This window comes from Pelophylax lessonae (genome assembly GCF_965119305.1).
Source record: "Pelophylax lessonae genome assembly, chromosome: 2".
In the NCBI taxonomy this organism is placed as follows: Eukaryota; Metazoa; Chordata; class Amphibia; order Anura; family Ranidae; genus Pelophylax; species Pelophylax lessonae.
Window position 1 is genome coordinate 562,877,697 of NC_138769.1, and position 144,179 is coordinate 563,021,875.

At 44.9% G+C, this 144,179-nt stretch overlaps 1 protein-coding gene across 9 annotated transcripts; it reads right to left on the reverse strand.

The window, feature by feature from the left end:
• Positions 1-6,984: 6,984 nt before the first annotated feature.
• On the reverse strand, positions 6,985-70,683 carry IKZF4 (IKAROS family zinc finger 4). Of its 9 annotated transcripts, none has more exons than XM_082246796.1 (8): positions 70,533-70,682; positions 54,072-54,126; positions 37,192-37,293; positions 27,595-27,855; positions 24,948-25,115; positions 22,869-23,018; positions 8,502-8,630; positions 6,985-7,840 (listed from the first exon to the last, which is right to left on the reverse strand). In XM_082246796.1, the coding sequence occupies exons 1-8, from the start codon at positions 70,569-70,571 to the stop codon at positions 7,137-7,139; spliced, it is 1,608 nt and encodes a 535-aa protein (XP_082102922.1). In that variant the 5' UTR covers positions 70,572-70,682; the 3' UTR covers positions 6,985-7,136. The 9 variants fall into 9 exon arrangements, with proteins under 9 accessions (XP_082102922.1, XP_082102919.1, XP_082102925.1 ...); XM_082246793.1 differs by having other exon boundaries at positions 6,987-7,840; positions 24,948-25,151; positions 70,533-70,681; XM_082246794.1 differs by having other exon boundaries at positions 6,988-7,840; positions 24,948-25,151; positions 70,542-70,683.
• Between the last annotated feature and the right edge of the window lie 73,496 nt (positions 70,684-144,179).

Consider the following 144,179-nt stretch of genomic DNA (forward strand, 5'->3'; position numbering starts at 1 on the left):
CCAGATAAAACGTCACACATTAATAATTTAGCCAACTAAACTGTTAAAAACCTGTAAATTCTGCAATAATCTCAATGGTGCAGGTAGAAAGCTCTTCTTTGCATAAATGTTTTGCAATTCCCTGCTTTAGTTAGCTGGAGAGAAAAAAGCAATGAAAAGAAAAGTGTAACTATGGGAGCCTGAAAGATATGTTTCTGGTAGTGATGTATCAAAATAAGGAAAAGAAACTAAAATCGAACAAATAAAATTTTGCAGTTGGGTGAAACACTTAACTAGATTTCCACCATCCTCATTCTAGTAAATCGGCAATGGATCCTCCCCTGAAGCCCCATCATCTAACATAGCACAATTTCTACAGTCCACTACAGAACCATTTATACGAACTAAAGTTTAGTGCAGCAAATAGGATATACAGTTACTTTCAGTAAGACAGGGGATTTCTTTTTAGAACACTGACATTTAAAAAAAAAAATGGAGTTTAATTCTGCATCACTGAAAAGCTGCTTTGCTCATGAAAGTAGGAGTAACAGGCTCAATTTAATGCCAGCATCTGCAGCGGTGTACACTAGTCTTTGCTCTCCCGAAGGAACATTGTGAAGAATCCCTGTATAAGCTCAAAGTTGAGACTTGGTGCTTACAAAAATGAGTGAGTACTCTCTTCCCACACCCTTGCAAAAATGCTGGATGCCGGCAGCCAATCTCAATGCTCCAGTGCAGTTACATAAGAATGAACCACATGGTTCCCCATACATGGAAGTACCAGGTGTGTCACTTTGTCTCTCCTAAAAAAAACAGTGGCAAGGCAGTGAAGAGAAGCAGTTGCAGTGGCCTACATTAAAGTGAGGGAATGGGCAGATTTAACAAACCAAATAGCTACCTGTATTTAAGTCCCCAGCAAATGAGGCTTAATCTCACATTTTCAAGAAACATGACATTTTCTTTCAACCCTTAAAGCAACCCAACTGTTAAATACATACCTCTTCTGCTGCCTGCACCACTGCTGAAGAGTAAACCCAGCCAGAGTTTCTTCTGAAACCGACACTTTCAGGAAATTTGATTTCCTGTTTCTCCTGTGGTTTTACCCGCTGAACTTCGTGTCACTACTGTACCCTGTACAGATGTGGAAAATGGCAGGAGGAACCAACAGGCACAGCGAAGGACACTGACATCCTTGGATTTGTTGGTTTCAAAATAAACGTCAACCAGAGAATTATCTTCAGGAGAGTGGTGTTTGGCAGCGGCAAATATTTGCTTTCTTCTTTACAAGCACAGCATATTTTAAAAGTTTTGACTACATGAAAGGAGAGCTTAAAAATGCAGTCTGGGGGGTCTTAAAAATAGGCCCTTTAAAAAAAAAAAAAAACTAAAGAAAAACATATAAGGGAGTGTTTTATATTGGCACAATCCTACTTTGGACCATTGGTAAGATACATCAAGCTAGTAAATCAATCTCAACTGGAACATGGGGGTTGATTAACTAAAGGTGAAAAGACTGTGCACTTTACAAGTGTAGTTGCATTCTGAAAGTGCAGGTGCTCCAGAGCTTAGTGAATCAAGGGAAGCTCTGCCGACTTCCATCAATCACATGCAAGCAAACATGCTGAGTTTTTTTTTTTTTTTTTCTTGCATGAGTATTCTTTGCAAAGTGAAGCTTTACTTATTTACTAAGCTCTGGTGCAACTGCGCTTGCAAAGTGCACTGTCTATTTTCCCTTAGTAAATCAACCCTGTGGTCCTTTTATACTGCTTCTCTTCACACTTTAGTTCAGAAATCTTTATTTAAAAAAATACCCTTACAAATAAGTTAAATAAAATGTGTGGAATGTGAAATATTTAGGTTGACTAAAAAGCCTTTGGTTTAAAGCGTGGAAATCAAGCTGGTGAAAGGCTTATGCCATTACTTTGGAGGGATAGGTTGCATGTACCATTTCCTAAAAAGGACTTCTGCTGCTGGAGAAATAAAAAAAAAAAAAAAAAAACTTGCATTCAATCAATAGTGAAAACCTTTTATAAAATCCTTCCTGGATTTAACAAATTATATAGGGTTTTTTGCATACTGTGTTTTAAAATCTACACATTTCTGTAGTGTTGTATTTAATGTTTTGCTCTGACAAGATGCAAGATTGTGAAACATTTGAAGAGTGATGATGCAGTGAAGATTCCCAGAGAATTGTATTTCAGGTAATTGTAGAATATTACAAAAAATGCTGCTTGAGGGGCCCAGAAAATGATAACTGCACTAGTGTAATACAATTCCAAAAACATCACTTCATTGAATAGGCCTGTGTGTCTTATAACTCAGTGTTGCTACTAGTAGTTCTGGTTCAGTATCCAAATGTTTTAGGCACCTTTCGATATTTGTGGTGATAGAACTCTCTGTATTGTCGAGAAACTTTAGAAGCATAAAGCCACAATGAAGGAATGTAGCACAGCTTACTGAGAATTATCAAGTGCCAATTGTTTTTAGATTTGAAATTATGGATTTAAATAATAAGAGCCCTAAAGATAATATTTTTTTTTTTTTTTTTTTAGAAACCTTATTTCTGAAATCTTCTAGTGCAAATTGTAGATAAATTAAGTCTAACATATTTAGGTCATCTTTAGAGGCACCAATGATAAACCGAACTCTGGTAAAAACTACACACTCCTCGTTTAACGACCGCTCAGACTTACGACCAGCTTTTTGTAATCATTGTATTGGACAGTACAGTACAGGATTTTTGTGGTTTAAATTTTTGATTTCTGTAATTATCCAAATAAAAACAATGTTATTGAGTTGGGGTTTTGTGGTTAAACTTTTTTTTTCAGAATACAGTACAGTACAGTAGTTCAAAATGCTTAAAATATTGATTACTTGTGGCTCCTCTTTAAACAACCAATTTGTTTAACAACCTGGTCGCTGGAACAGAACCTGGTCGTTAAGTGAGGAGAGCCTGTATTTTTAGTTTTGGATCGATTCTTTCAGCTGGGTTTTTAATCGCTTTTGCTCCTCCATTCCTGTCCCAGTGACCACCAGGATGCTACTGCCAGCTAAAAATTCCCCTCTCAAAGTATTTCTAACACCTAGTGGATTCTTTAAAGAAATTAAATAGAGAAGAAGCTCAAAAGTTTAGGTTACAAAAATGATTTAGCGATCAACAGCATAGGAGAGGAAATCCTAAAAAAAAGATTGCAGTTTAAAAGAAAAAAAAAAAAAAAAAAAACACGATAAAGGATCTTACATGTTCCCAATATATCCGAAACTAAAGAAAATAAATTTTTGACTCCTCTAAAATTATTATAACGTTAATGTGAAAAGAAATAATGAGCAAACTTTCTCAACTTCTGCCACCCCCAATGAGATAAACTCAAGGAACAAATGAACAAAGAATTACCAGAAATAATTGAAATAAATTACTATAGCTAGAAGAATGAAGTATATTTAAAACTAAAACGGTAAGTGAAAAATATATAAAAAAAAGTACTCCATGCCCCTTTGTAGTGTTTCTTGTTCATGACACAGGCCATTTTGATTTTGGCACATCAAGATATGACGTGCCACAAATGTACACCGAACCTTAGTTTATTCTTAACTGTCAAAGAAAGTTTTTTCCTCATTAATAATATACAATTTGGTGCCAAATACAAACACTCCCCCCCCCCCCCCCAAAAAAAAAATAATCTAGCCGGCTAATATGGATTAGATGATGCCCTCACTGATGCTGCAGAGTCACTACCTTTATTATGCTGTCCCTTTAGGTGCCTGCCCCTGTTTGTACCCTTCTTCAGTCTGAAGAAACATCAAAAGGGAACTAAACTGCGTGTGCCTGTAAATCTATGGCTCAAACTGGCCATACAAATTTTTTCTTCCCGTTAACAGAGTTGGATGAACACCCCCCCCCCCCCCCCCACACACACACACACTTCCAACCAGGACATTGTATTCAGACAGTGGCACCCACCATCCTCAAACTGATCAGCAGCTGCCTGTCCCTTCAATAGAGGTTTATCAAAAAATGTGCCAGGTCCTTGCTGATCCAGCTGAATTTCAAGCTCTGACATGACGACTTTAAACTGGAATCTTGCTCCTACCACTGCCTTCTTTGCTAGAATCTGCTGACAGAGCCTTGTGAATATCCATTACTTTTAGATATACAGAACCCAGCAAGGCCTCTTGGCCTCCCACAATACAGGGTTTGGTGCCAATCATTCGGCCAACACAATGGGGTCGGGGAGCTTACTTTGGTCATTTGCAAATGATGACTTTTTCAGTTAAACCTTTAGAAGTAGGCGTATTGGGGACTCAAGTGAAACACAGAAGAGGTAACGGCACTATGGTGCCTACTATGCAATAGCAGATTTTGGTTTCTGTTCTTGTTTTCCACCACTTAATTTAACAGTGAGAGGGATGAAACAGCCCTTGTGTATTTGTCTTCTTTCAGTTGGCAATGCAATTGTCCATTCTGCAGATTAAAACCTAGATGTTTGGTCCCAACCACAAATAGCACAACTGGGGAGAAGGAAATGTTGTGATGAGGGCCTGAGATGGTAATGATTGCTATAATGTCACTTGTATGTTAGCCAGGGCAGACATTCAGAACTTTGTGGTTTATTCAGATTTTTTTTCAATATAAATAAAAAGTGCATATACTCATTTAAAATCACAAAATTAATTGAGATATGAAGAAACAAAGTAGAAGCACCTTGTTAAGAACAAAAGAATAGTCTTAGCTGACAAATACATTTTGCTGATCAAAGTACATCTCTGAAATTCCATATTGGTCTGATTCTATAAGACGACACAAAAACACTCGCCTTACACACACAATGCATTACCATATCAACCAGATTTCACTTTGTTGAAAGCCAATCAGTGACAGATAAGCTTGAATAAGTTGTTGTAAAATACTTCACACTGCTCATCGACTTAAAAAAATAATGCAGTTTTATTATGTGCAAAAAGGAGGTTGTTGGGTACACTAAGCTCTCAGGGGCTTATATATTAATTTGTGTTCTAAGAACAGGTGTTATTTTTTCACAACCACCAATCAGATTCAAACTGTTAGACCAGGTCTCAAGCTGATAGGTGGCCAAGTAGAACATCTGGTTGTTAGTAACCACATGTCAATACATAGGGACCTATATGTCTAACATATTTACACATGATAGGCATTAATAAAAAAATGAACCCCAAGGACAAATGCTCACCTTTCAATATGCCTGACAAAATGAAGGGAAATAAATATACCTGGAAAAGTAAACAAGACGAATAAAAAAGTACATCATTCAATAAAAAAGGGTCAAAAAATTTACATTTGGTAGCATATTTCTGTTTATCGAGATAGAAACTATTCTCAAATAGTTTTTCGGTCAGTGCAAAGAGTAAACACATCAGAATGGACAGAAGTATTCTATTCCATATTGAGGCTTAAGGGTAAACTATAATTCCCAAACTACCAAAACAGTCTTTTTAAGGTGCTACTCTTGTTCCGTGAGTATTCAGAGTCTGAAAATAGTGCAGCAACACTAGTCCTTACTTGTAGTCAGGAGGCCACTGGACATTGAAATTAGGAGACCATAACATACAAAAAAAACAAGTTGAGCAAAGGAAGGCAATCATATCTACAGAATTACATCTTCTAATATCTAATGGCTAGCAAGAGATGTACAGTATTTGTGTTGGATCTACTGGGCTGAATGTTGTTAACCCCCAAACGTTGATAATGTTAAAGTATAAAAACTGATGTAAAGCCTACAACTAGCGATAGAAAAAAAAGACAACTGAAATTTGTCTGGCCATAAGTAAAGCCTTCCACTTCAGTTTTTATATTTGTGTCAAATTGTACCCTTCTGCAAGTGACATACTGGTGGCAGAGCCATTACAGCATAACATTCTCTGTTGTACTACAAAGGGTAGCAAGGTGCTATAAGTGCATAAATCAAACAAGACTTTACAGATATGTAAACCAAACTAACAACACGTATTGGATTCTGAACATACAGATCCACTTAAAAGAAAAAAAAAAAGAAAAAACACCACAACAAGAACTCAAAGATTATTCCTGATGTGTTTGTTATTTATAAGGCCATATGTAATTATTTTCCTGCTATGCCACTTAAAACCTTATAAAACCTTGAATCAGGAGTTCCCAGCATATATTAACAAATACTTTTTAATTCAATTGAGTCTTCATTAAATACCATTACATATATTCTTAAAACACAGCTAGTATAAATACCCCTATTTTCCTTTTTATATTATCTTTCTGTAATCCCTTGCCAGGGAGGAATCCGAGAGGAAGAGACAAACAAGCTCTACTGCTTTGTACAGTCCATTATTGGAAACTTGCTGACAGGAGGATAAAGAAAATGAGCAGATTGTTACCCAGTGTGGTACAGTTCCTTGTGTTAGTTCATCAGCTACTATTTTTTTCCCCCCATGCAGGCTGCATACAGCCCACATGAACAGAAGAGAAGTGGTGTGTAATATGCTGGGAATGCTGAAATGTATAGGTTACTTTTTTTTTTTTAAATGACCTTTAAAAGGTGAACTAACTCTAATTGTCTAACTAGGAGAGTGTTGAAAAGTGAGATCATGAACCTGGCTATAGTGCCTAGAAAAGAGAATGGTGGAGCTACATGTTCTTTGGCAAAGGCGAGAATTTGTAATTTACCACACAAGCAATTACTGGCTGTGACAGACGATATGCTTTTTAATGCTGAAGAAACTGATGTGAGAATCTGACTGCTTTGGACCTAGTGCCTTGCTACCTTTTGTACTAGCCTTTAATCTACACATTTAATGTTTTAAACCACAATACCTACCACATGGTCAGCATATTAATCTCATTGCAATCACATATGCTTTCCTTTGTATTAAAAAAAAAATAAAAATAAAATACACAAAAAAGAAAAGAAAAAATACAGTAGTGCCAAAGTATACGATGCAAAGAAAAACAATAATAAAAAGTGCTTACAAGGTCCGAGCTTCACTAGTTTGCAGATTATAAAATCAAAGATAAAAACATTTCAAGGGAACTGTATTTTGAGGGCACCTGGTCAAAAACTGAGCTGACCACCCACTGTGATTGAGCCTCGTTGTTTTTACTTTTTTGCAGGGATGAGGGCAGTTGCCTTGCATCACCCCTGTCCCCACTGTTAAACTTTATGCTCCCCTCTCACAATGTGCGATGAGAATTCGTATCGGTCCTGGCTGTGATAGCCACAAATATTGCACTCAAAAGGGTCTCTGAAGCCATGACAACCCATGTGTATAGTGAACATGACATGATCTAGGAAGAGTACCCGACAGTGTTCACACTTGAATACCTTAACAGGCTCGCCATCCTCTCCCAATACTCGCAGTGTTTCTTTGGCTGTGCCAGGTCCAGGGCGTGATGGAATTATCACTCCTGATTCAGGAAGTTTTTGGTCCTCTTTGGCATAGGCAGGGCTTTGCCTGCTACTGGTGGCCTGAGAGCCCCTCTCCTCATGGTTGCTTTCGGTGTCTGTTGCAGAGTCCTGGCATCCATTGGTGGGAGAAGCTCCTTGCTCAGTCCTTCCTCTGTAATGACTTGGTGTTCCATCCGGTATGTCTTCATGGCCTTCTGCTGCTTCTCGATTTCCAGGCATCTCTGGCCTCCCTGACATAGGCTGGAGCTGGGTGTAAACTGAACTAATAACTGGGGTGATCTCCGAGATGCAGTTTGTGGGAGGTAAGCGCATTGGACCTCCAACAAAAGCTAAAGCATTCCCGTAAGTGGGGTCAAGAGGATGATGTGGGACCATTTCCATATCCTTCTCAAAACTGGAGTTCATTTCATAAGGAAGGTCAGCCAGGCTAAGCCGCATTTGTTTCTCCCCTAAAACAGATGGCAAAATTTTAAGTAAATGTACCCAGCAATGCTATACATATCCTTACAGTCCCTTCCCTTGACAGGGACTTGTATTGCTAAAAGGAACAACCAGTCTACAAAACAGACCAAATAGCCTTTTATTCAAACGTATTGCAAAGCAAAAATATTGGTGCCGATAACGACTAGGGCTGACCAAAGCAGACAACAGCCAGGTATTATTAGTGACCCTAATAATTGGGCCTGCCTGGTATAAATGGGAAAGATAATATAACTAGGGTAAATTCAAACTACATAAAAAAAATGCAGTATGCGTTTAAAGATTTGTATGCCGTTTACATGTTGTTCAACTGAAAACTATGGCATACTAACTCTAATCTAAACAAATAATTGCTTCATAAGTTTAGCTTGGTAAAGAATGAGGAAACATTTTACCAAGTTATATGGAAAATATGTAACACGTTTAAGATAAAGAAAAATAAGAGAATTTACCTATGAAGTGAATTAAAACTCTTCAAATAAATGGCATACCCATGGAACAGAGAACACATGTTCATTCTGTTATGCTGGTCTCATGTATAATAAATGCCACTGATGGCATCACTGAGTCAGACACGATCAACATCACAAGCACCATCCACCTCCAGCACACAGGAGCATGTGCTCTTACCCATAAATTTCTGAGGTGTGGAACGCTTACGCTTTGTAAGGCCGCTTGCCAGCCGGTCCATAAAAGACGGCGGGTCAGAGGGATGCATCAGGGCATCTGGTCCCAGATCCAGGTCTCGTGTCTCCTCACCTGAAGGAAAGGAGAGAAGAGATTGGGCCATATATTGGTGCTATGTGATAGGTTGTGTCTAAGCCCAGCTTTATTAGATAGTTCCTGTAAACTCAATCTTACATTTGAAAAACAGTGCTTAAATTTAGCACATTTAGACTTGCTGCTAATAAAAAATGCACATACCTACAGCAACCAGACATCGTTTTCACCAGTGTTTTGACTGCTCTAACTTGGTGAAAGGTGCAACCCTTTTCAAGAACAGATACCAGAAGTAAAGCAGGGCTTACATTTTTTGAAATACTTAACACTTTTTAAAAGCTTTATAAAACTAGATTTTTGTAAGAACTTACAGTAACTTAAAATCCCTGATGTTCATCGACAGACGCAGCTCCATCTTCTTTTGACTCTTGGGTTATTCTCCTCCATTCAGGAAAAATTAACTAGGTAGGAAAAAAGCTTTACCATGCCTATGTGGGCTGTCCCTGCATAACCCCACACACTCTGCTACAGCAGCCAGTTTCAATGTAAGCAGTGTTTAGAAGACAAAAAAACCCCATTCACTCAGAAGCAGAGGGGCGGGTGCGGCATCTGTCGAACTTCAGAGAAAAGGATTTTACAGTAAGTTCTTACAAAAATCTAGTTTTCTCTATCATTTAAAATCGACAGACGCAGCTCCATATTCTTCAAAGCAGTATAATCATGAGGGGTGGGAAGACAAACGCAAAGAAGACATAATTCCCCAAAGGCTAAACCTAGTCAACCAGGTAAGATGAAGCTCAACCAGAACAACTGAAGCTCACTTTGAAAAAACCTACACCCTCAAAAGAGATACAAAAAAAAAAAAAAAGTCTCTTTAAACAGTAGCCTGCAAAACCTTGCGGCCAAAGGAAGCATCCAAAGATGCCAACACATCTTCTTTGTAGAATTTTGTGAACGTAAGCACAAACGACCAAGTTGCCGCTTTGCAAACTTGCATCACAGACGCCTGATGGCAAAAAGCCCAAAAGGCACTCAGCGCTCTAGTAGAATGCGCCTTCACTGGGAAAGGAGGAACCTGACCCTTTAGCGAATAAGCCTGAACAACCGTCTGCCTGATCTACCTGAAAATGGTCACAGCAGATGCAGCCAATCCCTTAGGAGGTCCCTCAGTAAGGACAAAAAGAGCATCAGATTTTCTGAAAGACTCAGTAGCTGCCAGGTAAACCCTGATCGCCCGAACCACATCCAAAGAATGCAAGGCAATTTCCTTAGGATTCTAGGGCTTGGAACAGAGTGAAGGCAGCACAAGGTCTTAATTTAAATGAAAATCAGAAAACACCCAAGGGAGAAAAGATTGATTTAGGCGAAGTACCTCTGTATCTCGGAGGACCACCAAATAAGGTGAACGGCAAGACAACGCTGTCAATTCAGACACTCTGCGGGCAGAAGTGATAGCCACCAAAAAGGCAACCTTCTGAGACGATGAAAGCAAAGGAATCTCCCGAATGTTCTCAAAAGGAGGCTTTTGAAGAACAGATAATACCAGATTAAGATCCCACTGAGGTAGCGGGGACCGTCTCGGGGGAGCCATATGGCGCACTCCCTGAATGAAGTTACGAATCAAGGCATACGTAGCTAACGGGCGTTGGAAATATATAAAGTCAAAGCCGACACTTGGCCTTCACAGTGCCCAAAGCCAACCGTTGTGCGACCCCTTTCTGTAGAAAGGGCAAAACCCTAGCAGTTGAAAACAAGCGAGGGTGCACCTTCAGCGATTCACACCATGAAATGTACGATTGCCACGTACGATGATAGATCTTCCTGGAAGACTACTTCCTAGCCTACAATAGCATAGAAATCACAGAATCAGAAAGACCTCTATCTCTCAACACCTGGCTCTCAACAGCAATGCTGTTAAAGCCAGCGACTGTAAAGCAGGATGGAAGATTGGCCCTTGAGACACCAGATCTTCCCAAGAGGAAATCTCCAAGGAGCATCTGCGACCAACCTTACTATGTCTGCGTACCACGACCGGCGAGGCCAGTCTGGGGTCACCAGAATCACCGGAATTCCTTCCACCTCTACCCTGCGTAAAAGCCGTGGCAGAAGTTTTAAACGAGGGGGGAAGGCATAAATCAGCCGACACTGACCCCGAGGAGCCACCAGTACATCTGTGGCGTCGGCCAGAGGATCTCGAAACCTGGCCACGAACCTCTGCACCTTCTTATTAAAACGAGAAGCAAACAGATCGACCTTGGGCATCCCCCACCGAACACACAGGAGGTGAAACACCTCCGGGTATAGGGACCACTCCCCTTGGTCCAACACCTAATGACTCAGGTAATCCGCTTGCCAATTTCCCACACCTGGGATGTGCACAGCAGAAAGAGCTGAAACAAACCCTTCCGCCCAGGCCAGAATCTTGGCCACCTCCTTGGCCGCCAAAACACTCTGCGTCCCCCTGTTGATTGATGTAAGCCACAGCTGTGGCATTGTCCGATTGAATTCGAACAGAGTAATCTTGCAGACGAGTTGTCCAGTGACCCAGACACGCTTTATCGCTCGGAGCTCCAAAACATTTAAATCGGCAGTTTGGACTCCTCTACTGTCCAGGATCCCTGGGCACAGAGTTTCCCCAGCACCCCTCCCCAGCCTGACCAGCTGGCGTCCGTGGTCACCACCGTTCAACAACGAGAGGAAGGACTTGCCCTGGCATAGTGCTGGAGACAGAATCCACCACAACAGAGCAGACTGTGCGTTGTGGCTCAACCGAACTAAAATGTCCAAGAACTTTGGATCCTTGTTCCATGTGACCAGAATCTCTTTTTGCAAAGTTATTGTAGGGAACTGAGCAAACAGAACCGCCTCGAAGGTTGATACCATCAGACCCAAGGCCTGCATGCAAGTTCTCAGAGAGGAAAGATTGGTTGCCAACAGCGACCGACTCACCCCCGCAATTTGTGCAGCTTGTCCGGGGGAAGAAAGACTCTCACCAAAGCTGAATCCAGAGTTAGGCCCAGATAATCCAGTCTCAAGGGGGGTATCAGAGCAGATTTTTTTAAATTGATGTTACACCCAAACTCTTGCAGGGTAGTAACAGTGATCATCAGGTCGCCCATCAGGGCTGAATGAGAGTCCGCTCTCAATAGGAGATAGTCTAGATACCCCAGTACCGCAATCCCCCATTGGCGCTGCAATTCCAACACCGGGGCTAGCACCTTGGTAAACACCCTGAGGGCAGAGGCGAGACCAAAGGGTAACGCTCTTCTGCTACTGCAAAGCGAAGAAACCGCTGGCACCCAGTGTAGATGGGGATGTGGAGATATGTGTTCTTGATATCTATGGAGGCTAAAAAGTCCCCCTGATGCAGTGACGCCACTACCGCGCGGATGGATTCCATCCGAAACTTCTGTATCTGCACAAATCGGTTCAGGGCCTTGAGATCCAGGATAGGACGCACCTTACCCTCCTTCCTGGGCACGGTGAACAGGATTGAATAAAATCCTTGAAAGCATTCCTGAAAGGGAACTGACACTTATGTACCCTGATCAGATCAGTTTGTGAACCCAGTTGTCCCGAATCAAGGAGGTCCATGGTTCCGGAAAGAAGCAAAGATGTCCCCCACCCCAGAAGCGGGTTAGGGCGCTCCTTCATGCAGATGAAGATTTGTCAGCAGATCTGGATTTGCCGGTCTTTGATTTACCCAACCATGGCTTCTTGGAACCCCCAGAAGACCTGAACCTTTTTCCTTTGTCATGTGACCCGGAGGGAACGAAAAAGTAGCTTATGAGCAGTAAAGGAAGGCCCCTGTCAAGGCCATGGTGCCTTGCCCTTAGACGATTGAGGAAGAAGAGTACTCTTTCCCTGGTTAAGACCTTTGATCAACTCATACAGAGAGAATCCAAAACACCTCTCCCCTGTAAAGGGAAGATCAGTTAAGATCAGTTTTTAAAAGCCTGGTCAGCAGACCAGCTTATTAGCCATGCGTCTTTTAGCAATCCCCACTGCAGACACCCTGGCCACTAGCGGAGCCGTGTCCAGGGACATAACACACGAACACCAGGGCTAGAGCCAGCTGGTCCAATATTTCAAGCACCGCAGGGGGGGAACCATTCAGCTTCCAAGTTAATTAACTTCACCCATTCAAAAACCGTCTGACATCAGAAAGTTCACAAAAATAGGTTTCATATGGAACCCGCTATCACGTGTAGATGGCGGGACAGAGACTCCACCCATCTATCCACTGGGTCCACAAAAGTCGGTGATTCTTCACTGGAACCACAGCAGACTTATTGAGCCTGGAAACCGGGCGATTCCCCCTTTGGTGGCACGGTCCACCTATTGGAAACTGCATCCGCAAAAGGATACAGCCCACATAGGCATGGTGCTTGATGCGCCACCATTGTTCAACAATATTGTGAAAAAGTTCAGGACAAATAAACACATTACCCGATTTTTGGGATTAGCGGGAGCCAAAATGACACCTGCGTACCCGACGTGTAGTTTCATCAGCCAATTTTAAAGTCTCCCGCACAGAAATGATGTGCTTCCACTAAAGCGCATTCCCATCATACATCTGTGGCGGCCATATCTACCTCAGAGTCTGTGGACACTGCCGATGGAGGTGAAGGCAGAGGGCGTTTGCAGTTGGCAACACATGTAATTACAAAAATCTACCTTTGACACCAAGCTTTGTAAAACTGCTGAGATCAGGCCGGGACTGCGACCGAGAAGGGTCCGCCCCCGCACCTAAGGAGTCTGTAGGTGAAATACAGTATCTCACAAAAGTGAGTATACCCCTCACATTTTTGTAAATATTTTGTTATAACTTCACAACACTGAAGAAATTACAATTTGCTACAATGTAAAGTAGTGAGTGTACAGCTTGTATAACAGTGTAAATTTGCTGTCCCCTCAAAATAACTCAACACCGCCATTAATGTTTTAATCGCTGACAACAAAAGTGAGTACACCCCAAAGTGAAAATGTCCAAATTGAGCCCAATTAGCGATTTTCCCTCCCCGGTGTCATGTGACTCGTTAGTGTTACAAGGTCTCAGGTATGAATGGGGAGCAGGTGTATTAAATTGGGTGTTATCGCTCTCACTCTTTCAAACTGGTCACTGGAAGTTCAACATAACACCTCATGGCAAAGAACTCTTTGAGGATCTAAAAAAAGAATTGTTGCTCTACATAAAGATGGGCTAGGCTATAGGAAGATTGCCAAGACCCTGAAACTGAGCTGCAGCATGGAAGCCAAGACCATACAGCAGTTTAACAGGCCTCGCCATGGTCGACCAAAGAGGCTGAGTGCACGTGCTCAGCGTCCTACACAGAGGTTGTCTTTGGGAAATAGATGTATGATTGCTGTCAGCATTGCTGCAGAGGTTGAAGGGGTGAGGGGGTTAGCCTATCCGTGCTCAGACCATATGCCGCTCATTGCATCAAATTGGTTTGCATGGCTGTCATCCCAGAAGGAATCCTCTTCTAAAGATGATGCACAAGAAAGCCCACATACAGTTTGCTGAAGACCAGCAGACTAAAGACATGGATTACTGGAGCCATGTCCTGTGGTCTGATGAGACCAAGATAAACTTATTTGGTTCAGATGGTGTAAAGCATGTGTGGTGCAACCAGGTGAGGAGTACAAAGACAAGTGTGTCCTGCCTACAGTCAAGCATGGTGGTGGGAGTGTCATGGTTTGGGGCTGTATGAGTGCTGCCGGCTATGGGGAGCTACAGTTCATTGAGGGAACCATGAATGCCAACATGTACTGTAATATACTGAAGCAGAACATGATCCCTTCAGAGACTGGGTCACAGGGAAGTATTCCAACATGATGACGACCCCAAACACACCTGCAAGATGACCACTGCCTTGCTAAAGAAGCTGAGGGTAAAGGTGATGGACTGGCCAAGCATGTCTCCAGACCTAAACCCTATTAAGCATCTGTGGAACATCCTCAAAACGGAAGGTGGAGGAGCGCAAGGTCTCGAACATCCACCAGCTCTGAGATGTCGTCATGGAGGAGTTGAAGAGGACTCCAGTGGCAACCTGTGAAGCTCTGGTGAACTCCATGCCCAATGGGGTTAAGGCAGCGCTGAAAAATAATGGTGGCCACACAAAATATTGACACTTTGGGCCCAATTTGGACATGTTCACTTAGGGGTGTACTCACTTTTGTTGCCAGAGGTTTAGACATTAATGGCTGTGTGTTGAGGTATTTTGAGGGGACAGCATATTTACACTGTTATACAAGCTGTACACTAACTACTTTACATTGTAGCAAAGTGCCATTTCTTCAGTGTTACATGAAAAGATATCCTAAAATATTTACAAAAATGTGAGGGGTATACTCAGTTTTGTGAGATACTGTATATCCTGGGAATTCCATTTCTTCACCGATCAGAAAATATTGCAGTGTCTCTTTAAAAACTGCCATCGCGATCCCACCGCAGCGGTCTGCAAAAACCCCACTAGTACAATCTAATAGCCGAGTGTATGAGGGAAACCCACAGGAGACCCCAGAAAATATCACCAAACTGCTCCTTGCCCTCCTCAGGAGGCTGCCAGCATGTTCTTGAAAAAAAAAAAAAAAAAAGTAAAAACGATCTCACAGGAAAAAGAAAAGAACAGCCTGGGTCTTTGCTAGAATTAAAGTGCCATGCCACATGCCTGTCCAGCGATATGGACCACAAGAAAATGGTCGCCCCATGCATTTCTATGGGAACTAACAAAAAATGGCTGCCCATGTATTACAATGGGAATATAAAAGGCATGGATCTACAGCAAAATAGCGGCCCCACGGCACGCCATACAGTCTCCAGGACCCCCAGAAGGGGCCCCGAACAGTAGGTATCGGAAGGTCCCTAGGAAGGGACCCCAGCAGGACAATCCACCCTCACCGAAAGGCGCCGCAGCGGCCGCAATATTTCCGCCCCCCCCAAGGTAGGAAACCTTGGGCCCAGTCCGTCCGAGAGGCCAGGGGAACCGAGGGAGCCCCGAGGGACGGTCCACCCATTCCAGGGAGGGGGCCCTACGTTCACCCCGAGACCGCCAGAGGTTGGGGGTGCTGCCAGCCAGGGGGGAACACTGCGAATCAGGGCATTGCAGGTTGATAACGTCCCAGCGAGATGGTCCACTCGCAGGCTCATCTCCATCCATTGGGGCACTGTGGTGGCAAGGCCTAGTTCTGGACTATAACCTGCTCACGTTCGCTGGCCAGGCTGGGAGACCTTAAGGATCTAGATTATCCAGTCCGAAACCACAGCCGGCTGTTGATGGTAGTTCTCCAGGAACTAACTAATGAAAATAAAAAAAATCATAAAATAACAAAAATTCCCTGTAACAGCTAAGACCGAAGTCCCAGCAGGAGATAGGTCCTATTCTTAAACTATGCAGAGACAAACTGGCTGCTGTAGCAGAGTGTGCGGGGTTATGCCTGCAGGGACAGCCCCCATAGGCGTGGTAAAGCGGAATTTTTGTAAAATCTTACCTGTAAAATTCCTTTCTCTGAGTCCTCCGACAGTCGCCGCCATCACCATATTCATCACAATGGGGGTATTAGACTTTGCTCCGAAGGAGTAGCTAGGCAACAGAATATGTTAATATAAAAGCTTTAACACATCCCACCCCCAGGGGGTGGTCCCCTCAGTCAATACCCTCCTACTTCCTGTATCCATACCTCAGTTCTATCACCGTACTTGGAAGGCCTATTTTGCCTGGTGTGAGTCCAGGGGGTTTTCACCTCGCACTTACTCGGTGTCTAGGGTGTTGTCCTTCCTTCAGACGGGTGTCGACCAGCGTTTGGCGCTGGCTAAGGTCAAGGGTCAGGTGTCTGCGCTGGCCGTTCTTTTTCAAAGTCCTGTGGCGTCTAACTCTTTGGTTAGTACCTTTGTTCAAGGGGTGCGACATCTGGTCCCTCCTAGGAGGGAACCTTTACCTCCTTGGGACTTGAATCTTGTTCTGTCCGTGCTGCAACATGCTCCTTTTGAACAGATCAGGAAAATCTCGTTGTCCATGTTGTCCAAAAAAGTCGCTTTTTTGGTGGCGATCACTTCGGCTCGCAGGGTTTCGGAGCTGGCAGCTTTGTCCTGCAAGTCTCCGTATCTGGTCCTTCATTTAGATAAGGTGGTCTTGCGACCTAACCCTTCTTTTCTTCCGAAGAGAGTTTCGGATTTTCACATCAATGAGGATACTGTCCTGCCTTCGCTCTGCGCGAAGCCTAAACATCCGAAGGAGGTGGAGCTGCATTCCTTGGATGTTGTTCGGGCGATTAGGGTTTACCTGAAATCGACTGAATCTTTCCGCAAGTCGGATTCCTTGTTTGTCCTTCCTGAGGGACCTCGGAAGGGCTTGGCTGCGTCGGCCTCTACCATTGCCAAATGGATCAGACAGACTGTGGAACAGGCCTATGCTTTGAAGGGGAAAGTTCCCCCTATGCCTGTGAAGGCGCACTCTACAAGATCTCCGAGTACGTCTTGGGCCTGTCGTCATGGGGCTTCTGTGGCCCAGGTGTGTAAGGCGGCGACTTGGTCGTCCGTTCACACCTTCACAAAATTCTGCAGAGTGGATGTTCAGGCATCGGCAGATGCTTCCTTTGGCCGCAAGGTCCTTAGTGCGGCAGTTCCTTAGAGCCTCTTGTATGGGCTCCTTGGCTGTTTGGGATACATGTTGTTATCCCTGGGTTATTTGTTTTCCTGGGTTTTTGCTTCTGTTGAGCAAGTTTTTTTTCTTCTGTTGCCCAGATGGTTTCCTTCCTTTGGTAAGGTTCCTTTCTCTGCTGTGGAGACGGCGTTGCCTTGGGCGCGGCTGCGTTTCCCACCCCTCATGTTTGCACTGCTTTGGGACGTCCCCATTGTGATGAATGTGGTGATGGCGGCGACTGTCGGAGGACGTAAGAGAAAACTGAATTTTTGTAAAATCTTACCTGTAAAATTCCTTTCTCTGAGTCCTCCGACAGTCGCCGCCCCCGTCCCTCTTTTGGGGTTGGTCGTATACTCTACTGCTATTCCACTGAAACTGAGGTATGGATACAGGAAGTAGGAGGGTATTGACTGAGGGGACCACCCCCTGGGGGTGGGATGTGTTAAAGCTTTTATATTAACATATTCTGTTGCCTAGCTACTCCTTCGGAGCAAAGTCTAATACCCCCATTGTGATGAATATGGTGATGGCGGCGACTGTCGGAGGACGTAAGAGAAAGCTTTTTTCCTGCCTAGTGCCTATTCCTGATTGGAGGAGCATAACCCAATGGTCAAAAGAAGATGGAACTGCGTCTGTCGATGAACGATAGAGAAAATGTGTTTTAAGTATTCCTTTGCATGTGTACGAATTCCAAATAATCCCTTGTATTCAAAGACCAAGTTCACCTTTTGAAAAAAAAAAAATGAAATTGTAAAAGCACATTTTTTGCAGGTAAAAAAAATGTGCATCCAATGTAGAGCATTGCAGCCAGGATCAGCAGATTGTGGGTGCAGGGTTCAGCTACTGCAGACTTTCAGGATAGCTGTTGGCCTTACCTCCAATAAGGCAGTTACTTTAACTTGAAAGCAGGAAGATCAATGAATTACGAGAGCGCTCACCAGTACTTGTAGTCCATTAATTCACAGTGAATGTCATAGCCGCTTTCAAATTGCAACAGTGGTTGTTGGGAGAAGAACACCTACCCGATGTCACAGTTGGGAGGGGCAGTGCAAATGCTGGAACAGGTTACATGTTCTAAAGGTGAACTTATCCTCTGAATTACAATTGGTATAAAAAATAATCACCCCCTTTTAAATAAACATATTTTGTTGCGTTGCAGCATGTAATGAAGACGGATAGTTTTTGTTTTATCCAGCTGTTTTTACTCAGTGCAACATATAACATCCAAGTGAAAGATAGAACACCAACTTGTCAGAATTTTTTAAAAAAATTGTTAAACAGAATTACTGAGTTGGAAAATAGGAACCCCTTCTTGTGTCAGTATATTGTTGAACCACTTTTTTCTTTAATTACAGCCTTTAGTCTGTTGGGATATGTCTCTACAAACTTTGCACATCTAGACTTTGCAATATTTGCCTACTCTTCTTTGCAGAGCTTCCCAAGTTCATTTAAATTTGATGGTGACCATTTGTAGACTGCAATCTTCAAATCATTCCACAGATTTTCAATGGGGTTAGGTCTGGGCTCTGACTAAGCCATGCAAGGACATTCACCTTTTTCTCCTTCAACCACTGTGTGGTCATTTTTTTCTGTGTGCTTTGGGATATTGGGGTTTAGTTACTAAAGGCTAATTCCACTGCACACTACAAGTGCACTTGGAAGTGCAGTCGCTGTAGAACTGAGGGGAAGATCTGAAATAAAGGGGAAGTTCTGCTGATTTCTATCATCCAATCATGTGCAAGCAAAAATGCTGTTTTTTTAATTTTCCTTGCATGTCCCCCTCAGATCTACAGCGACTGCACTTCCATGTGCACTTGCAGTACACTTGTAGTGCACAGTGGATTTGCCTTTAGTAAATAAACCCCGATGTCATGTTGGAACATAAACCTTTTTTCCATTGACAACTTTCTGGCAGATAGCAGCAGATTTTCCTCAAGAATTTGATAGTAATTTTCCCCATCCATTTTTTCTTCCATCCTGACAAGTGCTCCAGTCTCTGCTGCAAAGAAACACTACCATAACAGGATATTATCAACTCCATGCTTTACTGTAGGAATGGTGTTTTTTTTTAGGATGGTGAGTTGTATTGGATTTCTGCAAGCCATATCATTTGGTGTTTAGGCCAAATAATTCAGTTTAGGCTCATCTGACCAGAACACCTTTTTTTATGTGGCCTCAGAATCTTTAACCACTTTACCACCGGAGGATTTTGCTGTCTTACGTCCAGGCCACTTTTTGCGATTCGGCACTGTGCGACTTTAACTGACAATTGCGCGGTCATGCAACGCCGTACCCAAATGAAATTTACGTCCTTTTTTTCCCACAAACAGAGATTTCTTTTGGTGGTATTTGATCACCTGTGCGATTTTTACTTTTTGCGCTATAAACAAAAAAAGAGCGACAATTTTGAAAAAATAACAATATTTTTCACATTTTTTTTTTATATGAAATCCCCCCCCCCCCCCCCCCCAAAAAAAAGGTAAAAATCAAAATTTATCATTTTAGGCCAATTTGTTTTCTGCTACATATCTTTGGTAAAAAAAATCCCAATAAGCGTATTTTGATTGGTTTGCGCAAAAGTTATTGCTTTACTAAGGGAAAGATTTCTGTCATTTTTGGTGTTTTTTTTTTTTTTTTTTTTTAAAGAGTAATGGCGGCGATCTGCGATTTTTTTTGAGGGACTGCGACATTGCGGCAGACAGATCGGACCCTTGACTGACATTTTTGACACTTTTGGGGGTACCAGTGACATTACTACAGTAATCAGTGCTATACATATGCACTGTTACTGTAAAAATGACACTGGCAGGGAAGGGGTTAATTTTTATTGGTGATCAAGGGGTTAATGTATGCCTGGTGCTTACTAACGTGTGTGGGGGGAGGTGACTGAGTGACACAGGGACAGATCGCAGGTTCAGCTATGCTGAACCCTTCAATCTGACCCTGCCTGTCACTTAGGAGATCTGCCTGCTTTGTTTACACAAGCGGGCGGATCTCCACAATCGATTCCCCCGACAATCGGGGAAGAGCGGCGGTGATCACCGCCGCTCCTCCCCTGGCCCGACTCCCGCTGTGACTGAATACAGCGGGAGCGAGCCTCCGGCGGCGTGCGCGCGCCGCCGAGAAGGGGGAATGTCTGGTAGCGTAGGTCTACGTCGTCAGACGTTATCGAGCCACTTTGCTGCAGTAGAGGCACAGTGAGCAGCGGTAAAGTGGTTAAAGGTGTGTTTTGGCAAAGCTCAGTTGTGACTGCATGGGGCCTTTCTTGAGGAGTGTCTTTTTTCTTGCAACCCTCTCATACAAGCGCCGCATTTGTGGAGAATTTGTGATATTGTTGTCACATGCACATAATGACCACTCTTTGTCATAAATTCCTGCAACTGCTTCCGAGTTGCTGAGGTGATTAGCTACACCTGATTGGGTTTACAGGTAATTTTTCGGAGGGGGGTGATCTTTTTTTCCAACTCAGCGATTCTGTTTTTGAATTGGTTTTATTTTATTTTTTTTGACATGTTGGTGTTATATCTTTCACTTGGATGTTATAAGGCACAGTGGATGCAAAGGTGAAGTAAATACAGCTGTAAAAAACAAAAACCGTTTGGGTCTTCATTTCAGGGTGCAAAGCAAAAAAAAAAGGTGATTTTAAAAAGAGGGTGATTCTTTTCTATACCTAATGTATATCAAAGACATTCTAGCTTTGCTTGGATTTAAATATGAACACTTTCTACAACAATAACTTATAAGGTTTTTATTCAACAGGCAGGTGAAGGGTTCAATACAATGTATGTGCCATACAACACATCACAAGGGAACTTCATGCTTTTGAAACATGGCATTATACAATCACATATTCTGAACTGACTTTTGTAAAGTATTTGTGTAACAAAATAAGGAAAAAAAGAAGAATTGCATAGTAGTTTTCTGGCAACAATACTAAGACTACCCAACTGCTGTTTTTAATTCGTATTTATTTTTGTCTTGGAAAGAGGAGATTAAAGCAAGTTCCTGGCGGGGTGAAGGAGTAGCTATCCCCTTATCCATTTTATAAGCTAACCAGGTCCCTATTGCTTTTCTTTGAATTTCTTTTCCCTTCTCTGTGGAAATAGGCGAAAAGCAAATGACAACTGTGCTGCTGAGAAACATAAATGTAGTCATTCAAACAGGGCATCCATGGCCTAGGACATTTGTGCCACTGGTGAAAAACCTATGGTGTAGACTTGCACACCAATCACATTTCCACACTTAGGCCAGCCATTGATGGTTCAAACCATCTATAGGCAGGCTGGCTGTACCAAAGTCGATCACATCAATAGGGGATAGGGGAATTGAGCGATTTTCTTTCCTGCACTCGTGGTTACAGGAAAGAAAATTGCATCATCTATGGCCTCTGCCTTAGTCCACAGCTCACAAATATTTTCTATGGTAGGCATGTTAATCTCGTTTCTTTACATGTGCCAATCTCACTTCCTCTTCCTACATTTCTATAAAAGAACTGGCAAGGTCCACAATGGTAAGGTACCAAATCACAGTTGAGTACAGTCTACAGCCATCTATATAGAACACCTGGCACCTTAAAACGACACATTCTATAGCTGGTTATGCACTATGTTCTATAGTTATAAGGTTTTTAGCAATAACTGTTTGTGGTTTAACGTATAGGATCACAAGAGCTTGTGTGTTACAACAGCACTTAGCATCAGTCCCCGCTTTTATTATGCTTCATAATCCCTGCATATTCAATCAATAAAATTGTGATCAACAGAATTACCCCAGTTGGCATTTGAACTCACATTTCCACTGAGTGTACCAAGAACCAGATGGTCTGTTACATCCAAAAAAAAAAAATAAATAAAAACACAAACAAAACACACAAAAACACTATCTTTTTTTGCCCCCTACCCCCCTGATTAATAACATTTCAGGCTCGGTTCACACTTGTGCGATGCGGGAACGCTTCGAATATGCAGCGTGTTCCCGCATCGCATCCGCACATCTGGCAGTTCACACTGCCATATGCGATACGCAGGGGGTGTCGATTAAATGTTAACGACACCCCCAGTTTGATTGCATATCGCAGTGCGATCTGACAGTTCGCACAGGATCGGATCGCACAAGTGTGAACCACCGTGCGATCCGATTCTGAGGCGGCTCAAAAAATGCCTCATGTGCGTGTTTAGTGCGGATACAGTGCGAATTCAGCATTACAAAGTGTATGGCTGAACTCGCATCCGCACATGAAATCGCATGTAATGAAGGAGCAGTGCGCTCCAAATTACATGCGATCTCGCAAACCGCAATAATGTGAACAGACAATGTTATCAGCAGTATTTTTTAAGGAAATAATAGTCTAGAACTGTAACAACGCTTGCATGACTATCTTCTATCCCTACTTAAATGTCTGAATAAATATACCTTCTGGCCTTGATAATAGGTCCACGCACAAGTAATTATAAGCAGAAAAGTTTTTAAAATAACCTTCCTCTGGTGGTTGGTTCTGTATGGGCACCTTGAAAATGTAACTTTGCAAATATTTTTAACTCTTAAGAAGTTAAAAATACCATAAACATAACCACTATAGAATAAGGGGATTCACAGGAGCCTCAATCTCAAATCTACAGAGGGTTTTATTCACCTGTATGTGAGGAGAGGTGTTGGCCTTCATTGCTGAGACTCTGCAAGTAGTTATGACAGCGCTCCTTGTGTTCCTCCAGTGTGTTCTGCTGCTTATAGCTGCGGCCGCAGTAGTTGCACTTGTAAGGCTTGCCGACTGTGGGGGAGGAGACTGGAAAAAATGAAAAACAGGGCCTGCCCATAGATATGTGTCCTAAAGACTTCAAAGATACGGGGGATCACAATACACCGGGGAAAAAGAACTCCGTCATTAATTCTGTGCCTAACTGGATCAAAACATAAAAGCTTATTATTCAGTGATGCAATCTTTATGAAAAACCCAGACAAAAATGAGACAAATAGCACATTTTTACGGATTTCTTATGTTGTAACGCTCACTTACCTGCATTGCCATTTCTATCTGCTGAATATATGTTGCTTTTACAATAAAAAGAATGTAGCACATGAGTTTACATTATATCGTTTGGCTTTGGAGTAATCTGGGTGGTATGCAGATCAAGAATGGCTCCACAAACCAGAATCCACCTAAGATATTACTTTCAGTTAGCTTGAAGAGGAAGTCAAATCTTCATTCTTATTTGTACCTACAGGTAAGCATTTAAAATAAAGCTTACCTGTAGGTACTGAAAAATATCTCCTAAACGTGCACAGTTTAGGGGATATTCAGGATGCATGCAGCCGATGACGTCATCGGCGCATGCGCTCTGAAGATCCGGCTTACCATGCTGGACTTTCAGAGCCCATGCCCTAAACAGGGACTCCTGGGCCACTCAAAGCACTGGAGCCCGCGAACCCGGTAGAAACCCTGGGGAAGATGTCAGCTGTCTCGGCAGTGTGCGGGCACCACTGAAGGGCTTTGTTCTAAGGTAAGTATTTCATAATGAGCTAGTATGCAATGCATACTAGGCCATTATGTCTGTCTTACAGGGGTTTTTTTTTTTTTCTCTTCTTCTTCTTCTTCTTCTTCTTCTTCTTCTTCTCGAGGTTTATAACCTCTTTAAGAAAGCTTATCAAATTGATCAGCTTAGTCTATATTACAGTAGTTTGAAAGGCTCAAGTTTTTTTACCTTAATGCATTCATGCATTAAGGCAAAGAAACTCTTCTGGGTGCAGCCCCACCTCGTTCAAACGATGTGCACGAGAGCAGCGACTTCACCAAGTCTCTCTCTCTCCTCACTGGCTTACACAGCAGACAGCCATTGGTTCCTGCTGCTGTCAATCACAGGCAGCGAGTCAATGAAGAGGTGGGACCAAGCCGTGCGCTGTGTGTGAATGCCCCTATAGCACGAGGCACGCCCACTCGAGTGCCCCTATAGCACAAGGCTTGCTATTGGGGGCACTCGACAGCAGGGGGGGGAGCTAAAACCACAGGCAGGGGCCCAAAAAGAAAACGAGGATCGGTGCAAAACCAATGCACAGAGCAGTTAGGTATAACATTACCTGTTGCTATTTTTTTTTTCTTCTTTCCTTTAAAATCACTTCAAAAGAATGCACCAGAGAGCATGAGAGAAGGAAGAATATTGACTAGATCTAGTATTTGATCATCTCAGAATGTGAAGAAAAATCTAAAGCTGAAAAGCAGAGCGCTTACTGGCAAAATGTTGGGTGATCTGGTATATAGGTTGAGTGGGTCTTTGTAATTGTGACAGTGAAGATAGAGGTTAGTAAGAAGCTCTCTTACTGTTGAAGGTTTTCAGAAATTTACTTTGGCATTGGATATTTTATCATTTACACATTCCACTACAGCAGCTTTGATTGACCATCCGCAAACTAGTCATACATCCCTGTGAAAAAATAAAATGAACCTGAAATGAATAACTACAATACATGCCTAAACCTCATCACGCGTACCTACAAAGAACAACATTTCTGTGTTATTGGTCGTCTCCTGCCGGGATATGATTATCATTTAAGGTTTTATCACACACCCTTAAAATATAACTTATAAATGTATGACATGGTCTGAGGTAAGCATGCATGTTTTCCAGCTATTAAGCCAGCACCATGAGATACCAGTAAACACCAACAAAACAACTGAGAATGGAAAAGAAAATAGTGAACATTCATGTCAGACACTCACCAGCGTGGGTGCGCAGGTGCCCTGTTAAAGCATCTCGCCGACGGCAAGCGTAGTTACAGAATGGGCACTTGAAAGGCTTCTCACCCGAGTGCAGTTTAATGTGCCGTAAGAGGTTCCCCTTCTGGGTGAATGAGGCACCACACTGGTTACAGTGGAAAGGCCGCTCACCTGAAACAGCATCAAACATAAAGTCCTCGCTGAGTGCTGCAACACAACAGCAAGCTGGTTAGAATCTCAGACTTATTCTACTTATAATGGAGATAAGCAACAAGTTCTCATTTCCTCCTAACAATAGGAAATCTTGGCCTACATAAAAGACACAAACAGCATCAAACTACTTTGGGAAAAGAAGAATTATTACAAAGCCATGATAGTGCCCACTAACAGCTCTGCTTGTTTTCTATAGTAAAATAACTCCCTAAAGCTGCCATGTCAAACTCAAAACAGCAAGAATGAACTGAGTGGAATAAATTATTCAAGGACCCTCTGTATGCCTTCACATGGCCACACTTGTGTAAGTCTTACAGATCAATTACAGAACATTTATAATTAAAGCGGTATTAAACTCAGAATCAAAAAATGTAATACATTGCAGCCCACCAAACATTGGATGTGGTGGCTGCATTAGTTCCCCCCCCCCCGTTTTCGCCTGGTGATCTGGTCAGTAACACACCTCCTGTATTGCAGTGCTCCGACTGGATGGAGCAGCACAGGGGGCAAATGTGGACAACCTCATTGTCCATATAAGGGGGGGGGGGGTATTGTTAGATGTACTAGTAGATTTAAATACACTTGAAGCCAAACTTCAGCTCACATTGCAGTTGCACAAGTAGTTACAGCAACAGTTTTGTTCATTTCGGGATAAAGGTTTTACATAAATAAAGACTGATCATTATAAGCACCCCCGTCAGAGATAATTGGTTTGTATCATCCCTATAAACAGAGATCCCGGCAGGAGAGCTTGTGCTTTTGAAAAACAACAGACTTACTGACCGGATGACCAGATGAAAAGAAAGCAAGTAAGCCTAAAAAAGAAAATGAATGCAGCCATCACTTCCAATAATTGGCAAGCTGCAATATAATAATACATGTTTGCTTTTGGGTTTAATACTGCTTTAATATTATAGTAATATACATAACCTTATAACATTTTATACTAGGGAAAGTGGCCATAAACATTTCCTGAAGCTAGTTATGTAAAGCAGTATATATGTTTTTTTAATCAACTGAAGAAGGCTGGGGCCTCATTAAATTTAAATTCCTAAACCATCTGATGGGCTGTACACAGCCCAAAGAAAGAACCCCAGTTTTACATGCCTGCCCCAATTGTTTAGCAAAAGGTAACTGTTATTAATGTAGTTTTGCTACATAAAAGGCTTTTTAGATTAGATGCCATCAAATTCAATTTGCATATTCTATCAACAGCTGCAAATTTCTAAATTCTATGACATTTGCAGACCTAAAGCAGAATTAAGCCCTCCCTATATCCTTAGTCTGTGTTTTATCTACTGTTGCTGTGGTTCTGGAAGTTTGATCAGTTAAGGCAGCAGCAATTTGATGGCTTGGCAGTTCAATTAAGAGCATAGGCAAATGTGAGTTATTCACGGCAACGGCATGCCTTGAAATTTAATTATTTTGGGAAACTGGTAAATTGATTGGTTTAATTCCGCTTTAAAGCTTCATCACAAAGAAATACTGCTTTGAAGGATAATTTCAACTGTATGTGTAGCAAACACATTTTTTTTGATAATGTGGGAAAGGAATAGAATCTGTCAGGTTTTTTTTTTTTTTTTTTAAATCCCTGTTGGGGAGATTTACCAAGACAAAAAGTGATGGCAAATCCAAAATTTTACAGTTATCACCAACTGAGGGAGAATCTTCCAATGACAACATCTTTTTTTTTTTTTCTTACACTTGAGGGATTTCCCTCAGCGGGTAGAGATTTACTCTCACTAACTATTGGGCCTTCAGGACAGGAAATAAAGGGAAAATCTCTCCAATAGGATACAGGCACCAAAAATAAACATAAAATAGGTTTAAATCCTTACCCTTTCCAAAAAAATGCTATACATGCACTTTAAATTATGTAGATAGATGTAGACCAAATTATATGACTGACATGACCACACTAATTGATCTACATTATATATGTATGCACATGTGACTTTTTTTTTTTTTTTTTCTACAGATGCATTTATTTATTTGAATGAGCTGCAAGACACACTAGACCATTGAAAAATATGTGCAAGCAATACTTGTGTTACTGCGGTGCCAGGGGTTTTTAGTCTGCAAAATTCACTGCGTTCATGATCTGCATTTGGGGTGCTGTTACCAATACATTAGCACCCGAATGAAGATTGCAATGGCTGTGTGTTCTGGTGTGAAATGGCCCTTAGGGTAATTTTTTTTTTTTTTTGGGGGGGGGGGGGGGAGGGGGTGTTTCTGGCAAGTGTGCTGGGAACTACATTTTGTTTTTTTACTTTAACAAACTTAGCTTGCTTACAAATTTCAAAAGCTACTAAGTTAACAAAATTGCTGGTAAAAAATTAGCCAATTTCTTACATACAATTGTAAACCTGGCATAGATTATCAACAGAAGGTAGAAGGAAAGAGTCAAGCTGCTGTACCTCTGTGTTTTTTGACTTACCTGTATGACTCCTCTTGTGCACCATCAGTACATTAGGACCAATGCAGACCATGCCGCATATGTCACACTTCAGTTTGCCATTGGGGAGGCGAATGCCTCCTGGCGAATGAGGGTCTTGTCCTGTACCATCACAATATCCCAACGGCTCGACCAGCGAGTCATCGGGCATAACACCGTCTTCCTTTTCACTCAAGCGGTCTTCGCGATTTAGAAGACGACCAGATTCTTCATCACTATACATTTCCACTTTGATGGAATTTGCTGGAGGGTAAATCAGTCAGAATATCACTAAATAATAATGGAGACAGCAAACAAAACCTATAATTTTGAAACTTGCAAACTTTTCAAAATATTGAAAAAATGACAAAAGATATTTATAGCCAAAACTGGAGGATACAAGATCGCTGCTGCCTAGCTGTAGGTAAAAACCAAACAGTGAAAAGGAAATCGGATCGGTCAGCACAAATCTACACTCGCCAATCTGACAAGGAGGAAAGGTTTACTACACATCTACTTGTGCTCAAAATGTGATAAATCCTGTTAAAATTCTATCACAATAAAAAGTGCTAATACAATATTTGTGCATACTCCTTTTGTAAACCATCACTCTCAAAAAGTGCAAATGCTAAAGTACAAAAAAGGACCGTGAAGAAGTTCCAAGATTCAAACAATGTGTAAAAATGTATAACAAAGTGTATATCTACTCATTCCCCAACTTGGCCAAATTCAACGTCCTCACCTTCTGCTCCGTGAGGACATCAAATGATGAAACTAGTTGGTGGGGCTAGGACGCTGACACCATCGCGCATGCGCATGCGGCTGTACTGATGTTTTTTTAAAAAAACTAAAAAAAAAAAAAAAAAAAAGACAATAATGGCTGGGTGTTGAGTTATTTTGAGGGGACAGCAAATTTACACTGTTATACAAGCTGTACACTCACTACTTTACATTGTAGCAAAGTGTAATTTCTTCAGTGTTGTCATATGAAAAGATATAATAAAATATTTACAAAAATGTGAAGGGTGTACTCACTTTTGTGAGATACTGTAAGTAGTAAACATTTATTTTTTGTCAGATTGGGGAGTGTAGATCTGCGCTGACCAATCCCATTTCCTTTTCACAAACTTTTCAAAATTCAATAATTCTTGGTCTTTAAAAAGTACACAGTTGGGTCCATATATATTTGAACACAGGCACCATTTTAGTTTTTTTCAGGTATTTACCAAAACATATTCAAGCTATAGTTATATAATGGATTTTGGCCAAAAGTGCACACTTTCGGGTTTAATTTGAGGGTATGCCCATCCAAATCAGAGGAAGGGTTAAGGAATTACAGCTCTTAAGAAAAGTCACCCCCCCCCCCCCCTTTTCAAGGGACAAAAAGTATTTGGACAATTGAATCAAAAGCTGTTTCATGGCCAGGTGTGGGCTACTCCGTCATTTCTTCATCAATTTAGCAGGTAAAAGGTCTGGAGTTTATAAGTGTGGTATTTGCATTTGGAATCTATTGCTGTGAACCTACATGATACGATCAAAGGAGCGGTCCATGCAAGTGAAACAGGCCATTGTAGGCTTCAAAAATGAAACAAATCCACCAGAGAAGAGAATATATGTAAATACAAGCAATATGTAGATACAAAAAATTCTAGTAGCGCAAAAAAGAATGATAAGCTCACTCCCCAATCACATTCACTGAAAACTTGTAAAGACTGTAGACATAAATATAAAAAATATATATATAAAAAAATATATTATTTATATTTATATATATATTTTTATATATATATTTTTTATATTTATGTCTACAGTCTTTACAAGTTTTCAGTGAATGTGATTGGGGAGTGAGCTTATCATTCTTTTTTGCGCTACTAGAATTTTTTGTATCTACATATTGCTTGTATTTACATATATTCTCTTATTTCATGTTATTTTATCAAGTAGCAGCATTTGTTATCACACTATATTAGAGGTAGTTATCCTCTCTAAGCGCTTGGTTGCTTGCAAACTAGTGTTGGTTCCGGGTTGTGTGTAAGCTATCTAAATCCACCAGAGAGATAGCAGCAGCATTAGGAGTATCCAGATCAACAGTTTAGTACATTCTGAGGAACAAACACACTGGTGAGCTCAGCAACATAAAAAGGCCTGGACGTCTACGGAAGACAACAGTGATGGATAATCTCAGGATCCTCTCTATGGTAAAGAAAAACCCATTCACAACATCCAGACAAGTGAAAGACACTGTCCAGGAAGTGGGCGTATCATTGTCAAAGTCTACAATCAAGAGAAGACTTAATAAGAGCAATTACAGAGGGTTCACCACCAGGTGCAAACCATTCATAAGCCTGAAAAATAGAAAAGCCAGGGTAGACTTTGCCAACAAACATCTAAAGATGCCAGACCAGTTCTAGAAAAGCATTCTTTGGACGAATGAAACTAATATTAATCTGTACCAGAATGACAGGAAGAAAAAAGTGTGAGAAGGCTTGGAACAGCTCATGATCCAAAGCACACGTCATCTGTTAAACATGTTGGAGGCAGTGTGATGGCATGGGCACGCATGGCTTCCAGTGGCACTGGGTCATTGGTGTTTATTGACGATGTGAGATACAGAAGCAGTCGAATTAATTCTGCAGTATTTGGAGATATAATGTCAGCCCAGATTCAGCCAAATGCAGCAAAGTTGATTGGATGGCGCTTCCCAGTACAGATGGACAATGAACCAAAACACACTACAAAAGCAACCCAGGAGCTTTTGAATGAAAAGAAATAGAATATTCTGCAATGGCCGAGTCAATCACCTGATCTCAACCCAATTGAGCATGCATTTCACTTGCTGAAGGCAAAACTAAAAGCAGAAAGACCCACAAACAAAGAACAATTGAAGACCGCTGCAGTTAGAGACTGGCAAAGCATCAGAAAGGAGGAAACTCAGTCTTTGGTAATGTCCATGGGTTCCAGAACTAAGGCAGTCATTGCCAGTAAAGGGTTCTCAAAAAAATATTAAAAATGAACATTTTATTATATTAATTTGTCCAATTACATTTGAGCCCCTGAAAATGGAGGACGGTGTATAAAAATGGTTGCAGTTTCCAAAATATGTACCTGATATTTATGTTCAATCCCTTGATACAAAGCTGAAAGTCTGCACTTCAAATGAATTTGGATTGTTTCCTTTTAATTTTTTTCTAGTGGAATACAAAGCCAAAAGTCTGAAAATTGTGCCTGTGTCTAAATATATACAGACCTAACTGTATGTACAGTACAACCAATAAATCCGGGTTCTCATACAGAAGTGCTGAGTGTCTGAAGATTATAAAAATGTGTGCAGCAATTTAAGTGAAAGGAGAAAAAATGAAAACAAATCTGCAAACTACAGAGGAAAAAGAAAACGGCAAACTTGTAGAAAGAAAACACCAACGGCCTTTTGATGACTTTCTTTAACCATATCTTAACAATTTAAGTCCCATGAATATCAATATTTTTTGTTTTTAATATTTCATTGAGGTTCAACTTCCCACTTAACATAGCTTCATTGTAAGACATTCATTAAACACGCTTACGTAAAATGAAAGGAAGAGCAATTTGGTGGGGAAGACTAATAAATGCAGATTATCAAATTCCAGTTTCTGTGATGCAACACCAGTAAGAATACAAAAATAAGAAAATCAAAATTATGTGTTTAATACCTTTGAAGTCTAATGCCATCAAGAATAATCCTGTGTGTCACTACTGTACCTGTCACACGCATCAAAACCAAATGGTCGAAAACCAAACCAAAACGGTTGAAGTCCTAATCAAAGGAAACTATCTGTGCACGTAAGGCACAGAGCGAGCCAGAGCATTTGTCTCAGTACCAAAAAAGAAAAACAGTTTTGACAGATCAAAACAGGAGTTCCATTCTCCTGTGAAAAGAATAAAGTCAGCAGCTACAAAAACTTTAGCTGCTGACTTTTAAAAAACAGCCACTTACCTGTCCCACAATCCAGCGGTGTGCTTACCCCAGTCGGTTTCACCCACTGTCTTCATTCCTCACGGCCCACATCTTCAATATGGGCACCCGGCTGTGCCAGCTTGCGGGTGTTCCTGGGTGCCCGCTGTGCATGCACAGGCAGTGCTGTGTATCGTGAATGGAGGCAAATACAGAAAAAATTCCCAGCTCAATTCACCAACCAGATTGCTAACCAACCGAATTAACCTGTCTAACAGTATGTGCTAAAAACAGGGGTTTAGTTAGCACACATTTGCAAAACGCATGTGTAAGCTGCAGGGCCACTTCACGGCACCCTGTATTACCTGCAGTCCTAACTCCTGTAAAATTTATGAGAGTCTCCACAGTGGAAGCACATGCACTCTAATGGATAGATAGGGGGCAGATGAGCCTGGAGGTAGCCCAACCTTCCTCAAAGGCACTTGGGGGCACAGTGGACGCCCAGCTCATAGCACCTGTCAGGTGTCCCAGAAAACTGCAGAGAGGGAAGGAGGAGAACTTCTGCTCTGATCGCCTAGGGCACAGGTGTCAAACTGGCTGCACTCCAGCTGTTGTGGAACTACAAGTCCCATGAGGCATTGCAATGCTGACAGTTACAAGCATGACTCCCACAGGTAGAGGCATAATGGGACTTGTAGTTCCACAACAGCTGGAAGGCCGCCAGTTTGACACCCCTGGCCTAGGGGGTCAGAGCAGAAGTGGAAGTGCGTACCTGACAAAATATGGCACACCTCCGCTACTCAAAAGTAGCAATTGTTCAAGAGTAGCAGGGGACAAGTCCTTAACCACTTCCCGTGAATCGACGTACCTGTACATCGTCTTAGGGAAGTGGTTTTACCGGGATGATGCCTGCAGCTGCCAGGTCCGTTCTTTAGAGCAGTTATCCCAGCGAGCGGGAGGGGACACCCCCCCCCCGGGGACACCCCCCCCCCCCCCCCACCGCCTTCTACGGCTCTGCCCGGGTCTCACGTCCCACCAGGAGACCCGAGTAACCAGCCGGCATGTCCGCCGGCTGGTTGGAGTCCCAAACAAAGCCGGATTTGGCTTTGATCAGGTCTCTGATGTATTAACCCGGAAGCGGCATCATGACGCCACTTCCCGGTTTACTACGGCGGGTAATGGCACCAAATTTTGAATACTTTTGAATACTTTGAAGTGCAGTGGAGGGGGTCTGAGGTCTCCATAAAGAGAACCTGTCACTGCCTATTACTGTCACAAAGGATGTTTACATTCCTTGTGACAGCAATAAAAGTGATTAATAAAAAAAAAAAAAAAAAAATGCTAAAAATAAAATGAATTGGAAAAATTAAATAAATCATTTTTAAAGCTTGCGCATGAAAAAACACATTTTTAAGCGTCGCCGTACTGTAGTTTGTACCGTACGTACCGGTCATACCGTACTGTAGTTTGTCGCCATTCCACGAGTGTGCGCAATTTTAAACCGTAACATGTTCGGTATCTATTTACTCAGCGTGACATCTTTCACAAAACTCAAAAGAATTGGGCTACTTTTACTGTTTAGTTTTTTTTTTTTAGTGCAATGAAATCTATTTTTTTCCAAAAAAATTGTGTTAAAAGACCGCTGCGCAAATACCGCGAGACAAAAAATATTGCAACGACAGCCATTTTATTCTGTAGTCTTTGCTAAAAAATATATATAATGTTTGGGGGTTCTAAGTAATTTTCTAGCTAAAAAATACTGATTTGAACTTGTAAAAAACATGTGTCAGAAATAGGCTTGGTTTTGGGTGGAGCTCTGCTTTAAGCAGTAGAAAGAAGAGAAGTTAGAGGGATGAGAACAGTAGGTAGGGGAGAGGCAGTGATAGGAAGATCACTCTCCAGGAACAACCAATAAAGCCTAAATCTGCTTAAACAACCCTCCCCCACCCAAAACAAAAAACACAAACACTCAACTATTTATTCACAGATTTTCTTTATGGAGAGAATAAAATTAGCCCCATGTGGCACTAGTGATTCTTTTGCTGGTGGCAAGTCGCCAGCATCAGGATCCTTATAGCAGCTGCTCCTATGGCATTACTCCCCTGCTGGCTGAACTAGCATGGTTTCACTCTATTGCTGACATTTAGGTTGAGGAAGTAGTTGGCCGGGTAAGGTTAGAGTTTTACAAAACTGTAAAATTTACCTTAAGAGCAGGGTTTCTTAACCAGGGTTCCATGGCACCTTAGGGTTCCTTCAGAGATTGCTAGGGGTTCCTTGAGCAATGACCAATTTCTGCCTTTCAGATAAGTTTCCACTGATACCATTGATCTTTTTAGCTATCTGTAAAGGGGTACCGCTTTCCAATAATCACAAGTGTAAGGAGCATTCTTCCCATTGACCATGACACTAATGTATCATGAGTTGTAGATATAGTCATTTTTAGTAGGGTTCCATGAGACTGGAAAGTTATTTTTGGAGTTCCTCCATGTTGACAAGGTTTAGAAAGACCGCCTAGAGTGTATGAAACCCAAACAATTCACTACTCTTTTCCCTCCCTTTTGGTCCGGTAAATGTATACCATTGAAAGAGTTTTGTTATGACCGTTCCAGGAGTCAAAACATTTCCTGCCACAAATCTAGGGCATGTTATGCAGATTAGGAGAAGGTGAAGTGTTCTGTAATCCTAAAACATTTGGACCTAGGGAAATGTTCTAGTGTGTTACTGGCAGTATCACCAGGTGTAAAAAAAAAAAGAAAAAAGCCTAAATGAAGAAAACTAATGCAGCCATCACATATAAGGTTTGTCCTTAGTAGGGGGGTCACCCAATTATTAGAGCTGATATTCACAATTTTTCAAATAATCCGTATCGGTCAGAAACTTACCGATATTGGTCAGACCTCCCCCTGTCCCCACACAGCACTCGCTGCATTCTCTGCCAATCTGCTCCTTCAGATACCATTTAAACAGGTCCGGACTAGTCATAGGGCACATCGGCATTTGCCCAGTGGGCCGGGGCTGCGGGCAAAATGGGGCTGACTCACATTGCTCACAGTCTGTGACTGAGTCATTGCTTACCTGTGTAAATTAAAATGATGTAGCGCTTTGCTAATCTATCATTTTAAATTTACATATTATATTATAAATGTGGGGATGCATTAGATAGATGTGAGCAGCTGCTACAATATAACCATTTGTACAGATTCCTTATTCATGGTAGCGCATAGGAACCCCTTTATTTTTATTTCACAGATCACCTGTGCCGTAGACTTGCAGAGTCGCAGCGATGCGCCGAGTGCGCTCCTGCACAAGACACTAGCTAGAACGGGGGTCACAGGCAGCCGACGGATAGATCACAGGCAGCCCTGTATTGCCAGTCCTTTACCTTAGCCTTTGTCACTCTCCTCTTCACTGGACAGCAGCAGGTATCACAGGGCTGGATGGGGGCAGCAGCTGCTGGAGTTAACTTTTCACATTAAACAGTAAATGATTGGTTGCTGGGTGATCCTAGCAACCAATCACTAGCCTGGTAATGTGAAAAGTTAACTTCAGCAGCTCTTGCCTCCCCCAAGTATCTGTGATACCCGCCTATATCTGCTCTGCTGTACACCTGTGTAAGGTAGGAGAGTTCCACCTACACACTGGTGTGTGGGTGTGGGTGTGTGTGTGTGTGTGTGTGACACAGGACACTACAGTGGGGGACAGAGGTCACTGTTATGGGGGGAAGTGGGACAGAGGACACTGGCTATGGGGTTGACTTAAATTCAATATCAGTGTGCAGTTTTTAGGTATTTATGCCATTTTTCTATGTTTTGTGAAACCATTTAATAGGTTACTATTTTTCAAGAACTTTATTTTTCCCAGTTGTTTACTTTTAATGTTAAAATTTGAATAAACATGTTCAGTTTACACCAGATTTGTGTAGAAATGGTGTTGATTTTTTAAAACTTTAAATGTACACACCTTTTATCAGCCATCGGCAAGAAAGGTGGGCATTAATTGGTATTGGTCCTAAAAAAAGAATATTGGTCTATCCCTGGTACTTCATATTAGAAACGTTTTAGTGCGAGGTCTGTGTAAACACATCCTATGGAAGATTAGTAGGGAAGGCAGCTAAGAGTGCACTTCCTGAAACCTGTGCAGTGTAACTTTATCCGTCTCTTTGCTTCCTGCATTTTAAATTAAATTCAGCACTTCCAAAATAGGTTTAAGGCAGTATTAAACCCAAAAATCAAAAATGCAGCTTACCAATCATTAGATGTGGTGGTGGCAGCATCAGTTTTATTTTTTTGGGCTTTTTCCCTCCTTTTTTACCTGGTGATTTGGTCAGTAACACACCTCCGGTATTACGGTGCCCCCACTCTGGATGATGGAGCACAGGGGGCACATTTGGACAGCAGTATTGTCAGTCTGTGGGGGAGGAGAGTGATGTACTAGCAGATTTAAATAACAAATTGAAGCCAAACTCCAGCTAACACTTTATAAGCAGTTACAGCAAACAGTTTCTTTGAGGATAAACATTTTACATAAATAAAAGTTGATCATTGTAAGCAGCCCAGCTAGTGTTAAATGGTTTGTCTCATCCCTGTAACTGATAAATTCTGCTGGAGAGCTTGTTTTTCTGAAAAATAACTGGTTTACTTGCTGGATCACCAGATGAAAATAGAAGAAAAAAAAAAGAATGCAGCCATCACATCTAAGGGGGAACGGTAAGCTGCAATATAATACCTGTACGATTTTTGGATTTAATGCCGCTTTAAAGAGGAAGTAAACTTCCATCTTTAAGTTTTACCTATAGGTAAGCCTCTATTAGGGCTTACCTATAGGTAGTGTAAAAATCTTCTAAACGTGCACCGTTTAGGAGATATTTACTGTCCTAGCAGCTAGCTACGTCACTGGGGCATGCGCTCTGAAGGATTGGCTACCCATGCCGTTTCTTCAGAGCAGTGTGCCGTGACTTGTCACAGATCTGGAGCCAGGAACTTGGAAGGATGACCAGAAATAGATGCTGTCTCCAGCAATGACATTGCATCACTGGAAAGCTTCGTTTTTAGGTAAGTTTCACATGCGATGCACACTAGCACATTGTGCTTTTGCCTAGCAGGTAAGGAAAAAAAAAAAAAGTGCAGTGGTTTTTAACCGCTTTAAGCCTGACTAGATTGAAACACTTTCTGTGATGAATGCTGTGAGATTTTGATGATGGCATTTCAGGCTATCAGTGCATAAGGAGCAGTAGAGAAGATCTTCGGGTATCTCAAATAGACGCATTCCAGCATCGCTGGAATACAGCCCAAAAGATGTAGGGTGGATTGCTGCATTATAGGAATACCAGGATAGAAAACTGAACTACTTAGCAGGTAGGCTGTGCTCCCAAAATGTATCACAAGGTTTCACTACTGACCAAAATGCATCTTCGCTTGGTATATTTTCCTTGGCAATATATTGTAAATATAAAAATGGAAGTCCAAGGTGATGACTTCATATAATAATACGCCAGGAGACAGATGTCTACTATTTGAAGGATCATCCATCTATTTGGTAGTTTGTTGCCACTTTGAGCCTGGAGTTCGAAGGACTGGCAAGATAAAGACTTTTAAACAGCAAATGGTCTTTTTTCCCCACCTGGGTCCAAAGCTATAACAGCAATTCACCTGGTACAGTAGTACACTTACCACTTAGTGAACGTCTTGGGGACGAGTGTCGGCTGTTTGGTGTGCTCACAGTGGGTCCAATCAATGCGTCTGAGAAATCCTTTTCCAGAGACGAATCTCCAGCTGCAGTTTTAAGGAAAATGTTGCATTAAGATGGGCAATTAAGAAAAATAGTAGTTGGCTTAAAATGTGCCTGAACTCAAGTGGAAAAAACGGAATTTTTGTAAAATCTTACCTGTAAAATTCCTTTCTCTGAGTCCTCCGACAGTCGCCGCCCACTTCATATTCATCACCAATGGGGTTATGTCCTTTATTCCGTAGGAGTAGCTAGGCAATAGAATATGTTAGTACAAAGACTTTTAACATATCCCACCCCCAGGGGGTGGTCCCCTCAGTACATAACCCTCCACTTCCTGTATCCAACTCAGTTTCAGTGGAATAGCAGTAGAGAGTACATCAAAACCCCAAAAGAGGGGCGGGGGCGGCGACTGTCGGAGGACTCAGAGAAAGGAATTTTACAGGTAAGATTTTACAAAAATTCCGTTTTCTCTTACGTCCTCCGACAGTCGCCGCCCACTTCATATTCATCACCAATGGGGATGTCCCAAAGCAGTGTAAACATGAGGGGTGGGAAGAACACAGCCGCGCCCAAGGCAACGCCGTCTCCCCATCAGAGAAAGGAACCTTACCAAAGGAAGGAAACCAGTTGGGCATAAGAACAAAACACTCGCTCAACAGGAGCAAGAAAACCCATGGAAAAAACAAAAATCCCAAAAAGCCAAAGAACCCGTAACAAGGGCTCTAGGAAACTGCCGCACTAAGAACCTTGCGGCCAAAGGAAGCATCAGCCGATGCCTGAACATCTACTCTGTAGAATATCGTGAAAGTGTGTACGGTCGACCAAGTCGCCCCCTCACACACCTGGGCCACAGAGGCCCCATGACGACAGGCCCAAGACGTACTCAGAGATCTGGTAGAGTGCGCCTTCACAGGTACAGGGGGAACTTTCCCCCTCAAAGCATAGGCCTGATCAATGGTCCGTCTGATCCATTTGGCAACTGTAGAAGCAGACGCCGCCATGCCCTTCCGAGGACCTCCCGGAAGGACAAACAAGGCATCCGACTTGCGAGAAGACTCAGTCGATGTGAAATAGACTCTAATCGCCCGGACAACATCCAAGGAGTGAAGCAACACCTCCGTCGGATGCTTCGGCTTCGCGCAAAGCGAAGGTTTGACAATGTCCACATTGAGATGAAAGTCCGAAACCCTTTTTGGAAGAAAAGAAGGGTTAGGTCGCAAGACCACCTTGTCCAAATGCACAACCAGACACGGAGACTTGCAGGACAAGGCTGCCAGCCCCGACACTCGACGAGTCGAGGTGATAGCCACCAAAAAGGCGACCTTCTTGGATAACAAAGACAGCGAGATCTCCCTGAACCTTTCAAAAGGAGCACGCTGCAATACTGATAGAACTAGATTCAAGTCCCAAGGGGTAAGAGGGTCCCTCCTAGGAGGGATCAGATGACGTACCCCCCGCACAAAAGTGCTAACCAAAGAATCAGATGCCACAGGCCGTCGAAAAAGAACGGCCAAAGCAGACACCTGACCCTTGATCGTGGCCAGCGCCAGACGCTGGTCAACACCCGTCTGAAGGAAGGGCAACACCCTAGACACCGAATAAGTGTCAGGAGAGAAACCCCTGGATTCGCACCAGGCAAAATACGCCTTCCAAGTACGGTAATAAACCTTCCCCGAGGAAGACTTCCTCGCATTTATTAAGGTGTGAATGAACTCAGGGGAAAGACCCCTGTTCTTCAGGACCTCGGTTTTAACAGCCAGGCCGTCAAGGCCAGCGACTGTAAAGCAGGATGGAAGATCGGTCCTTGCGACAGAAGATCTTCTCGAAGAGGCAGACGCCACGGGGCGTCGATTGCCAGATTTACGAGGTCTGCGTCCCAGGACCGGCGAGGCCAGTCCGGTGCCACAAGAATCACCGTGGTCGGTTCCGCGAAGGAACCTGGACAGCAATTGAATCGGCGGGAACGCATACATCAGTTGGTACTGATGCCACGGGGCAACCAACGCGTCCGACGAGTCTGCCCGAGGATCGCACGTCCTTGCCACGAACCGTGGTACTTTGTAGTTCAGACGAGACGCGAACAGGTCTACCTCCGGAAGACCCCACCTCGCGCACAACATCTGGAAGACAGCCGGGTGAAGGGACCATTCTCCCTGGTCCAGGGTTCGACGGCTCAGATAATCCGCCTGCCAAATTTTCACCCCCGGAATGTGACCTGCCGATATTGCCGGGACATGCGTCTCGGCCCAAGACAGAATCGCGGCCACTTCTCGAGCCGCCCGGGCACTACTGGTGCCCCCTTGGTGATTGATGTAAGCCACCGCCGTGGCATTGTCCGTCTGCACCCGAACCGGGTAGCCGTGAAGATTGTCCGTCCAACGACGAAGACAGAGGAGTATCGCTCGCAGTTCCAGAAAGTTGATCGGAAGGGAGGATTCCTCCGTCGACCAAACACCCTGGGTGGACAGAACGCCCAGAACACCACCCCAGCCCGACAGGCTGGCGTCCGTGGTGATCACCGTCCACGAAAGGGGACGAAAAGACTTGCCCCCCGATACTGAGGGGGATAGAAGCCACCACAGAAGATCCCTTCTGGTCTGAGAACTCAATGACATCTGGAGATCCAGAGACTGCGGACGCCCGTCCCACTTGGACAATATCTCTGCCTGGAGATCCCGTGTGTGAAACTGGGCGAAGGGAAAATCGCCTCGAAAGCCGAGACCAACAATCCCAGACACCGCATGCAAGTCCGAATGGACGAAGATGGAACGTCCCTGAGGGACCTGACTGCCTCCTGAAGAGCTGCGAGTTTTTCTTCCGGCAGGAAGACCTACGCCTGGACAGAGTCCAGAATCATACCCAGGTAAGAAATCCGAACCGATGGGCACAATGTCGACTTTGGAAAATTGATCGTCCAACCAAACTCCTGCAGAGTCTGCAACGTGACGGACAGATCCTTCTCCAGACTCTGGCTGGTCGCAGACCGAACCAGAATATCGTCCAGATACCCCAGAACCGAAATGCCCTGGGCCCTCAACAAAGCCAGAACCGGTGCCAGCACTTTGGTGAACACCCTTGGAGCCGAGGCGAGACCAAAAGGCAACGCCACAAATCGGTAATGATCTTCCGCTATGGCGAATCGAAGGTACCTCTGGTGACCCTCGAAAATCGGGATGTGAAGATACGCATCTTGCAAGTCGATGGAAGCCATGAACTCCCCCGGAACCAGGGCAGCCACCACCGACCGCAGGGATTCCATGCGGAACTTGCGCACCCGCACAAGGCGGTTCAGCGCCTTCAAGTCCAGAATCGGACGCACCTTGCCCTCCTTCCTGGGCACGGTGAGCAGATTGGAATAGAACCCCCGAAATCTGTCCCGATGAGACACCGGGACCACCACTCCCTGAGCCCTCAGGTCCTGCACCGCTAGATGCAGGTCCCGCAAACGCTCCGGGGATAACAGAAGACTTGAGGGAAAAAATCTGCTCTCCGGCCGAGAGAGAGAAACTCGATCTAGTGGCCAGATCGAACGATTTCCTGTGAAGTGGGTGAGGGCGCCCCTTCAGGCCGCACTGTTGTGGGCCGCAGAACCGGATTGGCCGGACTTTTGCTTACCTGCCCACGGCTTCTTGCGGGAGCCTTGACCCTTGGACGGCTTGTCCCAAAATGTGACCGAAAGGCACGAAAGGACCCCTGAGGGGGCCGAAAGAAAGCATTCTGTTTTCCAGGAGCCGTCTTAGTCTAGTGGGATTGAGGTAAGAGCGTGCTCTTACCCCCCATGACCCCTTTAATTAGGGCATCCAGGGAATCGCCAAAAAGGCGAGAACCATCAAACGGCAGATTGGCCAAGGTCTTACGTGAAGATTGATCCACAGACCAACACTTCAACCAAACCAGGCGGCGAGATAACACCGCCACACTGTGTACACGTGCAGCCAACGGAACCATATCCAGGTCCGCATCACACAAATACAGGACACCCTGGTGGATTTGATCCACCATATCCAAAGTCGCCTGGGGGGGCAGAATCAGCCACCAGGACACGCCTAAGCACCTGCGTCCAGTTCGCGACCGCCTGGGCCGCCATAAGTGAAGCAATAAAGCTTTCAACATAGAACCCATAATAGAATAGGTACGACGGGCAAAGGACTCCATCCTCTTGTCCGTGGCATCCCGGAACACCGGGGTGTCTGCAGCAGGAATCGCAGTGGACTTGTTCAAAACTGCTAACGCCTGGTCCACCGGAGGTGGGACACACCAACGCCCATCAGTAGCGGGCGTAAAAGGATAGCGCAGCTTAAACCTACTTGGTACAGCAAAAGGTTTGCGTATATTACGCCATCGTTCTTTCACAGCGCGCTGAAAATCATCAGTGCATGGAAACATCTGCGATGATATGCGCCTTTTCTGCGTCCCATAAGCCGCCAAGGCAGCTGGAGGACATGTTTCCTCCTCCAAACGCAGAGTTTGCTCGATAGAAGCAACCAATTCATCCATGAGCGCAAGCTCTTCAGACGAGCCAGGGGGAGAATTATCAACCCCCTCTACCTCAGCCTCCATTACTGACCCTATAAGGTCCCAGGAGGAACGAGACCCCGATAAGGAGATCTCTGCCCCAGCAGCCCCAGTACCATCACCCTCTTGAAACAGAGGAAATTGAAAACTTTGGGCCTTTTAGAGGATTGAGCAACCACCAGCATTTGCACCTGAGTCGCAAGGCTAGCCACAATCGCAGCCAAATCCCCCCCCCGGGGGGGGGGGGAAACCGCAGTCCCCTGGCTTCCCCCTAAATTGGCAGGAAACTAGTATTCCTGAAAATCCATGCCCTTGTAGCAGCAAAAATAAATGGGTGACCGCCCCTTTAAGAGAGCGCTGCGATCGTAGCCCACTCACACTTAGCATCCCACACAAGGGACCCCCACAGGGACAAGTATACCAAGGCAGGATACAGGGAATAAAAAGAAATGAACCTGGAGAGATCGGTGCTGCTGCTGCTGCCTGCGGTGCTCCTGAAGGAAAGGAAATGCTGGCATACAGGGCGCTCTATGAAAGCCTATGGAGGCTACAAGAAAATGGCCGCCATGCATGTAAAACATGCGGCCGGAGCGATCGCAGTCAAAATGGCGCCGTTTGGCGCCGAAACCGCCGCTCCCACACCCCATGAGGGAGAAGTAAAACACACCATCTGCCCAAAAAAGGAACATGGTAAACCGCCGCAGCGGCGCTGTAATGTGCCCCAAGCATGAGAAACTCAAGCCCCACAGCACACAGCCGTTCACACAAACAGAAAACTGACACAGAGTGCAGCCAGCCCCCCCTCCTGCAGCCCACAGCTTGCAATGTGAGAGATAGGGAAAACGTAATAGTGTGAACACAGGGCAAGGTACACAGTCCCAGACTGACACCCCCCAGACAGACAGGTCCCCACATAAATGCACTTACCTCTCACATGGCGTGGGGGACCCGCACAGGCGAACAAACCGCTGCACATGAGGCAGGGAGAGTCGCATCCAGGACGCATCAGAAGGTGGGTTGTGAAACCGCACAGCGTCCAGTGAGGTAGCCACCTCACCTAGCATCCCTGCACGGAACAGGGATGGGTCGTTCAGATAACTCAGGAGCGATACCTGACTGAACGCTCGATGGCGGGCTGAGAAGCCACTGACCCACAGCCTGCTACCAGGGGGGTCAGCCCGAGACGCAGCCCGCATGATCCTCTTCTTCCGAAGAACTAACTAACGCTGGTAAAATAACAGCTAACAAGAAAGAGAGAAAAAACTCAAATAAAATCCAAAGAAAGGAAAGAGAGCTGAGACAAGGTGCCCCAGCACAGAAACTTCCAGCTACTCCTGACAGCTAGACAAATGAAACTGAGTTGGATACAGGAAGTGGAGGGTTATGTACTGAGGGGACCACCCCCTGGGGGTGGGATATGTTAAAAGTCTTTGTACTAACATATTCTATTGCCTAGCTACTCCTACGGAATAAAGGACATAACCCCATTGGTGATGAATATGAAGTGGGCGGCGACTGTCGGAGGACGTAAGAGAAATGTAATATTTTGCAGTTTACCAGTCATTAGATTTAGTGGTTGCATTTGTTTTTTTTTTAACCAGATTTCTTTTTTCCTTGTTTTTATCTGATGATCCAGCTAGCAAAATGTGTATAATCAAGACAATCGTGATCCTATTAGTGTATAAATCCTTAATTAGTAATATAAAACCTGTCCGAGGGCAACAACACTCTCCTGCTATACTTCATCTATTACCACTTGCTGACCTTATAGTTTGGATATAGTACGTGGTCCAACATTTTCGGGTCAGGGGTGTGCGCACGTGTGCCGCCGCCCCGCTTCAATTATACACAGCGGGAGCTGATTGGCGGGTACCGCAGACTCGATGTCTGCCGACACCCACCGATCTTTTGGTACAGAGGGAGAACGGACGTCCGCCAATGTAAACAAGGCAAAAATCACTGTTCTGTCAGCACAGAAGGTATGGATCTATGTCTTCCCCTAGTACAATTACCACCCCTCTCCCCCCCCCCCCACAAACTCACAGTAAGAAAACACAGGCTAGGCACACATTTAACCCTGTGATCGCATATTTGGCAGGTACAGTATCACAGTATATATATATATATATATATATATATATATATAAAATATTATGCAAAGTGGTTGGAGGGAAGCTTCAGAATGGCAAATATGTTTTTATTATAAATGATGTGAGCAGCGTCGCCACGAATGGACAGGTGCGTTAGGATGACAGAAGATTTCTCCCTCTCCTCAACATATGGGGGAGGTATTCTGTAACTCACAGAGAAAAATGGAAATAGCACCGATAGGAGTGTAGCACTGGCAGGGATGTTAGGAAGTTATCAGCTCAGGGTTTCTGGGATTTTTTTTGCACTTATCAAATATAACAAAATGCATTTAATGGTATATTTTTAACAGACCAAAGGGAAGCAACTTAAAGCGGAGTTTCGGACTCAGAATCGTTTTTTTGATAAAAATACTGCCCAAATAGTGATCCATCACCCTTAATACATCCGCTAATCCCATATTACATCGTTTTATAAGTTAGCGTAAATCGTAAATTCTTACTTTTAAAATAGTTTGCTGAGTGCGGCCATCTTTGTTGTGGTTATCCAAAGCCGCAGTATGTAAATGTATTCCCTTCTTCCTGGTTCTAGCTCATTGTGCAAGCTGTGAGAGGAGCCCGGCCGCCTATGTCACTGCCCATTGCCTCCTGGGAGTGATGAGTAAGAGCTCCCAGGATGCATTGCAGGACAGAAAGTGATGGCGTGGGTCGCGGCCGCAGAGGGAGGAAGTGGAAGGAAGGTAAGTATATTTTCTTCTGAAACAAGGTAAGTGAAAAAAAATCGTGACTATCCATTTGTTATTCAGATGACACTCAGCGAGCAGATGGCCCAAAATCGATTGTGTCGATTTTGAGGCCGGAACTTTAAGTACATATTTAGGGTTTAGGCCTCATGCACACTGGACATTTGTACAGCTGCTCCTAGTGGCCTATTTTTTCCTGCCTGCTATGGGGTAGACGATTAGGGGCAGTACTTAGATTAGGTTTATTTCATATTCACCGCTATGCAAAGGTGTTAATATTTTTCTATGTTACCAGTGCCCAGGAGAGAGCACTAAACCTATGCATGAAGTGCCACCAATATCATTTTCCCAGCTTTACATGGGGCAACAAAAGTAACTTATACATGCTTGATTGGCAAATAGAGCAAAGCCATCATTGAAACAAACAATTTAGCCCATTTCCTAGCACCCCTTCTCAGCTTCAGGTAGCCTGATCAGCAACAGATACAGCTACCATGATCGCTAGATCGAACCAATATGACCATTTAGCTTGTGTAATTAGATCATGTAAACATGGCTGTAAAAACACTCACTTTCATCACAATTTAGCAAAAATAAACTAAGCAATCTTTCTGTAATGTAATAAAACTGATAGAATGTGATCAAATACGTTAAGAGTTTGGGCATTTCCATATGGATATATAGGCCGATTTCATACTATTTTTGCGTTTCCCATTATAATCACTGAAAACACGAAAAAATGAGTGCTGTAATGCACTTTGCATCAAATTCACTATGTACAGACCTGCGTTTTTATTTATCTCAATGGAAAGGCATGTGTGTTCAAGTGCAAAGGTAAGAAGCTAGCCTTGAGCAAAAGGTAAACTCCATTAAAACATCTTTAACAGTCGCTTGCAAAGCTGTAATGGAAATTTACATGAACTTTATCTATTATTGGAAGTTACATGCAAACTAATACAGACATTAATCCATCTGCTACCAATACAAATCAGAAACATGAAGGCGTAATTGTAATAACATTTTGTAATGGTTTAGTAGGGTGTGTGGCTGGAAATTATTTTTAAGAAAATGTGATTTTATTACTTTAAACTTATGCATATGGGGGTGTGTGGCGCGCTTTAGAAGTGGAGATGGTAAATTAAATAAATAAATATATAAATAATTATGAAACTGAAATAAATATATATATTATGTGGTGAGACAGGTGTGCTGGTTTGTTCCGCAATTCCTAGTTGTCGTGATTACATTTGACTTCAATCAAATCACATTTAAATCAATCAATAAACTTTCTACAACAATAGTCCAAGTGTTTTCAACTATAAAAGTGCTGAGTGCTTGCAATCTTCAATAAATATATAACTTATCAACCAGTGTCTATAAACTTCAATAGATAAATAAATAAATTAATAAAGTGCAGTCTTCAGTGAATGTCCATATATGCTTTTCACCACAAATAGTTTATGCTAATAAATTCAACTGTGCATCTTCCTCATATAACACAAAGGTGCTTCCGTGCAAAAATAAGGTGCTGTGTCTTGTTCCTCCACCAGGTGTCACCTCTAGGTGTTCTAGAGACTCTCACCTTAATGACTTATATGAATCGCCTGAATGTATACATTTAGCCCCCGATTGGGTGATTTATGGCCTGGATTTCCTGTCTGCTGACTCCTGCTCGTGGTCTCGGGTTCCTTATCTGGGATCTTATCACGCTGCTTTTGGTCCTTAGGGATCCTAATCTCCTAGCGTGACCTCGGGCTCATTAAACATAGAGAGCCATCATGGTGCAGTATGTCAAAATAGCTTTTTATTCATAAAAACAACATTGCACTTACATTTAATCATATGGATACAGGCGTAATAGAACTCTCGGCGGCGTTGGGAGAAACTTAGCTCCGGTCCGTAACGTCACTTCCGGTTATGTTGGCGGCTCCTCCTACGCGTTACGTCACGTCACGTGACTTCCTCAGGGAGTGGCCTAATAGCGGATGTGACGTTTATTTATATTCGTCGGGCCGGAAGTATCGTCTTGGCCATTTTATTGGGGACTCGTACATGCAATTCCGGCGGATGTAAACAATCCTCCATATTGCTCCGTATTTCCGAACTTGCTTATACTAATTTTTTCTCTTTTGTGTACCCCGGAAGTGAGGTTATGGGCTCTTTTTCTACAACAACCCCTGTGTATTACATACATCAAAATTACATGGAAATACATAAAAATTATATATAAATAAAATCTGCAATCGTATTAATCTCGCTGACTGTTCAATAAGTGGTTAATTCTTGAATTTCCTACAGGAGAGATTTGCTTGGGAGAAAAGTATCTGTGTAACCATACTCTAGAATTTTAGTATGTCTTGTTTATAATATTAAAATTTATTTTGCAGCAATGTTCTTTAGTTCATAAAATATATAGGAGTAGGGGAATGCCATTCTTATTTTATATCACTAAAACTCAGATAAAAAATTATATATTTTTTTAAAACCTTTAAAAAAAAACTTAAATCCTTCTGTGTTGTTTTTGTATCCTTAAAAGTTGATTTTTGTGTGTGTGGAAACTTCTATATTGTTATTAAAAATCACTAAGAAAACAGTTTAAATCGAAGTCCACATTAAGACCATTAGGCGTGAAGGAATCCATTTTAAAAATCCATTCGGATTCTAATCTGCTCAGGGTGCGGACTTTGTAAATACCCCTCCAATGTCAGTTGGATTTATTAGCAGAAACTATTTGTGGTGAAAAGCATATATGGACATTCACTGAAGACTGCACTTAATTTATTTATTTATCTATTGAAGTTTATAGACACTGGTTGATAAGTTATATATTTATTGAAGATTGCAAGCACTCAGCACTTTTATAGTTGAAAACACTTGGACTATTGTTGTAGAAAGTTTATTGATTGATTTAAATGTTGATTTGATTGAAGTCAAATGTAATCATGACAACTAGGAATTGCGGAACAAACCAGCACACCTGTCTCACCACATAATATATATATATTTATTTCAGTTTCATAATTATTTATATATATATTTATTTAATTTACCATCTCCACTTCTAAAGCGCGCCACACACCCCCATATGCATAATTTTACTAACTGGCATCTGGTACCAGTCTAGTGGCGCAGCAGTAGGAAGGGACCTTATCACCTCTGATAGCGCAGGAACCACCTACACACATATAATTATTACTTTAAACTGTTTACTATTAAAGTGATTTTAAAGTCTCGTTTTTTTTTCTTTCTATAAAACATGCAGTTAGTTTTGCACAGAAAGGCCCGGATCTTCTTCTTTGCTCCTGGCCCCTCCCTCCTGACTAGTGCCCCCTACAGCTAGCAGCTTGCTATGGGGGCACCGGAGCTGAGTCACAGCTCCCTGTGTTCATTCAGACATGGAGCCCTGCCCCTCTCTCTCCTGATTGGCTAGCTTTGATTGACAGCAGCAGTAGCCAATGGCACCGCTGCTGTGTCTCAGCCAGTCAGGAGGGAGAATCTGGGATGGCTGAGATACTTGGACATCGGAGGTCAGTGTTAGGGGGGCTGCTGCACACAGAAGGCTTTTTATCTTAATGCATAGAATACATTAAGATAAGCAACCTTCTGACTTACAACCACTTTAAAGTGTTAGAGTGGGGAAGCTTAGAACTGGTGTCTGTTTTTACTGTTGTCTATATCCCAACTGTCTCCCCTCCCAAGGACCACTGTTGGCAACAGGAAAACTTTCAGGAACAGGAAAGAGGTTCTTATGGTTTCTCAGGTTACTGGAAAAAAAAAAAATGCGTTTTACTATTTTTTATCTATTTTTTTTTTTTATAGTAAAAATATACACTGAAATGAGGTTGCAGGGAGTACATAGATAACAAAATACAGTTCCCTCTCAAAAAATTAGCATATTGTGATAAAGTTCATTATTTTCTGTAATGTACTGATAAACATTAGACGTTCATATATTTTAGATTCATTACACACAATTGAAGTAGTGCAAGCCTTTTATTGTTTTAATATTGATGATTTTGGCATACAGCTCATGAAAAAACAAAATTCCTATCTAAAAAAATTAGCATATTTCATCCGACCAATAAAAAAAAAAAAAAAAGTGTTTTTAATACAAAAAAAGTCAACCTTCAAATAATTATGTTCAGTTATGCACTCAATACTTGGTCGGGAATCCTTTTGCAGAAACGACTGCTTCAATGCGGCGTGGCATGGAGGCAATCAGCCTGTGGCACTGCTGAGGTGTTATGGAGGCCCAGGATGCTTCGATAGCGGCCTTGAGCTCATCCAGAGTGTTGGGTCTTGCGTCTCTCAACTTTCTCTTCACAACATCCCACAGATTCTCTATGGGGTTCAGGTCAGGGAGTTGGCAGGCCAATTGAGCACAGTAATACCATGGTCAGTAAACCATTTACCAGTGGTTTTGGCACTGTGAGCAGGTGCCAGGTCGTGCTGAAAAATGAAATCTTCATCTCCATAAAGCTTTTCAGCAGATGGAAGCATGAAGTGCTCCAAAATCTTCTGATAGCTAGCTGCATTGGCCCTGCCCTTGATAAAACACAGTGGACCAACACCAGCAGCTGACATGGCACCCCAGACCATCACTGACTGTGGGTACTTGACACTGGACTTCAGGCATTTTGGCATTTCCCTCTCCCCAGTCTTCCTCCAGACTCTGGTACCTTGATTTCCGAATGACATGCAAAATTTGCTTTCATCCGAAAAAAGTACTTTGGACCACTGAGCAACAGTCCAGTGCTGCTTCTCTGTAGCCCAGGTCAGGCGCTTCTGCCGCTGTTTCTGGTTCAAAAGTGGCTTGACCTGGGGAATGCGGCACCTGTAGCCCATTTCCTGCACACGCCTGTACACGGTGGCTCTAGATGTTTCTACTCCAGACTCAGTCCACTGCTTCCGCAGGTCCCCCAAGGTCTGGAATCGGTCCTTCTCCACAATCTTCCTCAGGGTCTGGTCACCTCTTCTCGTTGTGCAGCGTTTTCTGCCACACTTTTTCCTTCCCACAGTCTTCCCACTGAGGTGCCTTGATACAGCACTCTGGGAACAGCCTATCCGTTCAGAAATTTCTTTCTGTGTCTTACCCTCTTGCTTGAGGGTGTCAATGATGGCCTTCTGGACAGCAGTCAGGTCGGCAGTCTTACCCATGATTGCGGTTTTGAGTAATGAACCAGGCTGGGAGTTTTTAAAAGCCTCAGGAATCTTTTGCAGGTGTTTAGAGTTAATAAGTTGATTCAGATGATTAGGTTAATAGCTCGTTTAGAGAACCTTTTCATGATATGCTAATTGTTTTAGATAGGAATTTTGTTTTTTCATGAGCTGTATGCCAAAACCATCAATATTAAAACAATAAAAGGCTTGCACTACTTCAGTTGTGTGTAATGAATGTAAAATATATGAAAGTCTAATGTTTATCAGTACATTACAGAAAATAATGAACTTTATCACAATATGCTACATTTTTTGAGAGGGACCTGTATGTTGTCTCAGAACTGCATGCGCTCATGAAACAGTGAAAAACTAGGGTATCCAAAATGGTCTAAAGAAGATGCTTTAAAAGACTTTGCACGTCATTAATTTAGGGTTAATAGTGAATGTGGGTCTGCCGTCTGTAAAAACAATCAAGTGGCTGAACAGCCACTATGATTGTTTTTACAGTGCAGGGAATCACTTGCTGTAAAAGAAGATATCTAAATGATGCCTGCAGATGCAGGCATCATTCAGATATCCCCATTTAAAGTCTGTGACATCATATGATGTCCTGGGGGCGGGAAGTGGTTAAAGCGGAACTAAACCCTTCAATTTACTCATTTAAAAAAACAGCTACAGTGGATATAAAAAGTCTACACACCCCTGTTAAAATGTCAGTTTTCTGTAATGTAAAAAAAATGAGTGGGCAAATATTGCAAAGTCAGGATGTACCATGCTGATAGACTCATACCCAAAAACACTGAGTGCTGTAATAAAATCAAAAAGGTGCTTCAACAAAGTAGTAGTTTAAGGGTGTGTACACTTATGCAACCATATTTTATTTTTTTTATTTTTACTTCCCTCCACCTAAAAGATTTCAGTTTGTTGTTCAACGGAGTTGTACAGTTTATAGGTCATAATAAAAAGGTGGAAAAAGTTCTGAAATGATTTATCTTCGTTTCCTTTTTTTACAATACAGAAACCTGACTTTTTATCAGGGGTGTGTAGACTTTTTATATTCACTGTACATTCCCAACATGCCGGGATTGCTAACTGTTTAATTTGCTTTTGCTGTCAACCAAACTGTCAAATCATCAATGGCTGGAGTCATAACTGGTCACATGTGCAGCATCATGGCGGCTGCAAATCAAACAGGGTCTAAGATGGCAGATTTCTTGACAATTGTGCTGTCATGGAGCACTGTACCCAAACAAAATTTTTATAATTTTGTTCACACAACTAAATATCACCAAATGGAGGCTCTAATCACCACTGGATTTTTTATTTTTTTGTTTTTCTTTGTTTTGCAAATAAATAATTTTATTTTGCAAATAAATAATTGTTCTTCAAAAAATTTAGCCCAAAATGTAATCTGCTAAATTTCCTTGATGAAAATACCCCAAATCAGTGTATATTATTTAGTCTGTATGGAAAGTATGGTATATATCTGAAAACTGATCAATCCTGATGTACTGACGGCCTATCATTTCTTAAAACCCTAAGTGCCGGTTCACACTTGTACGATTGCGAACGGATGCGATTGCAATCCGAATTTGCAGTGCGAGTTTACCTTGCGTTTTTCAATAGTACCAGCGCGATTGTAATGAAAATTGATTGCGTTGATTATGTTAATTAAGCTCAGGAAGGGTGGAGCGGAGGGGAAAACTAAAACAAAAAATAAGAATTCGCACATAAAAATTTGCACATATCTGAACTGATAATGCGAGTCCAGACCGATTTACATTGATGTCTATGGAGACTAAATTCGCAGCGCTGTAAACTCGCACAAGACCCTTTTTTATCATCGCATTATATTCGCATCTGAATCGCAACGCATAGATGTGAACGACCTTCGTGAATACAATGTATTTTGGGAATACATGCGAATCTAGACTTTTCATAACGCATCACATTCGCAGGAAAATCGCACTACGTGCCGGTTCACACTTCTGCGGATGCGCTGATCGCATGTAATTCGGAGCGCACTGCTCCTTCATTACATGCGATCTCCTGTACGGATGCGAATCCGCAGCAAACACGCACATGAGGCATTTTTTTAACCGCCTCAGAATCGGATCGCACAGTGGTTCACACTTGTGCGATCCGATTCTGTGCGAACTGTCAGATCGCACTGCGATATGCGATCAAACTGGGGGTGTCGTTAACATTTAATTGACACCCCCTGCGTATCGCATATGGCAGTGTGAACTGCCAAATGTGCGGATGCGATGCGGGATCACGCTGCATATTCGCAGCATTCCCGCATCGCAGAAGTGTGAACCGAGCCTGAAACAGTACAAACATACATACGTACATACCCCCAAAATTACCCCTTTTTGAAAAGTAGAAAGTCTAAGGTATTTAGTAAGGGGCTTTGTGGGTTTTTTGAAGTAGTAATTTTTTTGGAAAATGAAGAAATTAAAAAAAATATATATAATTTTCCCAATTTTTTTTTTCATAGGCTCCTTTCACACGGCCGCTCCGCTGCTTAAGTCCGCTGCGGGACTTTTTTTTTTTTTTTCCACGGAGCGGATGACATTTCTGTCATCCGCTCCGTATGCCCGCATATCATCCCATCCGTTTGCGGATGATATGCGGACATAATGTAAGTATATGGCATTGCGGATGTCAGCGGATGACACCGCTGACATCCGATTTTTCTTCCTTTCCGTTTTTTACACGGATGGAAAAATGGGGTTCTGTTCCATTCGTAAAAACGGAACAGAACTGAAAGGAGGAAAATCGGATGTCAGCGGATGGTATTCCGCTGACATCCGCAGTGCCATTCACTTACATTGATGTCCGCAAATCATCCGCAAAAAAATAGGATGATTTGCGGACACACGGAAAGCAGCGGAGCGGCCGTGTGAAAGGAGCCATACTGTCATCAGTGCAGTAAAGCATCATCATATAACTGGTGTGGCAGTGATCAGGGACACTGACTGGTGACAGTACGAAAAAAAAAGTTATAATAATTTTTATTTATTTTTTTAATTACATTTTTTCTTGTTTTTACAATTTATTTTTTTATTTTAAAATATACTGTGACCAGAGCAACATAATGTTACCATAGTAACATTGTACTACTCTGGGGAAGTGATCAGGATTTTTTTTCTTTACACATTATGTTTACTTATAGCAGTGAATTACATTGCTTTAAGCAAGCTCTTTATTGAATGAAAATGATTAATTCAGATTGTTTTGTTGTATTTAGCTGTGATTAGTTAAAGCTAAACCCATGGTACGGGTGGGCTGCAACCAGCACTGTCTGTACCATGTGATTAAATTGACCAATTACAGCTAGCAACAATTATACACAATAGATGGCATGAAAGGAAACCATCCATTGAGTAGAGTCATGTGACCTACTGTGATTGGTCACAGCGATCACATGGTACCAGCAGCAAGCTGGTACACTGATCAGTCCAGTGGACACAGCTGGTGACAGACTTGCCACTGCACCGCCCCGTGAGCGCTGCTTCCTGACAGGACGTCATAGGACACCCATTCAGGATAGGAAAGTCACAGCCCAGCTGTCATCCTGCTTTAGGCTGGGCGGGAAGGTGTTAAGAAGACATCAGGGGTCTACTAGACCCCTAATGCTACCTCTAGTAAAGCTAACTGAGAATAGACAGCAGTGGACTACCTGAATCACGAATACAAGAAAGCTAGCAAACAGGACTAAAAAGGTAAACAAGTGCCTGGCTGCTATAGCGGCCATGAGCTTGTTTACATGTTGGCAGGCAGCAAAAGGGGTTGAGAGCCTATACACACCAGTAACATATGGTAAAATGCAACAATCGGTGTACTACAGCATTATTCATTTTGAAGGGCACCACAACACACTAACTCATTACACACCCAAAGGCTTCTGCATTTTTTAATTTGTCTGAAATATAATAAAAAATTAAAAAAAAAAGAAATCTCAATTAAATAGAGGGGTAACCCAGTCCTACTTCATTATTAAAACTTACTAAGACTAGACACACACTACTGTGGCTGCGATGTGATCCAATTTTCAGTGCAATTATGTAGTGCGACTTTGTTGCATTTTGGACTTGGGTTGCATATTCTATGGGGCCAAAATGACACTGGAATCACACTAACATGGAACAAAACCGTGCCATGTGGTGCTGAATTGATGTGAATGGACTTCATTGAAAACAATGTGATTTGATTCTGTGTTACTCAAGTTGTATCTGAAATTGCACTAATGTGAACCAGGCATAAAGAAAAATGTATTATGAAATAACGAAACTGAAATAAGTTTATACATACCAGACATATAGGAGCGGCCATTGTAGTCTTCAATTTCCATATTAGACTGGGTTCTCTGAAATGTGTGAAGGAAGATTTTTTAGTAAAAAAAAATCAAGTTTATTTTGTGACAGAGTTGGTAGAAAAAAAAGCTTATATATCTTAGTAACCCAGAGAAAATATGGAGCCAGAGAATTCAAAACTTTTTACAAACCTTTTGCAAAGTAATGAAGCCACTGGATCAGGATACCAGCCTGGCAACTAGCATTTAAAGAAGAAGATTAGCAATGGCAGTCCATGTATTTCACTCATAGCAGCCCATGTGTCCTTTAACACCATTTTCATGGTTTTAATATTAAGTTGCTGGTTTTTTATTTGTAAAATATTTTCAAATTAATCAAATAAGAAATGTTGGCTACACAAATATTTGCCTTCCAATATGACACATTCTTGTCATCACATTCAATAATGTGGATGCCCCCAGTATCTGAAAGTACAGTAGTGATCAGGTTTTTACCTTGACAGGTAAGGTAGATGATCATTTCCTTTCTGCTTGTAACATGATTTGTGAATGGGGGTGCATCTCATCAGTCTCTGGATTCTGTCCCAGTGTAATCAATGAAAGAACATTGCTCAGTGGAAGAGGAAGAAGTGGCGATTCTCTGTCAGACCATTCTGTACTGCTGTTCTGCCTGAAGACCTGAAGCTATTGACCACTGCAGCGCCAGTAGTTTAGACCCAGGAAGAGGATGGGCATATCCGCACAGATTTCTCTAGGATGTAGCAGCCTTCACAATGTCGGACATACTTTATTACATACAAGTGATGTGATTAAAGGGTTTGTTACCTTAAAAAAAAAAAAAAAAAATTCTGTTTCCTCATAGCAGGTTAAATAGCACAGTGCTTGTGCTGTCTAATCTGCCCCTCTGGAAACTCTAAAAAAAACCTGGCTGATCCTGCCACTTCCTGTGTCCCCCTCTGTGTGCTGACCAGGATAATCATGGGCAACGATCCCTAACTACCGTGGTCTGCCTGGGTGCCCGCATCATCCGCTGTGTCTCCTCTCTGCTCGGTGTCTTTGTCTCCGCCCCCCCCCTCCCTGCTGCCGTTATTAAAATGTCACTGCCAGACCCTCTATTTTATGCTCCCATCCTACACTGTATAAGTGTTTGTACAAAGCCTCTAAATACCATTTTGTGAAGTAGTTTGGGTCTGTCATGTGTCTCCCGGCCGCTGTAATACTACAATCCAGGGCTACAGTGGGAGGGGCCGAGCAGCAAGCTCTGCACTCACGTGACTCCCAGCTGACGTCAGAGGGAGAGCTCGGCTCCTCCACAAAAAGGTATTTAGAGGCTTAGTTTCTTACAAACACTTCTACAGTGCAGGATGGGAGCTTGAAATAGAGGGGCTGGCAGCAAGGTATAATTTAGGGTTACAAACCCTTTAAAGCTGTAGATTTTTTTTCCTTTTTAATTTCAACTTTAAAGTGGACCTTCACCCTCTCCACCTACTTTCTATCATTCCCGTCCTCTGCCCCTCCACTTTTACAAATCTAAAATATTTTTTTTTTTATTAATTGGTTTTACATTTTCGGGAGTTTCTCTTTAACCTATGGCCATGCTACAGACATGCAGGTATTTATATTAGAAAAGGAGCCCTCACTGACCTCAGTAACTGCAGGCAGTATGCAGAAAAAAACAAAAACACCTTCAATTTTCACAGTAGAAGCACTGAAGTGGTTTACATTTATTCATAGTTGCCTGATAGAATGACCTGAGCACTTCTGCTGTGAATTTTAATGTCCATAGACTGACCACAGGTTCGCTTTAAATTTTCAGTACTATGGGGCCAAATGGCTAAAGAAGGGTTTCTGCCTGGTTGCTATTTACTACTGCAAGGGGTACATTAAACAAAAGCTTGTGTATTCGCTCTGCAACGACATTCAGTCTTACACCATAAAACAGGATAATGCAACACAGGTTAGAACAATATTTGCCTTGGGTAAAGGCCAATACCAATGTTGCGCTTACCAACGACTTCAGGTTTAGAGGTAAACCAAATGAGATCCCATAGAAAATGCTCTCTTTGTTATGAAGATTATCACTGCCAGATATAAACTCAAATTGGGACATATCACATGACATGATCAATCCCGTTATCCTGTCATTTACCAAGATCTGTAAACATAAACCCTGGAATGTACTTGTAAGGTCTCAGTCACACCATGTCTCTTGAGCTATGCAAATCAACGCAGGCTGAACACCAGGACACACGGAAAATTAATGTTTTCCAAGGGCTCTGCCCACACCAGAAGGCTGCGTTGAGGTGTGTGGCGTTAAACATAATGTTACAACAACAGACTGTGGTGCACAGAGTGTAATGAAGTTTCATTCTGTGACATTTCAAGTTAAAAATAAGTAAACAGTTGTTACAGAGCACTACGCCACTAATCACCTAACCCTACATAATGTACACCAGCACACGTTTTAGTGTGTGAATGAGACATAGTGTGAGATGTACCATTTCCAAAGCTTTATTCAGACCTTTACATTAAAAACAGTAGGCTACAAATACCTTGAGTTTTCGGGATCTGTTTATATTCCTTTCACACTTGTGCGACCTAAAAGTCACGCAATTTTACCACGATTTTGACCGGACTTGAAGCAATGCCTATGTCTTTGGACCTCAAAACGCATTAAAATCAGCCCAAAGTAGTGCAGGGCACTTAAGCCCCGGAAGATTTTACCCCCATTCCGACCAGGGTTTTTTTTGCGATTCGGCACTGCGTGACGTTAACGGACAATTGCGCGGTCGTGCGACGCTGTACCTAAACAAATTTGACGTCATTTTTTTCCCCCACAAACAGAGCTTTCTTTTGGTGGTATTTGATCACCTGTGCGATTTTTTGATCATGCGCTATAAACAAAAAAAGAGCGTCAATTTTGCAAAAATAACAATATTTTTCACATTTTTTTATATGAAATTCCCCAAAAAAATGTTAAAAATCTAAATTTTTTAACATTTTCGGCCAATTTGTTTTATGCTACATATGTTTGGTAAAAAAAATCGCAAAAAGTGTATTTTGATTGGTTTGCGCAAAAGTGATCGCGTTTACTAACAAAGGGAAAGATTTTTGTAATTTTTGTCGTTTTTTTTTTTTAACGCGTAATGGCGGCAATCTGCGATTTTTTTTGCGGTACTGCGACATTGTGGCGGACAGATCGGACCCTTGACTGACATTTTTGGGGTTACCAGTGACATTTCTACAGTAATCAGTGCTATACATATGCACTGTTACTGTAAAATTACACTGGCAGTGAAGGGGTTAACTTTTTTAGAGAGGGAGAGGTTATGTGTGTCCCTAGGGGCGGGATTCTAACTGTGATTGGCTGTGGCTTGAGGTGTAGGAACAGTGGTCAACGGTCCTACATAGTAGAACCGTATGATCACTATTTCTACACAGGGGAGAATGACAGGCGGCTTGTTTACATCAACCGCCTGCCTTTCTCCCTCTGCACCGACGATCGCCGAGTGCCTCCGGCGGCGCACGCTCGCTCCCTAGACCCTCACAGGCTAGCGACTTAATACTACATCGCTCTGCCTGTGAGGGGCTGACCGCCGCAGTAAATAGTCGTGTGCCGGTCGTCAAGTGGTTAAAGTCCTTGCGACTTGAAGTCATACAGATATGAGCGGTACGACTTGTCATGCGACTTTGCAGTCCCAAATCGCAGGACAAGTCGTACAAGTGTGAAAGGGGCCTTAGCCACAACGCTCATTAGTGTCCACTAGGAGACTATGTGGCCCATTTTAGTAAAATGTGTAAAAATGAAATGCACCTCTGATCACCTGGAAATCATCTGAAGCAGTTTGCTTTTCCATTTCCCTGTACAAACCTGAATAGGTGAAGTGTGCACAGGTTTTACCCAAAGTGAGTAATCAGAAGAGAGACACATGCCACCGCCCTAACCCCTTCTCTGTAGCAGACTGTAAATTTAGCCTGAATCACACTTTTGCGCTATAGTAATGAAGTTGCCATGCAATTTGGTGCATTGCGTAGGAAGAAATATTGTTATGTACTTTTCTTTTGTCAGTTCTTGTCCATTGACCACTCATTCAAAATTAAATCAGCTGTCTTAACACAACGCACATTAACACAGCAAACATTAGTGCAACACACCAAGACCAGCAAGTGTGAATACGACCTGAGAGAGAGAGACAGTCTGAAAGCAAACCACTTCTATTTAGGCTAGGTTCCCACTTCCTACTACAATGGGGTGTAGTATGCATTTGAAGTCTTCAGTGTGTGTCAATGTTAACGACAACACAAACGCAGTGCAATTTTCTGCACTGGAGTGCCAAGTATAAGGGTGAATTCACACTGCAATGAAGAGCTGCCGGAGCAATTCACCGTTCTCGCAGCTCGCTGTTGACAAGGGGCCATTTTGGTACACGATTCAGTATATCACAAGTTTTTTTTTTGTATGAATTATATTTGGAGTGTACAAAACATACACTTCATTTACAGTAATGTACAGTAGCGCGATGTGTGATTCAGCATGAGGCACTGCGATAAAATGCAACATGTCTGCATTTTAGGGCAGCCATATGCTGCTTTGCAGGGTGAATGGGACACATAGGAAACATTCATTTCCTGTGTATTCCTGCAGTGACAGACGTTTTTTATTGCTGTACAAAAAAACATATCAAATAAAAAAAATGTAAAATAAAATTAAGGCCAATATATATTCTGCTACATGTTTGTGGTGAAAAAAAAAATCCCATTAAGCATATATTAATTGGTTTGAGCACAAGTTATAGCATCTACAAACTATGGGATATATCATGGAATTTTTGTTTATTTTTTATACTAGTGATGGCCGCGATCAGCGATTTTTAGCAGGACTGCAATATTTTGACACTGTGTGGGAACCAGTGACACTAATACAGTGATCAGGGAAAATACTATAGAATGTCACTGTACTAATGACACTGGCTGGGAAGGAGTAAAACATCTAAAGGGTTTAAAGGTGTGCCTAACCAGTGTTTGTGTTTACTATGTGTGGTGCTTTTCCTAAGGGAAGTGATGGATTTTATTCCCTGCTTTGCAGGACACAAAATCCATCACTTTCCCCCGTCGGACTGGAGCTCTGCCTTGTTTACATAGGCAGAGCTCTGTTCTGTGTCTCTCCCTTTACGATCAGTGGGTGATAACCAATAGTTGTCCGCCAGCACCCGCTGATCGGCTTATGCTGTGTCAAATCACAGCATGCCCCCTAGCCGTTAGTACCAGTGCAGGAGAGCCGATCTGCCGTTGTACAACTAAGTTTTGCGGTCAGCAAGTGGATAAGTTTATTTGTAAATTTCAAATTCTATGTAAACAGTGAAAAAAAAAAAAAAAAACGCACGCACACCTTTAGGCTCCGTTCACATCTAGGCGTTTTGGGGCGTTTTTGGGGCGTTTTTCTGCTCTAGGATCAGCTCTCAAAACGCCCAACAAGACAAATCCTATTCATTTCAATGGCCCCTGTTCACATCTGAGCGTTTTGACGCTGTATACAAAACGCCCAACGCTCAAAAAAGTACATGAGCTTCTTTTTGGGCAGATTACAGGCGTTTTCCATTGATCTCTATTCAATCTAAAAACGCCTGCACAAAAATCGCGGTAAAAATCGTGGTAAAATCGCGGTAAAAAACGCCGCAAAAATCGTGGTAAAATCGCGGTAAAAAACGTGCGAAAAACGCTACGCTCAGGTGTGAATGTAGCCTTACAAATATAGCCTCTAAATAATCTAAATAAATTTACCCTAAAGTAAACAAAAAATCTATTCAGGTTTTTATTCCTAACTCAAAAAAAGTACCTTCTATATTTTACTCTCATCCTCCTCCAAATCTCGAATTGCTTTTTTTTTTTAAATGAGAAACTCAAAATTCCTTTTTTGCTGCTGTGATCAGATTTGCATCACATTCGGGCCACAGTCTGAATGCAGGACCCTTTTTTTGATCCACACCAGAGTTGGATCGCATGAGTGTTCACACCGATGCAATCTGATTCATGTCCGAATTGACAGTTCGCACTGCGATATGCGAACTGATCTGGGGGTGTTGTTAACTTTGTATTGACACTCCCAGCAGTTCCCATATGGCAGTCTGATCTGCCTGAGAGTCAGGTGCGATGAAGTAACCCACAGTGGATTTGCAGGGTTCCGGCATTGCACCAATGTGAACCGAGCCTCAATAAACCAAACAAAATTTTTTATCTTTTTTTCACACAAAAGAGGTTTTTTTTTGTAGTATTTATTCACCACTGGGTTTGTTTGGTTTTTTTTGCTAAAGAAACAAAAAAAAAAGACCAAAAATGAAAACATTTTGCAAACAGGTAATTTTTCTCCTTCACTGATGTGCGCTGATAAGGCTGCACTGATGATGAGGCAATGATTTTCACCACTGGTGGGCACTGATTAGTAGCACTAGTGGGCAATGTCCCTATAACAGAAGCCAGTTAATGACTTTCTAAAAAAAAAAAAAAAATAGCTGATAACCGGCTTCTGTTTACTTCCATGATCAGCTATCAAGGGCCTCTGTGATTGGCCCATTACCCCGATCTGTGATCAGCTAAGTTCGAAGGACTCGACGATCAGAGCACTAGCAGCGTGATTACAATAGGATGTCTACGGAACACCCTCCTGGCACTGGAAGCCCACGCTGTAGCCATCTATTAGCTATAGCGCGGGCGGAAAGTGGTTAATTCAAAGCCTGCATCTTAGTACTCCTACCTGGAGTCCCTGATTTGAATCCCGGTCAGGACAATATCTGCATGATCTCCCTGTCGTTGTGTAGATTTTCTCCCATACTACAAATACATCCTGTCTAAACTGTCCCAAGTATGTGTGTGTATGAATGTTAGTTAGGAACCTTGGATTGCAAGCTCCTTGCTGGCAGGGGCTGATGTGAATGTATAATATGTGAAAGTGATGCATAAATTGCCAGCACTATATAAATAGTTGTGATTAAGGCGGTAGTTTTCCCATTGGGCATCTTGGTCCCCTTCCATTACTCCCATGTCCGACACTGAGCAGCGGTCACTATTTGGGGGTGCTAGGTTTTATCAAGTTCCAAGCTGGTCTTTAAGTCTTTTTTTTTTTTTTTTTTTTTTAGAAACCCCTGCCATTCTAGGGAGATAGAGCTGCACGATTAATCGTTTAAAAAATTGCGATCTTGATTCACCCCCCTCACAATCTTAAAACTGCGTGACTTCGATTCTTAGGCCTGTTTCACATGGGCTTTCCGATCCGGTCCTGTCAATTTTTCAGGCGGACCTGATCGGATGCTCCATGCAGCTCTACGGAGCAGCAGAGACATCTCCGCTGACATCCGATCCAATCCTGTCCGTGAAATCCGGATGGATTTCCATCCATCTGGAGGATTGGATCGGATAATATCAGATGAAAACGGACAGGCGATCCATTCTCATCCAATCTCCCATAGAGGAGAGCGGGGATCTGACAGGTCTGTCTCTGCAAAGTAAGCGGAGACAGACCTGTCATCCACCTGCTTAGCGGGGATTGACGGATCGATCCCCGCTGAGCAAAACCGAGTCCGTCAGGCACACCGCCCGTGTGAAAGGGGCCTTACAGAGCTGTTCTCTGCTCACTCACAGCTGTCAAAAAAAAAAAAAGAGCCCCAGCAAATGTTTATCAACATTGTTAAGACTGCTAGATAACTATAAACACAATGCTTTACATTACAATGTATCTTTTCATTCTTTTAGATCAAAGGAATGAACTTCTGTCTGTAACCACTTGCCGACCACCGCAAGTACATATACTGCGGCGGTCAGCCCCGGCCAGGCAAAGTGACGTATGGGTATGTCACTACCCTGTGAGCCAATAGCTCGTTCCCTAACAAGTCCGCGTGTGGCGGGTCCGCCGGTCACTCGCGATCGTCTGCCGTGAAGGGAGGAAGGCAGGCGGCTAATGTAAACAAAACCGCCTGTCATTCTTCCCTGTGTAACAGCAGTGATCTAACGGTCCTCCTATGTAGGACCGTTGATCTCTGCTGTTACATGAAAAGCCACATCCCTGCACAGTTAGAAACACACCCCTAGGGACACACTTAATCCCCTCCTTCCCTGCCAGTGTCATTTTTACAGTAACAGTGCATATGTATAGCACTGATTACTGTAGTATTGTCACTGGTACTCCCAAAAGTGTCAAAAATGTCAGTCAAGGGTCCGATCTGTCCGCCACAATGTTGCAGTCCTGAAAAAAAAAAAAAAAAAAACACAAGAAAAATCTTTCCCTTAGTTAGTAAACGCAATAACTTTTGCGCAAACCAATCAAAATACGCTTTTTGCCATTTTTTTTACCAAACATATGTAGCAGAAAACAAACTGGCCTAAAATGTTAAAAAAATTTTGATTTTTACATTTTTTTTGGGGGAATTTCATATAAAAAAAATTTGAAAAATATTGTTATTTTTGCTAAATTGTCGCTCTTTTTTTGTTTATAGTGCCTGATAAAAAAAAAAAAAAAAAAATCGCACAGGTGATCAAATACCACCAAAAGAAAGCTCAGTTTGTGGGAAAAAAAGGACGTCAATTTCATTTGGGTACAGCGTCGCGAGACCGCGCAATTGTCCGTTAAAGTCACGCAGTACCGAATTGCAAAATAGGGCCTGGTCAGGAAGGGGGTAAAATCTTCCGGGGCTTAAGTGGTTAAAGACTAACCCTTTTTTGACACTTGTTGCTTACAGGTTAAAAATCAGTATTTTTTCTCTAGAAAATTACTTAGAACCCCCAAACATTATAAATATTTTTTTTAGCAGAGACCCTAGAGAATAAAATGGCAAACGTTTCAATCTTTTATGTCACACTGTACTTGCGCAGAAGTCTTCCAAACGCAGTTTTTTGGGAAAAAAAAAATACAATACAAGGCTCTGTTCTTGGACCCGTCCTCTTCTCTATCTACACCGCCTCCCTTGGTCACTTGATAACCGCCCACGGCTTCAAATACCATCTATACGCCGATGACACTCAAATCTGTCTACTCCTCACCTCACTCCTTCAGTCTCCTCTCGCATTGCTACTGACATATCAACATGGATGTTGCACCACTTCCTCAAACTAAATCTCTCTAAAACTGAGCTGGTAATATTCCCTCCCGCCCGTGCCCCCCTCCATGACTTTTCTATCAAAATTAGTTATGCAACCATCAATTTCTCCCCTCATGCCAGGGTACTAGGTGTAATCCTAGACTAGGACCTGTCCTTTCAGCCCCAAATCCGATCATTGTCAAAAGCTTGTAGACTTCACCTCCACAACATCTCTAAAATTCGCCCCTTTTTTCATTCACTCCCTTGTTATTTCTCGCCTCGCTGCTGCCAGGCTTATCCACCTTACCAACCGCTCAGCGTCTGCCTCCCCTCTTTGCCAATCCCTACACTGGCTCCCGATTGCCCAGCGAATTCAATTCAAAATACTAACCACAACATACAAAGCCATTCACAACTCTGCCCCGAGCTACATCACCAATCTTGTCTCCAAATATCACCCAAACCGTCCTCTCCGCCCCTCTCAAGACCTCCTACTCTCAAGCTCCCTTGTCTCCTCCTCTCATGCTCGTCTCCAGGATTTCTCCAGGGCCTCTCCCATCCTCTGGAATGCTCTACCTCAACCTGTACGGCTATCTCCTACTCTAGCTGCTTTCAGGCGATCCCTGAAAACTTATCTCTTCAGGGAAGCCTATCACACCAACTAATCTGCCATCAGCTCATTCCCTACTCTTACCTCTTGTAACACCTGCCCCACCCCATTAGATTGTAAGCTCTTCTGAGCAGGCCCTCTTAATCCTCTTGTATTTTATTGTATTGTATATGTACTGTCTCCCTCTAATATTGTAAAGCGCTGCGTAAACTGCTGGCGCTATAGAAATCCTTAATAATAATAATAATAATAATGATGAATTAAAAAAAAACTAAACAGAGGAGTTAGCCCAACTATTTTATATAATGTAAAAGATGTTTCGCCGAGAATCGTGAGAGAATCCTGATCTTTATTCTAATCAGAAAAAATTGTGATTCTCATTTTATCCAGAATTGTGCAGCTCTATAGTAGTGCTTTAATATACAGTGCCTTGCGAAAGTATTCGGCCCCCTTGAACTTTGCGACCTTTTGCCACATTTCAGGTTTCAAACAAAGATATAAAACTGTAATTTTTTGTGATCAACAACAAGTGGGACACAATCATGAAGTGGAACGAAATTTATTGGATATTTCAAACTTGAACAAATAAAAAAACTGAAAAAGTGGGCGTGCAAAATTATTCAGCCCCCTTAATTTAATACTTTGTAGCGCCACCTTTTGCTGCGATTTCAGCTGTAAGTCGCTTGGGGTATGTCTATCAGTTTTGCACATCGAGAGACTGAAATTTTTGCCCATTCCTCCTTGCAAAACAGCTTGAGCTCAGTGAGGTTGGATGGAGAGCGTTTGAACAGCAGTTTTCAGTTCTTTCCACAGATTCTCGATTGGATTCAGGTCTGGACTTTGACTTGGCCATTCTAACACCTGGATATGTTTATTTGTGAACCATTCCATTGTAGATTTTGCTTTATGTTTTGGATTATTGTCTTGTTGGAAGACAAATCTCTGTCCCAGTCTCAGGTCTTTTGCAGACTCCATCAGGTTTTCTTCCAGAATGGTCCTGTATTTGGCTCCATCCATCTTCCCATTAATTTTAACCATCTTCCCTGTCCCTGCTGAAGAAAAGCAGGCCCAAACCATGATGCTGCCACCACCATGTTTGACAGTGGGGATGGTGTGTTTAGGGTGATGAGCTGTGTTGCTTTTACACCAAACATAACGTTTTGCATTGTTGCCAAAAAGTTCGATTTTGGTTTCATCTGACCAGAGCACCTTCTTCCACGTTTGGTGTGTCTCCCAGGTGGCTTGTGGCAAACTTTAAACGACACTTTTTATGGATATCTTTAAGAAATGGCTTTCTTCTTGCCACTCTTCCATAAAGGCCAGATTTGTGCAGTATACGACTGATTGTTGTCCTATGGACAGAGTCTCCCACCTCAGCTGTAGATCTCTGCAGTTCATCCAGAGTGATCATGGACCTCTTGGCTGCATCTCTGATCAGTCTTCTCCTTGTATGAGCTGAAAGTTTAGAGGGACGGCCAGGTCTTCGTAGATTTGCAGTGGTCTGATACTCCTTCCATTTCAATATTATCGCTTGCACAGTGCTTCTTGGGATGTTTAAAGCTTGGGAAATCTTTGTATCCAAATCCGGCTTTAAACTTCTCCACAACAGTATCTCGGACCTGCCTGGTGTGTTCCTTGTTCTTCATGATGCTCTCTGCGCTTTAAACGGACCTCTGAGACTATCACAGTGCAGGTGCATTTATACGGAGACTTGATTACACACAGGTGGATTCTATTTATCATCATTAGTCATTTAGGTCAACATTAAATCATTCAGAGATCCTCACTGAACTTCTGGAGAGAGTTTGCTGCACTGAAAGTAAAGGGGCTGAATAATTTTGCACGCCCAATTTTTCAGTTTTTTATTTGTTAACAAAGTTTGAAATATCCAATACATTTTGTTCCACTTTATGATTGTGTCCCACTTGTTGTTGATTCTTCACAAAAAATTACAGTTTTATATCTTTATGTTTGAAGCCTGAAATGTGGCAAAAGGTCGCAAAGTTCAATGGGGCGGAATACTTCGAAAGGCACTGTAATTTACGTATCTGTTTAGCATAGGAGTTATGTTTTTGGAGGCATCTACTCCTGAAGAAATGAAAGTATTCACAGAACACATCAAGTTACAAGATGCATTCCGCTCTTATATTGCAATCATCTTGGTTGCGTAAAGCTTGCATTTGAGAATACCAGCTTGATGTACTTTATATATGGTTAGATGTAACCTACTGGTTGCTATGCCAAACAATGTTTTATGTGTACATTATATATTTATGTGTTGAATCTTTGTACAATAAATTTATATTATTTTATGACTTTTCTATTTTGCCTCATTTAAAGTCCCTTGGGCCAATATTGTCTGTGTGTATAGTAAGCCGCGACCTTTAAAAAAGAAAAAACAACAAACTGCAAGACAATGGTATAATGTACTAGTATGCATCGCATACTAGCAAAATATAAGATACTAACCTTAAAATTAACCAATACAGCAGAGCACTGTCACCACCGTCTGACTGGCTGAGCCGCAATGGTGTCATGCGTGTGGGAGTCACGGCCGCGGCACAGGGCTCTGAAGGGACATCACGGCCGCGGCACAGGGCTCTGAAGGGACATTACGGCCGCGGCACAGGGCTCTGAAGGGACATCACGGCCCCGCCACAGGGCTCTGAAGGGACATCACGGCCCCGCCACAGGGCTCTGAAGGGACATCACGGCCCCGCCACAGGGCTCTGAAGGGACATCACGGCCCCGCCACAGGGCTCTGAAGGGACATCACGGCCCCCGCCACAGGGCTCTGAAGGGACATCACGGCCCCCGCCACAGGGCTCTGAAGGGACATCACGGCCCCCGCCACAGGGCTCTGAAGGGACATCACGGCCCCCGCCACAGGGCTCTGAAGGGACATCACGGCCCCCGCCACAGGGCTCTGAAGGGACATCACGGCCCCCGCCACAGGGCTCTGAAGGGACATCACGGCCCCCGCCACAGGGCTCTGAAGGGACATCACGGCCCCCGCCACAGGGCTCTGAAGGGACATCACGGCCCCCGCCACAGGGCTCTGAAGGGACATCCCGGCCCCCGCCACAGGGCTCTGAAGGGACATCCCGGCCCCCGCCACAGGGCTCTGAAGGGACATCACGGCCCCCGCCACAGGGCTCTGAAGGGACATCACGGCCCCCGCCACAGGGCTCTGAAGGGACATCACGGCCCCCGCCACAGGGCTCTGAAGGGACATCACGGCCCCCGCCACAGGGCTCTGAAGGGACATCACGGCCCCGCCACAGGGCTCTGAAGGGACATCACGGCCCCGCCACAGGGCTCTGAAGGGACATCACGGCCCCGCCACAGGGCTCTGAAGGGACATCACGGCCCCGCCACAGGGCTCTGAAGGGACATCACGGCCCCGCCACAGGGCTCTGAAGGGACATCACGGCCCCGCCACAGGGCTCTGAAGGGACATCACGGCCCCGCCACAGGGCTCTGAAGGGACATCACGGCCCCGCCACAGGGCTCTGAAGGGACATCACGGCCCCCGCCACAGGGCTCTGAAGGGACATCACGGCCCCCGCCACAGGGCTCTGAAGGGACATCACGGCCCCCGCCACAGGGCTCTGAAGGGACATCACGGCCCCGCCACAGGGCTCTGAAGGGACATCACGGCCCCGCCACAGGGCTCTGAAGGGACATCACGGCCCCGCCACAGGGCTCTGAAGGGACATCACGGCCCCGCCACAGGGCTCTGAAGGGACATCACGGCCCCGCCACAGGGCTCTGAAGGGACAGTATGCAGCGTGAATATCTCCTAAACACTGCAAGTTTAGGAGATATTCACTGTACCTACAAGTAAGCCTTATTTTAGGCTTACATATAAGTACAATTTAAATTAATTGTAAACTATCACCTTGTAAAAGAGCCCACTCAGTCTAAAACAGAAATGAAAGACAAAACATGTTTGTAAAGATAAAAAAAAAAAAAAAAAACCTTAAAAACAACACACACCAAACACCTTTTTTTCATATAAGCGATTATATTCCTTCTGTTCTCAGCTGCATAAGAGCTTGGGGGAGGAGAAGCAGCAGTACACTGAGCTTGCTAGTGAAAGGCTGTGAAGGGGGGTGTATCAGGACAAGTCTGATCATTGGAGGAGAGCACACCGAGTTCCCAGCATAGCTAGAGAACTGACCAGGCTGTGTTCCCTTGCTAATAGGAAAGCAGTGGGGCTGGCAGGAACAGCAGGGACTTCACAAAAGGAAACAATACAAAGAACAGGATACTTTCTCATACAAGTACATGGTACAGCAGGCACATATCAGGAATATGAAATGCTGGGGTAAGAAACGCTTTAAAAGTATGGGGTTTGGGTTTTTGTAGATTCAGACTTACCTATGTGGATGCAGCATCAGTCACTCAGTGGCTCTAACACTGAGAACCGAGTGATCAAACACTGCCGATCGCTCGGTTCTCACAGCTTCCTGAGTGGAGTGGTCAGTCACCAGCTCTCTGCTTTGCCTCCAAACTCACTGGGGGACTGGGCTGAGGAGGGGGCGCCTCGCTGAGAGGCTGAGCGGGGTGCCGGTCCAAGCATGTGGGCAGATCCTGACCTTGCCAGAGCTCTGTGACATCAGCAGAGTCAGCACCCCATCTGCTGAAAACGGGTCACAGGAGTGCAAAAAGAACTGCACTCCTGTGATCCACAGAAGTACAGCCAATCAAGCTTTGGCTGTACTTCTTTAAGGCCCCTTTCACACTTTTATGACCTGAAAGTCAGGTGACTGAGGCCTGTGTAATGTTGAGGTCTATGGACCTCAAGTTGCATCAAAGTCGGACCAAAGTAGTGCAGGGACTACTCTGAAGTCACACAGATATGAACGGTACTCATTGGAAATCATGGGGTACGACTGTCATGTGACTTTGCAGTCCCAAGTCGCACAAGTGTGAAAGAGGCCTTAAAAAATAAAAAAAAGACTTTTTCCTATTTAATAGATCAGGGATCCTCTCAGGGACTGCAGCTATACACCCCCTGACTAGGGTTGTCACCTCATCCCTTTAAAGTGGTTGTAAATCCATTTTAAAGACTTTTACCTATAGGTAAGCCTATATTAAGGCTAAAGCCCCATACACACGTACCGATTGTCGGCCGTAAATATTCGGCCGCCGACCGATCGGCCGATTGTAGGCTTGTTAGTATGATGCTTCTGACAGCGCATTTTCGGCCGAACAGAATCTGTCGTGCAGACTTTAAAATGTTTGTTGGCCGTCACCAGAACGGCCGATTGTTCGCCAGTCAGTACAGAATTCGGCCGACAGACAGCAGATTTGCAAGACTGGGCATGCTCAGAAAAGAAAAAAGACAAGGAAAGTTAACCATCACATGACATCACTTCTGCAGTCGGCTGTTGTTGGCCGACAAAATTAGTGTGCAGTCTTTTGCAGTTTTCAACAGACATGACAGCCCTGGACAAAAGACAGCCGACGATCAGTACGTGTGTACGGGGCTTTACTTATAGGTGCTATAAATATCTCCTAAACCATTTAGGAGATATTTACAGATGACGTCATTGGTGCATGCACTGTGAAGGAACGGCCCCACACGTACCGTTCCTTCAGAGCCCAGTGCCGTGAACGGCAGCTCCCGAACGCATACGCGGGAGTGATGTAATCGCACCTCTGGCCAATCCGATGGCCGGAGGATGCGATCCACGAGGCAGGATGGCCGAACTTGCTGGCTGTCCTGTTGCTGAGCGGGCGGCACTGCGGGGACTTCGTTTTCAGGTAAGTACTTCATAATGAGCTAGTATGCAATGCATACTAGCTCATTATGCCTTTGTCTTTACTGGGGGTTTTTTTTTTTTTTTCAGAGGATTTACTTCTTTGTTTAAACCAGGACACATATGAATTACACGGGTTCTGAGGCTAATATAATGCACATAAAGCACTGAGCCCTGGTTCACATTTGTGGGATTGCGCAGATCGCATGTAATTCGGAGCGCACTGCTACTAAATTACATGCGATCTCATGTGCGGTGCAAATTTCAGCCATACACTTTGTATGGCTGAATTCGCACCGCATCCGCAATAAACACGCACACGAGGCTTTTTTTTATCCGCAGCAGAATCGGATCGCATGGTGGTTCACACTAGTGCGATCGCATTCTGTGCAAACTTTCAGATCGCAGTGTGATATGCGATCGCAACTGGGGGTGTCGTTAACTTTTGACACCCCCTGCGTATCGCATATGGCAGTGTGAACTATCAGGGGTGCGGATGCGATGCGGGATCACGCTGTATATTCGCATCGCACAAATGTGAATCGGCACTAAGTGAGTTTACTACCACCTTAATCAGCCTCAGAACCGGTGTGTCTTGGTTTAAAGGGATGAGGTGGCAGAACCCTACCCCTGACATGTATCAGAATTAGTTATTGACTTTACTTCATGATTGTGTACATGCTGTAAAATGCAGCAGGAAGAGTGAGACTATAGAGGAGCAGTGTGAGATCTCCCCCCTATACCCTATAGAAGGTAGACACACATAGCGGATGGTGCAGGCAGCCTGCTGGTCACGTGTGTGTGTAGACAGTGGAGGAGTCATATGAGGACACACAGAGCACAGCTCCCCAGCCCCCCTCTTATCACCCGGCGGGGATATCACAGCACACTCCTCCACACAGAGGGCTCAGGCTGGGAATAAGAGGACATGGACGGACTCTCCTCAGCCAGGGACATGGATGACAGGCAGGGGGCGGTCACACACAGAACCTGTACGAACCCTCCGCTACTAACGGCTCTCACCTGCTGCAGCTCCCTCGCCCGGAGCCTCATCCACCCCCGGGATACTCTCCCGCCAGCCGACTCTGTCCGGCGGAGACTTTACCGGAGCTGAACCGGCCCCGGCGACAACTTCCGGGGCAGCTGCCAGGCGACAGTACGGATAGACGAGTGCAGAGCGCAGGTCCTAGCGGCAGCCTCGCCAGACAGGTGTAGCCGAAGGCAGAAGTGATCGAATGAGCGGCTGGGAGGAGAACGGAGGGGCCTCTTCAATGCTGGACTGCGCTGTTTCCTACATAGATGTCTGCTATCGGTTATCTCTGATCCTGGTGCAAAGCTCCTGTCCTTGATTTGGAACAAAGTCCCTCTTCATTTGTGTGCTGTAGAAAAAATCCACTTTTTATCTTTCAAAAAGTGTTTCTTATAGAGGTTGTAACCCTCCAAAAATATATATATATAAAATGAAAACCTCAAAGACAAAGGTATATTGAGCTAGTATGTATTACATTCTAGCTCATTATGAAATCCTTACCTTAGAACAAAGCCCCCGTAGCGGCGCCCGGACATCATTGACACGGCCAACATGTTTACCCATCTTACTACCCGATTCACATCCTTTGGCCACCTGATTGGCTGGAGCCACTCCCCCGCATGTGCACGGGTGCCGCCATTCACGGCACAGGGCTCTGAAGGAACAACACAGTAGCTGCCGCCGCTCACGGCGCAGAGCTCTGAAGGAACGGCACGAGCAGCTGCCACCAGTCATGGCATAGAGCTCTGAAGGAATGGCACGAGCAGCTGCCGCCGGTCACGGCACAGGGCTCTGAAGGAATGGCACGAGCAGCTGCCGCCGGTCATGGCACAGGGCTCTGAAGGAACGGCATGAGCAGCTGCCGCCGGTCACGGCACAGGGCTCTGAAGGAACAACACGAGCAGCTGCCGCCGCTCACGGCACAGAGCTCTGAAGGAACAACACAGCAGCTGCCGCCGCTCACGGCACAGAGCTCTGAAGGAACGGCACGAGCAGCTGCCACCAGTCATGGCATAGAGCTCTGAAGGAACGGCACAAGCAGCTGCCACCAGTCATGGCATAGAGCTCTGAAGGAACGGCACGAGCAGCTGCCGCCGCTCACGGCACAGAGCTCTGAAGGAACGGCACGAGCAGCTGCCACCAGTCATGGCATAGAGCTCTGAAGGAACGGCACAAGCAGCTGCCACCAGTCATGGCATAGAGCTCTGAAGGAACGGCACGAGCAGCTGCCGCCGCTCACGGCACAGAGCTCTGAAGGAACGGCACGAGCAGCTGCCACCAGTCATGGCATAGAGCTCTGAAGGAATGGCACGAGCAGCTGCCGCCGGTCACGGCACAGGGCTCTGAAGGAATGGCACGAGCAGCTGCCGCCGGTCATGGCACAGGGCTCTGAAGGAACGGCATGAGCAGCTGCCGCCGGTCACGGCACAGGGCTCTGAAGGAACAACACGAGCAGCTGCCGCCGCTCACGGCACAGGGCTCTGAAGGAACAACACAGCAGCTGCCGCCGCTCACGGCACAGAGCTCTGAAGGAACGGCACGAGCAGCTGCCACCAGTCATGGCATAGAGCTCTGAAGGAACGGCACAAGCAGCTGCCACCAGTCATGGCATAGAGCTCTGAAGGAACGGCACGAGCAGCTGCCGCCGCTCACGGCACAGAGCTCTGAAGGAACGGCACGAGCAGCTGCCACCAGTCATGGCATAGAGCTCTGAAGGAATGGCACGAGAAGCTGCCGCCGGTCACGGCACAGGGCTCTGAAGGAACGGCATGAGCAGCTGCTGCCGGTCACGGCACAGGGCTCTGAAGGAACGGCACGAGCAGCTGCCACCGGTCACGGCACAGGGCTCTGAAGGAACGGCACGAGCAGCTGCCGCCGGTCACGGCACAGGGCTCTGAAGGAACGGCACGAGCAGCTGCCGCCGGTCACGGCACAGGGCTCTGAAGGAAACGGCACAAGCAGCTGCTGCCGGCCATGGCACAGAGCTCTGAAGGAGCGGCACGAGCAGCTGCCGCCGGTCACGGCACAGGGCTCTGAAGGAACAACACGAGCAGCTGCCGCAGGTCACGGCACAGGGCTCTGAAGGAACAACACGAGCAGCTGCCGCAGGTCACGGCACAGGGCTCTGAAGGAACGGCACGAGCAGTTGCCGCCAGTCACGGCACAGGGCTCTGAAGGAACGGCATGAGCAGCTGCCGCCGGTCACGGCACAGGGCTCTGAAGGAACGGCACGAGTAGCTGCCGCCGGTCACGGCACAGGGCTCTGAAGGAAAGGGCACGAGCAGCTGCCGCCGGCCATGGCACAGGGCTCTGAAGGAACGGCACGAGCAGCTGCCGCCGGTCACAGCACAGGGCTCTGAAGGAGCGGCACGAGCAGCTGCCGCCGGTCACGGCACAGGGCTCTGAAGGAGCGGCACGAGCAGCTGCCGCAGGTCACGGCACAGAGCTCTGAAGGAACGGCACGAGCAGCTGCTGCCGCTCACGGCACAGGGCTCTGAAATAGCGGCACTAGCAGCTGCCGCCGCTCACGGTACAGGGCTCTGAAGGAGCGGCACTAGCAGCTGCCGCCGCTCACGGTACAGGGCTCTGAAAAACGGCACGAGCAGCTGCCGCCGGTCACAGCACAGGGCTCTGAAAAACGGCACAAGCAGTCCTTCCTTCAGAGCGCATGCGTCTGTGATGTCACTGGCTGCATGCACAGTAAATATCTCCTACACGGTGCACATTTACGAGTTATTTACAGTACTTAAAGGTAAACCCTATCATAGGCTTACCTATAGGTACAAGTTACAGAGGAAGCTTTAATTCCCCTTTAAGACCTGTACACACAATAAGAAAATTTGAAGTAAAAATTCGTCCAACGAACGATCTGCCGTTTTTCGGATTGTTAGTATAGTGCTTTTGACAGCTGATTACGAATTTCCGGACAACAAAGTGATGGTTCACATTGGTGTGATGCGGGAACTCTGCAAATCCACTGCGGGTTCCCGCATCGCACCCGACTCACAGAACTTCTGGGAGTGTCAATACAAAGTTACCGACAACCCAGATCAGTTCGCATATCGCAGTGCGAACTGTCAATTCCGACAGGAATTGTGTCGCATAGGTGTGAACAGCCATGCAATCCGATTCTGCTGCGAACCAAAAAAAGTGTCCTGCATGACTTTGGTCTGAATGCGATGCAGATTCAGCCATACAATCTGTATGGCTGAATTTGCATCACACAGACATCGCATGTGATTTGCAGAGCAGTGCGGTGCGAAACACATGCAATGTCTGACATCGCTATAGTGTGAACCAGCACAAAAACTGGATGTACAGGCTATAACATTTTTATCGTATGTGAACACCGTCAGATTTTCATTTAATTAGTACAGTTTTTGTCCAAAATAAAATCATAAGAGCAAGACTACGCAGTATGCACGCTCGGAAACGAAAGAATGCATACAAAACAATTCAACACATGACATCACTTCTGAAGTTGAATTCTGTCGTACGGGAATTTTCGTATGAAAGTAACCTCTTCACTTTCCATATGAGACTAGCATGCAACAAAAAAACAGATGAAAATTAATTTGTTAATCTGATTGTGTGTACGAGGCTTTAGAGCCCATTCACATTAGCGCGACTTGTCAGCCTGACAAGTCGCGGTCCATTGAGTAGTACAGGACCCGTTCTAATAGGAGCGACACAAGTCGCTCCGACTTAGAAAAAGGGTCCTTTACTACTTTGGGGCGACCTCGAAGCGACTTGCATAGACTTCCATTATGTGAAGTCTCTGCAAGTCGCGCCGAAGTCGCGGTGCACGCGACTTCACAGGTCGCCCCCCGAAGTCGTGTCGCCTCAATGTGAATGGGCTCTTAGTGCTAATCCTTTCATCCAATTTCTACATTGCTGCATATGGATATTCCAAAATCCAGTAAAAGGGCTCATGCACACAGGACGTTTAAAAAATGCCAGTGCTGCTGGCAGAAAAAAGCAGCATTAAAAACGCACTTTTAGTTGCGTTGTTTTTGAGCGTTAGAGTTTTGAAAGTAAACGCACTCCCTAAGTCCCGGTTCACACTAGGGCGACCTGTGAGGCGACCTGGTCGCCTCACAGGTCGCCGCAGGTCGCCTCTTATAGGGAAGCTGCGGACCCGTTCTAATAGGAGCGACACAAGTCGCTCCGACCTAGAAAAAGGGTCCGGAGCTTCTTTGGGGCGACCAGGAGGAGACCGCCATAGACTTCAATGTTATGAAGTCCGTGGCGGCCGCTCCGAGGTCGCGGCACGCTGCTCGCACCGCGATCTCGGAGGTCGCCCCTGGAAGTAGCGTCGCGGTAGTGTGAATGGGGGCTTAAATGTAAAAACACTATTTTTACCGTTGGCGTTTTTTACATTTTAAGGAATGTGTTTACTGTAAAAACGCCAAACAAGGCTAAAAGCTTCTTACAGTTTAGCCAAATTTTTTGGTGTTTTGTATTTTTACAGCCTCCTGAACGCACTGGCAGTTGTCCTTTTTTTTTTTTTTTACTGCCCCTAATTGCTTATGCCTCCAAACTCCTCTGAAAGTTGATGTGTGCAACAAAGGGTTGGGGGGCACACCCTGAACATGCATTTCTAAAGCTGGTGCTGCTATAAAAAAACAATATACATATTTAACTACAGAGGATAGCCCACACATGCAAAAGAAATGACTATCAAATATAAAGGCAATCAAAATGAGTAAAAATGGGGATTTATTCCCACCATATGGCCATATTGTGCTCAAGCCCACCACTATGTCAAAGTACCCCACCAAGCCCACCACTATGTCAAAGTACCCCACCAAGCCCACCACTACGTCAAAGTACAATGGGGTTTGTACTTTTTTTTTTGTACCCATTTTTACTCATTTTGATTGCCTTTATATTTGATAGTCATTTCTTTTGCATGTGTGCGCTATCCTTTGTAGTTATATAAATAGAAACAAACGCCAGATGCCCCTTAAAGCAGCTGCAAAAACGTCCTGTGTGCATGAGCCCTTAAATAGGAATTAAACTTCCACTGATTGTACCTATAGGTAAGCCTATAATAAGGCTTCCCTATAAGTACTGTAAATATCTCCTAAACTTGCACCATTTAGGAGATATTTACTATATACACCACCAATGACGTCATTGGTGTATGCACCCTGAAGGAACGGCCACCCGTGCCATTTCTTCAGAGCCCTGTTTCGTGACCGACGGCTTCTGCGCGTGATGTCATCACAGCTCCGGCAACTCCCAGCGCTGGAGCCCTGGAAGAAACACCAGGGAAGATGTGGGCCGTCTCAGCAGTGTGCTGGATGGCTTCGTTCTAGGATAAGTATTTCAAAATATTTTTTTTTTTTTTTGTGATAGGCAAAAATATAGAGGATACAGATATCTCCTCTTTGAATACAGGATACTGACATCTCCTCTTCTAACAGATACTGATTTAGACAGAAGAGTAAAGATAGTGGGAGTCCATATGGGATACAACAAAGCTCTTCAATTGGGAATCACAGATTGTAAACCGAGGGGTCTCGGGTATGTCAATGGTGCAGAAAATATCTATGATGTAATGAAGGAATATTGGTTGATATTTTGTTATTTGATGAAATGAAGGACTAGTTGTTGATATTTGGTTATCTGTTACAGAGTGGTAATTAATCCCTGAGGAAGAAATACTAATTTTACCAATATCCAATTCCAACCAGAATAGTATATTTTTCTTAAAAAATAGATATTTTATTTCAACAATAAAAACATTCATAAATTACGTAAAAACAGTACAAAGGACATATGTATATCATTCACTTCCTAGGAACAAAGCATCCTATACAGGTAATGATCCTTAAAATATGTGGTAGTGTCCAGCTGATCACAAATTTTTGCATCCTATTTGCACAGCAGATGCAGAGGTTGCTTGTTCTCAGCTGAAATGGATTTCAAAATTATATTTTGTATTGCCCCATATAGTCCCAACAATATAGAGGAATTAATAATATAAAGTTAATCAGGATGAAGGCAAGCACACCCAATGTTATGCTTTTTCTTTTTTTTTTTTTAATTTTCAGTATTTCATAATGAGCTAGTATGCAATGCATACTCATTATACCTTTGTCTTACAGGTTTTTTTTGGTTTTGTTTCCCCAGTGTTTACAACCTCTTTAAAGTGGAACATTAGTCAGAAAAATAAGTCCTGCTGGATCACTTCAGGTTGGCCCTTTTTGCAGGTATAGCTATGTAAAACATTAAAAATAAGTGCCTATACTGTGTAAAATCCAGTAATACACTGTCGCACCCTGCTCTGCACATTCTCAGTTGCTTTCCATTTTAGACACTGCTGAGGTTGTAGAGGCCAATTTGCTGAAAGCCTTAAAGTGGGGTAAACACTAGTAGAAAATCTGCCGAAAATTCCCGTCCGAGGTAAAATCGTACGATTTTCGGCTAGTGTGTACAGAATTTTCAGCAGCTGATGCCGATATTTTCAAAGAAAAAATCCACCAAAACTTTCATCGTCCGTCCCCAGCACGACCAATTTTCATTTAATGTGTACGCAGTACGTCCGCAAAAAATCAGATACGAAAGACCGCGCATGATTGGAAGTTGCTGACGCCTCGTCAAGTTGCCTAGGGGTTACACCTTTACGTACTTAAATCGCACTCTACAAACAAACATCCCCAAAAAAAAAAGAAAATCGGACGAGAAATTTTGTGAACATTATGCACTGTAAACTAAAAACGGTAATGAACGCTGAGCAAGAGAGAGAAAAATCGGAGGATATTTTGTCCGATTTTCATCAAGTGTGTACGAGCCTTAGGTCTGGGTTCCAACTTAATGCGGACGTGGCTCACAGTAGGGGTCGGGTGCACCCCTGTTCTCCATCTCAAGGATGATTTAGGCCTGAATTTTTGCCTGAATTTGGACCTGAAACAGAGCCAAAGATGCACAGGACCCCTGTGGAATTCACTCCGCAGATGCCCCGGAGATGTGTAAATCGGCTCCATTGAGAGCCGGGCACAGTCTCCTGTCATGCAAAATGGATGCGGGAAAAACCGCATCCAATTTGCATAGGTGTGAACCCAGCCTAAAACAGAACTAAACCCTCCTATCCTTTACAGCCAAGGAGGCTACTTCTGTTTGCACTGCAACTGCCATGGTGCCACACATATGATCAGTTATGACACCAGCCATTTGATGGTTTGACAGTTTGGTTGAGGACACAGGCAAATGTGACAGTTAGCAATCCCGCCATTCCAGGAATGTAACTGTTTTTGAAACAATGGGTTCGATGGGTTTAGTTCCACTTTATGATTTATTACTGTTTGGGGGGTTCTGGGCTTCAGCAAAATGGCAGCCTCCAGCATGAAGCAAGTTGTTATGGGTAAACTTCCGCTTTAGGTAGTCCTAACCCCCTGTGAAAGAGTGTATCAACGTGCCTTACTAAAATATTATATTTCATATTACATTTCAGCTAGGGCTCATTCTACGATGGAATGTGGGCCCTTGCTAATGTCATTAACGAGCCAGACTAACACTCATTCATACACCCTGGACATCAGCCAGCTGTATTTTGCATATAGATGACAAGAAGTTGACATGTTAAACACCTTTCCATTCATTCATCTGAACGCTTGACAGTTGGATATTTTGCATTACTGACACCACCCATAAACAATTGACAATTGCTTACATTAACACATCAGACAAGCTGAACACAGACGGATCGACTCTCCCACAAAACACAGATTCAGATACAAGACACCTCATATTGACACATATGCATAGGGAAAACAAAAGCCTTTCATGTCTTATTTCTGTGAGATATGTCCTATTGACTCATGAACTGTAACCAGTTTCAAGTTTTTGCCGCTCAAAACTTCCCTTAAATATGAGCGAAACTTGCAATAAAATCAGATGATTCTACGCTAAGCTTGAGTGCTGTGTGTCGTTATGTCTCCTGGCCAGAGGAGAGAGAATTCACTATCTAGGGGGGGGGGGGGGTGAGGACTGAAGGGCCGTATATCATCTTGTAATTGCCTCCTGACGAGATTGAGCTAACACCCTGACATGCCACATTTGGCATGTAATTTTTTTTTGGGGGGGGGGGGAGTGGGTACCTAGTTTTGACAGGTACCCACTCCCACTTTCGCTCAGAGCGCCGCAGCGCCCTGAGCGGAAGTTCTCTCCCCCTTTCTCCCTGCAATCTTCAGGGACATGTCAGAGGTCCCAGAAGATTGCCAGCCAATCAAGACGTGCAGCGCAACACGTACAGTGCGTACCCGGCTGTGAAGCCGCAAGCGGGTGCCCAAACCAAAGATGCTGGCGCCGCCGAGACCAGAGGGAGAGGATCGAGGCTTCGGGCGGCCGCATCGCTGGACCCTGGGACAGGTGAGTGTGTGATTATTAAGTCAGCAGCTACTGACCTTTAATAAACACAGAAAAGGCTGGAACTCCGCTTTAAGACTGTGGTAAAACAACAACAAAAAAGCACTTGTGAGTTTAGCTAATAACTTTTTTTATTTTTTCAATTTTCCTTGGGGGGGGGCATGGCAGGGGGATGTCCGATACCTACATACTTTAGCTAATAGGTGTCCCTGGTCCCATCTCAAAAAGTTGAAAGGTAACGTGTATGCAGTTTTCTGCACGGAGAAGAAAGATGACATGACATCAACATTGGTGTGAATAGGGCACATAACTGACACTCATGAAAACTGATGTCAACGTGCATGAAAACTCACTGAAACCCACATTAAAACTGATGTAAACTCATGTCTGCAAGTGTGCAGTTTTCCCATCAGTTTTCATGCACTTATGGTAATACAAGGCCTTAAGCCTCGTTCACACCATGTGCAGAGATGTCCGTTTTTCTGCACGCAGTCTGCAAGGGCTCAAAGAAAACAATGGTTCTCTAAGTGCCCTGTTCACACCACAACACTGGTATTGCGTCTGGATTTTTTTCTGCGCAGGAATCTGCAATGTGTATGCAGTTTTCTGCATGGGAAAAACAATGACATGACATCAACATTGGTGTGAATAGGGCACATAACTGATGCGCATGAAAACTCATGTCAACGTGCATAAAAACTCACTGAAATGCCCATGAAAACTGATATAAACTGATGTCTCTGTAAGTAAAATCTGTGCAGTTTTCCCATTCATTTTCATGCACATATGGTGTGAATGAGCCCTTAAGCTGTGTTTTGCACACGTTTAGGTGTCCAAGCATTTGCGCATTAATTAATTAATTCCATATTCTGGCCATTGGAATAAATGAACGCTCATGCACTAAGCGATCCTCTTCTAATACGCTTGTACAGGGCTGCCGTTAGAAATCACAGGGCCCCATGCAGACTGATAGGGCCCCCCTTTCTGAATTTAAAAAATTACAGTTTTTAAAAAAAAAAAATTCCAATATTTAAAATAAATTTAATACAATTTCTAAAAAATATTTTTAATGATTTCTTACAAAATTTTTTATAACGCTGTTGGGGGGGGGGGGATTTGAATGAAATATCAGAAGTCTAAACAGACCCCTAACATCTCAGCTTTGAGACAGAGAAAGGAATTGAGAACACAGATTCTTCAGTTCCTTTCTCTGCAGCCCCAGTTTAATTGAAAATTAATTAACGGGAGACAGAGGCTGTTCATTCATAAACTGAAGCATAGTAAACACAGTTTACTATGCTCAATTATCAATGTACACAGGGCGATCTGTACCGATCGCTCGTGGTGTCCAAAAAAAAGGGGCCAGTAAATGACATATATCGGCCCCTTCCCCCACTGCCCCGGGAGAGGGAAGCTGAAGGCTCTGCGGGGAGACAAGGGGGAAGGGGGGAGAAGTGGAATCAGATGTGGCCAGCACCGGCAGGGGGATCGTGGAAGCCCAGTTTACATGCCAGGGAAGACAGCGAGCTGGCAGGTAGGTGTGTTTTATTGCAGAAGAGACATGCAATGTCTCCTTTGAAATAAAAAGCCCACCTGCTCGCAGTTTGTGACAGGGGAACTTTAGTTCCATTTTAAAGTGGTTCTAAAGTTCATGCATTCCCTGCAATAAGGTAAAAAGACATTTTACCACTTGTCCCTGCCCCCGACCCCAAACACCTACCTGTGTCCTCTCTTGATCCATCCCTGTGACCGGCTGCATTTTTTCGCTCCCCTCTTCCTAGCCTTACAGGGGATTTAGGAAGCAGCGGGAACCATAGGCCCTTACAGGAGGGAGCAGGGGGCACGGCAAAGCCATGCTGTGTCTGACTATGGATGCACAAAACCAGCTCGGGAGCGTGCCCACATTTGTGCCCCCATAGTACAGGGCTTGCTATGGGGCACTGAGAAGAAGCAGCGGAGAGTGCCGGCAAGGACCACCAAAGAAGAGGTAAGGAACCTCTCTGTGCAATAACATTGCACAGAGCAGGTAAGGATAAATCTTTTTTAAATTTTAATTTACAAAAAAAGGATTTACAATCACTTTAACACCCCTGTCAGTTTTTTTTCGCAGGAAAATCTACCAAAGTGTACGGAATTACAGTGATAGATAGGTGTCTCAATTGGAAGATTTCCCCCTACCTTTTGTGCTGGGGACAACTCTAAAATGTTGTGTTTCCCTTCACTTTTTTCCCAGAGACAGCTGTCAACAAGACAGAGAGAGATGAGTAAATCTCCCCAGTGGGGTCACAGACGGCAATAGAGTCTAACCCTCACACACTATTCAAAACAAAAAGTTATACCTTTTTCCTCAATTTTCTAGTCGATAGGATGTAATGCCCCCCTTGTGAATACTTTGGCATTGATCCTTTTTTCTCTAGCTACAATGGCAGCCAGGCAAATATTGTTGGTGATTTGGTCAATCCCACCTCTTAATACTCTTAATAGTCCCTGGCTATAGTCAAGTCTAATCGGCTCTATGTAAGAGCGGAGCCCCCGGGAGGAAACCTCTGCCTCTGAAATTTTTAGCTTTGGCATCCTTCATGTTCCTCTTAGGAGTTCCTTTTAATTGGGTCCTCACCTTACCCCTAGGAGACTTGTCATAGGAGGTTACCATTGCTGACTCCTACTTCTGAAAATTCTAGTTTTACAGGCTGTCACTTCTTTAATTCTTTCTGGGTTGAAAAACCTTCTGAGTCACAGACCTAGAAGAAGTGGATAGATCACAAGTTCTGACTTTATTTTCTGCATGCTGGTTCCAGATCAGCGTCTTAAAATGTACTGAAGTCTGAGGAGCAGCACCACAGCCTGGTAATCAGCAATAACATACTCAGTTTTCTTTCTCCATGAAATTGCTGTAACTTTCTAGGCAAAACCTTTTTATTACAAAATGTTAAAACAACCATTTAACAATACAAAGTAAAAAGAAGTTGCATCCCAACCCTATATCAGAGGCGGTTTCCCTAAATTAATTTTAATTCAGTCCTGAAGCAAGATCCCGAGTGACAGGGGCCAAAATATAAAGCATGTAGGGAAGCACAACCTCTGGAAATATTCACTCCTCTACCTGTTTCGTGACTGTGTCCTCTTCTTCAGGTGGCAGAATGAGGCATCCAACTCTTCTAAATGGAGACAGAAGATTAATAAAATACAACTGTCATATTCTATACTGTAATATGACATAACACACCAGGTCTAGCAAAGGACGTTACCAAGGGGTTTACCCACAGCAAAAGGGTGCAAACAAAAGGGCAAACCCACAACCTAGATTAACCTTTTCCTTTAGGCAGGTATGGGAACGAATATATATCAGGGAATGAGCCACAAATGTGAAGCGAGTAATTTTCTGTTTTTTTTGTGGCTTGTTTTGCATATACCTATAGGTATATGCAAAACAAGCCACAAATAAAACAGAAAATCAAAAAGCTAGAATGCTATATATAGCAATCTAAAAGCCCCTGTAGACAGATACACTGTAGATCCCCAAAAAAGGTTAATACCAACCTATATCACAGTATGTAGGTGTATATCAGTATATGCTTGGTAAAGATGGAAAAACACCTCTACTATAAGTACATCACAAGAAGTTACGAAGTTGACCAGCTGACATGGGTTAAAGGAATAGGCAAGTGCTTCACTTCCAAAAGACTGTAGCTAAAGTTAAAAGCCCGAAACAGACAATATAATAGGGCACTGTTTCTCAACCTTTTTTCAATCAAGGCACCTTTTAATAATTTTGGACAGTCCCGAGGTACCCTTTAAAAATTACGGACAGTCTTGGGGCACCCTCTAAAATTATGGACAGTCTCGAGGCACCCTTTAAAAATTATGGAAAGTCTCAAGGCACCCCATTTTAAAATGTAAAAGCTATTCTAATAGTTCTACATAATGCAGTAACATCCACAAGTAGGACACCCAACATTAGAGGTGATTTATTCTTCCAAAGCAAAAATACTTTTGCAAACTAGTATGGACTAGAATTCCAATGTTTCTCTTCTCCCTCATTTTTTTCTTCCTTCATTCAACTAATGTGACCCCCAATGCTGATGGAGAGGGGCAGGGGAGGGTCAAACAAGGATGCTATGCAGGCGACTGACATCCTCCTTATTAGCTGATGATGCCATTGGTTTTTAGGACGCCAGCAGCTAGAGGGTTGTAATGGTGCACTAAAAAAACAGTGACTTAGTGTAACTAAAAAGGCAGCCTTCATCCACACGCTGGTTTCTATACAATTTTTGGGCAATTTGTAGGCACTTTGCCAGGGCACCTCAGGGTGCCTATGCACCCTAGTTGAAAAAGGCTGCAATAGGGCATAAAATAGAACAAGTCAAACCACAAAGATGGGATCCATGTAGGCATTTAACCACTTGACGACCGCCTGCTGCAGATTTGCTGTGGTAGGCAGCCGCTCCTGGGCAAAGCGACGTAGCTCGTCAGCCGGGGAGCCAGTGCGTGTGTCAGGTGGCTCCGATTGCCGCCTGACACCGGCGATCTCCCTCCGCTGACAGAGAAGGACGGACGGCTGATGTAAACACAGCCGTCCATCCTTCTCCCTGCAATGATCACAGAGGCTATGTGATCCTGCTATATAGGATCGCATGTCTCTGATCATCTCACAAGCCCAACCCCCCCACAGTTAGAATCACTCCCCTAGGCTTACATTTAACCCCTTGATCACCAATAGTATTAACCCCTTCCCTGCCAGTGTCATTATTACAGTAACAGTGCATATTTTTAGCACTGATTACTGTAGTAATGTCACTGGTACCCCCAAAAGTGCCAAAAATGTCAGTTAGGGGTCCGATCTGTGCGCCGCAATGTCGCAGTCCCGCAAAAAATTGCAGATCGCTGCCATTACTAGTAAAAAAAAAAAAAATGACATAAATCTTTCCCGTAGTTAGTAGACGCGATAACTTTTGCGCAAACCAATCAAAATACACTTATTGCGATTTTTTTTTTTTACCAAAAATATGTAGCAGAAAACAAATTGGCCTAAAATGTTAAAACATTTTAGATTTTAAAATTTTTTTTTTTGAGAATGTCATATAGCAGAATGTGAAAAATATTGTGTTTTTTTTTTTTCAAAATTGTCGCTCTTTTTTTGTTTATAGCGCAAAAAAAAAAAAAGAAATCGCACAGGTGATCAAATACCACCAAAAGAAAGCTCTATTTGCGGGGAAAAAAAGGACGTAAATTTTATTTGGGAATAGGGTCGCATGACCGCGCAATTGTCTGTTAAAATAACGCAGTGCCGAATCGCAAAATAGGGCCTGGTCATTAAGCAGAAAAATCTTCCAGTCTTAAAGTGGATGAAGTGGATTTAAAAGGTCTACAAACCCTTGTTAAAATGTCAGGTTTCTGTGATGTAAAAAAAATGAGACAAAGATAAATCGTTTCTGAACTTTTTCCACCCTTCATGTGACCTATAAACTGTACAACTCAATTGAAAAACAAATTGAAATCTTTTTTTGTGCATAGGAGATGCCCTTGCAGTCTGACATATTTGGAGTGTTTTTGCAAAGAAGAGTGGGCAAATATTGCCAAGTCAAGATGTGCCATGCAGATAGACTCATACCCAACAGAGTTGTATAAAGTACTCGAAACCCATACTTGAGTAAAAGTACAAGTGCTTGATCAAAAAGTGACTTGAGTAGAAGTGGAAGTGCTTGATCAAAAAGTGACTTGAGTAGAAGTACTAAAGTATTCAACATTTTTTGTACTTAACCACTTGCCGACCGCCGCACGCCGATCTACGTCGGCGGTCAGCCCCTCACAGGCAAAGTGACGTAGGGCTACGTCACTAGCTTGTGAGGGTCTAGGGAGCGAGCGCGCGCCGCCGGAGGCGCGCTCCCGCGTGGTCACGGACCCCCCCGCGCGTGTGACCGGCGGACCCGATGTCCGCCGGCCACTCTGCGATCGGTGGGGGAGAGGGAGAAAGTCAGGCAGCTTGTGTAAACAAGCTGCCTGTCATTCTCCCCTCTGTATGAGAGCTGATCATATGGATCTACTATGTAGATCCGTTGATCACTCTGCATACAGCTGAAGCCACAGCCAATCACAGTAAGAATCACGCCCCTAGGGACACACACAGCCCCTCCCTCTCAAATAAAGTTAACCCCTTCACTACCAGTGTATTTTTACAGTAACAGTGCATAAGTATAGCACTGATTACTGTAGAAATGTCACTGGTAACCCCAAAAGTGTCAAAAATGTCAGTCAAGGGTCCGATCTGTCCGCCACAATGTCGCAGTACCGCAAAAAAAATCGCAGATCGCCGCCATTACGCGTTAAAAAAAAAACAACAAAAATGACAAAAATCTTTCCCTTAGTCAGTAAACGCAATAACTTTTGCGCAAACCAATCAAAATACGCTTTTTGCGATTTTTTTTTACCAAACATAGGTAGCATAAAACAAATTGGCCGAAAATGTTAAAAAATTTTGATTTTTACATTTTTTTGGGGGGGAATTTCATATAAAAAAAAGGGAAAAATATTGCTATTTTTGCAAAATTGACGCTCTTTTTTTGTTTATAGCGCGTGATCAAAAAATCGCACAGGTGATCAAATACCGCCAAAAGAAAGCTCTGTTTGTGGGAAAAAAAGGACGCCAAATTCGTTTAGGTACAGTGTCGCACGACCGCGCAATTGTCCGTTAAAGTCACGCAGTGCCGAATCGCAAAATACCCCCTGGTCGTTTAGCAGCCAAATCCTCCGGGGCTTAAGTGGTTAAGTATTGCAAGTAGTTTTTTTAAGCATTTTGCTACTCAAGTACTGAAAGTAAAAGTACCAGTAGTTTTGAAAAAAAAAATTGCTACTCAAGTACTGAAAGTAAAAGTACAAGTACTGTGTTATGTAGTTATTAAAGAAAGAAGTCAAAAGTTTGAACATCATATTGTTTTTTATTATTTCAAATGCAGCTTTTATTTATACATACAGTAGCATTTATTTTCGTATGCGCTGATAATACACATGTTTTGAGCTTCATGAAACCTGCCATCTACTGTTCTGGCAGTGGTATTTTTTATAATTGTAACGAGTAACTAAGCAGCACAAAAAAAAAAATATCGGAGTAGAAGTATTGAAATCATTGAAAAAATGTAGTGAAGTAAAAGTGGAAGTAGGAGAAAAAAATTCTACTCTAGGAAAGTACAGATACCGCCTTTCCGTACTTAAGTACAGTAGTGAAGTAGTTGTAATTAGTTACTATACATCTCTGATACCCAAAGACCCTGAGTGCTGTAATAAAATCAAAATGTATTAGTTTAAGGGTGTGCACACATATGCAACCATATTATTTTAGTTTTATATTTTAACTTCCCTCTACCTAAAAGATTTCAGTTTGTTGTTCCATTGAGTTGTACAGTTTGTAGGTCACATTAAAGGTGGAAAAAATTCTGATATTATTTATCTTGGTTTAATTTTTTTACATCACAGAAACCTGACATTTTAACAGGGGGGTGTAGATCTTCTATACCCACTGTATATGCTTTATATGATTGTAAGCTGTAATATAATACATTTTTTTGTTTTAGGTTTATTATCACTTTTATAAAAACGATTTACCTGAAACAAGAATACAAAGCAGGACTCAAAATGAAGTCAGAAAGAATTCAAAATGACAGCATTGGTACCAGGCATTTTCAAAAGAAGATTAGAAGTGGCAGGCTTCAGATTCTTCTTCATACACCCCTGAAAGTGTTAGCTTCAGAAGACGGTTCACCCATACCTGCAGCATATGCAGTGGTAAGTATATCTTTGTTGTACTTATGAACAAGTTTGACTTCTGAACGAGCTCTTGGGAATGGAGTTTGTTCGTAAGTAAGGGACTTACTGATACCTAACATGTCATGCTTTAAAATTGTGCACGCTTGCGGAATGTCATGTTGGTGTTATATCTTTCGCTTGGATGTTATAAATCGCAGAAAATACAGCTGGATAAAACAAAAACTGTGTCTGTCTTCATTTCAGGGTGCAAAGCAACAACATGTTATTATTTTGAAGGGGGTTGATTCTTTTTTATACCCACTGTAGATCTTTAGTTAGATCTTTTTATTTGGAATACTAATCCAATGGCCTATGTCCAGTTCTGGAGACTTCACTTACAAAAAAACTATTGATGAAACAGAAAGTCTAGAGATGGGTAGCAAAATGGCAAAAGGTCTGATGGATAAAACTGTGACAGAGAAGATAGTGAATAAATATGGAAGACTCTCGCGCTATCAGTATATAAGAATGAAAGAAAGGATAAATGAGTACTATAGGATTGCAGCTAACACTCAGACACGAATCCACAGCGACTAAAATATAAAAGGTATCACAATGGGTGTAGCGCTATCCTTAAATGGCTGCTGAATTATGTGACCTTACAAGATTAAAAAATTATTGATGCAGTGACACGTTGGTATAAAAATACATAATAAAAGCATTAAACATAGAAGGTCACATGATTTGTGACGTAACGCGTAGGGCATGGATGGAGAATACCGGAGGAGACGCTGATACCTTGACGGGCGGTCAGCCTGAGCTATCGCCGGACATTTTAGCCCCTAATTGTGAGTTGTTTATGTCTTTGCTTTAACCGCTTCCCCACTGCTCACTGTGCTGCTACTGCGGCACAGTGGCTCGTTATCGTCTGGCGATGTTTTCAGTCACAGCGGGAGTCGGGCCAGGGGAGGAGCGGCGGCGATCGCCGCTGCTCTTCCCCGATCATCGGGGAATCTAGTTTGGAGATCCGCCCGCTTGTGTAAACAGAGCGGGCGGATCTCCTAAGTGACAGGCAGGGTCAGATTGCAGGGTTCAGCATAGCTGAACCCTGGATCTGTCCTTGTGTCACTCAGTCACCTCCCCCCCCACACGTTAGTAAGCACCAGGCATACATTAACCCCTCCCTCTCCAATAAAATTAACCCCTTCCCTGCCAGTGTAATTTTTACAGTAACAGTGCATATATATAGCACTGATTACTGCAGTAATGTCACTGGTACCCCCAAAAGATTAAAAAATGTCAGTCAAGGGTCCGATCTGTCCGCCGCAATGTCGCAGTCCCGCAAAAAAAATCGCAGATCGCCGCCATTACGCGTTAAAAAAAAACACATAACTTTTGCGCAAACCAATCAAAATACGCTTATTCTGATTTTTTTTACCAAACATATGTAGCAGAAAACAAATTGGCCAAAAATGTAAAAAAAAAATTGATTTTTACATTTTTTTGGGGGGGGGGGGATTTCATATAAAAAATGTTAAAAAATATTGTTATTTTTTCAAAATAAACGCTCTTTTTTTGTTTATAGCGCAAAAAGTAAAAATCGCACAGGTGATCAAATACCACCAAAAGAAAGCTCTGTTTGTGGGGAAAAAAGGACGTAAATTTAGTTTGGGTACGTCGCACGACCGCGCAATTTTTAGTTAAATTTGCACAGCGCCGAATCGCAAAAAGTGGCCCAGACGTAAGACAGCAAAATCCTCTAGTGGTAAAGTGGTTAATAAATAATTGATTGTACTACACCTTGAGAGTTTCCTTCTCATCCCATTACATGAAAAAACGGAGATAATTGATCCCTAAAATTCCTGAGATTATCAGCCAGGGCTGACAGTATTCATGTTGGAGACAAGTATCGAGGACATCTAGTGGTGGAAAAGTCATATGACCACTTTATGGATTTACCATCACTACATGCCCAATCAAAGTCTATTTGAGGTGAGCTGCTAGGAAGCACAGTGGTTCCAGTTGTCTACACTGGTGAAGGGACACATGATAGCACATATTAGGGACTTTTATGAAAAGTGTTATTGAAGATCACAGCCAAGCTTGCTGTTGGTTTTTTAATTTTTGCACGTGTGCACTTTTCTTCCCATCCAGTGACACACTATCTACCTCTAATTAATGAATGTCTACTTTGGATATCGAAAAATCATTTTTGTGTAATGCACATTTAATTTACATTCTACATTTTACACTATGCACTTTTAGAGCATTTAACCACTTAAGCCCCGGAAGATTTTACCCCCTTCCTGACCAGGGGGGATTTTGCGATTCGGCACTGCGTGACTTTAACGGACAATTGCGCGGTCGTGCAACGCTGTACCTAAACGAATTTGGCGTCCTTTTTTTCCCACAAACAGAGCTTTCTTTTGGCGGTATTTGATCACCTGTGCGATTTTTTGATCACGCGCTATAAACAAAAAAAGAGCGTAAATTTTGCAAAAATAGCAATATTTTTCCCTTTTTTTTATATGAAATTCCCCCAAAAAAAATGTAAAAATCAAAATTTTTTAACATTTTCGGCCAATTTGTTTTACGCTACCTATGTTTGGTAAAAAAAATCGCAAAAAGCGTATTTTGATTGGTTTGCGCAAAAGTTATTGCGTTTACTAACTAAGGGAAAGATTTTTGTTGTTTTTTTTTTAACGCGTAATGGCGGCGATCTGCGTTTTTTTTTGCGGTACTGCGACATTGCGGCGGACAGATCGGACCCTTGACTGACATTTTTGACACTTTTGGGGTTACCAGTGACATTTCTACAGTAATCAGTGCTATATATATGCACTGTTACTGTAAAAATACACTGGTAGTGAAGGGGTTAACTTTATTTGAGAGGGAGGGGCTGTGTGTGTCCCTAGGGGCGTGATTCTAACTGTGATTGGCTGTGGCTTCAGCTGTATGCAGAGTGATCAACGGATCTACATAGTAGATCCATATGATCATCTCTCATACAGAGGGGAGAATGACAGGCAGCTTGTTTACACAAGCTGCCTGACTTTCTCCCTCTCCCCCGCCGATCGCAGAGTGGCCGGCGGACATCAGGTCCGCCGGTCACACGCGCGGGGGGGTCCGTGACCACGCGGGAGCGCGCCTCCGGCGGCGCGCGCTCGCTCCCTAGACCCTCACAAGCTAGTGACGTAGCCCTACGTCACTTTGCCTGTGAGGGGCTGACCGCCGCCGTAGATAGTCGTGCGGCGGTCGGCAAGTGGTTAATTGTTTACGTTTCACATTACCTACCTCTTATTAATTTCTACTTTTTATGTATATCGAATATCATTTTTGTGCATTGCAAATTTCATCCACATTCTGCATTTTTGCGCTATTGCACCGTGCACTTTTTTTTTAAAAAAAACAGTGAGTTTATTGTGAAAAAAAAGGTTCAGAATAACAACAAACAATAACAAGAACTGTGCATACAGATACAACCAGAACAGTGCATGGCTACAGGACTTACGAATATGTAAAATAAATTACGGTGCTGGAGGACATTCTGTAAATGCAGGAAAGTGCCCACATGGGATCCCGGATGCGAATACAGTGTGCGTTAAGTACAAGTATCGGACCTCTGGATCCATCTATCCCAGATCTTATTAAATTTAATCGGGTTGCCCCTTTGTTTGTACATAAGCACCGTGCACTTTTAACACTATTCAATCGTCTATGTTTATTGGTTTTATTAGGAATTTTTTTTACCAACGTGTCACTGCATCAATCGTTTCTTAACCACTTGCCGCCCGACCGCCGTCAAACGACCATTGTTGTGGGCCGCCGTCAAATGACGGCGGCCCATTCAGGCAGGGCAGGTGTGCGATCGTGTGCGCGCCGCCCTGCACTGTCGGTGGCGGCGTGTCCCCGGGACACAGCGCGTCACCGGCAGGGGGGAAACAGCCAATGGGCATGGCTGTTTCCCACGTGATCGGCTGTGATCTAATCACACAGCCGATCACAATAGTAAAGCCCAGAAGATGACCGCACATGCGCGATCGGGAGCGCGCAGCGCGGTCATGTCGGTGGCTCTGTGTTCCCTAGGAACACAGCTGTCACCGGCAGTAGTAAACAGTCACTGACAGTGGCTGTTTACTATGTGATCGGCTGTGAATCCATTCACAGCCGATCACAAAATGTAAACACAGAGCAGTAACTCACTGTTACTAGCTCTTCTTCCCTCATACAGTTTCCAGTGTGAGGAGAGCAGAGCAGAGCCAGAAACAGTGAGTTACTGCTCTGTACACCTTGTCAATGTAAAAGCACACAGTTCTCAGCCCCCCCCCCCCCCCCAATTGCACCTGTCACCCAACAGTCTCCTCATCAGTGCCCAGAAATTGACACCCATAAGGCTACGTTCACATATGAGCGTAGCGATTGAGGGCAGAATCACCGTGATTTTCCCCGCAATCCGGAAATCATTGCAAATCGCGGGACGCCTGTGCGTTGCCTGTGATTTACAATAGCACCCCAAACGCTGTGCGATGTTGCCGTGATTTCCGCCTGCCGAATCGCGGTAACATCGCGCAAACAACGCATGACACCCAAAAAAGGTACAAGAGTTTCTTTGGGGCATCATGCGTTGTTTGCGCGATGTTACCGCGATTTGGCAGGCGGAAATCACTGCAACATTGCACAGCGTTTGGGGTGCTATTGCAAATCACGGGCAATGCACAGGCGTCTCACGATTTGCAATGATTTCCGGATCGCGGGCAGAATCGCGGTGATTCTGCCCGCGATCGCTACGCTCACATGTGAACGTAGCCTAAAGTTCACCTGTCACCAGAGACTGCCATCAGTAACGCCGTGCACCATCGCCCGTCACCTGTCACCCATTGGTGACCATCACCTGTCACCCCATCAATCACCGTCACCTGTCACCCCATCAGTCATCGTCACCTGTCACCCCATCAGTCATCGTCACCTGTCACCCCATCAGTCATCGTCACCTGTCACCCCATCAATCATCGTCACTTGTCACCCCATCAGTGATCGTCATCTGTCACCCCATCAATCATCGTCACCTGTCACCCCATCAGTGATCGTCATCTCTCACCCCATCAATCATCGTCACCTATCACCCAATCAGTGATCGTCATCTGTCAACCCATCAATCATCGTCGCCTGTCACCCCATCAGTCATCTGTCACCCCATCAGTCATCGTCACCTGTCACCTCATCAGTCATCGTTACCTGTCACCCCATCAGTCATCGTCACCTGTCACCCCATCAGTCATCGTCATCTGTCAACCCATCAGTGACCGTCACCTGCCACCTATCAGTCACCTGCCACCCATCAGTGATCATCCGCAGTCAACCGTCACCCGTCGCACAGCCCATCACAGCCAGCATGTCAAAAAGGATGTACAGCAGCGAGGAGGCCCTTCAGGTCCTCTCCATGACTGATGAGAGCACCGGGGAGCTCTCATCAGTATCCGAATCCAATTCCGAATCCGTTTCCGAATTTGAAATGGCTAATAGTAGCGGATCGGAGATGGACTCAGACTATTCCTGTACACTTTTCTTTATAGAATGTAATTTGGGGTGCAATTTTTGCTATATACATGCAACCACTTACCGACCGCCTAACAACTATATACGTCGGCCATTTAAAGCTAAATACTGGGGTTATGGCAGCAGATAGCTGCCATAACCCCGGTATTTTTTTAAACGTGGGGCGGTTGGCTTTCAGATAAGGGTGGTCCCAGTGGCGGATTCGCCGCGTAATTAACCTTACGGTGCAGGGAAGAGGTGACCCCCTCCCGCCGCGTCCCAGACATTTTCCCAGCTTACCGGACCCACCAGCAGCGGGGAAAACTATCCCGTCCCGGATCCTCAGAGACAGGAATTCGAGTGAGGGCAAGATGGCCCTCACTCGACTCTATGGTCTTGGAGGACCGGAGCTACGTCAAAAGTCGTTGCCTAGCAACCGGTTTAAAGGGCCGTTTTTTTTTTGTTTTTTTTTTCTTTTTCCAACAATTTTTTTTTTTTTCTGTTTTAGTGTAGTTGTGAGGTGTGAGGTCTTTTTGACCCCAGATCTCACAATAAAGAGGACCTGTCATGCCTATTTCTATTACAAGGGATGTTTACATTCCTTGTAATAGGAATAAAAATGATCAAAACATTTTTTTTTTAAAACTGTGTAAAAATAAAAAATTAATAAATAAAATAAATAGGGAAAAAAAAATGAAAGCGCCCTGTCCCCGTTAGCTCGCGCGCAGAAGCGAACGCATATGCAAGTCCCGCCCACATATGTAAACGGTGTTCAAACCACACATGTGAGGTATCGCCGCGATCGTTACAGCGAGAGCAATAATTTGAGCCCTAGACCTCCTCTGTAACTCTAAGCTGGTAAGGTGTAGAAATTTCTAAAATGTTGCCTATGGGGATTTTTAGTTTCAATACATTTTTATTAGAAATTTTCCAAAATATACATAGTAGAACAAAACAATACACTCAGGAAATGTGCATAGTAAGATTATACTGAACAAGGCACAGATAATAATAGTTACATAGTTACATAGTAGGTGAGGTTGAATAAAGACAATAGTCCATCTAGTTCAACCTGTGTAGGTGTGTGTGGCTGTAATCATCTCACATACCCCTGAATGTTCTGATCCTTGAGATGTAAGTCTAAAGAGTCTTTTGAAAGCCACCATACTACCCGCAGAAACCACCTCTTGTGGTAGAGAATTCCACAATCTTGTTGCCCTAACAGTAAAGAACCCCCCGCGTTGCCTGAGGTTAAAACGCTTCTCCTCTAATCGCATTGTATGCCCTCGAGTCCTCATGCAATCCCTTCGAATGAACAGCTTTTTTTCTAAGCTGGGATCCCCATTAAGATATTTATAAATTGCTATCATGTCCCCCCTCAGACGTCTCTTCTCCAGGGAGAATAAATCGAGCCATTGTAGACGCTCTTCATAGTCAAGGTCCTCCAATCCCCTAATTAGTTTAGTTGCCCTTCTCTGGACTCTCTCCATTAGTGCTAAAAATTCCAGCTCTACCTCCTCCCCTTGTTTAGGTGGCCTATAGCAAACCCCCACAATAAAGGCAAAAAACTCAACAATAGAAGACATTGTACTGAAATGCACAACATCATAATTGCTCGGTCAACGCCTGGTACCCAGGACCCCTCCGATCTCTCACACATGGTCAGAAAGGGACGTGAGACACCAGGCACATAATAGCACCTCATTTAACCGATACTCAGTGTGCCTATAGACATACATAATCATCCGATTGGACAAACCATTCCCTGAGGGAGTACCAACTTGAAACTGTCGGATACCAACTTAGGCGTAGGGGGGAGGGGAGGGAGATTCATCACAGTCTCTAAGTCACAGAAGGGAAGCTTACTAGGAGGATGTAGCAGTGGGATGCTTGGATGTCCAAGGCTCCCAGGCTGAACAAGCAGATTGGTAGGTGTGGGTAGATGAGGCAAACATTAATTCATACATAGCATGAGTGTGAATGGTTTGAACCGTCTCAGTGATATTAGGAGCAGCGGGTTGTTTGAAAATGCCTGAGGAGAACTAAACGTGCTGCTAGCAGTATGTGTACGAACACCATTCGCAGGCGTCTGGGCAATTGGTCTATACCCAGGGAGCAAAGCGCCATGGGAGGTGTGAGGACAAAGGGGGAACCCACTATGCTGGCTAATATGTCCGATAAGGAGGTCCAGTATCCTAACAGTTTGGGGCATGACCACAACATGTGGAAGAGAGTGCCAATCTCCCCACAGCCCCTCCAACACCTAGGAGAAGAACCTGGCGAGAACTTAGCGATGCGATGGGGAGTTAGGTACCATCGTAGATTCAACTTGTGGGTCAGTTCCCACAAACCTACAGATTTAGTGGCCGGATACGTAAATGTCAGAGCCCTTTGCCACTCCGAAGCCGGGAATTGCCTGTTGAAATCCTTTTCCCATAGGACGTAGGGGGAGGTTTTGACAAAGGTGAGTTTATCTTGCATGAAGTTATAGAATAACGAAATTCCCTTAATGTTGGAAGCAGGAGCCATGAGGAACCTTGCCACCTGCGAGGGGAGGGTTAGGGTGGTAGTGGGCGCCCCCTGAAGGAAATGGCGAATCCTTAGATAGGTATATTGGTCCTGAGAGGGAATACCAAATTCCACCTGTAGGGAACGAAACGTCTTGACTGCGGGACCAACCAGAAGATCCTCCCCAGTAGACACTCTACGAGACATCCAGACCGTCACACTAAGATCTGGGATGACTAGGGACAGGCTTCGGATAGGCAAAGGGACAGACGTGGTAGGACCTGTCGTGTGAAGGCACTGGGTAAACTTGTGCCACGTGGCCACTGTGGCTACTATTGTCGGAGAAAGGGAGTGGGATGGCCAAGGAAGATATCTACTGACCAATAAGTAGTTGAGTAAGTTATGCCCGGGTACCTGAGAGGATTCAAGGCGGATCCACATGTGCAGAGAGGCAGGTTGGAACCACGCTCTTGTTTGTGCCAGTATCACAGCAGAGTAATAATCCTGAATGGATACATGCCCGACCCCCCCCCCCCCCCCGCTTTCCTATTGGGTAGCAATTTACTGAATGCGCAGCGTGCCCTCTTCACATGCCATAGAAATCTATTTAAAAGGGACTGAGCCTTCTTGAAAAATGCAACAGGGACTGGAATTGGCAAAGAACGAAAAAGATAAAGCAGCTGGGGGAGGAGCATCATTTTAAACGAGGCTAGTCTACCGGACCACATCAACTCCACTGCTGCCATGTTTTGTAGTTTTGTTTGGAGGGATTCTAAAAAGGGAGTATAATTGGCCTGTGCCAGGGTTCGCGAGCTTGAAGTGAGCGTGATCCCCAGGTATTGGATCCCCTCAGGTGACCATTTGTAGGGAAAGATGTTCTCCAGTCTACTTCTGACTGTCGAAGAGATCCCCAAAGGCAGTATATTAGATTTAGAATCGTTTACCTTATAATAAGATATCTTATTGAATAATTGCAAAGCTACATGGACATGGGCCAGAGATTTTTCTACATCCGTCAGAATCAAAATGATGTCGTCAGCAAATAGGCTAATGGTATAGGGCGTGTCGTGAATGGTCAGACCTTGGATACCAGGGTGAGAGAATATATAAATCGCCAAAGGCGCCATGAGGAAATCAAAGATGAGTGGCGAGAGAGGGCACCCCTGCCTCGTCCCATTAGTTATAGGAAAGGGTTTCCGATAACACCCCAGCCGTCAACACTTGCGCAGAGGGCATTGTATACAATGCCATAATAGCCGAATGAATGCTCCCCTGGAAGCCAAAGGCCGATAGGGTATGCGATAGGTAGGACCAGTGGATGCGATCAAACACCTTCTCCGCATCCAGCGTAAGGAGAAGAGAAGGCGTCTGTGTGGATTCGGCTGCGTGAATTAGGTTAATCATTCTGCGAGTGGCGTCAGACGTTTGGCGATGTTTAACAAAACCGGACTGGTCTGGGTGGATAAGGAGGGGTGCTATCTCTGCCAACCGCAGCGCTATAAGCTTAGCATAGATTTTTAAGTCACAATTTAAAAGAGAAATAGGACGGAAATTCAGCGGCACAGTAGGTTCTTTCCCTGGTTTAGGTAGGGTCACAACAGTTGCTTTAAGCATCTCTGGGGGGAAGGTTGAGGAGGCAGCAGCGGTGTTATATATACGCACTAAGTGGGGCACTAGTATTGTTTGAAATGTACAATAATATTCCCCAGAGAAACCATCTGGTCCCGGGGATTTATTGAGGGGGAGAGTGTTTATCACTTTGCACACTTCCGCCTCCGTGAAGGGGGCATTCAGTGAGGCAAAGGTCAGTGGGGGAAATCTTAGGTATATCAATACTATGCAGAAAGGCTTCAATGTCAGCCGGCGACGGCTGAGGTATGGTAGAGTCATCCCTAAGATTGTACAGGGACTTATAGTAAGTTCCAAACGCATTGGCCCTATCCTGCGGGTGAAAGAGTTTCTCGTTTGAGGTGGGATGAATTAAAAATTGAGGCCTGGATTTTTTGCGGATACCTTTCAAACGCTGGGCAAGGAGTTTGCCTGCCCTGTTGCCTTGAGTATAATGTCTCATATTTAGTCGCTTAGAAAGGAGCTCAAATCCCTCCAGCAACAGGGCTCTCAACTCCTGCCTCACAGTTATCAGTCTATCAGAAATGGATTGGGAAGGATGGGCCTTATTTGTAACTTCTAGATCATGAATTTCTGTGGAGAGGTCATCAAATTTCTTTGCTCACTGCCTCCGTACCCTAGCCCCCAGTTTGATAAAGGTCCCCCTGACGACCGCCTTATGTGCTCTCCAAAGGAGGAAAGGATCGTCGCCAGAGGAAGCGTTATCCATAAAATAGTTTTCCAAATATCGAGTTATCTCACTCTTGTGTACAGGATTTTGAAAAAATTTGGTGTTTATTCTCCAGATAAAGGCTGGATTCACAGAGAGCAGGTCCTCCAGGGTGAGCGAGACCGGAGCATGTGATGTCACCGACCCCCGAGGACGACACCATCATCAGCAAACTACGGTCCAACAAGAAAAGATCTATCCTGCTATAGCTCCTGTGTGGAGCTGAAAAAAAACTGTAGTCTCTCTCAGAGGCATGCAGACACCTCCATGCGTCAAAGAGATCGTGCCTCTGGATGTGAGGCTGCAGGCCCTGTGGTTTCCGTTTAGGAGAGGAAGAGAGGTCCACACTCGGGTCCGGGGTGAGGTTGAGGTCACCGCAGATCAGAAGAGACCCCCTCTGTTCTCTGTGGATTATGCGCATTAGCTTGTTGAAAAAATGAATTTGTCTTAAGTTAGGCGCATATGCAGTTGCAAGCGTATAGACAGTAGAATTGATTTCACAAACAAGGATTAAATAGCGTCCTTTAGGGTCACTAATTTCCTTCAGCAGGGTGAAAGAAACTGTGTCCTTTATGGCAATCATAACCCCGCTTCTTTTTTTGTCGGCATTAGCCTGAAAAATAAAGGGGAAACTGCCATGAGAGCAACGAGGAGGAGCAGCAGCACAAAAGTGGGTCTCTTGAACCAATAAGATATCACATTGTTGAATTTGGGCTTCCGACCAAAGTGTTCTGCACTTAACAGGATGGTTAAGGCCTTTAACGTTTATAGTGAGAAGCTTCAGACCCATAGTGAATGCAAAGAGATGTGCTGGTTATGTATCAGGATAAAAGAAGTACTCACAAAGGGATAATAGTGACCTCGAGTGGACGAAGTCGTTAGTGGCTCTCCAGAAGAATCCACAAACCAGAGAGATATTGCTTGTAGTATCATTGAAGAAATAATTCTTGAGTGACGAGATCTGTGACTTTGGAAGAGATGGAAAAGAGGGGACAACAAAAAGATAACGGCAACAGCAACCAAAAACAGAGTACATGGAAATAGTGTGCAGCTGTGCAGCTAACTTGCTGCTCAGGTTGGGGGGAGAGAAAAGAACAGAGAGTCATGCGGGGAACTCCGCTCCCAGAGGACTGAACTTGCAAGGGTAGAGGCACCCCCCTTTTACTTGTGCTTCCGGGAGTTTTTGGTTGTGACTAGGCTCCAATCCGAGTCTGGGCGAGGTGATTTATCTGCACGGGAATCAGCGTCTGGGCTGGAGGGAAGTATGTTCCATGCCTTGAGGAGTGCTAGGCCCTTTTCCAGGGAGGTGATGACATGGGTGGACCCCTCATGCGTGATTGTGAGCTTGGAAGGGTATCCCCACCTGTAGACAATGTGATGGTTCCGCAAAGGCTTGGTAATAGTGTTCAGGCTTCTGCGGCGCTGCAGCGTATACTGAGAGAGGTCAGCAAAGAATTGAAGACCTGAATAGGGTGGAGGTAATTGCCGGCTGTCCCTGGATGCTTTCATGATGTGGTCCTTGATGTGATAAAAATGAAGCCTGAGAATCACATCCCTAGGGACTGCTTCAGGAAGGTAGGAAGGTTTGGGCAGACGGTGTATGCGGTCTATAGTCATGTCCAATTCTGACAGGTCAGGTAGGAGCTCATTAAACAGGGAGGAGGCAAATGCAAGGAGGCCATCCTGGTGAACAGTTTCAGGGATCCCCCTGATTTTGAGGTTGTTCCTCCTCGACCTGTCCTCCATGTCCGCAAGCTCAGAACGGACCCAGTCCATCTCTTCCTCTTTCTTGTCATGGGCATCTACTAGATCATTAATTGTGGTGGCAAATTCCCCCATTTTAGTTTCTGCATGATCCACTCTGTCCGATATGGATTGGAGGTCTCTGCTCACTTTATTCATGTAAGACGCCATGTCAGACTGTAGAGAGCTCCTGAGAGACACCAGCATATCTTTAAATACAGTGTCCAGTAGGGCTGTGCATCTTCACTTACCTCACGATTCGATGCGATTACGATTATTAGGGTCGCGATTCGATACGATTCGATTCCGCGATGCATCACGATGCATCACGATTACTGTCCAATGCCCATGCCCAGCCCACTGCCCAATGGTTTTCAAAACTTTATCAAAAAAAACAAACAATCAAGCAGTCACAAATAAAAGAATCCTTTTTATTTTCATTTGCTTCAAAGGACACTTTCCTGGACCCTGTCATGGCCTGCAAGCCCTGCATACTTTAGTGTACTTGCACTGCAAACATATAGGAAGGTCTGAAAATGCAAACAGCATAGCAGAGACAGACAACAACACTAGTATTTTACTAGAAGTAACAGTAAAATTAGTAAAAAACTGTAGTAGTGCAGTTTACTGCTTCATAAAAGAAAATATTAATATAAGCCACAGCCAGGCCTACCACCATTTAAAGTACAACTAAAGGCAAAACTTTTTGGATTATGGATAAAGTTTGGCCTATAGTTGTACTTTAAGGCAAGCCAAGATAGAAGAAGCCAGCCAGCCAGCCAAGCTAATATTCTTGTGAAAATGGTCATCATAAATTCCCACAAACATTATATATAAATCCTTTTATGTGAATATGCATTGCAATAAATTCCAGGTGTGCCATAACCTGTCCTCTACAAAACAGAGCACTTCCTGACTAGTAGCAAACATCAAGGGTGAACCTGGCAATAGTGCACTGCTGCATAACTTCCATGTTCACCGTGATGTTTGTTTCCCTCTGCAACTGCCAGTCAACTCAAGTGAGTTGATGGATTGGCTGCTAGAGGGGAGTTACAAATATAAGCTTTAAGCTTATCAATTCACTTATGTCACTTTTATGTCACTTACTTTACAGAAAACGTTACCCACAGCACTGACAAACACTGAGAGTGAGTCCCCCCCCTTGCCCAGACCCCCACACTGACAGAGACCTGGATGTCCCCCACACCTTCCCCAATCCCCCACAGCACTGACAAACACTGAGTGAGTCCCCCCCTTGCCCAGACCCCCATAGCTGACTGACACTGACAGAGACCCCCACAGGCCCCCACTGACACTGACTGACCCCCCTGGCTGCCAGACTGCCACAGCAGAACAGTACCCCCGGGCCCCGACCGACCGTCCCCTGTCCCAGGCCCCCCCCCATCACAGACATCCCCCAGAGATACAGACGAGAGACCCCCATGAATGATTACACAATTTATTCGGACATACCTGCTGTGTGACTGTGTGGGTTGTTGTGCACTGCATTGCAGAGCAGGACAGGTGCTGTGCTGCTCTCTGGGCTCTGTGGCGGGCGGCTGGCGTCACTGGCAGTGGCATGGCGGCTGGGCCTCCAGGGCCTGTCGGCTACGGTAAGGTGAGGCTGGCGGCGCTGGCTGGCTGCGATGGGGACGCACTTGGGGCTCCTCGCTCCTGTGTGTGGACTCACTGGACTGGCGGCTTCTGGCTTGGATGGCTGGCTGGCTTCTGCAAGGCCGCAGGTGGGACGCCGATACACGCGGGGGATGTCTTGCTGCGCCTCGGCCCGGGTCAAAGAGACGGAAGGGGAGGGGCGGAGCCTTTTTATTAAGCTCCCGCCACTAACCCACCAATCAGCTGCCGATCTTGCGATCTTGTGATTTTTTTTTTTTCCCTTGCGCGATAGGGCGTGGCCGCGGCTGATGACGTCACTTAGTAACTTAGTATAATCGATTATGCCGGCAGCCCACATCGATGCAGAATCGCGAAGGGTCGAATTGCGATGCATCGATCTTTTGATTATATTCCCCAGCCCTAGTGTCCAGCACAGGCTTGTTGGCTGTGGGAAACTCTTCAATAGAATCTGGCAGGTCTCTGGTGTCTTCCTCCATCTCCCTGCCTGGACTCCCCCTTCCTCCCCCCGGCTCCTTATCCATTCTGAACCTGGCTTTGGCAGGGCTGCCAGAGAGGGGGGTAGAGTGACAATCCCCAGGGGAATGGGAGGCAGGAGTCACATACCGTGTGGGAGGATGTCCTTGCAGCTGCTGTGTGGAGCGAGCGGGAGCAGGAGGAGAGGGGCCGGCGCCATCTTGCCTGACAGCATGCGGCTGATGGACAAAAAAGGCTGTGAGTTTTTGCGGCCTGGCTTCTTCCTTCCGCTTCCTCGTCATGTCCCTGGAGATGAGGGGGACCGGATCGCACTGATTGCGGGCAGATCAGGTGTCTGGGTGTGCTGTGCGGGCCACTGTTAGTCGCTCAGGAGCGGGAGCTGTAGACTCAAGCGGCCATCTCGGTTCCCGGCAAGCCACGCCCCCCCCACCTATGGGGATTTTTAAGTACCAATGTTTGGCGCCATTCCGTGAACGTGTGCAATTTTGAAGCATGACATGTTTATCTAATTACTCGGCGTAACATTATCTTTCACATTATGGAAAAAATGTGGCTAAATTTACTCTTTTGTTATTTTTTTAATTAAAAAATTAAAATTAAAAATTAAAAAAAAAATTGCATTTGGAAGACTGCTGCGCAAATATGGTGTGATAAAAAATATTGCAACAATCTCCATTTTATTCTTTGGGTCTTTGCTAAAAAAAAATATATATATAATGTTTGGGGGTTCTAAGTAGTTTTCTAGCAAAAAAAATTATTTTAGCTTGTAAACACCAAGTGTCAAAAATAGGCCCAGTCTTAAAAGTGGATAAATGGACAACTTTGTGTAAAGTGCTACCTGGATGTTGGGACTTTGCATGTGGCTAGGCTGTGTAAAAGTGTTACACATGTGGTATTTCCATTCTCAGGAGGAATAGCAGAATGTATTTTGGGGTGCAATTTTTGCTATGTACATGCTATGTGTTAAAAATATTGCATAAATGGACAGCTTTGTGTAAAAAAAATGCATTTTCATTTTCTTTCCACATTTTACAAAAACTTGTGGAAAAAAAATGACATATTCAAAAGACTCATTATGCCTCAAAAATTATACGTTGGGCTGTTTGCTTTCCAAAATGGGGTCATTTTATGGGGGTTTCCATTGTCCTGGTGCTCCAGGGCCTTCAAAATTGCCATAGGTTGTCAGGAAATTATATGTGAAATTTGTGCTCCTAGAATGCCAGACGGTGCTACTTGGATGTTAGGCCTCTGTATGTGGCCAGGCTGTGAAAAAGTCTCACACATGTGGTATTGACCTAATCAGGAGGAGTAGCAGAATGTATTTTGGGGTGCAATTTTTGCTATGTACATGCTATGTGTTGGAAAAATTTAATAAATGGAACGAAGCGGGGAACGATCGCGGGTGCCCGGCGGCAATTGCGGCCGCTGGTCCCATGGATCGGCGGCCGCAATTGCCGCCGCCGATCCATGGGACCAGCTACTCCCAAGACCAACGTACCCATTTTTTCCAGTGCTTTAACGCCACCCCATGATCTCAGCACAACTTTAAGTAGGGCCTAATATCAGAAAAGTATTCAACACAAATTAAAGCTTCTAAGGGCAAAAATATTGATGGAGGATCAGTCTGTATCACTGCTTCCAAGCAACCTGTAGCCTCCTCAGTCCCATGGATGGCAGCTGGGGTTCCTAAAGCCCAGGAGGTTGTTCCTGCTCCACCACATGCTACAAATGAACAGGGCACTAATAACGTCTTGATCCAGCTATGTTAATCACTGACAGCACACACCACAGCCTCCCACCAAAAGCCACACTCTAACGCATTTTACTCATAGTAGGGCTTAATCATAGAGACAAGGGCAATCAAGAGGAAGAAGCTTTAATAGATCCAAGGTGCTTAATTAAACACAGTGGTCTACTGCCCCATAATTATAATAAAATAATGGCAACGCCCAATAAAAGTGGCAGCAGTGTGCAATAAGTGTCAATATACCAACACTGATGTACATAAAAGAAAATATAAATTGCAGCGCTATAATCAAAGCATAAACATAACACTCAAGTGTTCAATGTAAAAAACACACATTTAAATAAGTAAAGCAATTAAAGAGCCCCAAACCATCTGGTGCCCATATTGTGAAAAATAATAATATAAGTGGTGCTAAATAACCAAAAGTATTTCCAATGTGACAGATATCATAAAATATCCATAATAGTCAGAATGTCCAATCAAACCGAAAAACTTAGAAAATAGTGCTCTATAGAGAATGACACGTGAGCAATAGACCTCCACCAAGTGGCTACAATGCAAACTCACCAGAGGTAGTAGCTGTCTATATTATGACCACTTATATTATTATTTTTCACCAGATGGTTCGGGACTCTTTAATTGCATCCCATATTTATATGTGTGTTTTTTACGTTGAACACTTGAGTGTTATGTTTATGCTTTGATTATAGCGCTGAATTTTTTTTTTCTTATATGCCCCATATTTAACCCTTAAAAGCATTAATTGAGACACACATGGATTGTATAATAATCAGGGATCTTGGACCCGGGATGTCTATATCCCCCTAATCAGCAATAATCATACCTCTGAGATAACAAACTGAATATATCTCTCCCTTAAAGTGGTTTCAACCCTTCTCCTATACCCAGTGAAGTGAATAGCCTCAGATAAAACACAGAGATGAAACAAATCCTTCTACATAAGTTTTAGACTGGGTCCTCGCTTAAATCGGATGCGGCTCACAGCAGGGGTCCGGTGCGTCCCTGTTCTCCGTTTAGAGCTCGAATATTTGCCTGAATTCCGATCTGAAACAAAGCCAAAGACGCACAGGACCCCTGTCCAATCCGCTCCGCAGCCACCACTGAGATGTGTGAACCGGCTCAATTGAGAGCCAGGCACACTTTCCTGTCTTGCCAATTGGATGTGAGGAAACCCGCATCCAATTTGCACTAGTGTGAACCCAGACTTACTTGTTTATCTGCTGTCTCCTTCAAATGAGCACATTTGTGATAAAATCCTACAGATACGGGTGGGGGGGGGGGGGGAGAGATGCAGTTAAAGCTCTAATACACTGCGTGAGAGCTGATTGGAAGAAAAGGGACACCCCCCATACGCAGAGGAACGAAGGATCATGCAGAGCTGTATTCTGAATAGACAAGCTCCGTGCTTATTTCCCTCCCCATCACAAATTTCTCTTATGTGTCGGAAGCACCAGAGAGAAACGACACTTAGAGCTTCGGAGAGAGAAAAATAAACACTACAAACATATGTGCTTTGTTTGAAATTTCATGACTAAAGTTTACAACCCCTTTAAGCACATTGAAATCCAGTCTCTAAGAATTCACTCCTTTATGCTGATAGCTGCCATCCAGCTCATGTTAAGAGGACACTAGACTACTGTGTTTGAGTACCTTGGATATATTTATGCTTCTTCCGCTTAATTGCCCTTTTCTCTACAATTAGGCCCTGCTATGGGTAAAACGGGAGTAATTTCAGGTGGGAGGCTATGGTGTGCGTTGTCAGTCCTACTTCCTGATGAGGTTTGGATGTGGTGAAATGCAAAGGGGCATGACTTCCAGTTTGTGATGTTATTTCCACTTGGTGGAATGCATGTTGACCCTAGGGTTTAGCAGAGCAGCAGCGTCTTCCTGTATTACTTAGCTGGCTGGTCATTCTGGGTGCTGGAGGGGCACCTCTATATGTGATTGCATTAAAAAAAACTTTTATACACATGGGTAATTTTTAATAAAGTGGTAATTGATGAAGTCCCCCCTGGTCTGTGTCTACCATGCTTAATTATACACTATATTATCAAAAGTATTGGAATTCCTGCCTTTACACGCACATGAATGTTAATGGAATCCTAGTCTTAGTCCGTAGGGTTCAATATTGAGTTGGCCCACCCTTTGCAGCTTCAACTCTGCTGGGAAGACTGTCCACAAGGTTTAGGAGTGTGCCTATGGGAATGGTTGTCTATTCTTACAGAATGGACCGTATTTGTGTGGTCAGGCACTGATGTGGACAAGAAGGGCCGTCCCAAAGTCTCCACTCTAATTCTACGTTTTTTCAGGGGTTGGGCTTGGCCCCATAGTTCCAGTGAAGAGAACTCTTAAGGCGTCAGCATACCAATACATTTTGGACAATTTCAGGCTCCCAAATTTGTGGGAACAGTTTGGGGATGGCCTCTCTCTGGTTTCTACATGACTGTGCACCAGTGCACAAACAAGATCCATAAAGACATGGATGAGCAAGTTTGGGGTGGAGGAACTTGACTTGCCAACACAGAGTCCTGACCTCAACCCGATAGAATACCTTTGGGATAAACTAGAGCGGAGACTGCGAGTCAGGCCTTCTTGTCCAACACCAGTGCCTGACCTCACGAATACGCTTCCCATAGGCACACTCCTAAACCTTGTGGACAGCCTTCCCAGAAAAGTTGAAGCTGTTATAGCTGCAATGGGTGGGCCAACTCAATATTAAACCCTACGGACTAAGACTGGGATGCCATTAAAATTCATGTGCATGGCCCGAGACGAGGTGTGTCTGTTTGAATGGTCTCTGCTGGGGGTATGGTATTGCACACTTGCTGGAATTAGGGGACTGGGTTTATTTCCCCGGTTTAAATTTTTCAGATGGTTGTTCAGTTTTTCTTTTCGTTTAGTCTTTTGTTTATGTTTCAAGGTTGAGGCCTTTTGCCCTTCCTCAGGATTGAGCTAATAAAGGTGGGGGATGAGGGAAATAAAAATAAAAAAATGGGAAATGGAAGGAAAACAAAATACATTTTTCCAACTCTGAGGGAAGAAGCGTCTAATGTTTTACTGCTGGATAAATGTATGCGACGATCATTTCCTAAATCATTGATAATGCTTTCAACCACTTATCTTATGTTTGTCCATTGATATTGCAGTGGATGCACTATGCTTTTTTAAACTGTTTGTGAATCTTTTGTCGAGCAATAAATCTTTAAAAAAAAAAAAAAAAAAAAGTTAATGTGCGTGTAAAGGCAGGCGTCCCATTACTTTTGGTAATATAGTGTTTATGATTATGGTTTGAGCTCATTGATGCTCACTCCTCTGGTGCTTTGGGGATTTATTGAAGAAGAAGGTGTGGTGAACCCAAAGAGCTGGCCTTTCCAGTGGTAGAATAGGAGTTGTAGGCTGTATCATAAGTGCATATAGATTTCTTATAGTTATTAGAGGTTGACACAATCTGGTGAGTGAGCACTCACCAGATGTATTCAGTTAGCAAATGTAGTGAAGAGTTGGTGCTGTAAGACATACATGGACACTTTATTGGATTTTCCTTCATTGTACAATTTTGTACATGATTTAATAGTCATAGGAACACTTTATTGGAGTTTCCTTGTTGCACATGTGTTTTAGACGTTTGTGAAATCATGATATATGAACTAATTGTGGCACTATTGAACATTCAATTAGCGTGCACATCCAGATTGTTATATCACAATTATGTCATATGTTTGTTTATATTCTAGAAAATTTGGTTCGTAGGATAGTTCTGCTTGACACTTTTCTCCAAATAAACATAGCTGGATCAAAATGTCATTGGTGCGGTGTCCTGCAACATTTGATTTGTTACAAACATTTTTATATCACTCATAGTAACTAGAGATGAGCAAAGTTTAGCTCACTGCACATTCGCCTAACCAGGCAGAAATCAGCGAACCCCAAATCCTATTGACATCTGTTGGAGCCTAACCTTGTATATTTTTCTGGCCTTCATCAGGGCCAGTTTACAAGGTTTTAGTAAAAAAAAGAAAAAAAAAAGGCTAGAGGACTACAACTAAACCCAGTTACAAAATGCACCAGTGGAGGAGCCTGCATCAAGATGTAGATGAGCTCATTGTCTGAATAAACGGCAGACGTCTTGGATTCAGCAGCAGTGCGGCTCTATTTCTCTTTAACAGCATACTCAACATGTGAATGTACATGAACACGAACAAACAGATATTACTTGCCAGAAACAAAAGTATAATTCTCTCTTTATTTCAAGTGTCCCCAGAGTGCTGTTTTGTGTAAACATTTTGTGTAATTTTGAAAGATTTATGTTTTTAGTTGCTTCATTTAGACTACAGAGTATAACATTATTCCATTGTCTTAGTGATGTCTTGAAGTAAACACTGCAAAAAAGGAGAACACTGACAACTTCAAACACTAGGTGGCTTCAGAGAGCTAGGCTCCAGCAGTCTCATAACTTTATACTCTTATATTGTTTCTCCTCTATAGACTGAGGATTATCAATGTAATATTACAATAATATTGTAAGGGCCTCACTCTGTTCTTTCTATTTTAACCACTTTACCACCGGAGGATTTTGCTGTCTTACGCCTGGGCCACTTTTTGCGATTCGGCACTGTGCGAATTTAACTGACAATTGCGCGGTCGTGCGACGCCATACCCAAACAAAATTTACGTCCTTTTTTTCCCACAAACAGAGCTTTCTTTTGGTGGTATTTGATCACCTGTGCGATTTTTACTTTTTGTGCTATAAACAAAAAAAGAGCGTACATTTAGAAAAAATAACAATATTTTTCACATTTTTTTTTATATGAAATCCCCCCCCCCCCCAAAAAAATGTAAAAATCTAAATTTTTTTAAATTTTTGGCCAATTTGTTTTCTGCTACCTATGTTTGGTAAAAAAAAATTCGCAATAAGCGTATTATGATTGGTTTGCGCAAATGTTATTGCGTTTACTAACTAAGGGAAAGATTTATGTCATTTTTGGTGTTTTTTTTTTAACGAGTAATGGCGGCGATCTGCGATTTTTTTGCGGGACTGTGACATTGCGGCGGACAGATCAGACCCTTGACTGACATTTTTGACACTTTTGGGGGTACCAGTGACATTACCACAGTAATCAGTGCTATAAATATGCACTGTTACTGTAAAAATGACACTGGCAGGGAAGGGGTTAATTTTTATTGGTGATCAAGGGGTTAATGTATGCCTGGTGCTTACTGACCTGTGTGGGGGGAGGGGACTATGTGACACAAGGACAGATCGCAGGTTGAGCTATGCTGAACCTTGCAATCTGACCCTGCCTGTCACTTAGGAGATCCGCCCGCTTGTGTTTACACATGCAGGTGGATCTCCACACTCGATTCCCCGACGATCGGGGAAGAGCAGCGTCGATCGCCTCCGCTCCTCTCCTGGCCCGACTCCCGCTGTGGCTGAAAACAGCGGGAGCGAGCCTCCAAGAGAGGGGAATGTCTGGTGACGTAGGTCTACGTCGCCAGACGTTATCGAGCCACTTTGCCGCAGTAGAGCTCTAGTGAGCAGTGCGGAAGTGGTTAAAGGTTATTTTAACCTCCCAATTAACCTCTGCAATTTTATGCTGAATTACAGATTCAGAGCATAGACACCACTTTGGAAAGTAAATCACTGCGTCTGTACAGTAATAATGTCAAACACACACAGTAATAATGTCAAACACTGCTTCTTTCACTGGGCAAAGGAAAATTATAGGTTTACTGTCAGGGCCGGGACAAGGAGTGGGCAGCCCTAGGTGCTGCGGTATTATGGGAAGTGGAGGGGCACCACAAGGAGAATGGGGGGGGGATTTGTGTTGGAAGGGGGAATTTGGGGGGCAACAGGGGGTATGTATTGTTTTAGTTGGGGAAATTTAGCAAGGGGGGGGTGATAAGAGTGGTGGTTTAGGGGGATTTGTGTTGGGAAGAGGGATGGGGGGGGAGAAGATTAATGCTAGGAGGGGGATTTGTGCTGGGAGGGGGGATTTAAAGTGGGGGCAGAAGATGTGTACTAGGAGGGGACATTTAAGGGTAGAGGATTTGTGCTAGGAGGAGTCATTTTTTTGGGGGGGGGGCCAATATTTGTGCTGGGGGGGTTTAGCAGGGGGGCGGATTTGTACTGGGAGGAGGGGGAATTTATGCTTAGGTGGTAAGTTTGCAGATTAGAGCTCAGTGTTTTTGTGGGGGGGATTGTTTGCTGACACAAAATGCTCATACATCTTGGGGGAGCGCAGTTTGGCATGTTCGCCCTGGGCTCTAAATGACCTTGCCCCGGCACTGTTTACTATACAAGACTTTTGAAAGTTTACTATACATCAAGCATTATGATTCAAGTTATAGGTTGGTAAGCATTCTAGGTCAGCCAACCAGTGATGGACCACTGATGGTTCACGAGAACATTTTGGTGGCCCCCAGGGGTTCTGCCACAAATTAACATTGTGGCGGATGTATACAGCCCAAAGTTGTTTCCAGTGTTGTTGTCAATGCGCACTGACAGTCAATACTTTCAGCGTGCATTCATAGCCAATGCCTCCTCTGTAGCTCCGGCTTCTCTGAACTCAAGAGGGAGAGGCTGGGAGTAGATAGTGGGAGGTGAAGAAGGAGGGGACGTCCAATGACAGCACTGATAACAGACTGTGGGAGGGAGCATGTACCTCGAGCACATTGTAGGATCAGGAGGTAAGATCTACTGATGAGTCTGTGTAAGGCAGAAGTGTGATGTAGAGTGCGTGGGGCGGGGGGGTAGAGAGCTCGAGCATTGTGTGTATTAAGCTGGCCATACATTATACAAATTTCTTGTTCGATTTCCGTTAGATTTACCTTCAACTATGTAGTGCAAGTGCCTGCCTGATTGCATACAAATTGAAATTGTTTAGGTTTGACCTCATATTAAATGGTTTTGGTAAATGTAAAGGAAAATTGTACAAGAAAATTGTATAATGTATGGCCAGCCTAAGGCAGGAGTGTGATCGAGGGGGAGGGGGCAGAGAGTCAGAGCATTGTGAGTGTATAAGGCATGTAAAATTCATGTCAGTGGTCTGCGGGATTCAAAATTGTATGTTTCGTGGTTTTTGAGGTCCAAAAAGTTGGCGAGGTAATGGAAAATTTATATCATATTACCATGATAATCTGTTCAACAAGACTGCACATACAAATGGGTTGTCCGCTTCTCTCAGAGTGGATAAGCCATAATTTAACCATTAGGAGCCCAGGCAGTAAGCTAGTTCTGGGAGGACGCCTATTGATGGCCTCCCATGCTTGCGCTTCTCGCGCCCCCAGTCGGGAGTGTCCATGATGGACCTCAAGACCCAGCTCATCATGGATCGCGGTAAAGAGCCATCAGTGCCCTACAGTGCATCACAAAAGTGTAATAGGTAGTCATCAATTAGATGTGTAATTTATGCTCCTTGAACTCTTGGCGGTGCTCTCTGCATGTTAGGCCTCTGTATCTGGCCAGGTTGTGTGAAAGTTACATACGGAGTTACAAAGCTAGTGAGGTTGAAAAAGGACACCAGTCCATCCAATTCAATTTCAATCTGTGATGAGTGTGTGTTTGCTGTCAATAGTACATCATATACCCCTTTATGTTATGGTTGTTAAGGTGCCCATCTAATAGTTTTTTTAAACTTGGTGCTCCCTGCTGATACCACTGCTTGTGGAGGAGAATTTCACATCCTTACCGCTCTGACAGTACAGAACCCTTTACGTAGTTTAAGGTTAAACCTCTTCTCTTCTAATTTTAGTGAATGGCTACGTGTCTTTTTAAATTCCCTTTCGCTGAAAAGTTTGTTACCTATGCTAGGGTCGCCAGTAAAGGATTTGTACATTGATTTCATAACTTCTCTCAAATGTCTCCTCTCCAGAGAGAACAAGTTCAATGCTTGTAGTCTTTCCTCATAGCTGAAGTCCTCCATTCCCTTTATTAGCTTTGTTGCCCTTCTCTGGACTCTCTCCAGTTCCAGCACATTCTTCCTGAACTGGATGGTATACTCAAGATGCAGCCCAACCAGAGCCCTGTAGAGTGGGAGAATTATCGTTTTATTTCTGGAGTGAATCCCCTTTTTATACATGCCATTATTCTGTTGGATTTGCTTGCAGCGGCTTGGCATTGCATGCCATTGCGGAGCTTGTCATCTGGTAGGACCCCTAGGTCCTTTTCATCTTAGATTCCCCCAAAGGTTCTCCCCCTAGTGAGCAACTTGTGTTCATATTTCTGGCACCCAAATGTATTACCTTACATTTTCCAACATTAAACCTCATTTGCCATGTAGATGCTCACCCCATTATTTTGCTCAGGTCTTCTTGTAAGGTTTTCATATCTTGTATAGAAGGTATTGCCCTTCTTAGTTTAGTATTGTACTGAGATTGAGCTATTTATCCCATCCTCTAGATCGTTTATGAATACATTAAACAGAATTGGACCCAGGACAGATCCTTGGGGGACCCCACTTTCCACACCAGACCATTCTGGGTACTTGCCATTTATCACCCCCCTATGGACTCCCATATGGACCCCCTATGGACGTCCATAGCTACGTACCTTAGTTTGTACAGTAAACATTTGTGGGGCACTGTATCAAATGCTTTTGAAAAGCCCAGATACACCACAGGCACAGGCCTTTTATCTAGATGGAAGCTCACTTTTTCATAGGAGGTTTATAAATTGGTCTGGCAAGATCGATTCTTCATGAATCCATGCTGATTACTAATAATACCATTTGTCTTACTAAAATCTTGTATATAGTCCCTTATCATATCCTCCAATAGCTTGCAGACTATTGATGTTAGGCTAACTGGCCTGTAGTTTCCTGGGATATACTGTATATCTGCCCTTTTTTAAATATTGGTGCCACGTTGCCCTTTCTCCCATTAGCTGGTACCATTCTCGTGAGTAGACTGTCCATAAAAATTAGGAACGATTGTCTGGCTATCACCTGGCTGAGTTCCTTAAGGACCTGCGGGTGTAAGGCATCCAGTTCCGGTGACTTATTTATCTTAAGTTTTTCAAGTTTAATTCTGAGTTTCTCTTCTGTTAACCATGAGGGTGCTTCCTTTGATGTGTTATTAACATTACAATTCAGGTTACTGTATCCCCCCCCCCCTCCCCCATTTCTTTTGTCAAGACAGAGGAGAAGAACCTTTGCCTTCTCTCTGTCTTTTATAGTCAGATTCCCTTCATTATCCTTTATACCAGCCCTCAAAAATTCCACTAGCCCACTCGCAATTTGCGAGTGGAATTTTGAGGCTGGCGAGCTGTGCCCGCCGCTGCCGCCGCCATTAACATTAAAAGCAGCTTGCGATTGAGGATGGCGAGCTGTGCCCGCCCCCGCCGCCGCCATTAACATATAGAGCAGCTTGCTATTACTTTAGAAAAGGATGGGCTCTAGGAGCAGAGCATTGCGCCCAGAGCCCACCCATTCTGTGACAATAGCGAATGAGTATTCGCTATTGTCACAGGGATCCTCCTCCTGATCCTCCTTCTGGCCAATCAGGAGGCAGGTGTATCCTGATTGGCCAAAAGGCGAACGATTGTAACTGGCCGAGGAGCAGGAGGAGGACTCGGGAGACGCGGAGGACGCGCAGGATTGATGAGGAGCCGCCCGCTGCAGGTAAGTACACGCTGCTCTCTGCAAACTGGGCTGGTTCACACAACAGAAAATCGCTCTACAATGTAAGGGGGCACACTAATTGCTCTACAATTCAAGGGGGCACACTAATTGCTCTACAATTCAAGGGGGCACACTAATTGCTCTACAATTCAAGGGGGCACACTGTGATCGCTCTACAATGTAAGGGGGCACACTAATTGCTCTACAATTCAAGGGGGCACACTGTGATCGCTCTGCAATGTAAGGGGGCACTCTGTGATCGCTCTGCAATGTAAGGGGGCACTCTGTGATCGCTCTGCAATGTAAGGGGGCACACTGTGATCGCTCTGCAATGTAAGGGGGCACCCTGTGATCGCTCTGCAATGTAAGGGGGCACGCTGTGATCGCTCTGCAATGTAAGGGGGCACCCTGTGATCGCTCTGCAATGTAAGGGGGCACCCTGTGATCGCTCTGCAATGTAAGGGGGCACCCTGTGATCGCTCTGCAATGTAAGGGGGCACCCTGTGATCGCTCTGCAATGTAAGGGGGCACCCTGTGATCGCTCTGCAATGTAAGGGGGCACGCTGTGATCGCTCTGCAATGTAAGGGGGCACGCGGTGATCGCTCTGCAATGTAAGGGGGCAAGCTGTGATCGCTCTGCAATGTAAGGGGGCACGCTGTGATCGCTCTGCAATGTAAGGGGGCACACTGTGATCGCTCTACAATGTAAGGGGGCACACTGTGATCGCTCTGCAATGTAAGGGGGCACGCTGTGGGCGCTCTGCAACGTAAGGGGGCACACTGTGATCGCTCTGCAATGAAAGGGGATACGCTGTGATCGCTCTGCAATGAAAGGGGGTACGCGGTGATCGCTCTGCAATGAAAGGGGACACGCTGTGATCGCTCTGCAATGAAAGGGGACACGCTGTGATCGCTCTGCAATGAAAGGGGACATGCTGTGATCGCTCTGCAATGAAAGGGGACATGCTGTGATCGCTCTGCAATGAAAGGGGGCACGCTGTGGGCGCTCTGCATTGAAAGAGGGCACACTGTGGTCACTCTGTATTGAAGTGGGCAATGTGATATGCAGGGGGAACAGAGGACACTGATGTAAGAAGAACATTGTTGCACCACCACTACAACCACCAGGAGAGGAAGGGAGCACGTGAATCAGATGAACTGCACACTGTAAGTCAATATTCTTTTCGGTTACTGGGATTTGTACGCCTCTATAGCTGATGATATTTTTCACTGCTGTATTATGTACTGTTGGGATTTGCAGTCCTCTATAGCTGATGCTATTCTGCAGTATTCTGTATTGCTCCATTCTTGTTCTCTGTAGAGATGTGACACCTTCCTATTCAACAAATTGACCTGACCTTTCTCTTCATTTTTAAAGCCTTTACAAGTTTTTGAAAGCACGTAAAGAAACATGAAACAGAGCACATTAAACTTTTTCATTAAAGCGAAAGCTCAACCTACTATAGTGGAGTCACAATCAAACCCTATAGAAAAAGACAATGAATCAAGAGCAAATCCAGCTGCTAGTTGTAGTTTGCCTCACAACTCAACTGCCTTAACACCTAAGAGGAAAAATGATGGTGATGCTGACAAGACGTCTAGAAAACGCCCTTTTAATACTCATTGGCTGGAACAATTTTCATGGCTTATTTTCTCAGAGGATACAGATACAGCTACGTGTAAAGTTTGCAGTCGGTTCCCCCAAAGTTCTGATGCAAAATGGAAAGACGGGATAAAGGCTCCATTTAAAAGGGAAACCTTTGTATGGCACGAGAAAAGTAACAAGCACAAGGAGAATGTTGATAAAGTAAAGGCTAAAGACAACCCTGAGGAGAGACCTTTAGCTGTATGTGTCAGAAGAATGGACGCAGCAATGTTTCAGCACATGACACACGTGTTTAATATCGCTTATTATGTAGCTAAAAATGAGAAGCCATTTCGAGATTTTCCTGATTTAATAATGTTAGCTGCTAAACTTGATGTGCCAGTTCTGCAGAAGTATGGAAATGATGTGCAGTGCAAACAATTCATTCATTTCATTGCAAAAACTATCAGAGAAAGTCTTTTGGAAAACATTAAAAAGTCAGCTTTTATTGGTATCATGATTGATGGATCTACTGATCGTACCTCCACTGAACATGCAAACATTTATGTCCGTTATATTTCAGAAGGAGAAATAAAAGAAGATTTTTTGGGTACTTTTGCTCCTTTCTTTCCCCCCCCTCCCTCTCTTTTGGTGGGGGTGGAGGGTCTTCTTGATTGCCACCCCCCTTTGGGATCATTGGCTCACCACTATATGCATTTTTGTTTTATTTTATTTTTTCAGAGCCTGAGCAGTTTATTCCGGTGTTTGGTGGGCTGATCTCATTTTGGGCAGTCCTCTTCCCTGATTTTTATCGTTATTTACGATCACCTCTGATCAAGGGGTCGGGCTCGACGCTCCACCTTGTGGGATAATCCTTTGGCCCTCCTGTTACTGGGGCCGGGAGTACCTAGCTTGAACCCTCAGAGCGCAGGTGCAGAGCCGTATGTATGGCCGTGGACCGAGCCTTTTGAATTGTCAGCAACTATTCTCAGTATAAGATTCCATGGGGTGAGCATAAATTGAATGTTTTTGACCCGTTTATGTACTAAAATGTCATCAACCTGTGGAATTGTTATTGTAAACTAACGAAATGTCTTCTTGTTTCTGTAATAGTTCACTTGAGACTTCATATGGTCTTTGAGAAAGCCCATTTTCAGGGCGAAACGCGTCAGACCTGTCCCTGGTTTCATGTGAAAATTTTCTGGATATGTTGTATGATAAATATACTTCGAGAAATGTTTTCTCTTTTATATGTCTATCTGTTTTTATGAATTGATGTTTAATAAATGAATTGTATGTTCTAATATGTGAATCATTTTTTGGTCTCATGCTCACCCATCAGGAACCCTCCTCAACATATCCAATATTTTACCTTTAGGTACCAATATCCTATCACCCTAGGGTGTACGGATGAGGGTCCCTTATTTCTTTTAACAACTTTTTCCCTTTTAACCACCAGGTAAGGTGACCAACAGGGCAACGCAGCCAACTCTGACACCCTACGCGCGGAAGTAATAGCAATCAAAAAGGCCACTCTCTGCGAGAGAGAGTGAGCAACGGAAGTTTACAAATGTTTTCAAAAGGAGGCTTTTGAAGTACCGACCATACCAAATTTAGATCCCATGGAGGTACCAGGGAATGGCACCGGAGGAGCTAGATGGCGAACTCCCTGCACAAAAGTGTAAACCAAGGACTTCACCGCCAACGGCCTTTGGAAAAATATGGGCAAAGCGGAAATCTGGCCCTTGATGGTGTGCCCAGAGCCAAACGTTGATCTACACCTAGTTGTAGAAACTCCAACTGGCGAGACACAGAAAAGGAACAGGGAGAAACCCCTCGGAATTCACACCAAGTAATGTATGACTTCCAAACTCGATGATAAACCTTCCTGGAAGTAGATTTCCTAGCTTTCAACAGCGTAGGAATCACTGCCTCCGACCGCCCTCTGTCCTTCAACACCTGGCTTTCAATAGCCAAGCTGTTAAAGCCAGCAACTGTAAAGCAGGATGCAAGATTGTTCCTTGGGACAGAATTTCTTCCCTGAGAGGAAGTTTCCAAGGAACATACGCTACCAGCCCTGCAGAAGTTGTATTGGAGGAAATGCATAAATCAGATGATACCAGCCCCAAGGGGCCACCAGAGTGTCTGCAGCATCCGCCAGAGGATTTAGAGACCTTGCAACGAATCTCGGAACCTTTCAGTTGAGCCAAGAGGCCAACAGGGCCACATCTGGTGTCCCCCACCGAAGACACAGTTGATGGAAAACTTCCTGGTGAAGAGACCATTCGCCCGGACACAGAGCCTGATGACTGAGGTAGTCCGACTGCCAATTTTCCAGCCCTGTAATGTGCACTGCCGTTAGTGCAGGAACAAGACGTACCGCCCATTGAAGAATACCAGCAACTTATTTTGCCACTAGGGCACTTTTGGTGCCCCCTTGGTGATTGATATATGCCACAGCCGTGGCGTTGTCCGATTGAATCCTCACCGGACACCCCTGCAGACGATCCGTCCACCGAAACAGTTCTGATGGCTCGAATTTCCAGGATTTTGATCGGCAGACTGGACTCCGAGGACCAAAACCCTGGGCTGAATCCGTGCCCAGGACGCCCCTCCCATCCGGACAGACTGGTGTCTGTAGTCACTACTGTCCAGAACAGGGGAAGGAATGATTTTCCTTGACGAAGTGCCAGGGAGCAGAGCCACCAAAGCAGAGACCCTCTCGCCACCTGACTCAACAGGATCAAAATTGTCCAGAGACTGTGGGTGCTTGTCCCATTTGGTTAGAATCTCCTTTTGTAGAAGTCTGGTGCGGAACTGAGCGAAGGGGACGGCCTCGAAGGTGGAAATCATCAGACCCAGCACCTGTATGCAAGTTCTCAGAGACGACCGACGATTGGATAACAGGAGGCTGCAATTTTAATAGTTTTGGTTCCGGAAGAAACCCCCAGGCTGATGCTGAATCAGAGTCAGCCCCAGAAAGTCCAACTTGTTGGACAGAGTCAAGGCTGACTTTTGAAAACTCAGAATCCAGCTGCTGAACTCCTGCAGAGTTCTTACTGTGATGTTCAGGTCCTCCTTCAGGACCGATGACGATTTCACCCTCAGAAGAAGATTGTCCAGGTACCCCAGAACCAAAATCCCCCGTTGCCTGAGTAACATCGGGGCCAACACTTTCATAAAAAAAACCCAAGGAGCGGAGGCGAGACCAAAGGGTAACGTCACAAATTGATAGTGCTCTTCGCCTATGGCAAAGCGATTGATGTCTGATGTAGATCGGAAAATATGAAGGTAAGCATCCTTGATATCGATAAAAGCAAGAAAGTCCCACTGATGGAGAGAAGCCACGACTGAGTGAATGGATTCCATTCTGAGTTTTTGAACCCTCACAAAATGGTTCAGGGCCTTGAGATCCAAGATAGAATGAACCTTCCTTTCCTTCCTGGGAACCGTAAAGAGGTTGGATTAAAACCCCTGAAAGCGTTCCAACTCCGTAACAGGGACTATCAACCTTTGTGACAACAAGTCCCGAACCGCTCCGAAAAGGCCTTGAAGCTGATCCGTGGACAGACGTAAATTGGGAGGGGAAGAACCTTGGCGGGGACAAGAACCAAAGCTCTATCTTGTAACCAGACCGAAACAACTCGAGAACCGATTTGTCTTGGATGAATGAGATCCATGGATCCGGGAAGAAACAAAGACGCCCCCCCACCCCTAGAACGGATGAGGGTGTCCCTTCAGGCGGAGGAGGGCTTCTCCATGAGACCGGAGGGACCCGTCTTAGACTTACCATCCCAGGGTCTCTTGGAACCCCCCCGAGAAAGGTCGAGAGGGTTTGGACCCTTTGTACTGCAACCCTGTGGGACGAAAGGGACGCTTGTGAGCGGAAAAGACCAGGCCACATTTGCGGTGAAACTCTCTATTCTTAGGAGCAACGTACTCTTGCCCCCCATGAGACCCTTAATGATCTCCTCCATGGAGGCTCCAAACAGATGGTCGCCCACAAAGGGAAGATCTGTCAGAACCTTTTTGGAAGCCTGGTCCGCAAACCAGCATTTCAGCCAGATCATGCAGCGCAAAGTCACCGCCGTCACTAGTGCCCTGCAGGCTAACGGGGCTGCATCCAAGGAGGCATTGCAAATATATTGCAATCCCTAAATTATTTGCTCCGCCAGCTCTGACATTTCCTTAGGGTGCTGACCCCCCTTCAAATCTTGGCGTTACAGCTTTGCCCACTCCGTCAAGTTCTAGGAGACCAAGGTAATGGCGAACACTGGTCTCAGAATTGAGCAGCCCACGGTAAAAAGATGATGCACCAATGCTTCAGCCTTCCTATCTGCAGGGTCCTTAAAGGACGGAGCGTCCTCCACATGCAGTAATGTGGCTGTATTCAATCTAGAAACCTGGGAGTCCAGCACCGGTGGTACCATCAGTTTCTTTCCCAGGGAATCTTCAAAAGGATATCTCCTAGCGAAACGCTTCGGTATCCCAGCCATGCGTTTCGGGGAGTAATCAATAAGAACAACCCCAGCACATGCTGAATTACAACATATACGTGGGGATATACTTCACCAGCCTATGGCGCTGATCATGTGTCCACTTCCTTCTTGCTGTATGCTTTTAGGCTGGTATGTCCTGGTCACTGCAGCTCCTCTCACACTCCACTGGGGGGCGGATAAAAAGTAGATTCCAATCTGTAATAGAGGGAAGCGCACGCAGACCTCGGGCAATATCGCTTTATTATGGGACAAATAAACAGTACAGTTAAAATGCACTCACATTTTCATCCTTGTTGCAAAAGCATATCGGCATTATAACAGCAGCTCCTCGCTCCTCCCGTCCCTCCAAGTAATTTCACTCCGGGCTCTTCTGTCACAGCTGCCGCCGCTATGACCCCGCTCTCCCTTACTTCCTGCTTACGGCTCCACTGTCGGGTCACTACGTGTCGGTACTAGTGCGCCTGCGCACCAGTCCCCCGTCATACACCGCTACACCAGCGAGCCTCAGCCTTAACCGAGCTGCAAGCAGTATGGGGCTATGGAGTGGAGGGATCCACACGGGTATACAGCTTCTGCTGGTTGCCACGGACAACGCGTTTCGGAGGCGGAGCCTCCTTCTTCAGGTCCCACCTTGCTTCCTACGAACACCTCCTCCCTTTATACCTAAAGAATCCCAGCCCTAATTTATTCGCTCATTCTCTTAAAGGGCCAGTTTCCAATTATTACCTGCCTTGGCTGGAGAGGAGGAGCAAGGGGCTATCCACTTACAGTGCAAACATGCATATAATAAATCATATTCCTTATATTACATTCAGCATCATATGCTTATAAAACATCAAAAGTATAGGACTCTAAACTTATAAACTCTAATAAGACACTACATCTTAATCTTTTTGGACATCATTACAAACACCAATGGACAAACCATAGATTAAATAGCCAATGAACTATTAAAAGATTAATTAAAATCACTTTAAAATCACTTTAAAAATCAAAATCTTTCTCCTATGATATATAACATATTGGATATGGAGCAATCCATATAGCAGTCATTCTATATAGACTATTACAGTGAAGGTTACGCCAATACAATACCTAGATCTACATTATGCTAGGCTTCACTCACCACCTTCCATATGCAGTGAGCATTATATTGGTTGTACACCTACGCTCTAGTGATATTATATGGGCATGTGTAGGTGTACATATACGCGCACACACACACAATAACTCTATGAGCGTGCACCATATGCATGACTGCTGTGGACATGTGCACATACATATACTCTCACACACACACCCATACATACACGTACGTGTACTAGTATATGTATATAAGCTTCAGTCAGATGATCGTATTAACTTCTAGTTCCTTGTTGAGTCCTCCCGGCGACATGGACCCAAGCGAGAAGATCCAAAATGTTTCTTGTCCACATAAAATCGAGAACCTTTCACCTTCTGGGTGAGTCATAGGTATGGCTTCAATCCCGAATAGTTCTAGGCCTGCGGTGCTCCCGCCATGTGCTTTGCAGAAATGTCTTGGCACACTGTGCTTGTCTTTTTTCTGCTCAATAAACCGGCGGTGTTCACCAAATCTGGTGCGCATGGCTCTAACTGTCCTGCCGACATAGAGAAGACCACATGGGCACCTTAGGCCGTAAACTACAAATTGTGTACCACAGCTAATAAATTGTTTTATGTTATAGGAGCGTCCTGCTGCGGATGTGAAGCTACTTTTACCATGCTGCATGAACGTACAGGCCTTACATCTGCTCTGTTTGCACCTATAGGAGCCTACCATGTTAAAGAGGATAGGGATATTCGATACTCTATCTATGCGTTTTTTGTTTTTAACTTTACTCTGAGCTACCAGACTCTTAACGTTATTGGCCCGCCTAAACACCACTTTTGGTTTTGTGGGTAGCACTCTACTCAGAGCTGCATCCTGCTTTAGAATAGGCCAGTATTTCTGCAGTGTTCTCTTAATGGCCCAATGTTGGTCATTATATTTGGTGATGAACATAACTTCCCGGAGGGCTTCATTTCCCACAGTTTCCATACTCTTACAACCTTCTATATAGTGGTCCCTGGCTTTATGTATGTGTTGCAAGGCATACCCTTTCTCTACAAATTTTTTCTCCTAAATTTCAGCTTGCAACAAATATTGCCTAGTATCTGTGCAATTTCTGCGCAGCCTAAAAAATTGACTAAAAGGTATGTTTTCTTTCCATTTAGGCAAATGACAGCTCTTCCAGTGTAGATACGAGTTTCCTGCTGTTTCCTTAAAATGTGTTTTGGAAATAATGGCCCCTTCTTGGTTCCAGGCTAATTCTAAGTCTAGGAATACAAGGGACTTAGCATCTACTACGTGCGTAAATCTGATGCCGTACGGATTTGCATTGCAGTAATCCACAAATTCCGCCACCCTATCAACTGTACCATCCCAGATGATTAGTACATCATCGATGTAGCGCCCGTAATACACCAAATGCTGTGCAAACGGGTTCTGGGTCCAAATATGAACTTTTCCCCAAAAACCCATAAATAGGTTTGCATAGCATGGTGCAAAATGTGCACCCATCGCTGTGCCTGAGATTTGCCTATAGTGTGTTCCCTGGAACTCAAAATAATTCCTTTCCAACGCAAACTGGGTGCATGCGCTGATGAATTCCGACTGGTCTGGATGTAGGTACTCTGCTCCCGACAAAAAAAATGCTCTTTTGCCTTCAATCCACCCTCATGGGGTATAGAAGTATACAGGGAGCTCACATCCAGGGACAACCACAGGTAATTCGGTTCCCACCTATATTTCTGCAGTATCTCAAGTACCTGTGTTAAGTCCCTAATGTAAGCCGGGAGTGATGTAACTATCGGTTGCAGATAAAGGTCCACATATTGGGAGAGCCTGCAAGTAATGCTCTCCATGGCCGCCACAATCGGTCTGCCTGGAGGGCATACCGGGTTTTTGTGTATCTTAGGAGTGTGATAAAAGTACGGGGTTTTGAAATAATTATTTAGGAAAAACAGTTTTTCAGACTTGTTGATAACTTTACTATTAAAGGCCCTATTGATCAGCTCCTGTAGTTCTATCTTATATTCGGGTAAGGGGTCACAGCTTAAGACCTCATAGGTGTTGCGGTCAGAGAGTAGCCTTACCGCTTCCTTGATATAATCATCCTTATTTGGACTACTATTCCTTCTTCTTTGTCTGCTACCTTATAATTATGTTATTGTTCTTTTTCAGGCAATTGAGTGCCACTTTTTCCTCTGAGGATAGATTATTAATACTTAACTTCCCCTTGGGACGGGCACAGATTTTTTTGAAATCCGCATAGACCATGGAGTAGAATGTCTTGATGTATTCATTCTTAACATGATGTGGATAGAAGCTTGACTTTGGCCTAAAGTGACTATGTGTTATGTCATTGTAATATGGATTGGAGATTACAATGATGTACCCCCCTCCAGCCATAACTCCTCTAGTATGTCTAGCACTTCTCTGTCCAATTCTGACTCTCCTAATTCTACACCCTTCGTCCCTCCCTCTATAATGCGTTTCGGGGAGCCCCACTGACTAGCGACAATCTCGTCGAAATAGGCAGGGAAAGGAAACACTTTAGTCACTCTAGATAGCCTGCAGGTGCCAAACTGCACCGGCGTGGCCGACACAGCATCCACTGCGTCTTCCATTTTTAAAGTTTAAACACATGATCTTTCGAAACGCGTCGGATTCATATCTCTGTCACCACTGTTTGGTATACTTTCCTGTCATCACAGTTGATTTGAGGTTACATTTTTACAACCATACTTTATTTGACAAATGATTGTGTCAGGATATGTTCTTTATTGAACCATTGTACTGTGGGTCCCCATTACTGGTTTTACAGTTTACCTGAGAGCTCACAGCTCTGTTACTACACTTGCTGTGAGGTTTTGCTCACACAACAACATATTTGTCAACTGCCATGCCTTGTTTTGCCATTTTATGGATACTATGGAATGTATTGTCATTTTGTATATATGTGAATTAAAATTTGTATATTTTTAACTATTTTGGTATTACTTGTTGCCCTAAAAAAATCCCATATTAGGGGATTTAATTACAGAATCTAGAGCTCAGGGATGCGGTCATTATCTGTGAGTATTTAGCAGCTATCCATATAATTTTTCCATTTTTAAAGTTTACCGCTCTGACACAATCAGTGCCTCTACAGGCCCTTTTTCCTGCACCGAGGTGGAGGAAGAGGAATCATCGCCAATATCAGAGCACTCAATGTGCGTGGACGCAGACCCCATGGGGTGACTTACGTTCGCGGCGGCCATATCAGCCTCAGATTCTGAGGAGGCAGATGAAAACAGGAGAGGATAGCGGGCACTTTTGGCAGGTCTCTTTTGTAAAACCATGTCCACTTTTGATACTAAAGATTGTAGGACCGCGGTCATGGCCGCCATAGCAGAGTGGGACCCCGAGGATCCCCCCTCTGAGAGTTGGTCTGGGGGTGAGACATGTTCAGCCGACTCCATCACACCCTGGTGCCGCAATGGGAACACAGTAAAAGTTTCAACAGAGCTGTAAATAATAAAACCCAGCAACGCTGATGTCTGTGGGACTACAGGTCCCAGAAAACTGCAAACAGTCCGACCAGGTAGGAAGATACCGGCCTAGGACTCACCACCACCCGCTTCCCTGCAGCAGAAGGAGTGAGGAGAAGAGGCGCCAATCTTTTGCAGCACACTCTGAGTGAGGAACATCCGTGCTGCCACCAGAGGCTGCCCGCTGCCTATTACACAATGCGACTATGAGAAAATGGCCGCCGCGCATGCGCAGTAGCCAAGGCCACCGCCGGTCCCTCGGAAAATGGCCCCCAGAGCGGCCGCACATGTTAAGTAATGGCGGAGCCTGCGGGCCCGAGAAGTGCACCGCTCAACCCCTCTGGGAGCCCGCTCGGGACCCCCAGTACATCACAGCACTCCTGGCCCCACAGATCCATGTCGACTAGCCGTTAACCACCCACTGCACTGCACCCCATCCACAGAAAACACCCCTGGACGCCCCCTGGGGGCAGATGGGGAAAGATGCGAGGGGGGGATATGGGAAGACCCCCTGTGAGGATAGGAAAAAATAGGGGAGGGGAGGGCAGCGCATCACCAAGACCACCAACCCCAGGAGGACCTGCACTAACCCCTAACTTCCCGAGGGAGAGAGGAAGTTACTCACCATACCATTGGAGAGACTCAGCGAGATTCACTCCATGCAGGTCACCTCCTCATCTTTGAACCCTTTAATCCGTCACCTCTTCCCTCGCCCCTGACGTCTATTTAGTCTATATGCACAGTGTGTGTCGTGTAGACTATATACTGTCTATAAATGTCACATCCCAGGTCATCCTTCCGCTCTTAATTATGGAATAATTAATTGCTTTTTTACACATTTGTTCCTTACTTGCTAAAAGGTCCTATAGTGTTATTATTTTCACCCTAGTTTTGCCTACTGATTGGTGACAATGCATATCTTTCCCGTTGCAAGTGTACCTGTTGTATTTTGAAATATTACTTTGATGCTGTGTGTGTATTTATTTTCTTGTTGTGAATATTCTTTATTTCTATGTTGAGTCTTCCTATGTCCACCAGGGGTCCCTCTTCTTTCAGTAACACGTCGGAAGGGTAGCCTTAAGGCCGTTGACCAATTGGCCTAGGTGCTTCCGGTATTTAAGGAATGACGTGTCTGACGCACACTACGTCCTGAAGAAGCGTGCTGCGTCACGCGAAACGCGTCAACATCATACGCCGTTACACCACAGGCTCCCCCCACCACCCGGACCTTTACACTGCAACCGTGGACTACTCCAGCAGACACCGCTCATTTTGTCGCCAACCTCCCGGTGACTGCGGCAAGCTCCTACCTCTCTGGCGGACACTTCGGCTTTCCTCTACCTCCTGCAGACTGACATCGGATCACCTGTGGATGACCACGGACCACTTACAAATTCCCGGTATGTGGAAAACTGACTGTCAAGCACTTTAATGCCAACAGCCACTCCCTGTGCTTGCAAAACCTCTGCCTCTTACAGCAATACATACTGCATTGCTTCCAGCTGTTTGTCATATTTACCTTATGTCCTGGCACCTGAATTCTCTAGCAGTTCATGATCAATTGTTTGAATAATAATATCGACCATCTTCCCTGGACTCTGAAGTACACTAACTGCTAGAGGTGATGTCCAGACCTAGGATGTACTGAACGAACAGTGACCTGATTTGAAGCAGGCTTATCTATGTGCTAGCTATACTGCTCTTCTGTTGTTGCCTAACAAATGCAGTTTCCCTGCTTTTCTGGACCTATTAATATTCTGCTGCCCTCTGGCTGTGCTTTTGCTTTAATTGCTTCCACAGGACTGTATGTTGAGGAGCCCTAATACGGAATTTAATGTCCATATACCAAAGTGAGCAGTGGTTGGGCGTTCCATCCGCACTTGGATTGAAGCAGACTTATATGTGCTAGCTATACTGCTTTCTTGCTGCTGCCTAACATATGCTGTTTCTCTGCTTTGCTGGACCTATGAAAATATTGCTGTGCTTTGGCTGTGCTTCTGCTTAAATTGCTTCCACAGGATTGTACATCGAGGAGCCCCAATATGGAATCTAATGCCCATATGCTAGAGTGAGCAGTAGTAGAGCGTTTATCCGCATTTTTTGTTCACAGGTAAAGTATTATCAGCTCTAGGAGTATCTTCACCCTGGCTTCATATGCCCCAGTCCGTCTTCACTTGACTTCTTCATTTTGCCACTAGAGACATTCATCCCGAAAACGGTGATCCTATCCACCAGGAGTCCCTCAGAAGTTCTACTCCATCTGTTCCTGTTACAGATACAGTGGCAGTTTTTCAGCTAATTTTTGTTGATGTGTCTGGTGGGGTGGTGGGTGGAGCCTCAGTGTTGGTTTTTCAGTGTTCTTTGAAGAGTCAGGACTCCTTTTTTCTTCATACGGTTTTACCTCAATGTCTTTGTGCATCATGACTATTTTATTTGTTGGGGGTTTTTTTTGTTGTAGGTCATGTTTAAATTGTTCTTTTTGCCTCAATAAAGTTTTCAATTTTATACACAACATACCCATGTTTGAGCCATCTATACAACTTCTTCCTTCCTCTCCTCTTTTTTTTAGATTGGGTGCTGTGGGCCCGAGGAACGCTGCGACTCCGGCCATGGCCAGGTCGTGTGTGTCCGTGCAGTGTATCCCACTCGCAAGCCAATCCCTCCAGTGGGATCATGTCGTGGCCGAGCTAGCGCGGAGCTGAGCCAGACTGGGGTGACCGTCAGGATCTAGAATATCCAGTGCGTCGCCCAGTCCAACAGTTGATTTTAGTTCTCACAGGAACAAATAAACTAGGAAAATAACAAAAGAAAACATTTGTGTTTCAAAATGAGAAAAAAATGCCAGGACAGAGAGATCCCAGCAGGGAGCTAGGTCCTTACTCCTGACTAGGCAGAAAAAAACTGAATTCTAAAGCACTAAGTGGGTGTACCCCCATGGGACTGCCCCATGAGCGTAGTTAAAGTTCTGTTAACTTTGTTAACCCTTTTTCGCCTAGTGTCCTACTCCTAGGAAGCACAGCCTAACCCATTTGACTAATGAAGAAAGAGAACTAAAGAAAATCTGTTTCCCTTTTCCATTTTCAGCTCTTGGCCAGATACTTTGCTTGAATGAAAGATCTGTAATGTTTATAACAGTGATGGTGAACCTTTGCAACCCAGATATTTTGGAACTGTATTTTCCATGATGCTCAACTAAACTGCATGAAAATCATGGGAAATGTAGTTCCAAAACATCTGGGGTGCCAAGGTTCACCATCTCTGGTCTATAAGGTTGGACTGGCTCCCTCTGGTGGATCATATAATTCATCTATAATTGGGTTGTATGAACCTCAGCAAAACATAATTTTGTCTTTGGCCCCCATATTCTGATGGGACAGGTAATTTTTGAATAATTTGTGCCTTTATTTGAAAGTCCTGAATAGGAGGATTTAAGATCTCTTTTGCCCTGCTTCAATTGTCATGTTGGCAATATGGTCCTCCTATGATACACTGATATCCTTTTGGTGGTGACGCTCAAGCTCTTTTGCAGATGCACACTTACCTGGCCTTGGCTACAGGGTAAAAGCAGTTTTTCAGACAATTCATTGTAATTTTGAGATAATATAATTTGTTTATGTATGAACTATGACTATCAGGGCATGCTGGCCCCATCAAGTACTGTTTTAAATATACGCTTTTTGTCTACAGTGAACAACTTGTACAGTAAACTAGAAAAGTCTCCTTAAGAAGTAATTTCCTGGCGAAACAGGTTGAGCAACGATCGCTGTACAGTATACTTGAACACATAAGATTTTGACTCTGAAAAAATATTTTTATTTTTAAGACTAGAATGTCATTAGAATGCATTCATTAAAATTTGTTATTCATTTTAAAAATATGATGTAGTAGATTATCTTTGTTTGGCACCTTAAAAGTCCCCATTTCTCATTCCACATGTAGTCCAGAGAGCTCGTCCAGTGATATGGAAAGATTAACTGAAGGTCCGAGGCCAGGGAATCTGGAAGGGTGATGTCCAAGGCAGTCCTTGTGTGTGGGTTAATTTGGAGCCCTGAAAATGGAGGCAAAGCATGTCAAAAGAGTCTGCAGGTTGGGCAGGGAGACAATCGAGTTGGTAAGGGTCAGGAGGGCATGGTCTGCAAACCTTTATAGTTTTCGCCCACGTATGGAATTCTGTTGTTGTTAGTGTAACAGAAGTGTAGGTGGGACAGAACGCACATGGAGAGCAGGAGTGCCAACAAAGCCTTTTATTGAATGGTAGCGGGTAGGCTCACAAAGTAAGGGGCATAAACAAAGGTGCCCAGGGTCAGGCCCAACGTGGGTAGGACAGAGTTCCAGATAACAGGGGTAGTCCATAACAGGGGGCTCCCGATAGAATGGCAAAGTCCTGGCCAGTGAGGGATTGGGCCACACACAGGTCCGGCAAACAATGAGGTGACAAAGTCCAGGCAAAGTTCTGGTAGGCCCAGGGTTAATCCACTCACCAGCAGGCAGGTACAGGGTTAATCCACACGCAGGGTTGGAGGCAGGTACAAGGTAAAACCAATAGAAGAGTCTATGTTCTCTGGCCGCAGCCCAGGAACACACAGTCTGACCAACAGCAGAGAAGAAAACACAGGAGGGACTCTCACTCTGCTATATATCTTAGGAGCTGCGCTCCAGCAGGTGGCCAGGCAACTCCCACCCTGGCGTCAGGTTGCCTCGGCAACCAGCCCCACCCTCCTCTACTCAAGCCCACACAAGGAGTGTGTTCTTTGTTCCTAGGGAGCATTAACCAGATTTTCTGGCACCTGGCCGGGGAGGGGAGAAGAAGAGCAAAGTGGGGGGGCAGGCAATGGAGTGAGCAGCCAGGGGGGAGGGAAGAATCCCATGCTGGGGAAGATGGCAAAGTACTGGGGGTGCAGGAAAGAGGAAAAGAAGGGGGGAGAAGTAGGGCCCGTGACAGTTTGGATCAGCTCTAGGAGAAATTGCCAGAATTTTAAGGGCATCCGGGTCTCGTTTCTCTGAAAATGTGTGTCACGTACCTGGTCCTGAAGCTGAAATGCTGAGAGGGCTCTCCTTGCGGCTTCGTGCTTGGTATCCCTGAAGGTGGTAACAGGAAGCACGAAGCCCAAAGTAGCAGGGATTGCCATCTGTGCCCCAGATGAGGGTTGGTGGTAGGGAGATCTCTCTGCAGGTGAACACCAGAGGAGATGAGCACTAGGACCCAGGAGTGCTGAGGATGTTGCAGACTGCACACGGCTGGAAGTTGTTTGTAATGGAAAGTGCAGCTAGCAGGATCAACAGGTAAGTACAGGAGGCAGGTACTGCAGGCTGGGTACAGCAGGTGAGCACCAAGGCGGATCACAGCAGACAAGGCACAGCCGAAGGCTTAGTCAGGGACAGAAGTAGAGGTCAGTAAGCCAGTGGTCAGCAGATCAGATAGCAGAGTCGTGGTTAGGCAAGCTGGGGTCATACACAGGGCAGATGACAAGAGAAGATCCATGAACAATCCGAGGTCAGAGCTGGGAGCGAGACAAGAGGAATCCAAGAGCAAGCCGGGTTGACAACAGGTGATCAGAAGCAGCAGCAAACACAGGAACAGGAAGCAGGAAACAGGAAGCTGAAGACCAGTCAGCAATATTCATGTGCCACAGATATCCTTTTAAAGGCCAGAGGGTGCTGGGATTGGACGTCCACTTTGTGCGCTAGCATGCACAAGTCTTTGCCCTAGCGAACGTGCGTTTGCAATACTTGTGTGCGTAATCATGCTGGCGCGGCCATGTTGAGAATTGGCTAATGTGCCAGGTCTATGAGCAATTATTCTCCGGCTAGTTCCCTGACAATGGGAAATGAGGGTGAAAGACAACAATCGTAGCGAAGGGTGGCAGAAAAATGAGTAACGGGCCACCAACCATGTGGGAAACAAGTCCCCAAATCCCCAACACTAGCATGTATCGCAGGTTGTCCAACGATAGCACATCAACTTTATAAAACTTTGGAAAGGTGGGCCCAGACGACCAGGTAGCCGCCTCGCCAACCTGAAGCACAGAAGCCGGACGGCGAAAAACCCCAGAAAGAACTAAGCGCCCGAGCAGAAAGCGCCTTCACAGGGAAAGGAGGACCTGACCCTTATTGAACCATCCTGTACCACCGTCTGCCTGACCCATCTGGAAACAGTAGCAGCAGACGCAGGCAACCCTTTCCCAGGGCCATCCGTGAAAACAAAAAAGGAATCTGACTTGCGAAAAAAGTCAATAGTTGCTAGGTACACCCAAAATGCCCGAACCACAACCCGAGCATGCATGCAAGTCTTTGGATGTGTAGGCTGAGGACACAAGGAGGCAAACAAGATGACTTCATGCAAAGGAAAAAAACGGAAACCACCTTCGGAAAGGAAGGACGGTTCCGGACGAAGTATCCTGTATCCCAATGCACCATCAGATAGGAAGAACGACAGGACAACGCCGCCAGTACCGACACCCTGTGCGCAGCAGTAATAGCCACAAAGAAAAAAACCACCTTCAGGGACAAAGTGAGCAGGGGAATCCCCTGAAAATTTGCAAAGGGAGGGTTCTGAAGAACCGACAGCACCAAGTAAGGTCCCAAGGTGGTAACGGAGGTTGCACCGGAGATAGCAGGTGTCGCACCACCTGGATGAAGTATGCACCAGGGAAAAAAGTGGCCAATAGCCTTAGGAATAATATTGCCAAGGCCGAGACATGACCCTCAATATACGCAAGGCCAACCTTTGAGAAACTCCCCGTGGAAAAAAGTCAAACAATCGAGCCACGGAACAAGAGCTTGGGGGAACCCCAACAGACGCACACTACGCAATATATGACTTCCACGTACGATGATCCATCGTTCTAGAAGTCGCTTTCCTTAGTGTGAGCAGAGTAGGGATGACTGAAGTAGACAATCCCCTTTTCTTCAGCACCCGGCTATAAACAGCCAATCAATCAAAGCCAGCGACCATAAAACAGGATGTAAGATTGGTCCCTGACAGTAGGTCCTCCCTGAGAGGAATTCCCCAGGGAGCGTCCGCGACCAGCCCAACCAGGTCGGCGTACCAAGCCCAACGAGACCAGTCTGGAACCACAAGAATGATCGGAATCCCGTCCACCTCTATCCAGCAAAGCAGTCACAGTAGTAACCTGAGAGGAGTAAAGGCATACAGCAGCTCATACAGACCCCAATGGGACCACCAGCGCATCAGCGGCGTCTACCTGAGAATCCCGGGTGCGGGCCACAACCCGCTGTACATCACTGTTGATCCGGGACGCCAACAGATCCCTATCTGGAGTGCCCCAACTTGGGCACAACTTGTGGAACACCTCCGGATGGAGAGACCATTCTTCTAGATCCAAGGCCCGTCGACCGAGGAAATCCACCAGCCCATTTCCCACTCCTGAAAAGGGAACAGCGGAGAAAGCTGGAACAAGCGTTCCGCCCATTGGAGGATGTCGGCCACTTCCAAGGCCGCAGGGGCAATTAAGGTATCCCCTCAGCAATGGACACAAGCCACGGCCATGGCATAGTCCGATTGAAAGCGCACTGGACAATCCCAAAGACGTTCGGTCCAGCGAAACAGGCAGGCCGGATCGCTCCCAGTGCCAGCACAGTAAGAAGCCAACCTGGATACTTCCAGGGACCAGACTCCCTGAACAGAAAATCCACAAGAACCCCTCCCCACCCGGATAGACTGACATCCGTGGTAACATAGACCAATAAATCGAAAAGGAGAGACTTCCCTGGAGATAGCATCAGGGACTGAAGCCACCATATCAGTGACTCACTAGGCACCAGGCTCAGCTGAATCGGATTTGTCCAGGGAAATGTGATTATTGTTCCATTTGAGAAGGATGTCCTGCTGGAGGATTCTCATGTGGAATGAGCGAAAGGGACCGCCTCGAAGGACGACACCATCAGTCCCAGAACACAAATACAGGCCTGAAGGGACGACCATTTGCTGGACAGCAACAGTGTGTCCGAAGGAAGAAACACCCTGGCTAAGGGTGAGGCCAAGTCAGGCCCAGAAAAGCCAGTCTCCCAGACCGACAGTCCCCGCTGTCACAACAGCGCCAGAACTAGAGCCAACCACCTTTGTGAAGACCTGAGGAGCAGAAGCGAGACCAAAGGGTAACTCGCCACAAATAGATAATGGGCCACTCCCACTGCAAAGCGCAGAAAACGGCGTCCTACGTATAGGGGATATGAAGGCAGGCATCATTGACAGCCATGGAGGCCAGAAAGTCCAATGCAGGGAGGCCACCACCATGTGATGGATTCCATCTTGAAACTTTGAACCAGCACGAAACAATTCATCTCCTTAAGTCCAGTATTGGACGCTGTTTTGAATCAAGGAGAGCCACGGGTCTGGGAACCGGCAAAGACGTTCCCCCACCCCAGATATGGGTGGGGGTATCCTTCAGGCCAAAGCGGCCATGTCCGCAGGTCTGAAGAGAATTGATTCTCGTTTTCCAGACCAGGGTCGCTTGGAACCTCCCGAGGGAGCTTTGAAGGACTTTGCCCCATCGGCTGACCCTGAGGGACGAGAGAACTCCCTGTGTGCTGAAAGGGAGGGTCCTCATCAGCAACGGGGGTCCACACCCTTTGTAGCCTACGGGAGAAAGGTACTTTAACCCCCAGTGAGACTTGGAAAAAGTCAGCCAAGGAAGTCCAAAACAGATGATCCCCAGAGGGAAAGATCAGTGAAGCAATCATCCAAGGCTGATCTGCAGACCAACACTTGCCACAACATGCGCCAGAGGGCCACTGCCCAAAAGGACAAACGGCCCAGCATGAAAGCAGTGACCAATGCAGGAGCACAAACAACTGCAGCCCTTGCATCAGTTGGTCCAGCAGCTCTGAAACAGCAGGGGGGAGTAGCCTCCCCTCCAGGTCACGGCGTAGTAGCGTAGCCCATTCAGTCAATGTGTGTGACACCAGGGCACCCAGCAACACCAGTCTTAAAGTAGGCCCCGCCAGAGAGAACATAGTGCGGGACACAGATTCCGCCCTCCGATCCACCGGATCCTCACAGGATGGGGGAACCTCCACCGGGATCACAGTAGCTCCATACAGTCTGCATACCGGCGCATCCACCGTAGGTGACACAGTCCACTATTTAATGAGGGACCCTGCAAAATTATAGCGTCTAGCTTCCCCTCAGGCTGGGAGCAGTGTCCAAACCCCAGAGGAATGTTTTGGATGGACCCACTCTTGTTTGAGCATAGGAAAAACCTTTGCTGCTCTGGAAGGCTTGTGAGCGACAATGTAGCCTGCGCCTCAGTCGCAGCCGCGTCCTCCAATCAGTATTCATGCACAGACACTAACAGTGCGTCCACCAGCGCCTAGGCTTGCGATGCAGCGAAGGCAAAAAACGGATAGAAGACCCAACAGGGAGACCCGTGTCAGCAGCGACTGATGCAGACCCAGAGTCTGAGGCATCAGATAAGGAAGGGGTAGGCGGAGGGTGTTTATTAGCACCTTGTCCTTTAAAGGCCACCTCCAGCCGGGACCCAAAAGATTCCAGGACCACCGAAGTGCATCTATAGCCAGCCGGGTGCCCGGCGGCCCTGCGGCCACCTCGAGGGGGTCAGGTAGGGACTCATGTTCAGCAGGGTCCATTTTACACTAGGGGGACCCGTTAGCAAATTTTGAGAAAAACGTTTTTTTTTTTTTTTAAAACGTCCCGCCGCTCTATAGCGCCCCCAAGTGGCCAGACAGCACGCACTAGAGACCCCCAGCAAAGAGAGAGAGAGGGAGAGAGACCCCCAAGGCTCACCAACCCACAGCCAGATGCACCAGAAGGCCCAGAGTGTCGCAGCAGCAACGTGTCAGCAGCGATCCTTCTGCAAAGTATTGCGCCCGGGTCTGGGGAGGTCAGCAGCAATCCTTCTGCAGAGTATAGCGCCCGGGTCTGGGGAGGGGCTCCACCCACATGCACGCCTCCAGGAACTCCCATACAGTGAACCCATGCACTGAAATATGAGCCGGGTGTACCAAGATGGCCACCGCCATACAGAGCACATGTAGGCTACAAGAAAATGGCGGCCCCGTGCGGTCCGCAGCACCAAAGGGGACCCCCGGGGGCCCCCCCTCGTGCCTACCCACGAATCGATCGGCAGATGGGCCTGAAAAACACAGGTAGCAACCCCCTCCCGCACGATCGTTTGGGCGTCACCGGCGGTGCACCCCCCGCCCCCATCTGCAGCCTGTAACCCAGATTCAGCCCCCTGGATTCACCTCCCAACAACCACACTAGTGAGGGGGGGAGGGGGGGAGGGGCAGATAGGTGGGGGTGCGTAACAGGACAGAGGGGATCCCGGGATTGTGGGGGTCCGACCATCCCAAGGAGGGGCCCGAGTCCACCCCAAAACCCGTCAGGGGGAGAGGGGGAACATTTTACTCACCATACCAGAACAGGCGTGCGCCAACTCCTGACAGAACCCCTCTCCACCGAGGTGGGGGGGCTGTCGGCCAAAAAGGACGCTGTGACTCAGGCTCAGACTGGCCGTGGGCGACTTGGCAAGACGTTTAACTCGCGGGGCCAGTCCCCGTCCAGTGGGACTATGTCGCGGCCGACCCAGCGCTGAGCTAGGGCCTGCGCACGCTTGTAGGCCGGCTGGGGTGACCACTGAATCTCAACATCCAGCCTGTCACCCAGATCCGGCATAATTGCTTGTAGATCTCACAGGATCAATCCGGAGAAAAAAACTAGCTAAAAAAATTATCTAAAAAAAGGCTTGCCAGGACCAGAGATCCCAGCAAGGAACTTAGGTCCTAACTCCTGACTAGGCAGAAAAAAACTGGCATCCTATAGCAGGAAGTGAAAGGGTATACCCCCTGAGACTGCTCATAGGCGTAGCCAGAACTTTTTTTCTGTCTAGTGTCCTACTCCTGTAGGGGGCAGTATAACCCTACTGATATTAATCAAGAAGTCTGCGTCTGTCAATGAGCGACAGAGAAATTTGTGTTGAAATCGGTTGGAGGCATAGTAGGCAACTAAGGTTACATCATGGCTATTTGGGGCCCTTGGAGCAGTAGATACCGGTCAGTTGGGTCTGCGATTTCTTTGTTGCATGAAAATAAGAGATTGCGCCAAAAGGCGATCAGTACCCCTCTATGTTTTTCAGGAGCGGAGGCTAAGTGAAAGGTAGGAAAATGAAGGGAAAGATATGTCGGGGCAAAAAAGGAAAAAATCCTGGTCTCTTCTAGGCATACTACGTCAACATGACTTACCTTTGACTGCCTCACTGGGGAGTTAAACCCATAAATATTGTGTGAGTAGATCTTAAGTGGAATCTGAGCCATGGCGAGGAGATGAAATTAAGCTGAACTATTGGGATCCAGCAGCAGAGGCCAGCGTGACCAGGGTCTTGAGTTTCCATTTATTCAGGTGTTCCAGCCTGGGGAACAAAAGGAAACAAGAAAAAGGAGAGAGAGAAGAGGAGAGAAGGGAGGGCCAGTACGGGGGGGACAGAAGATAGCAACATAAAAAAAAGGAAGAATCATACAGAGTAAGCCTCTCTAAAAGGTGGGTCACATCTTAATTTATGATGTGCAAGGCAGTGTAGCTCTGCCACCTGACACATGGCTGTTCTAGCCCTTAGCGGCATCAGGTACATAAGAAAGTCTGGGCGTACACACAAAAAAAAAGAAAGTCTGGGCACACACACACAAAAAAAAAGGGGGGGGGGGGTTGTGGAAAAAGCATACACCCCTAGGAGGGGCAACGGTAGTGGCTCGGTTTGAGACTATCATGTCCATGGTGCATTCCAGAAAAAACAGATTTTTGACTTACCGTGAAATCCATTTCTCTGATGTTCATTGATGAACACATCTTCAGATCTTCATAACCATTGGGTTATACTGCCCCCTACAGGAGTAGGACACTAGGCAGGAAAGAAAGTCTGGCTACGCCCATGGGCAGTCCCGGGGGGGTATTCTTCCTTTTTCTGCTATAGGCACTCAGTTTAGTTACAAGCAGTGTCAGAAGAATTACAACTCCACAGAGGGCACTGTGTCGGTCAATGATCATCAGAGAAATGGATTTTACGGTAAGTCAAAATTCCTATTTTCTCTTTCGTTTATTGATGGACACAGCTCCTGATCATCTTTAACCATTGGGACGTCCAGGGGGTGTGGCCGGATGTGATCGCGGCAGGACGTGCTTCAGCGGAGCTCCCGTACTATCCTGATATTATCCCTGTTTGGGGCATTTCTCCTTCCTATCTGTGGGTCACTTACGGTGGGGGGAGTCCTTGTGTACCTTGGGGATGCCCACTTCTGCCTCTAAACCGCAGCGTGGGAAGCAATCAAACCAGAGGCAGACCCGCTCCGCTTGCGGCCTAGGACAAAGCTCCGCCTCCGCCATCTTGGAGCCGTCATCCGTCCCTTGGCGTGCTTCAGGAGTGGGTGGGAAGATGGATGCTACTTCTCCTCCGGACTTGCAGGTACCTTTCTCCTTACCTTCTCCCTCGCTGCTGGAGCAATACCAGCGGGCCATCACGGCTCCCATCCTGACAGCATCAAGGCGGCGCTCATGGTCAAGATAGACCACCTAGCATCGGAGTGCACGTTGATCCGGCATGACCTGGATAAAATGCGGGGCCGCATAACCTCTGCTGAGGAACGTATCTCTGGGGTGGAGGACAGTACCCACGCACATGCCTCACAGCTGTCTGACCTGCAACACCTGGTCAAATCTCCGCAACATAGAGCTGATGATGCGGAAGACCGCCAACGCCGGAATAATGTTAGGGTGGTGGGACTCCCTGAGGGTGCGGAGGGGAACAAACCGGCCATCTTTGCGGAGCAACTTTTTAAACAACTGCTGTCCCTTACTGATCTCCCTCCTACGTATGTTGTGGAGCGTGCACACCGTGTCCCCATGGGAGCTAGGCCACCAGGTACCCCACCGCGGCCTTTCCTGGTTAAATTCCTGAACTATAGGGACCGTGACATGCTTTTGTCTGAGGCCAGGAAACATCAAGATCTGCACTTTGAGAATACCCGGATTATGCTATTTCCTGACTTCTCGGCTGAAACTCAAAGGAAACGTCATTCATTCACGGAGGTCCGCAAGCGTCTCCGGGATAAAGAGATCAAATACAGTATGTTGTACCCAAGTTGGCTCCTGATCCAGTACAATGGTGCTGTTACATTTTATGAATCGCCACAGGAGGTCTCTGACTGGCTGGATGGCCTATGCTGAGGTGCCACTCTGAGTCTGCTCCCATCCCTGGGTCATACTTGTAATTCCCAGCTTTGATGTTCAGTGGGCCTATACTTTTCCTTGCAGAGGAGACATTCCCCACGTTTGCTTCATGTTATGCCCCTTTGACTGCCCTGTTGGTTCCGGGGGCTCCGTTGGAGTCTCTTTTCATCGCAAACTAAGTGACTGCCGAACTTTTGATTGCATACGACACTTGTCCACAGTTCCAGATTTGGGGAGTTATGGGCTTGAGCCTCATACCGGCTTGATTGTTGCTAGTTTTTTCTTTTTTTTGGTTGCTGGTATAAGGGCATTGGGGATGTTTTATGGACAACTCAACCTTCTGCTATTTAATTTCTGCTGCTATTCACTCTCAGTTCACGACTCGATTATGGTTTCTGGTGGCGCTTTTATCTTCCTGGGTCCCTCTCCTTATTTTTTATAGACTCCCATGGCTGATACCATACGTTTTCTCTCCTGGAATGTGAGGGGTCTCAATAGTAAATATAAACGGGCTAGCGTTTTCCAACATTTAAAGCAGGCGAAGCTGCATGTCCTCCTCCTGCAAGAGACTCACCTGGATGGTAACTCAGGCTCGGTTCACATATATGCGATGCGGGAAGGCTGCGAATTCGCAGCCTGTTCCCGCATCGCACACGCACCCCAGGCAGTTCACACTGCCATATGCGATACGCTGGGGGTGTCAATGTAATCTTAACGACACCCCCAGTTTGATCGCATATCGCAGTGCGATCGTGCAGTTCGCACAGGATCGGATCGCACAAGTGTGAACCGCTGTGCGATCCGATCCTGATGCGGCTGCAAAAATGCCTCCTGTGCGTGTTTGCTGCGGGAGCGATGCGAATTTAGCCATACAGTTTGTATGGCTAAACTCGCACCGCACAGCTGATCGCATGTAATGTTGGAACAGTGCGCTCCGACATTACATGCGAACCCCGCACACGCACATGTGTGAACCGGGGCTCAGTGCTTGCCCTGAAAAAAACGTGGATTCAAAGGGCGTTGCATGCCACATACTCCACTTATGCTCGTGGTGTATCAGTGCTTATTAGTAAGTCAGTACCGTGTTCTATCCACCAGGTGATCTAGGACCCGGGGGGCAATATGTGGCTGTGGTAATGGATTTGTATTCCCTAAAGCTCCTTTTGGTTGCCATTTATGTGCCTCCTCCTTTTAATATTCAAATGTTGTATGACCTGCTTGATAAGCTCTCTGCCTATGCTTCTCTACCTATGTTGTTAATGTGGGATTTTAATGCCATTTTGGATTGTACTTTGGATACTTCCAACCCCACCCGACAGGCCTCGGTGGACCTTGTTGCTTGGGCGTCTGCAATGGGCCTTGTTGAGCTCTGGAGATGGAGGCATCCTGATGGTAGGGAGTATTCTCACCTGTCCACCACACACCGTTCGGCGGCCAGAATAGACCTGGCTTTCGGTAATGTTCGCCTTCAGTCTCTCTTGACAGCTGCTGACTACTTGGCTGGGGGGGGTGTCTGACCACAACCCGCTTCTCTTGACAGTGCACCTCCAATTGGGGGCTAGAGAGCGGGGCTGGAGACTGTCTCCGGGCTGGCTTCAGCATGATCAGGTTGCCTCTCACCTTGTACAGGCGATCCAGACATACTGGGCGAACAATTAGGACACCGCTGAACCTATGGTGGTTTGGGAGGCCTTTAAAACGGAGTTCCGGGCACAAAATCGACCTAATCGATTTTGTGCCCATCCGCTGGCTCTTCTTCACCTGAAAAGGAATTGGATAGTTAGGTATATATTTTTTTTTACTCACCTTGTAATTGTAGATAGAAAATACTCACCTATTCTCCACTTCCTCCCTCTGTGCCGCGGCTCTGCCGTCACTTCCTCTTTGCGATGATTCCTGGGAGCTGAACGTCATCGCTCCCAGGAATCAATGCGACGGCACCGGCTGTAACGCTCCTTGCGTTTCTTATAAGGTGTGGATTTTCAGCTGCAGAAGTAGTTCCACGTCAGTAGTCATGTAGGAGATATGCTGAGATACCAATCCCAACCTCAATGACTCATCATGTATGGAAGGTCTTATTTCAGCCAGTAAATACACACAGTAATTAAGCTGGTTCCTAGTGTGACTTTATATACATGTGGTAAGACAATGATAAAGGTCTTAGGGATAGGTTTGAGTGGAAGTGGTAGGTGACAGACACTTGAGGTGAGACAGTGCAGATGGATGCAGGAAGGGTTAGCGATCATGTATGATAACAGATGACAGAGTAGCAGGTGCATACAGGAGAGATCAACCCAGTGCAGGAAATAGTAGCAGTAGCCTCAAGAGCTAGCAATCTAGTTATGCAGATGTAAAAGACAGTCCTTGCTATGCAGAGCTAAATAGTGTAAGCCTAGTACAAGTCTATAGAGATTTCCCCTGTGGGGTACTTAGCACTAATAGCGATAGCCGAAGGATCGCTCAGGAGATGCGGATGATCCAGTAGCAGGATGCAGGGATCAGCGCAGCGAGGTTCGTCAGCGAGGAGAGCTTGCAAGCATTGAAGCTTCAAGCAAGATTAGTATCCAGGTACTGGTGTTTGAACGAACACATGTGAGTGAGAACCGACGCCCTAAATAGCCATCTAGTCCGGCGCTGGGTGATGACAGCTTCAGCCTTAAAGGGAAACACACCTATATGTGTTTCTTCTGTCTAGGTAGATGGAAATCACCCGGAATAAATGTGATAGGAGGCACTGAGAGTGCCAGAACCTTACATTACCCCCCCCCCCCGTAAGGCCGGCTCCGGAAGGCCTCTAAGGCTGGTTGTCGATATAAGAATCGGAAAAAACTGGTTGCCGATACGAGAATCGGATAACACTGGTTGCCGATACGAGAATCGGATGAGACTGGTTGCCGATGCGAGAATCGGATAAGACTGGTTGCCGATATGAAAATTGGGAAGAAAAAAAAAAAAAAAATGGTTGCCGATATGAGAATCGGATCAGGTTGGTAACCGATCTGAGAATCGGATCCCTTGTTGCCGATATGAAAATCGGATCAGGTTGGTAACCGATGAGAATCGGATCACTTGTTGCCGATATGAGAATCGGATCAGGTTGGTAACCGATCTGAGAATCGGATCACTTGTTGCCGATATGAAAATCGGATCACTTGTTTGCCGATATGAAAATCGGATCAGGTTGGTAACCGATCTGAGAATCGGATAGGACTTGTTGTTAGGGTGTCTGCTACATGGACCCCTCACTAGAATCGGACGCATAACCATCCGAAGTAATCCTAGTAGTCCTAGCAACCAATGCTTCTTCAAACATCCTCAGATCCTTCCTACATACCACCGTGCCATTAGAAGCACGTACGCAGTCAGGTGCAAGAATCTCTGTATTTTCATCGGAAGCCAGAAATGTGCTTGCAAAAATAGGAGTATCCTCAGGAGGTGGTACAGGAGGGTTTTTTGAACGTGGTATAAAGTTCACTGGAGTTGAAGGAATATCTATTCCAATATTTGTTAATTTCTGGGTGTCCTTCACTGATATAGAACGGGGACAGGGCTGGTAACAGCCTTGATAATTTCCAGGCTGTTTTTCAGGGAAGACCCTTCGGATTCGCCTGGCCTCCATTGGGAGAGCCTTAGGCCTATGGGGTCTGGTTGGGCAGAATGTAATGAAATGTCCCCCTTCACCACAATAAAAACAAAGGCCACAGATTCTCCTGTGATCTCTTTTTTCTTGTGAGGACAACCTAGCATGTATGGCACCAATCTCCATAGGCTCCTCATCCATCTCTGTAGGATCAGGGTCCAAATGGGATGTGTCAGAGTGACAAGGTCGACTGTTTGAGGCAGGCTCGGACCATGACCAGGCAGGATCACCATATCTACTAGGTCTCCTTTTTTCCTTAGGTAGCCGGGGTCTGTGGTTACCTGGAGCGGGTTTAGGAGTGGGGTCAATAGCTGAATTCTGAGAAGAACTGGATAATGGCATTTCCATTTTTTCAGACTTCCTTTCTCGTAGTCTTCTATCTATAGTGATACTGAGTTGTATCAATGTATCCAGGGTTTTTGGCATCTCTGCTCGGGCGAGCTCGTCCTTGACGGCTTCTGATAGGCCAAGCCTAAATTGGGTTTTCAGAGATGCATCATTCCATCCTGAATCAAGGGTCCATCTCTTGAATTCTGTGACAAAGTCTTCTACAGGCCTTTTTCCTTGTTTCAAGGATCTTAACTGAAGATCGGCAGTACTCTGCCTATTGGGGTCATCATATAGGCTAGTGAGCTCTGCCAGGAACAAGGCATAGGAGTTGAGAAGCTGGTCGTTTTTTTCAAAAAGAGAATCTGCCCAGGCTCGAGGATCGCCTGATAGGTAAGAAATAATAGTACAAACCTTAATGTGATCAGTAAGGTAAGTACGAGGTTTTAGCAAAAAAAGTAACTCACATGCGTTTTTAAATTCGCGAAATTTTTTGCGATCGCCTGTAAATACCAAAGGGGGATTTATCTTGGGTTCAGGAGACTGTGCAGAGGTAAGTTGTGTCAGTCTAATTACCTGCTGCGACAGAGCCTGATTGTCGTTTTTCAATTCAGCAAGTGCGTGTATTAACGCAGATACCTGCTGTTTTAATTGTGTCACCTGAGTGGCTACTTCTGCTGAATCCATTTTTTGGGTTCGTTCAATCTGTAACGCTCCTTGCGTTTCTTATAAGGTGTGGATTTTCAGCTGCGGAAGTAGTTCCACGTCAGTAGTCATGTAGGAGATATGCTGAGATACCAATCCCAACCTCAATGACTCATCATGTATGGAAGGTCTTATTTCAGCCAGTAAATACACACAGTAATTAAGCTGGTTCCTAGTGTGACTTTATATACATGTGGTAAGACAATGATAAAGGTCTTAGGGATAGGTTTGAGTGGAAGTGGTAGGTGACAGACACTTGAGGTGAGACAGTGCAGATGGATGCAGGAAGGGTTAGCGATCATGTATGATAACAGATGACAGAGTAGCAGGTGCATACAGGAGAGATCAACCCAGTGCAGGAAATAGTAGCAGTAGCCTCAAGAGCTAGCAATCTAGTTATGCAGATGTAAAAGACAGTCCTTGCTATGCAGAGCTAAATAGTGTAAGCCTAGTACAAGTCTATAGAGATTTCCCCTGTGGGGTACTTAGCACTAATAGCGATAGCCGAAGGATCGCTCAGGAGATGCGGATGATCCAGTAGCAGGATGCAGGGATCAGCGCAGCGAGGTTCGTCAGCGAGGAGAGCTTGCAAGCATGGAAGCTTCAAGCAAGATTAGTATCCAGGTACTGGTGTTTGAACGAACACATGTGAATGAGAACCGACGCCCTAAATAGCCATCTAGTCCGGCGCTGGGTGATGACAGCTTCAGCCTTAAAGGGAAACACACCTATATGTGTTTCTTCTGTCTAGGTAGATGGAAATCACCCGGAATAAATGTGATAGGAGGCACTGAGAGTGCCAGAACCTTACACCGGCCCGCTCGTCACTTCCGGGGCGACGCCGCATTCCCTGCTAAACAGCATTCCCTGCTAAACAGCAACGGCATGCCCAGAAGCTGTGGAGGAATGCGGCGCCGCACCGGAAGTGACGAGAGGGGCCGGTGCAGGCGCATTCTGGGAGAAGAAGACACGGAAGAGGATGCAGAAGAGGATCGCGCCGGCTTCAGCTGCCCACAACAGAGATGGCAACGCTGTAGAAGAAATTTTATAAGTAAGTATTTCTTCTTGTAGGTAAGTGCGAACCGGGACAGATCAGAGGCTAGCCATTGTGGAATGTACTAGCCCTGACTGTCCCGGGGGTACGTTTATTGAAAAACTGTTTTTGTGCCCGGAACTCCGCTTTAAGGCGGTGGCCAGGGGAGAGTGCATCTCTGGTATTAAATCTGCTAGAGGGGATCACAATGGGGAGCTTCGGTCCTTACAGGAGGTGGAGAGGGAGAGGGCGCAGGAATATGCGGACTCGCCATCTGACTCCAGTTACAGTTTATTGCTGGAGGCGAGACGTCTTCTCTCGCTTCACCTTTCCGACCTTGCCCACACCGAGGCTTCACATTGCAGGGCTTCTGCTTTTGTGCAGGGGGATAAGAATGGCAAATTCTTGGCTACGCTGGTGGCAGATCAGTGGGCCCCGATCAACATCCCGCTCATTAAGAGTTCTAGCAGTACTGAACTTACTGATCCCAGGGATATCTTAGAGGAGTTCAGGAATTACTTTGAGTCCTTGTATACCCCTGTTGCTGACTATGACAGTGCTACCATGGAGCGTACTCTCAGAGCCCTTGACCTCCCTACCCTAGCGGATGATGACAGGGACATTCTGGACGTCCCGATCACTCCCCTGGAAGTGGAGAGGGCCATTGCGTCCTTTCTGCCACAGAAGGCCCCGGGCCCTGATGAGTTCCCTGCGGACTTTTACAAAGAGTTCTCCGAACAGTTGGCCCCACGCCTGTAACGCTCCTGCGTTTTCTGAAACAAGATGGATTTGCAGCTGCAGAAAAACTCCACTCAGCAGTCATGTAGAGATAAGTTGAAATACCAATTCCAACTCCCAAGACTCATCACTGTGGTCTGTCTGATTCAGCATACAAATATACACACTCAATAAGATGTTCCTGGAGTGATAGATGTATATAGCAGTATAGTGGTGATGAGCTAAAGAGACAGGTATGAACAGTGACAATAGGTGAACAGCACTTGAGAGAAATGTTCATGAGAGTATAGATGGTAACAGGTAGGATGCAGATAGGTTAGCAATCATGTATGGTAGTAGGTGGTAGGATAGCAGATGACATACAGGAGAGACTAACCCAGTGCAAGGATAGATGTTAGTAGGCTCAAGAGCTAGCAATCTAAATAAGAGTGCAGATGATAGTAACAGTCCTTAATATGCAGAGCTAGATAGTGTAAGCTTAGTAGGAAGGTTTATGGAGGATTCCCCTGCGGGGGAATTATCACTAATAGCAAGCAGTAGTAGAGAGGTTCGGTATGAGCGAGTAATCCGGTAGCGGGATACAGGGATCAGTAGCGAGGTTCCGACAGCGAGGTACGCTTGTGAGCATATGAGCTTCAAGGCAGGTTGAACAAACATGTGAGTGAGAACGCCGGCGGTTGAAATAGCCGCTCTGCGGCGCTCAGTGATGACAGCATCGGTCTTAAAGGTGTATGCGCACCGACCAAAAGAGAATGGTGGGACGCATACATGAATAGGAAGTGAAATAAAGGGTACCAGAGGTACCAGAACATTACAACGCCTTAATGCCTTGTTTCAACCTGGATGGGGGGGGGGGGGGTTCTCCTGCCGTCTATGATAGATGCATATATGGTGTTACTGGCAAAGCCGGATAAGATCCCATGGACTGCTCCTCCTACAGGCCCATAGCCCTCCTGAATGCTGACTTGAAGGTTCTAACCAAGGTCCTTGCGACCCGTCTGGCGGGGGTCATACACACGTTGGTTGACCCTGATCAGATGGGCTTTATGCCGGGGAAATCGGTGGATACTAACATCCGGCGTCTATTTACTCATCTCCAACTCCCAGCTGCTGCTTCTTCGCAGTGAGTCATGGTCTCTATCGAGATAGAAAAGGCCTTCGACTCTGTTGATTGGGCTTACATGCATACTGTCCTGTCACTAATGGGTTTTGGCCCCAACTTCCGAACCTGGGTGAAACTGTTATATTCCTCCCCCCCGTACGGCCATTCGCTTGGGACTGTCGACCTTGGTGTATTTTAGGGTGGGTAGGGGGACCCGGCAGGGCTGCCCCCTATCCCCCTTCCTTTTTGCACTTACAATTGAACCTGTTGCTATTGCATTGCGCTCCTCGCAGGGATTCGAGGCGGTCAAGGTGGGTTCTATTAAAGAGTGTGTGGCGTTATATGCCGACGACATGCTCCTCTTTCTTAATGATCCCGGTCCCTCCTTGCATGCTGTTCTGTGGATCCTGGATGAATTTGGTAAGTATTCCGGACTCAAGGTGAACTGGGGAAAGTCTTCGATTCTTTCTTTAACTG

Excerpts from the sequence above, each read along its gene's own strand:
- IKZF4 (XM_082246793.1), bottom strand. The coding sequence starts at position 70,571 with ATGAGGCTCCGGGCGAGGGAGCTGCAGCAGGTGAGAGCC. Across the intron at positions 27,856-37,191 it reads CCCAAGACGTTCACTAAGTG|CAAATTCCATCAAAGTGGAA; the intron begins GTAAGTGTACTA and ends TTTACCCTCCAG. Across the intron at positions 25,152-27,594 it reads GCACAAGAGGAGTCATACAG|CACTCAGCGAGGACTTTATG; the intron begins GTAAGTCAAAAA and ends GTTGTGTTGCAG.